This window comes from Rattus norvegicus, chromosome 4, assembly GCF_036323735.1.
Source record: "Rattus norvegicus strain BN/NHsdMcwi chromosome 4, GRCr8, whole genome shotgun sequence".
NCBI classification, from domain to species: Eukaryota; Metazoa; Chordata; class Mammalia; order Rodentia; family Muridae; genus Rattus; species Rattus norvegicus.
Window position 1 is genome coordinate 112944864 of NC_086022.1, and position 144179 is coordinate 113089042.

At 37.7% G+C, this 144179-nt stretch overlaps 1 long non-coding RNA gene and 2 other non-coding genes across 3 annotated transcripts; 2 read left to right on the forward strand and 1 right to left on the reverse strand.

Annotated features, from left to right (window-relative positions):
• The first annotated feature begins 7931 nt into the window (after positions 1 to 7931).
• Positions 7932 to 8093, forward strand: LOC120102668 (U1 spliceosomal RNA). The gene has a single exon (XR_005504289.1). It is a non-coding gene; the product is annotated as a U1 spliceosomal RNA (small nuclear RNA).
• Positions 8094 to 20510: 12417 nt separating this feature from the next.
• On the forward strand, positions 20511 to 68111 carry LOC120102314 (uncharacterized). Its single transcript, XR_005503653.1, has 3 exons — positions 20511 to 20644; positions 31446 to 31620; positions 67985 to 68111. It is a non-coding gene; the product is annotated as an uncharacterized LOC120102314 (long non-coding RNA).
• A 20420-nt stretch (positions 68112 to 88531) lies between these two features.
• LOC120102643 (small nucleolar RNA SNORA51) lies at positions 88532 to 88663 on the reverse strand. The gene has a single exon (XR_005504267.1). It is a non-coding gene; the product is annotated as a small nucleolar RNA SNORA51 (small nucleolar RNA).
• Positions 88664 to 144179: the final 55516 nt, after the last annotated feature.

Here is a 144179-nt window from a genome sequence, read left to right on the forward strand (position 1 = left end):
CGTCACATAATTGTCAAAACACCAAACGCACAAAATAAAGAAAGAAGATTAAAAGCAGTAAGGGAAAAAGGTCAAGTAACATATAAAGGGAGACCTATCAGAATCACACCAGACTTCTCGCCAGAAACTATGAAGGCCAGAAGATCCTGGACTGATGTCATACAGACACTAAGAGAACACAAATGCCAGCCCAGGTTACTGTATCCAGCAAAACTCTCAATTAACATTGATGGAGAAACCAAGATATTCCATGACAAAACCAAATTTACACAATATCTTTCTACAAATCCAGCACTACAAAGGATAATAAATGGTAAAGCCCAACATAAGGAGGCAAGCTATACCCTAGAAGAAGCAAGAAACTAATCGTCTTGGCAACAAAACAAAGAGAATGAAAGCACACAAACATAACCTCACATCCAAATATGAATATAACGGGAAGCAATAATCACTATTCCTTAATATCTCTCAATATCAATGGCCTCAACTCCCCAATAAAAAGACATAGATTAACAAACTGGATACGCAACGAGGACCCTGCATTCTGCTGCCTACAGGAAACACACCTCAGAGACAAAGACAGACACTACCTCAGAGTGAAAGGCTGGAAAACAACTTTCCAAGCAAATGGTCAGAAGAAGCAAGCTGGAGTAGCCATTCTAATATCAAATAAAATCAATTTCCAACTAAAAGTCATCAAAAAAGATAAGGAAGGACACTTCATATTCATCAAAGGAAAAATCAACCAAGATGAACTCTCAATCCTAAATATCTATGCCCCAAATACAAGGGCACCTACATACGTAAAAGAAACCTTACTAAAGCTCAAAACACACATTGCACCTCACACAATAATAGTGGGAGATTTCAACACCCCACTCTCATCAATGGACAGATCATGGAAACAGAAATTAAACAGTGATGTAGACAGACTAAGAGAAGTCATGAGCCAAATGGACTTAACGGATATTTATAGAACATTCTATCCTAAAGCAAAAGGATATACCTTCTTCTCAGCTCCTCATGGCACTTTCTCCAAAATTGACCATATAATTGGTCAAAAAACGGGCCTCAACAGGTACAGAAATATAGAAATAATCCCATGCGTGCTATCGGACCACCACGGCCTAAAACTGGTCTTCAATAACAATAAGGGAAGAATGCCCACATATACGTGGAAATTGAACAATGCTCTACTCAATGATAACCTGGTCAAGGAAGAAATAAAGAAAGAAATTAAAAACTTTTTAGAATTTAATGAAAATGAAGATACAACATACCCAAACTCATGGGACACAATGAAAGCTGTGCTAAGAGGAAAACTCATAGCGCTGAGTGCCTGCAGAAAGAAACAGGAAAGAGCATATGTCAGCAGCTTGACAGCACACCTAAAAGCTCTAGAACAAAAAGAAGCAAATACACCCAGGAGGAGTAGAAGGCAGGAAATAATCAAACTCAGAGCTGAAATCAACCAAGTAGAAACAAAAAGGACCATAGAAAGAATCAACAGAACCAAAAGTTGGTTCTTTGAGAAAATCAACAAGATAGATAAACCCTTAGCCAGACTAACGAGAGGACACAGAGAGTGTGTCCAAATTAACAAAATCAGAAATGAAAAGGGAGACATAACTACAGATTCGGAGGAAATTCAAAAAATCATCAGATCTTACTATAAAAACCTATATTCAACAAAATTTGAAAATCTTCAGGAAATGGACAATTTCCTAGACAGATACCAGGTATCGAAGTTAAATCAGGAACAGATAAACCAGTTAAACAACCCCATAACTCCTAAGGAAATAGAAGCAGTCATTAAAGGTCTCCCAACCAAAAAGAGCCCAGGTCCAGACGGGTTTAGTGCAGAATTCTATCAAACCTTCATAGAAGACCTCATACCAATATTATCCAAACTATTCCACAAAATTGAAACAGATGGAGCCCTACCGAATTCCTTCTACGAAGCCACAATTACTCTTATACCTAAACCACACAAAGACACAACAAAGAAAGAGAACTTCAGACCAATTTCCCTTATGAATATCGACGCAAAAATACTCAATAAAAATCTGGCAAACCGAATTCAAGAGCACATCAAAACAATCATCCATCATGATCAAGTAGGCTTCATCCCAGGCATGCAGGGATGGTTTAATATACGGAAAACCATCAACGTGATCCATTATATAAACAAACTGAAAGAACAGAACCACATGATCATTTCATTAGATGCTGAGAAAGCATTTGACAAAATTCAACACCCCTTCATGATAAAAGTCCTAGAAAGAATAGGAATTCAAGGCCCATACCTAAACATAGTAAAAGCCATATACAGCAAACCAGTTGCTAACATTAAACTAAATGGAGAGAAACTTGAAGCAATCCCACTAAAATCAGGGACTAGACAAGGCTGCCCACTCTCTCCCTACTTATTCAATATAGTTCTTGAAGTTCTAGCCAGAGCAATCAGACAACAAAAGGAGATCAAAGGGATACAGATCGGAAAAGAAGAGGTCAAAATATCACTATTTGCAGATGACATGATAGTATATTTAAGTGATCCCAAAAGTTCCACCAGAGAACTACTAAAGCTGATAAACAACTTCAGCAAAGTGGCTGGGTATAAAATTAACTCAAATAAATCAGTTGCCTTCCTCTATACAAAAGAGAAACAAGCCGAGAAAGTAATTAGGGAAACGACACCCTTCATAATAGACCCAAATAATATAAAGTACCTTGGTGTGACTTTAACCAAGCAAGTAAAAGATCTGTACAATAAGAACTTCAAGACACTGAGGAAAGAAATTGAAGAAGACCTCAGAAGATGGAAAGATCTCCCATGCTCATGGATTGGCAGGATTAATATAGTAAAAATGGCCATTTTACCAAAAGCAATCTACAGATTCAATGCAATCCCCATCAAAATACCAATCCAATTCTTCAAAGAGTTAGACAGAACAATTTGCAAATTCATCTGGAATAACAAAAAACCCAGGATAGCTAAAGCTATCCTCAACAATAAAAGGACTTCAGGGGGAATCACTATCCCTGAACTCAAGCAGTATTACAGAGCAATAGTGATAAAAACTGCATGGTATTGGTACAGAGACAGACAGATAGACCAATGGAATAGAATTGAAGACCCAGAAAGGAACCCACACACCTATGGTCACTTGATTTTTGACAAAGGAGCCAAAACCATGCAATGGAAAAAAGATAGCATTTTCAGCAAATGGTGCTGGTTCAACTGGAGGGCAACATGTAGAAGAATGCAGATCGATCCATGCTTATCACCCTGTACAAAGCTTAAGTCCAAGTGGATCAAGGACCTCCACATCAAACCAGACACACTCAAACTAATAGAAGAAAAACTAGGGAAGCATCTGGAACTCATGGGCACTGGAAAAAATTTCCTGAACAAAACACCAATGGCTTATGCTCTAAGATCAAGAATCGACAAATGGGATCTCATAAAACTGCAAAGCTTCTGTAAGGCAAAGGACACTGTGGTTAGGACAAAACGGCAACCAACAGATTGGGAAAAGATCTTTACCAATCCTACAACAGATAGAGGCCTTATATCCAAAATATACAAAGAACTCAAGAAGTTAGACCGCAGGGAAACAAATAACCCTATTAAAAAATGGGGTTCAGAGCTAAACAAAGAATTCACAGCTGAGGAATGCCGAATGGTGGAGAAACACTTAAAGAAATGTTCAACATCTTTAGTCATAAGGGAAATGCAAATCAAAACAACCCTGAGATTTCACCTCACACCAGTGCGATTGGCTAAGATCAAAAACTCAGGTGACAGCAGATGCTGGCGAGGATGTGGAGAAAGAGGAACACTCCTCCATTGTTGGTGGGATTGCAGACTGGTAAAACCATTCTGGAAATCAGTCTGGAGGTTCCTCAGAAAATTGGACATTGAACTGCCTGAGGATCCAGCTATACCTCTCTTGGGCATATACCCAAAAGATGCCTCAACATATAAAAGAGACACGTGCTCCACTATGTTCATCGCAGCCTTATTTATAATAGCCAGAAAATGGAAAGAACCCAGATGCCCTTCAACAGAGGAATGGATACAGAAAATGTGGTACATCTACACAATGGAATATTACTCAGCTATCAAAAACAACGAGTTTATGAAATTCGTAGGCAAATGGTTGGAACTGGAAAATATCATCCTGAGTGAGCTAACCCAATCACAGAAAGACATACATGGTATGCACTCATTGATAAGTGGCTATTAGCCCAAATGCTTGAATTACCCTAGATCCCTAGAACAAACGAAACTCAAGACGGATGATCAAAATGTGAATGCTTCACTCCTTCTTTAAATGAGGAAAAAGAATACCCTTGGCAGGGAAGGGAGAGGCAAAGATTAAAACAGAGACTGAAGGAACACCCATTCAGAGCCTGCCCCACATGTGGCCCATACATATACAGCCACCCAATTAGACAAGATGGATGAAGCAAAGAAGTGCAGACCGACAGGAGCCGGATGTAGATCGCTCCTGAGAGACACAGCCAGAATACAGCAAATATAGAGGCGAATGCCAGCAGCAAACCACTGAACTGAGAATAGGTCCCCTATTGAAGGAATCAGAGAAAGAACTGGAAGAGCTTGAAGGGACTCGAGACCCCAAAAGTACAACAATGCCAAGCAACCAGAGCTTCCAGGGACTAAGCCACTACCTAAAGACTATACATGGACTGACCCTGGACTCTGACCCCATAGGTAGCAATGAATATCCTAGTAAGAGCACCAGTGGAAGGGGAAGCTCTGGGTCCTGCTAAGACTGAACCCCCAGTGAACTAGTCTATGGGGGGAGGGCGGCAATGGGGGGAGGGTTGGGAGGGGAACACCCATAACGAAGGGGAGGGGGGAGGGGGATGTTTGCCCGGAAACCGGGAAAGGGAATAACACTCGAAATGTATATAAGAAATACTCAAGTTAATAAAAAAAAATAAATAAATAAAAAAAAGAAATGCTCTTTAAAGAACTGGAAGAGCTTGAAGGGGCTCGAGACCCCATATGTACAACAATGCCAAGCAACCAGAGCTTCCAGGGACTAAGCCACTACCTAAAGACTATACACGGACTGACCCTGGACTCTGACCTCATAGGTAGCAATGAATATCCTAGTAAGAGCACCAGTGGAAGGGGAAGCCCTGGGTCCTGCTAAGACTGAACCCCCAGTGAACTAGACTGTTGTGGGGAGGGCGGCAATGGGGGGAGGGTTGGGAGGGGAATACCCATAAGGAAGGGGAGGGGGGAGGGGGGAGGGGGATTTTTGCCCGGAAACCGGGAAAGGGAATAACACTCGAAATGTATATAAGAAATACTCAAGTTAATAAAAAAAAAGAAAAGAAATGCTCTTTAAAATGACAAAGCAGCCTACTGAGTTAATCCATGCTTTTCTGATGCCTCATTTTTATTCATAAGTTATCATATACACAATCAAGCTTCTTCTCAACACTTTTTGCATGTTTTGTGGGGAGATCATGTGCATCTGTGATCATCTGAATTTTGCTTAAAAACATATATGGCTGTAGTTTAGTCTGACTAGTTCATTTTATCTTTAATAACACAGCCAATTTCCCAGCATCTCAATCATTTTCACTGCTTCCTCCTGGATTGTCTCCAGACTATCTGCATCTTTGAATCTGTACAGGTTGTAAGGAAGTCTAATCTATGGAGGTAATTAAAACGGAAATTAAGTATTACTAAGTTGTCTTCTGACAGTGATTATAAAAGTCCGTATTTCATAAAAATGATATAAAATGCAGTAATTTTTCACTGCCCTATACTTGCCCTCCACCTTTGGAGTTACAATATATTAGAAATAATTTGAAAATTTGGACTAGCTTGTGGTTACCATATAGTATCTGAGATGGGACTGGCAAGGAAACAGAAAAGATTGATGGATGGCGGATGAGCTTTTTGTCTCCAGTAGTCACAGAAACTTACAGAGAGAAAAAGAAACCATTTCCAAAGGTAAATGCTTTTAGTTTTACAATTCTGTTTTTTAAACTATTATTTTACTATTTGAAATGTATATACACATTTTCAATGCACATTGATCATATCCATTTCCCTGTAGCTTTATTAATCTTTTCCTATCATATGCCATACCAATTTCCTTTTTTAATACTTCAAGGAGTTAAAAATTAGAGCTGCCCAAGGGCACTTGGGTATAAACTTATTCAATGAGGTCTGAATGGTCTATGCTCTAATGTGAAGCTTCCCAAGCTCCATAAATTGACTACCAATTAAAATGTAAAGTCATGTCTGGATCCACCATTGTCAGGTGAAAAAAAGGAAGCTGCTGCTACAAATAGCACAACCCTGAGAAAAGTGACCCTCTCTACCTTGGCAACTATGACCTACCAATAGCTCCACAGCTACGATGGGCCTTTTCAGCCGCTCTCCCGTCTACTCTGCAATGTTGACAGATTTGATTTTGTTCATATCTCATACAGACAACCACAGATGTGGTGTTTTCCTGACTCCAGCAGTCTTTTTATGACCAGTAGACACTATTTCACAGAAGGCCTGCCTTCGGATTTTTAAAGCTTTTCTAAAGATCCATCTGAGCGTACTGTCCTTTGTGAGGTCCCTCAGACATGCACTCTGCTCTTTCCAGGAGGAACCATTTTTGCCGTTCAAGGAATCTACTTCTTTTTAAATAAATAATAATAGAAAGAGTCAGTGTTCCTAAACTTTCACAGAAATTGTTTTCCTAGCAAGGAGCACTCTGTAGATAAGAAAGAAACAATGTTGGAATTGAAACTGCATTTTTACACAGGAAATATAGTATCTTTTATCCTGATTTGGGAATGAAAATGAAAACAGCTCAGATCCTTAGATTTCTTGTCTTAATCCCAAGAGACAACACAAGAAATAAAATAACTGTCAAATAGTTGCGGGCAGAACTTTTTCAAATTTGACCATTTAGGAATCCTAAGGGATTTTAGAATTTTGTCACAAGTTTAAAACCACTATAGTATACAGCTCCCCTGTCAGCAAACCGTACATGAGGTGATAGGGATTGATTGGCACGTTGAAAAATAGCTAGATGTAGTTATTAGCTAACATTAGTTAATAGGTGTAGCTCTTTATTAAACCATTCTAGTGTTGGATAAGTAATTTGAGTTCTTGATGGAAACAAATTAAATTAGAATTAGCATTGATCTGTAAGTGAATACATTATTTATTAATTTTGAGGCTCCCTTCTAAAATCGCTGAGTAAATCAACAAGCTTAAGGTAATTGCATATCTTAAACATGGGGTGCACTTAGCTAAGCTTGATGCTGCATGCATAAAGGTATAATGAAATACCATGTTTCACGTATAAATATTTTGCAGAGCACAAGTATTTTTCTTGTTTAATGAAAATGTTTCAGCTTGTGTACAATAAAACTTCCTAATTTGCAGTATAATTGTTTAATTAAACTGCAACTTAATGTAAAGTAATAATTTCAATACTAAATTAAGTATTCCGTATATAAAATTTTGATACAAAAGATAATTATATTGCTTTGCAAAACATTAATTTTGATTCAATTATTTCCTTTTCTAAATTAAATGTTTATTTTAGTTTTATTTGCATGTTAATAATTATCTGAGTGTATGTGTGTGTATGCCAATGTTCGTGCAAGTGCCAATGAAGGCCAGAAGAGTACACCAATACTTCAGTCAGGATGGTATACGTCTTAAAAATATTTAGATTACATATATTCCTGAAACTGATATGGTCTATTTTTTGCTGGGAATATGCCTTTAAACCACCTGACTAATTTTGCCAATATGAAATATGTTTCCTATTAACATAAAGCAAGTGGGCATACAAACATAGCCATAAAAATGAAATTCTCTTCATTAACCTAAAATTTATATAAACTATTGGCATCAAATTGGGATCTGTATACTTACCTTGCTGGGGAGATGCCATGATCATGAAGGTGGTTTTCTCAGAGAAAGTATGTCTATTGCACCCTGGATGTGCTGACCCTTGTGATTTCCACAATGTAGGAAGCAGGAGTGCGTAATTTATAGTAGTAGGGTTCTATATTTGTGCTGGCCACTGATAAAAGAAAAAAGAAAGAAGAAACAATTTATAACTTTATATAACTATAATGTTGACAGAGGGAAATAGCTAAGTGGTTTTAAAACTCAGGAGACAAGCTTTAGGATCTCAGTATGAATTTCTAGAATCATGCAAAAGTCAGTAGATAGCAAGTGGGTCCCAAGGCCAGCCATCCTTTGAGTAGGAGGTAGAGACAGAAGAATACTGAGAGCTTCCAGAAGAATGGCTGGTGTCCATCAGCAACAAATAGACAGAGACACTGGCTCACACAAGGCAGAGAGAGGGCATACACTCAAGACTGTTCTTCCACCTCATCAGGCAATACTGTATACACATACCTCAATTCAAGCATATGAAAATTCACAGACATACATACACTCATACCCTAAATAAATTAAAAAGTCAAAGCACGGAGAGAGTGTGGCTTGCTTGTTTTCTTCCTTCCTTCCTTCCTTCCTTCCTTCCTTCCTTTCTTTCTTTCTTTCTTTCTTTCTTTCTTTCTTTCTTTCTTTCTTTCTTTCATTTATTCAACATTAGTGTGACAACTAATCACATTTAGGAAGGCCCCAAAATGTTCTAAGCCTTTACAATACAGAATAGTGGTAAGCACCTTCCAGGGGCCTAGAAACTCAGAGAACAGAGAACTGAACCTTGAAGAGCAGCTGAAGAAGTTGAAAACTGAAGTTGAGGGAAGAGAAAATGCTTGGAAGGGGGCCCTTGTAAATTTTTTTCTTTCTTTCTTTTTTTTTTTTTTTGTAGTACAAGAGGAAGGAGAAAGATTAAGTAATAAAAACGTAAAATGAGAACAACTGGACAGGAAGGTTTATTTAGGTTCATTTAGAACAGAGAATTTATCCTTTCCTGATGGACCATGGTGAGCTTACAATAACACAAATAAATTACTCAGCACGATGCAGAATTGACGGGACCATGATAGAAGCAATTATGCCTGTTACTTCCATATATCTGGGGTAGCCACGCATTCACTGCAACCTAACATCACAAGAAAAAATAAGCCACCACAAATACCTTTCAACTTTATTGTGGCAATTGATCACATTTATGAAGGCCCCATAAAGTTCTGAGCTTTTATAATACAAAATGGTGGTTATCACCATGCAAAGTGTCTATTGTCAGCTCTTGGTGACAACTTTATTGCTGATGCAGACCAATATTGTTCAGGGGACTCTAGTAGCCATATGTTATTTGGAAGCAAGGTGTCAGAGTGAGCTAGAGTATTACTGTATGAAATTTATTTTTCTATGAGCACCAATAATTATATCAAACAGTTACAGAAATATGTGGGGACTACAAGACTTGTTAAGATGCCGCAAAAGATACAGCTCCTTTTGTTGTTAGGGAACTACAGTATGATTATCCAGGTGCATGAGCAAGATTAGAATTTATTTCTAGCATGCATACCAGTGACAGTCACAGATGACTGGCAGAGATGAAGCTCCCAGGCTCACAGAAGTCAGCAGAGCATGCCAGAGGGCTTTCTTCTTGTAGAAAATGCATTGTCCACTATCTAATTATGTTGCTAAAGTTTCACTGCAGGAATCAAAAGATAAACATTTATGTCTCCATCTTCAGACTACAGCCTTTTCATTCTTTAACATTTATAATCTAGTGAAGAGGACAAGCAAAATGCATTTAACTTTTAAAAGAACTTGTCAACACATGTGACATTGGTCTTTATATGATTATGAGCAAAATATTACAATGGAATTGTCTGAATGTAGATCTTTAGTACAGGTGTAAACCTATACACAGCAGAAAATGTTGTATGTGTGTTTATTGAATCTTTTGAATGGTTTTTAAAAAGACATAAGGAAAAAACTATTCTTAATCAAAAAATAATCCAACTGTGTAGTCCTCGGCTTCTTTATGCTCTATTGATCTGTAAACTTACTCTCACCGTTGGATCAACTGCTCAAGAACTGACTGCTTCATTAGGAACAGCTCTGATGCTTTCTGGTTGCCCTGATAACAATTTTCCAGATCCATACACTGACTGTGTCCTACTTGTTTCATTGTGACCTTATGTGACAGTCTGTCATCTAGGTTCTCACTATAGCTAGATTTTGACTTCTTAAAACATGTCTGGTATTTCAACTTTTCACTGTCTTTCTCATCATGTCAAAAGTGAGGACTCAATTTTGAAGAGAGTAATGCTATCTAATAACTTATAGAATAGCATGCATTACTGAATTTTGATGAATTATTGGTTTTAGCTTTAAGTGCAACAGTAAGCTGTAATTATATCCTCGTGCTAAATTGTTCAGGTAAAGCAGAAATACATTAATTAGTAGGTCAAATTCTCTGTTCATGTGTGAAACTTATACACCTTCTACAGTTCCTTTTCACATACTATTTAGAAGACTTGATTATTTGATATTTTGACAGTTTTATATATAGTGTGTCGAGCTTCTATTCACTATCTATTAACCTCTGCTATCTTCCTTCTTATCATCTCCTCTCTTTTTTCCTAACTATTCCTTTAAAGAGGATATTTTGTGATAATTTGTGTATGCTCAGCCCAGGGAGTAGCATATTAGAATATGTGGCCCTTTTAGAGTAGGTGTGGCCTTGTTGGAGTAGGTGTGTCACTGTGGGTGTGTACTTTAAATCCCTTGTCTTCAATGTGCAGAAGCCAGTACCTGCTATCTGTCTTCAGGTGAAGATGTAGAACTCTCAGTTCCTCCTACACCATGCCTGCCTGGATGCTGCCATGTTCCTGCCTTGGTGATAATAGACTGAACCTCTGAAGCTTTAAGCCAGCCCCAATTAAATGTTGCTTTTATAAGAGTTGCCTTGGTCATGGTGTCTGTTCACAATGACAAAACCCAATCTAAGACAGAAGATAAGGGCATTCCCCTTCAGAAGCAACCATTAACAACTAATATGTCTTCAGAAAGTGGTGAGACCTCTGGCTATATCCTCTTTTCATAATGGAATGTGAAAGGCCAAAACTTAGGTAAATATCCAGAGCTGCAGTGTGCTCATGGTTGAAATAACCTCCCATGTTAATAGTCATCTATTCATAATATTTTCACCATATATGAATCTCTCCATTAACTATTAGTCTCTATGTAGCTCAGCGACCACACCTTTCTGGCTTATAGCCATACTAGGCCAACTAACTTATAGTTAGAATTAAACCAAATTTTTCCATGGAGACTAAAAGCCAGAGTGCCTGTACAGTTGTGCTGCAAACTCAAAGAGAGCCAAGATACCAACACAGAGTGCTATACCCGGTAAGACTTTCTATCACTATAGATGGGAAAAAAGATATTTCATGGTAAAATTAAATTTATACAATATTTATCAACATACTTGACATTACAGAAGATATTAAAAGGAACACTCCTTCCCATGGAGTTAAACTACATCCACAAAACACAGGCAATAAATAATATCACACCAGCCAAACCCAAAGAAAATACACACACACACACACACACACACACACACACACAGAGAGAGAGAGAGAGAGAGAGAGAGAGACAGAGACAGAGACAGAGACAGAGACAGAGACAGAGACAGAGACAGAGACAGAGAAAGACAGACAGAGAGGGGAGAATAAATCTTTAAAAATGCCCTTTTAGTGGATGAAGCAAAGAAGTGCAGACCGACAGGAGCCGGATGTAGATCGCTCCTGAGAGACACAGCCAGAATACAGCAAACACAGAGGCTAATGCCAGCAGCAAACCACTGAACTGAGAATAGGACCCCCGTTGAAGGAATCAGAGAAAGAACTGGAAGAGCTTGAAGGGGCTCGAGACCCCTTATGTACAACAATGTCAAGCAACCAGAGCTTCCAGGGACTAAGCCACTACCTAAATACTATACATGGACTGACCCTGGACTCTGACCTCATAGGTAGCAATGAATATCCTAGTAAGAGCACCAGTGGAAGGGGAAGCCCTGGGTCCTGCTAAGACTGAACCCCCAGTGAACTAGACTGGTGGGGGGAGGGCGGCAATGGGGGGAGGGTTGGGAGGGGAACACCCATAAGGAAGGGGAGGGGGGAGGAGGATGTTTGCCCGGATACCGGGAAAGGGAATAACACTCAAAATGTATATAAGAAATACTCAAGTTAATAAAAAAAAAAGAGGGGGTGGGATAGGGGGTTTGCAGAGGGGAACCCAGAAAATGGGATAACATTTGAAGTGTAAATAAATAAAATATCCAATTTAAATAAACTGGTTTTTAAATATAAAAAAAATGCCCTTTTAGAAACATTTTAACCTCTGCCTTTATATTTTATGCTCTGTTTATGATCACAGTTTGCCGCTGGCCCTAGGGCTTCTGTCCTCCTGTCAGTCACGTCGGGTGTTTGACTCTCCACTCTAAAAGGATTATTTCCTCTTCCTTTTTGGAGCTTCATACAATAAACAGTTTGGTGAGTTCAGTGAGCGAGGTATGCTCTCTGGACGGTCATCTAGGTGCCTCTTCCGGAGGGATGTGCATTCACTTCTGAAAAAGCATCCCTATGTGACTTTGTCAAATCATACTTACTTCTTTTTATATTAAGAGTTTTCTAACTACATGGCTACCATGGGCTTATTCTTATACTCAATATCTATACGAATGTCTGAAATTCTATGAGTTAGGGTGCAACATCCAGATCTTTATCAGGACAAGAAAGGAACAAGGAAGCATATTTGTAATTACCTTCATACTAGAGGCTGAGGATTACTTTTTTCCCCTAGGAATAGCCCTGCATTTCTGAGGTGTATGGGTTACAACCACCCAGTATTTGCTGGTGAACTCAGGCCTTAGTTATTAAGTCATACAATTGCCTTTATTTTCCCCCAAAGTTAATTCTTTCTACTGTGTGCTGTTTTCATTCATATATTCTCTGCATTTGCCTGCACTGTATTTACTTTACTTATGACCTCAGATGCACATGTAAATATTACGTATTGTTTTTATGTATTATCAATTATCCAATGTATCTCTTATGACCTTAGCCATTGTACCCATTTCCCTTCTGAAAATGTGCAGTGCGAACTGTTAATGCTGATGCTGTGGAAGATCACTAAACTCAGTCTTTCTAATTGAATCCAATGATTTTAACAAAACTATTAAATAAATTGGCTAGTGTTTTTAATTTGGAAAAAATAAAGTAGTTAAAGGGTTTTGACTTTTCCAGAGCACCAGTTCTACTTGCAGTTACCAACTCATGTGTGAGCCTCTGTCTTCTTAAAGGCAGAGATGAAACCTGACGTGGCATGAATTATGGTAAAAGGCCACATCTTCCCTTGCAGGAGAGAGTCTGGCTCCAGCTTGGCTAGCAGCAGATGGCATTATTTTAACACAGAGAATTGCTGAGTGAGACACTGGCTCTCTCTGAAGAGAGCAACAGCCTGTTCATCTTGGCTCATATGAGACCTTGGTGACTGGAATTCATAAACCCAGAGAGGAAAGAGTGTGGGCTACAGCCAGGGGCTTGAAACATCCGTAATGCTGGGCGCACTGATAAAGGTTACAGAAGGCCCATGGGGAGAAAAAATGATGAGGAAAAAAGATATTTTATTTTAAAAATCTATTACAGTTGCAATCTTTTTATCTCAGTAGTGTGAAAATGCTGGAATAAAATGATAAATAGTACATCGGAGTTGAGAAAATAATTTTCACATGTTTAATTCCTTCTGTTGGGAATACTGAGTCTACCTTTACAATGTGCTGAGAATCTATCTCTCTCTTAATGAATACCATCCTCACTGACATTTTCTAAGAAATACTCATTTTCTATGAGAATTATTATGGTCTCCACGTAAACACTAGTATCTATATTCTATTTCATTATTAACTTTACTGGATTTTTATTTTGGTTTAGTTTTGATTCTATATTAATAAAAATATAGAATATTATGAAGATGTGCCATGTATTTTTCACTAATCTATAAGAATTATTAACACTTAATGTGTTACATTTATTCTAATGTTTCCCCTTTTTCCAAGTGTGCAACTAATTCTTAAAAATTTGAAGAGAGACTGGGAACTTAGCTCATTTGATAGAGTGCGAGCCAAGAATGCACAAAGCTCTAAGTCTCAACCCTAGTATTCCATAATCCCAGTGCATGCCTATAATCAGCAGTTGAAAGTAGAAGCAGAAGGATGTGAAGAGTTTACATCATCCTTATTAATATAGCAAAACCCTATCATCAAAACTGAAACATATGGCTGTCGCCTGAGAGGTATTTTTACTGCCTGACTAATACAGATGTGGATGCTTAGAGCCAACCCTCTGACTGAGCACCGGGACCCCAATGGGGGAGTTAGGAGAAGGAGTGAAGGAGCTGAAGGGGTGTGTGCAACCTCATCGGAGGAACAATAGTATCAACCAACCAGACCTCCAGATCTCATAGGGACTAAACCACCAACCAAAGAGTACACATGGAGGGACCCATGGCTCCAGCTGCAGGTGTAGCAGAGGATGACCTCATCTGGCATTAAAGGAAGGAGAGCCCCTTGGTCCTCTGTAGGCTCAATTACCCAGTGTAGGGGAATGTTAGGGAGGTGAGGCAGGGGTGAGTGGGTAGCTAGGGGAGCATCCTCATAGAAGCAGAGGGGAGGTAAAATGGGATAGAAGATTTGTGGATGGGAAACAGAGGTGGGGGATACCATTAGAAATGTAAATAAATACATTTATAAAAAACTCAAATTAGCAGAATATAAAGCAAAAACTCAAACAGATCAAGTTACATTAGGCTGGGCCTCCACATTCTACAGAATACTTTCTTCTCCACCCACACCTACTTTGTTTTTAAACATGTATTAATGTTTAAATATTCATTTATTGTAATTTAAAGGTAGCATCTTTAAATACCACACATACCAAATGTCTGCTATTGAATAGGTTCCTCCTTCAATATCTGTTGAAGATTAGCGTTGTTTCAGTGTTTTGAGTTGTGGTGCTAGACATAGTGTCCTTACTGACACTGTATACTATTTATTATAAATGTATTTTTAAATACTTGTAAGTAAATAACTGGGTTGTAACTTCATGGGGGATTAGTATGTCTACTCACCAGCTTATTCTTCACTAAGGCCAAACACTGGCCTTCTTCTCTTTGCAAATCCTTTTTTAAAGATAATTCTTCTAAGTCAGATAGGTCTCTAACCTTGCTGTCTCCCAAAATCCATACACCGAAAACCCTTCTGCAGCACCCTGACAGCTAGCAGAACCAGAAACCACTTATCACAATACACCCTTTTATTATAGTTTCATGTTCTTACCTCCAACTGTGCCCCTTGATTTTAATTTTTTATTTTTTTTTGTAGATAGAAAATTCTATTTGCTTGGTTGAAGATGGAATTATATCCAACTTTCCATGCAAAGATGTGTCAGTGCTTTCTAAACCACTTATTGTGCCCAGTCAAATTTTAAATAAAATCTCTTAACAATTGTTCTTCAGCAACATTTATCACCTAACTTGTCATGGAGAAGTAACTGTCCTGGCATCATTACTAAGTTGATGATGTACATGTTCATTTTAAATCTACTGCCATTTGCCCTCCAAATATGTATTTGAGAAAAGATGTAATTTACCCTTCATGTACCTTAATCTCTCTCTCTCTCTCTCTCTCTCTCTCTCTCTCTCTCTCTCTCTCTCTCTCACACACACACACACACACACACACACACACACACACACACACAAATTTTTCTTAACCTGATCGTTTGGTGATAAATTTGAAACTGTCCTTGTCTGGGCAGTGACAGTTAATTTGATTTTGGAATACACTAAGAGCATAAGCAATGATTTAGAGCACATGAGGAGGGGTCACTTTTTTCTGATCTGACTGATGAGCAGGAAAAACGTGAAAATGTAGGACTAGAAAGAAATGTTCAATCAGGAAGAACATCTTATACACAAAGTCCTGAAATGGGAACCAGTGACTTAAATCCAAATGACAGAAAGGAAACCATAGACTCTTCTGCCTGATAAATGATAAGTAGATAACGAAAAATAAGTCTGCATTGCATGTTGGGACTTCATAGGTAGTAAGTTAAAATATTTTTTTCTTGCCATGATCAGACTATTAAAAGATATACAGCTAAGGACAAATCTAATCTGATACACATTTTAGAAGTGCTATAAGAAAGAAGCAGAACAGGCTAAAGATGGACTCCCAAAGACCCCCAAAGAATGAGTCATCAGTTTGATGACTTCAACTAAAGCTCTAAACATGGAATAGAAATGATCACATCCCTGGGTCACCAGTTGCTGCTTTGAATCAAGTAAAAGATGCCTATGGATATGGGCAGCTTCTCTCAGTGGTCATCTATGAAGTCTAAAAAGGTCCAATAGAAAAGTCTGATTTTTGCTTGCTTCCCTTCACTTATTTGTGAGTTCTTATACCTTGTTGCTGTGCATTAGCTACTGCAGCCATTGATTCTGATGTCTCCTGCTGACATCAGAACCCCACTTCCTTGACTTTCTAATACTATAGGCAACTGACTGTCAGGGAAACTTAAAGGCCTTGGGTTCCAGATCTGGACCGTTGAAGTACCCAACATTGTAGAGTACACACTTGTCAGCTTCTCCACCCCTCCTCCACTATGACAGCAGAGGGAATGTTGGATTACTCAGACATTCCCTTTTACTTGCTGAAGATAACTCTTCAAATGAGCAAAAGCACCCTCTCTAACTCCTGTTAATCCTAAAGACTTTGAACTTTCTCAGGAATAAATGGTATCTATTGAAGACCCTGGATTGCTATTTATTTCATATGATTTAATTTTAGAAATATTCCAGGTAATATGAAATATTGGTCTCTTATATTTTGTTCTCAGCAGAAGTGTAAGTAAGAATTGACTTACAACTGTCTTGTACTTCATATCTTTACTGGTGTGTCTTTGGCCCCATTCTCAATGATATGGTTATAGTATTTTTATTTTTATCCCCAAATACGTATTTCTTTTCTTTTGTCTTTATATTGTTTGGGTTGTTTGTAGTTTTTGCTTGCATTTTTGTGAAGTTTAAATATTATAGAAAATGGTAAGATAAAAGTAAGTAATTAAAAATCTCAATCCCACAATGTGTGTATAATATTCAAAATTTAGATTTTACACCTTGTATAAGTAAGACTGTGATCAACCTCTATTTCAATGTATATTGGGAACTTTTAAAATTTTATGCTTATTGTGTATTCTCAAACATAAACTTATTGAGTGAAAAGCTTGAAAACTTTCATTATTTTAATCTTTAGTGTCAAATTTTTTCCAAGAAGCTTGTGCAAAATGCTAAAACCACCTCTGGGTGCTGAGATCTCAGAATGTGTTAGTAACATGTTCATATTGTTGTAAATCTTATGGATAAACTATGTTAGTTAATGTAATTGACTAACTATATTGAACATTGAATTATTTCTTGGAATAATATAAATGTATTTACATAATTACCTTGAGCACTTTTGTTAAATATTTTTGTTCTATCATATTTTGTTTATGAAATTTGTGATAGTATTCTTGTCCACTTGGACCATACTCTATTCTTAATAAATTCTATTAATTAAACATTTAATTTCAACTATTTTATCAGTTGAGGTAATATAATTTGAATGGATATATCAATTTTAATTTAGTACTTTGCTTTTAAAGTCATAAGTTACTTATTTAAATCTTTTTTTCTCTTATAAATTTTAATATTTTGTAAGTTAAAAGAGACCATTAGCAGAGAAACAGTATTAAACAGTGAGATACAATATTCCAGATATGTACAGTACAAAAGCTTAAAACCCAAAATTTGTAATACCACATCATGAAAGTCATCATTCTCTGCTTTGCAAGTTTCAGTTACTACATTATAATATTAACATTAGTGCATTTGTATAAGGAAGGAAAATTAATGAGGATTGTATAATTTGTTCAGTAGCTTTCAAAACCTTACAGGTATTGAATAAAATCAAAGTTAAGGTTGATTCTTTCTCACTTGTGTTGTCATGAAATTCACTATGCAGTTTGAGGAGTGAGGGCAAAGAGACCTTGTTTGGGGGAATTGTGCATTAGTCAGTTGTAATCAACTGCTATTGGCATTGGTGTTCAGAGACTGAAGCAATCAATAAGTGTCTGTTTATTGTTGTTGTAATTACTGGAACTAAATGTCTTTGGTTACAAATGACTTGTCCTGAAAATCATATGCATAAGATTAAATACCAACAAAAAATCTAAACTTACTAATTCCTCAGTGGATCCTATCTTTTTACAGTAATTACTTTAATATGCAAATTATTTTTGATGCTTTATGACCTAAAAGTCCATTGTGATAGATGAAATATTTAGAGAAGGCATGGATTATGGGACTTTGAAATAATGCAACCAAATTCTGCTGGTAATTTATCTAACTTTTATAAGATAACTAATAATCTTTCAGTGTTTGTCTTACCAGTTATTTAATAAACCCATTATTACTTCCTTCAGAAAGATATTTTCTTTTCTTTAATATTAGATGAACTACCAAGTGGAAATGAGAAATATAAAATCATAGATATACACTGAATTCTACATGAGTGCTTTATAGACTATTTGTTGTGTGGCAATTTTCTCCTACTTTTTTAATTTGCTAAGTCTTAGGAAATTCTGAAGGGGTTCCATGAAGTAGTTAGGAGTCTCAGAATGTCTCTGAAACTGAGTAGAAGCACATGACCTATCTTTCATCAAGACAGTATAAGCAATAAATACTGGGGATGAGGCAGATGGGCAGATCAGCTAAACTGCCTAGAAACACACTCTGGCCTGTCCAGCTGCGTGAAAGTCATTCAGTAGGCTCCAGAATCCCAGTGTTCATGAGCTGCCACCTATGGTTAGAAGACCATTTGGTGATATGGCTGTCATTGAATCATTTCTGCATCTGTAATAAAACTTTTCCATCCTCCTGTAATAATCTTGATGAAGCTCACTGATTTATCAAGTTAGACTTTGTTTCCTAAGTTATTTTGATCTATCATGAGTTTCCAATATGTAGAGAATAGACACTTCTTCATATATTCCTCAAAATCAAATCTTACACAAACCATTAGATCGTTATTAAGGAAAAATATAATGCTGTCGATTTTTTTTCTTAAAGAATGGGATTATTGTGTTCCAAAAGGTCTGATGAGGTCACCAGTGCTGCTCAGGGAATCCATTTGGTAGTTGCTTTTTCCTGAAGACTAGGGAGTGTCTTCGTCCTAGGATTTCCACACAGCAGGCCCTGGACTTTGTGGGTTTGTTGATGAATGACCAGAACTGAACTGCTTTGTTTCCTAGCATCTTGAGGAAACTGGAGGCAACTCAGTCCTTCCACGAGCATCTTGGTTTGTTTGTTTGTTTGTTTTCTTAGTAAATTTTTTATTAGGTACATTTCTTTAATTACATTTCAAATGTTATTCCCCTTCCCGGTTTCCTGTCTTTAAGTCCTCATTCCCTCGCCTCCCTTTGCCCTGTATGGGTATTCCCTCTATACATTCCCCTTATTGCCTCCCCCATATTTCCCTGCACTGGGGGTCCAAACTTGGCAGGACCAAGGACTTCCCATTTCCCTGGTGCCACAACAAGGCTATTTTCTGCTACATATGCAGTTGGAGCCCTGGGTCAGTCCATGTATAGTCTTTCATTAGTGGTTTAGTCCCCGAAAACTCTGGTTGGTTGGCATTGTTGTTTTTATGGGGTGGCAAGCTCCTTCAACTCTTTCAATCCTTCCTATAATTCCTCCCAAGGGGGGTCCTATTCTCAGTTCGGAGGTTTGCTGCTAGCATTGACCACTGTATTGGACATGCTCTGGATATTTCTCTCAAGAGAGATCTATAATATCTGGTCCCTTTCGGCATGCATTTTTTAGCTTCATCAATCTTATCTAGTTTTGATGGACACACACACACACACACACACACACACACACACACACACACATATATATATATATATATATATATATATATATATATATATATATATATATATATATGCCACATGTGGGGGGGGGCAGGCTCTGAATGGCTCTTCCGTGAGTCAACTTGCCACTTGCCAACTTGCCAACGAGAACCTGGTGTGGCTACTCCTTTGGAGGTTCAGCCAGAAACTGACCAATGCAGATGTAGGTGCTTGGAGCCAACCATCACAGTGAGCTCAGGGACTCTGAAGGACTGGAGGAGCTGAGGAGAATGGCAACCCCATAGGAAGAGGAATTACAGCTGGGTGAACCACCCAGTGCTCCCAGGGACTAGACCACTAACCAAGGAGTGTACAGGGAAGAATCCACTGCTCTACATATATTGGTAGCAGAGGATGGCCTTGTGTGACATCAATGGGAGGGGAGGCACTTGCCCCTGTGAGGTTTGATGACTCAGCATAGGGGGGTGCTGGAAGGGTGGGGCAGGCCAGGGTGGGTGGGGGAGCACCCTCATAGAGGCAAAGGGGAGGGAGGAGTGGGAGGCTTTGGGATGGGGGGCTTGCAGAATGGTAACCTGGAAGTGGGATATCATTTGAGATGTAAACGAATGGAGTGGATAGTGACTTGGCAGTTCAGAGCTCCTGCTGTTCCCGCAAAGGATCTGAGGTTGGTGCCCAGCACCCTTCTTAAAATGTTCTCCCTGTCTGTAGCTCCAGGCCTCTATAGACACAGGGCTTATGTTCACATCCTTATGCATGCCCACATCTCCATGTATATAATAGAAAGTAAGATAATTTTTTAAAATTATCTTTTAGACCTATTTGGTAAACTTTACGGCAAAGAATTCAAGAGATCTCCAAGAAATATAGAATTAATCACCTTTTTCTTTCCCCCTTTACTGTGATGAAATAACAAAATTAACAACTGGTTATTTTCTATCTATCTCATAACCTCATTTATAATATATACAAGGAACCTCATGATTAATATTTTGCTGAATTTTTCTTCATAATATTATTTGGCTACCTTTGTCTCAAGGACCATAAACTCAAGACCAAGAACTCTGGCCATGAGATCTTTGAATGTATATCAGGTTAAAAGGTTTAGCATTTGAAAGCACCTAATTAGTGTTTGCTGAATGAGTCAAAACATGAATGAGTGAATGAATGAATTAATAAACAAATGAGAAAATAACTTCTCTTAATGACTCTCTGGAAATTAAATGGCTTTTGAAGTAATACAAGTTACATGAGTAACACACACAATTTGGGTTTTTGGTGTTACTTCACCACAAAATTTGATTTAATGTCAAGAGAAGACATAAGCTACAGAGTCTATTTCATTGACTAAGCAGTTTGAGAGCCAAAAGAAATCAGATATGGCCATTTAGGAGGGTATTTGTCTTGCAAAGGGCATGAGGTGGTGGAGAGAGGCTATGAAATCAGTCTTTTCAAAGAATGCAGAAGGGGTTTAGTAAGTGGCAATTCCATAGCTGGCTGTGTTTCTCCAGTTTGTCATTGTCCTGAGAGAAGATGCCAAACCACAGCTCTATCCCAGGAAGAAATTAAATATAATTTGGTTAAAAACACTCAATATCCACATTACTTAGAGACATATCTGTATCTCGAATTAAAATTCCAAGTCAATGACACTTAAACCATAAATTAGCACGTATTTGTTATTTCAGTGAAATAAAATAAAAATTATGCTGTATATATTCAACCGTAAAGATAAATGCTTGTAGCACCAGTTTTATGCACCCACTATCATTAACAAAATACAAAAAAGATTACTGTAAGTAAACTTTAAAAATAATAGGGGTATAAAAGTTTGAAAATACATTATATGAAGGATTCATATTAGTACAGAAAGAGATTGACTTTGATGAAAAAGTAGAGGGCTTTTCAATATGATCTTTCTCCTTGGTAGCCTTTTAAATTTCTATTGTTTTCTTGTTTTATTTATTTTTTTAATTTGGCATTAATGTTTTTGCATTCATTCACTATCCCCTTTCTACTTTCTGTCCAAGCTTCAGGTACTGAATTCTTTTCAATGCCAGAATCTATTTAGTCCTTTCTGTATGTGCAGGAGTACAGGACCAGTTAAAGGACATGGATAATCTCTTAGAGGCCTCATAACTATGGAAGCCTGAATCTCCTTCCCACACCAGCCATCAACTGTCAATAACTCTCAAGGGTGTAATTTCATTATACTGGAATTTTTCCATTCCTGTTCATACTTGGCTGGATGTTATGTAGTTTTCTGTATACTGTCACAGACATATTAGTTCACTTTTGGAATAACCCTCTCATGTCCTAAAGACAATATTTTACTTCAGCCATCGACTACTTCTGACTCTTACACTTTTTCTGCTTTCTCATTTGGGACAATTTCTAAGCATTTGGAAGAAAAGATGTAGTAAAGACATCCCATTGAACACTTCTCAGACTCTTGATTAGTTTGGGGGCTCTTGATGAACAGCCATCTACTATAAAAAGAAGTCTGCCTACCAAGAGTTGAGAAACACATTAATCAATGGATATGAAGAGCACAAATGGAGGAGGGGTAGATACTGTTTATTTAGGAAACAACAGCAGTTTCTCTCCTGAGGTCTATTTTTGATCAGCCCCATACAGATGTAGCCCAGTAAAATGGTACTAGACTAGAGTTTTAACTTATGGATCTGCAATAGCCACTTTTAAAAGCTATTATTATTTATTGTTGTTGTTTTCTTCCATATTTCTTTGAGAAAGGGTCTCTCTCCATACCTCTGGGTGTCTTGGAACTTGCTGTGTTGATCAGGCTCAACTTGAACTCACAGAGATCCACCCCATTGCACCTTCCAAGTTCTGGGGTTTAAAGGCATGCATCATTATCACTGGTTTAAACTAGTCTACATAACTAGCATAAATAAGAACTACAATCTGATGAATACTGTATTTTTTACATTAGAATGTGTTTTTTCTCTTAAGTAAAAGCTTTATAGCTTTTGATAGAGAGGAAGTCCCAGGAAGCAATGTATTCTCCCTTTTTCTGGTTTTTTTTTAAAGGATGGTATATTCTGGATCTCTGCATCTGCTTTCTTCAACTGCTGGATGAAGCCTCTGAGGAGACATTTATGTTAGGTTCCTGTCTGCAAGCATAGCAGGGTATCATTGACAGTATTAGAGGTTGGCTCTCTCACAAATGCTGGGTCTCAATTCGTACAGTCAATGGATGGCTGTTCCTTCAGTTTCTGCTCCATCTTTATCCCTACACATCTTGTAGGCAAGATAATTTTGGATTGAAGATTTTGTGGGTGGATTGATATTCCCTTCCTGCCTCTGGAAATCCTGCCTGGCTGCAAGACATTGCTACTTCAATCTCTCTATCTCCCTCTGTTACTCATCTAAGCTACTTCCAGTGGTCTCCCATCCCAGAACTCCAGCTAGTCACCAGAGATTCCCTCTCCCCCCAATTTCCAGACTCACTCACAGCCCTCTCTCCTTTCCTTTCCCCACACCTGATCCTACTCCACTCCCTTCCTCACCTTTTCTACTCAGTTCCCTCTTTCCATCCACCTGCAATACTATTTAGTTTCCACTTCTGAGTGAGACTTATGCATTCTCCTTTGGGACCTCATTATCATCAAGTTGTTCAGAGTCTGTGGATTTTAGTGTTGTAGTCCTGTACTTTGTGGTTGCTGTCCAATTATAAATGAGTACATGTCACATGTACCCTTCTTGCTCTGAGGTACTTCACTCAGGATGATATTCCCATGTTCCATCCATTTGACTGCAAAATTCCTGATGTCTCTGTTTTTAATAACTGAATAGTATTCCATTGTATAGATGTACCACATTTTCTTTATCCATTCTTCTGTTGGGCGTCATTTTGGTTGTTTCCAGTTCCTGGTTATTATGAATAAAGCTGCTATGAAAATAGTTAATCAAGTTTTCATGTGTATAAAGGGGCATCATTTGGGTATATGCCAGGAGCTGTATAGCGGGGTCTTGATGTAGAACTATTCCTAGGTTTTGTGAAACTACCAAATTGATTTCCAAAATGTTTGTACAAGTTTGGATTCCCACCAGCAAAGGAGGAGTGTTCTCCTTGCTCCACATGCTCACCAGTGTGTGCTTTCACTTGAGATTTTTATTTTAGCCATTTTTGACCTGTGTGAGATCTCAGAATTCCTTTGATTCACATTTCCCTGATGACTAAGGACTTTGAAAGTTTCTTTAGTGCCTCTCAACCATTTGAGATTCTTCTGCTGAGAATTCTGTTCGGCTCTGTACTCCATGTTTTAATCAGATTGTTTGGATTGTTGGTGTCTAATTTCTTGAGGTCTTTATAAATTTTGGATATTAGTCATCGGTAGGATGTAGGATTAGTGAAGCTATTTTCCCAATCTGTAGCTGTCATTTTGTAATATTGATAGTATCCTTTGCCTTACAGTAGCTTTTCAGTTCCATGAGGTCTCATGTATCAATTGCTGATCTTAGAGCCTGAGTCATTGGTGTTCGGTTCAGGAAGATGTCTCCTGTACTAATGAGTTCAAGGCTAGTCCCCACTTTCTGTTCTATTAGATTTAATGTATCCAGTTTAACGATGAGGGCTTGGATTCTAAACTACCTACATATTTGTAGCAAATGTACAGCTTGGTCTTCGTGCAGTTCTCTTAACAAGTAGTGCAGGGGTTATTTGAGTCTCTGTTCCTGGCCATTGGATCCCCCTACCTACTTGGACTGCCTGGTTTGGTCTTAGTCGGAGAGGATGTGCCAGACCTTCTGGGACTAAATGTCCAAAATTAGTGTGTTATCCTAGGTAGGCTCCCCTTCTCTAATGAGAAGGCAAGAGGGCAATCTGGGGTTAAAAAACAGGAATTGATGAAATTGTTAGTTCAGCTGGAGTACATAGTGAGTTATAGTTATGCCTGAGATACATAATTAGGTGAGAGAGAGAGAGAGAGAGAGAGAGAGAGAGAGAGAGAGAGAGAGAGAGAGAACAGAGAGAGAACCACAAAATAAGACACTGAGTTTTAGAGTAAATGAATAGCATGTACGTAGATTTGGATGAAGTCAAACACCAAGACCACTTTGACATCACAGGGCAAACCAACACAGCTGCAAGGGGGTATTGAAGTAGGAAGTTTTTGATTTGTTGGAGACTCAGTTGTCATGTGATAATTTTCTAGAAACAGTCTTATGAAAGGATGCTTTGTTGAAGCACACATATGAGAGGATGTTTTGCTGATAGCAGACATGTTTTTCTGGAAGTTGTCTAGTGAAAGAGCATGTCATGTTTTGCTGGAGTGGATGCTTGAGAATCTCGTGATATTTGAAAAGAATATAAGTATAGCCCAACAGACAGTGGATGATGCACTTGCATTGGTTCACCTTGCAACTCTTTGCTGGTTATCATTGGGCTTCGCTGATACTGGTGCTGGTGTTCACAGATGACACTCTTACACTGGTTCACCTTGCTTGTTTTGCTGATCTTCACTGTCATGACTGAACAGAGAAATCCAGCAAAGCACTTCAGGTTGTATGTCTGCTGCTTCTTGCCTATTCTGCCGAAATGTGCAGAATGGGGCCTTGAGGTTTCTTTTGGATTCACGATTGGTGTTTGCTGAGTAGTCTGGACTGCTGCTGCTGCTTCATGTTTGGTGTTTTGCTAGTGGACTAACTCCTGTCAGGGAAGACTGGAAGTACCCCCAAAAGACTATTTCTAAGTATATCCATAACCCCTGTTTCCTTTTATCTTTTTTTCCCTTACTTCTGGTGAATGGTGGGCTAAAAGGGAGGTTACAGTATCAAAGAGCCAGAATTAAAGTCAGGTTTTGAAAAACCTAAACTTACAGGGGGATGGTATTGGCAGTTGGGGTCAAAACATAGTCAGTTTTGGAAATTAACACTCTTGCTCTTCTCAGCCAAAAGCTTCTGGCTCCTGGAAATTTAACTCTTACTGATAGCAACAATGGATTAATAAGAAAAAAAAAAAGCTTAGTTACAATGGTTCTTTTCTCATTGGTTCAAAGTCTCTTGCTGGCCAGGCCAGAGGCTGAAAGTTCATTAAATCTTCATGAGAAAGAGATTAAAGAAAATAAAGAAAGGAAGAAAGTCAGCATATGCACACACATGTGCGCACGCACACACACACACACACACACACAGAAACACATACAAACACACACAAACACATACACACACACTCTCTTTTTTTTTAAATTTAGACAATACTTTATTAGTTTTTGTAATCAAACCCACGTAGATAAGACCTTACATATTTAATACAGTGTGTTACCCCTGTACAAATGGAAAAAAACTTAAGTTCAACATTTCTAGACCAATATGGCTGTTAATTTCTGTACAGTGCCAACTCAACACAGTAAACGGGGATACTTTTTTCCAAAGTTGACAGCACAGCTAAAGTTTCAAAAAATTCAAATTATATATCTGTATATATATATATTTATATTTATATAAAAAGACCAATAATAGCAGTGTGTTATGTATCAACAGCAGCAACAGCTTTTCCAGGTTCTGCAGTCATCTGAACAAAACTGTAGAGACATCCAGCACACTGCATTAAAAAAAAAAGTAAAAAAACAAAACCCGAGAAAACAGCACAGTTCTGTTACTCTTGTGGTACCTGGCACCATTTTTTTTTTAAATTAGCTTCTCAATCATCATCTGGAAAGAAAACATTCTGAGCAATATCATTAAAAACAGCTCTGATAAAGCACGGTCACTACTACGTATCATAAAGCAGGTACAAGCTATTTTACATCCACAGAGGTATGATACAGTACTGTCTTACATCTATAATACTAGAGGATACAATTTAAAAGGCATTATTTGAGACTTGATTCTACTTTTCCAGCAGAGGGCCCAAAGGATGGTGTGACACAGCTTTGTAAAGAAACATACTCTAGACAGGATTTCCTTTCACTAGTGGCACAGTTCTAAGTATTCATTCTCTCCATGAATGTCAGCTAAAACCGTTATTAAAAAAATGAAATATCCCTAGAACAAAACCGTATAACCACCGGATTCACATGAAGATGACCTAGTGGAGACAAGCTGGACCTCACCTTACCAACAAGCTATCAAATCTGTTATGTTTAAACAGTGAGACCTCCAAGGAAGGAGATGCCAAGTAGTGCTTCAAAGCTTCGGACCACAATCAAACACAGCATCCTTTTCAACAGAAGCAGAAGCTCATCTGAATATGCTCAAGGATGCTGACATCGACATTTAATCATCTCCTCACTCATCCAGGAAGAAGGGGAGATCAGTTACTAGTGTACTTTATTGTGTTCAACCAAATCACCATGTTACAAAAATAGCAAGCTGCCATAATAAAAAATAAGGCTCCTCTATCCAGCACCAGATAGCATCATTTTACTTTCAAGCCTAGAAATTGCACACTTGTATATAAACCAACTGAAGATGAGGATTGAGAGTTCATCTTGGTGGATATTTCCTTTGATGAATATGAAGTGTCCTTCCTTATCTTTTTTGATGACTTTTAATTGAAAATTGATTTTATTTGATAATAGAATGGCTACTCCAGCTTGCTTCTTCTGACCATTTGCTTGGAAAGTTGTTTTCCAGCCTTTCACTCTGAGGTAGTGTCTGTCTTTGTCTCTGAGGTGTGTTTCCTGTAGGCAGCAGAATGCAGGGTCCTCATTGCGTATCCAGTTTGTTAATCTATGTCTTTTTATTGGGGAGTTGAGGCCATTGATGTTGAGAGATATTAAGGAATAGTGATTATTGCTTCCTGTTATATTCATATTTGGATGTGAGGTTATGTTTGTGTGCTTTTCTTCTCTTTGTTTTGTTGCCAAGATGATTAGTTTCTTGCTTCTTCTAGGGTATAGCTTGCCTCCTTATGTTGGGCTTTACCCTTTATTATCCTTTGTAGTGCTGGATTTGTAGAAAGATATTGTGTAAATTTGGTTTTGTCATGGAATATCTTGGTTTCTCCATCTATGTTAATTGAGAGTTTTGCAGGATACAGTAACCTGGGCTGGCATTTGTGTTCTCTTAGGGTCTGTATGACATCAGTCCAGGATCTTCTGGCCTTCATAGTTTCTGGCGAAAAATCTGGTGTGATTCTGATAGGTCTGCCTTTATATGTTACTTGACCTTTTTCCCTTACTGCTTTTAATATTCTTTCTTTATTTTGTGCGTTTGGTGTTTTGACAATTATGTGACAGGAGGTGTTTCTTTTCTGGTCCAATCTATTTGGAGTTCTGTAGGCTTCTTGTATGCCTATGGGTATCTCTTTTTTTAGGTTAGGGAAGTTTTCTTCTATGATTTTTTTGAAGATATTTACTGGTCCTTTGAGCTGGGAGTCTTCACTCTCTTCTATACCTATTATTCTTAGGTTTGATCTTCTCATTGAGTCCTGGATTTCCTGTATGTTTTGGACCAGTAGCTTTTTCTGCTTTACATTATCTTTGACAGTTGAGTCAATGATTTCTATGGAATCTTCTGCTCCTGAGATTCTCTCTTCCATCTCTTGTATTCTGTTGGTGAAGCTTGTATCTACAGCTCCTTGTCTTTTCTTTTGATTTTCTATGTCCAGGGTTGTTTCCATGTGTTCTTTCTTGATTGCTTCTATTTCCATTTTTAATTCCTTCAACTGTTTGATTGTGTTTTCCTGGAATTCCTTCAGGGATTTTTGCGATTCCTCTCTGTAGGCTTCTACTTGTTCTCTAAGGGAGTTCTTTATGTCTTTCTTGAAGTCCTCCAGCATCATGATCAAATATGATTTTGAAACTAGATCTTGCTTTTCTGGTGTGTTTGGATATTCCATGTTTGCTTTGGTGGGAGAATTGGGCTCCAATGATGCCATGTAGTCTTGGTTTCTGTTGCTTGGGTTCCTGCGCTTGCCTCTCGCCATCAGATTATCTCTAGTGTTACTTTGTTCTGCTATTTCTGACCGTGGCTAGACTGTCCTATAAGCCTGTGTGTCAGGAGTGCTGTAGACTAGTTTTCCTGTTTTCTTTCAGCCAGTTATGCAGACAGAGTGTTCTGCTTTCGGGCGTGTAGTTTTTCCACTCCACAGGTCTTCAGCTGTTCCTGTGGGCCTGTGTCTTGAGTTCACCAGGCAGGTTTCTTGCAGGGGAAAAGTTGGTCCTACCTGTGGTTCCAAGGCTCAAGTTTGCTCGCGGGGTACTGCCTAAGTCCTCTCCGCGGCGGCAGCAACCGGGAAGATCTGCGCTGCTCTTTCTGGGAGCCTCTGTGCATCAGGGTTCCAGATGACGTTTGGTGTTCTCCTCTGGCGTCCGAGATGACACACACACACTCTTTTAGAGCCTGACCACTGTTTCATCAATTTCACATAAGCACATACATACTTATACATATACAGATATACTTACATACATATGTATGTACGTACACATAGACAGACAAATAGACATATATAACATTTGATGGATGGAACAGAGCCATAACTGGCACACTTATTTTTCTCGCTTATTTTTTATTAATTATTTTGTTTATTTATATTTGAAATGTTGTCTCCCTTCCTGGTTCCCCCTTCATGAGTCCCCCGCACCACCCCTCTCCTCTTCTCCTCTAAGAGGGTCCTCCTCCACACCCAACCCATTCTCACCTCAAATTTCTAGCATCCTCCTTATCTGGGGCATCATGTCTCCACAGAACCAAGAATATTCCCTTCCACTGAGGCCTGATAAGGCACTCCTCAGCAACATAAGTGTTGGGGGTCACAGAGAAGCCAATGTTTACACTTCGATTAGTAGCTGAATCCCTGGGATCCCTGAGAGGTCTGATTAGTTTATTCTGTTGTTCTTCCTATGGGATTGCAATCCCCTATAGCTCCTTTCATTCTTCTCCTAACTCTTCCTCTGTGCTCAGTCCAATGGTTGGCTGTAAGTGTCTGCATCAGTTTCAGTTATGTTCTTGCAGAGTATCTAAGAGGACAGTCATGCCAGACTCCTGTCAGCAAGCACATTTAGGCATCAACAATACAGTTGGGATTTGAGGTTTGTACATGGGATGGAGCCTACGGTGAGGCAGTCTCTGGACAGTCTTTCGTTCAGTCTCTACTCTGTTTTTCATCCCTGAATTTTCTTTGTACAGGAACGATCTGGGTTAAAAAAGTTGATATGGGTGGGAGTCATTTCTATCTACTGGAGATGGTCTCTTCAGGCTCTCTTTCCCTTCTCTTGGACATTTTGGCTGTCAACATCATTAGGTCCTGGGAGCCTCCCACATCTCTGGTGTCTGAAAGTTTCTAGACATTATCCCATTCCCTGCCCGACACTGCTGCATATTGGTATTCATTCTCCTGACCCTCTGGGCTTCTCTCCTATCTCCCTTCATTCCCTATCTTGCCCCATTTTCCCCTTCCCCTCCCTGATCCCACTCATGTCTCCTCCTCTCTCTGCTTCCATTGGTTATTTTGTTTCTCCTTCTAAGTGGAACTGAAGCATCCACATTTAAGCTGTCCTTATCACTATTCATATGGCCTGTGAGTTGCATCATGGGTATTCTGAACTTTTTTGCTAATATCCACTTTGTGAGTACATACCATGTATGCCTTTCCAGGTCTGGGTTACCTCACTCAGGATGATATTTTCTAGAGATGATAAACAACTTTAGCAAAGTGGTTGGACCTAAGATTAACTTAAAAGAAAATCAGTAGCTTCCCTTTGTACAGAGTATAAATGAGAACTGATCACAGTCATACAAAATAGTGGGCCATTTCCAGGAAACTCAATTTCTTGCCATATCTTTTTTTAGATGTCTTTTGGCAGTCAAAGTATTATCTAATCCTTTTTATTTATTTGTGAGTCTTTTGAATATTAGAACTAAATTAGAAAGCAAGGTCTGGAATTTGTTGGGATGTCAATATTTTTTAAATATCTATTAATGATGTAAGAAAATTATAGAAATATATAGTAATGATAATTGTGTACATGTTAGATGACGATAAATATTATTTGCCCTACTTATATCTCTGCAGAGTTCCACATGCTTTCTTTAAGGCTGGGTATTCCACAGTTAAAGTTATAGATTCATAGCAGGGAGTTGAACATTAACAAGAACTATAAATGTAACTATAATCACAAATTTAATCACAATCATAAATATACAGCAATTATGGCTGAGTATAATTATGGCTATAAATAAAATTAAAACATTTACTGTTCAAAATTATTTACAACTCCTAATAAAAGTATATAGAAGATTTTGGTTCCTGTTATCTGTCAATATGGATCAGTCATTGCTACTAGTAAGTTAATAGAGGAAAGTCTGGGTAAGAAAGAAACAATTTGGAAAAGGACTCTTTCTCTCTGCAGCAAGAGACATTGAGACCTGCAGATATTGGGAAATATGCTTCAGCACTTGAAAAATTCCCATTTACTTTGTCTATGAGATATTCCTACTAGCAAGTAGGTCAATACAATGAGAAATTAATATTTGTTCTTAATTTCTTCAACTTACAGATCGGTCATACACCTACCCTGTCAACATGACACAGCATTTCCATCTTACAAAACCAAAGCAGCAGAATATTACTTCACAAAAGAAGAAAAGTGAAGGAAGCAGTCAGCCTCAATATGGGCTCCTATATCAGATATAGGTGACAAAGATGAATATCACAGACAAATCCAGGCTGAGGTATGGCTGATACACCAGAAATAGATATGAAAGGAGATGATGAGTGAGTGGGAGACTTCCAGTCATGGGGTTAGAGGACACCAATGTGAATTTTACAGATTGGAGATTTAATTTTAAATATTTTAATAACTTTGATGTGTATATGACAAATTCAAGTAAAACTATATTTCAAAAATGATGCTGGAGAGATGGCTCAGTGGTTAATAATAGGTACTTCTCTTTCAGAAAATTAGAGTTTGGTTCCTAGAGCTATTTTCAGAAAATTCATAATGGTCTGTAACTCTAGCTCCAGGCCATTGGACATTTGGCTCCTGCAGGCAACCACACACGGGAACATATACACACTCATAGTCACGCAAGTAAAAATAAAATAAGCCTAAACAATGAAAATTTAGTGTGAGATTTATGAAGATAAGGTACAGCTTAAGACAATTCTCAGATATCTTTATTTCAGAAATGACATTGAATGACCTTAAATAGGGTCCTGTAATAAAAGTTCTAGGCCTCACATTTTCAATATATTTGTATTACCTAATTCATAACTGCACAGTACTTTCCTCACTAAACCATTCCAATCACATATTTGAGCATAGAAAGAATGAGTTTTAATTTAGTGCTTGGAAGGAACAAGGTGCATTGGCCATTGAAGTCTATCTAAAAGAAGCCATAAGGACTGAGAAATTGCATGCTTTGTAGATACTAGAGAAAATTGATTTCTTACCTGCTACATGAAGTACACAGTTCTTGTTGAAAACACCCATTACTTTAGCAGTGAAGTGGTAGCAAATGTTTTACTTGAGCTGTGCACAGTGTAGCATCCATCAGCGCTAGACAGCAAAGATTTTAGGAATTTCCTAAGTCCTTGCTGCTTTATCTCTTCACTTTGATCACCTACTTCTGCTCTTCTCCACTTTTTAATCCAGGACTCTTTACTTTTCAATTCTTCGTCTTAGAAAGAGAGATGTAGTTAAAGTGTGAAATGTCCCATATAAGCTTATGATTTGAAACCTGGTTCCCAGATGTTTGTGCTGTCTGGAAGGATTACGGAGACTTCAGAAGGTAAGCCTTGCTGGAGGAAGTACATCCTTGGAGACAAGCTTTGGGGCATCTATTAGCATATTTCCATTTCCTGTGCTCTACTCTGTGCTTCTTCTGTGGATGAAGATGTAATAAGTCAGCTCCCTGTCCCTGCTGTCATGCAGCTATTTTGTCATGATTTTTCTGCCATGACAGTCCTTTTCCCTCTGGAATGATAAAGTAAAGAGAACTATTATTTCCTCTATGTTACTTTAAGTCATAGCATGCCATCTTAGCATCAGAAACCCAGTACCCCTACTGCTGTATAGTCTCTGCTTTAGCTCACCTACAAACTCAGACCTCCTTACATTCATGTTGGATGTCTTGTGGGTTTTAGTTGACATTCATTGTTCATATCAGGCTCAATAATACTTGAGCACAGTACAATTGTTAATTTTTTCTTTGAAATATCTAAGAATTTAGTGGTTTCTATGGCAGAAAAAATCCTCATAATATTGACTTTTTAATATTGCATCACCATAATATGATATTAAAAGATTTAAATAAAATCAGAGATCCTATTGTACTTCTTTCAATGTCTCAGTCAAGTAGGCACCCTCTGAAAATGGTCTTGGCACTCTCTGCAACCTACACCAGAGTAATATCCATAAAATGTCTGTGATAATGTATGTGTGTTTTATTAACTTTCTATCATAGACAGACCATTTTATAAAAGAGACTGGAAAATATATTCATCTTATCTGAATAACCCACAAAATATTAACAGTACTCTATAACATGGGTAAACATCTGGTCAAAGAAGTCTCAATAAATTTGAAAGTGATTTAGCTGAGGGGAAAAAATAAACTGAACTTAGGATATTTAAATAAATAATTGATTATTATTATTAATTATTATTAGTAGTAATTATTGTAACTCATTCATCAGTCAAGGGTTGAATGATATGACACTAACTGTAAGCCCTAATGATAAAGAAGTTGAAGCAGGTGGAAGCCAGCCTGGATTACATAGGGTTTTTTTTATTTACTTTATTTAAATGTTGTCCCCCTTCCTGGTCTACCCTCCACAATGTCCCACATCCCATTCACCCTTCCCTTTGCCTCTAAAAGGGTACTTCAACACCCACTGCTAACTCACCACTCTAGCATCCCCTACACTGGAGTATCAAGCCTGTACAGGACCAAGGGCTTCCCCTCAAATTGATGCCAGAGAAGGCAATCCTACCCTACATATGTAGCTAGAGCCATGGACCTATCTATATATTCTCTTTGGTTGTTGGCTTAGTACCTGGAAGCTCAGAGGTGGTCCAGTTAGTTGGTATTGTTGTTTGTTCTATGTGGTTGCAATCCCCATCAGATCCTTCAGTCTTTCCACTAATTCTTCCAATATGGTCCCTAGGCTAAGTTCAATGGTTGGCTGTGAATATCTACATCTGTATTAGTCAGGTGCTGGCAGAGCCTCTCAGAGGACAGCTATAACAGGATCCCATCAGAAAGCACTTCTTGACCTCAGCAATACTGTCAAGGTTTGGTGTCAACAGGTGGTATGGATCCCAAGGTAGGGTGGTCTCTGGAAGGCCTTTTCTTCAGTCTCTGCTCCATTATTTTATCCCTGAATTTCTTTTAGACAGGAAAAATTCTGAGTTAAATTTTTTTGATATGCGTGGGTGGCCCCAACCCTCAAATGAGAGCCATGTCTATTTACTGGAGGTAGCCTCTACAGGTTTTATCTCCTCTTTGTTGCATATTTCAGCTAATGTCATCCCCACTGGGTCCTGGAAACCTCTTGCTTCCCTGACATCTGAGACGTTCTACTGTTTCTCTATCCCTACTGCTTACTGCTTTATGTTTCTATTTATTTCCTTGACCCACTGGACTTCTCTCCTGTCTCTTCTCATACATGATCCTGCTACTTCCCTCCACTTTTGCTCCCCCTCCTTTCTCTCCTCCAGGTCTTTCACTCCCTCTACATAATTTTGTTCCAGCTTCTAAGTAGTATTGAAGCCTCCACACTTTGGTGATCCTTTTTGTTAAGCTTCATATGGTCTGTGAGTTATATCATGATTATTCTGAGCATTTGGACTAATATCTACTTATAATTGAGTACATACCATTTGTCTAGGTTACTTCATTCATGAGGATATTTTCTAGTTCCATCCATTTGTTTGCAAATTTCATTAAGTCATTGTTTTTATAGCTGAGTAGTACTCCATTGTATAAATGTACCACATATTCTGTATTCCCTCCTCTATTGTGGGGCATCTAGGTTGTTTACAGCTTCTGGCTATTATAAATAACGCTGCTGTGAACATGGTAGAACATGTATCATTGCTATATGTTGAAGTATCTTTTCAGTATATGACCAGTAATGGTGTAGCTGGGTCTTTAAGTAGATATTTCCAATTATCTGAGGAACCACCAGAGTGATTTCAAGAGTGGTCGAACAAGTTTGCAATCCCACCAGCAATGGAGGAGTGTTCCCCTTTCTCTGCATTCTTACCAACAGGTATTGTCTCCTTAGTTTTGGATCTTAGCCATTCTGATATTTTAAGATGAAATCTGAGGGTGATTTTGCCTTGCATTTTCCTGTTAACGAAGGATATTGATCATTTCTTTGGGTAGTTCTTGGCCATTGGAGATTCCTCAGCTGAGAATTCTTTGTTTAGCTCTATATACATTTTTTAAAAACTTCTTGAGTTCTTTGTATATTTTGAATATTGGCCCTCTATTAGATATAGGGTTTGTAAAAATATTTTTCTAATCTGTACATTAAGGTTTTGTTCTGCTGATAATGTCCCCTGGCTTATAGATGCTTTTCAATTTTGATATCCCAGTTGTTAATTGTTTATCTTAAAACCTGAGCCATTGGAGTTCTGTTCAGGAAAATTTTCCCGGTGCCCATGTGTTTGAGTCTCTTCCTTACTTTCTCTTTTATTATACTGCGCATATCTGGTTTTATATGGAGTTCCTTCATCCACTTGAACTTGAACTTGTGCACAGAGATAAAAATGAATCAATTTGTATTCTTCTACATGCAGATTGCCAGTTGAACCAGCACCATTTGATGAAAATGTTCTCTTTATTTCTACTGGATGGGTTTGATTTCTTTGTCAAAGATAAAGTAACCATAGGTGTTTGGTTTTATTTTGGGGTCTTAAATACTATTCCATTGATCTACTTTTTGTCTTGGCACCCATACCATGCAGTTTTTATCAGTATTGCTCTGTAGAAAGCTTGAGGTCAGGGTTAATAATTCCCCCAGATGTTCTTTTATAGGTGACTATAGTTTTTGCTATCCCGTTTTGTTATTTTTGTGTGTGTGTTTTGTTTTGTTTTTGTTTTTATTGTTGTTTTGTTTTGCCTTTTTTTGGTTATTCTACATGTGTTTTAGAATTGCTCTCTCTCTCTTTCTCTCTCTCTCTCTCTCTGTGAAGAATTGAGTAGGAATTTTAGTGGGGATTTTATTGAATTTATAGATTGCATTTTACTCATGATGGCCATTTTTACTATGTTAATCCTATAGATCTATGAAAATTGGAGGAGATCTTTCCTTCTTCTGAAGTCGTAGATATCTTTTTCTCAGAGACTTGAAGTTAGTGTCATGTGCATCTTTCATTTGCTTGGTAATAATTATACCAAGCAATTTTATATTATTTGTGACTATTTTGAAAGGTGGGGTTTCCCTAATTTCTCTTTCAGCCCATTTATCTTCTGTGTAGGGGAAGGCTACTGTTTTGTTAGAGTTAGTTTTAGGACCAGACACTGATGAGTTTGTTTAGCTGCTATAGGATTTCTCTGGTATAATTTTTGGGAGTCACATATGTATAGTATCATACCATTTATAAAACAGTGATATATTGACTTTTCTTCCTTTTTCATTTGTATTGCTTTGACCTCTTTTTGTTGTCTAATTGTTTTGGCTAGAACTTTGTTGACTATGTTAAATAAATAGGGAGAGAGTGAACATCCTTGTCTTGTCCCTGTTATCAGTAGTTTTGGTTGAAGTATTTTTTCCATTTAATTCGACGTTGGCAATTGGTTTGCTTTCTATTTATTTTATTATGTTTACTAGGTATGTTCCTGAATTCCAATTCTTTTAACATGAAGGGGTATTATATTTTGTCAAAGTCTTTTTCTCATCTACTGAGATGATCATGTAATTTTTTTTCCTTTGAGTTTGTTTATATAGTGGATTACATTGAGGGATTTCCATATATTGAACCATTGCTGCATCACTGTGATGAAGTCGATTTGCTCAGGATGAATGATCATTTTGATGTCTTCTTGGATTTGGTTTTTGAGCATTTTGTGGAGCATTTTGGCATTGATATTCATAAGAGAAATTGGTCTGAAGTTAAGTCTTTGTGTCCTTAAGGTATCAGCATATAACTGTGGTTTCACAGAATGAATTAGGTTGTATTCCTCATGTTTCTATTTTAAATAGTTTGAGATATATTGGTATTAGGTTTCTTGGAAGGTCCAATAGAATTTTGTACTAAAACTATCTGGTACTAGGCTTTTTTTGTTTGGGAGATTTTAATGACTGCTTTTATTTCCATAGGCATTTTGGGACTGTATAAATGATTTATCTAATCCTGATTTAACTTTGGTACCTGCTATCTCTCTAGATAATCATCCATTATATCTAGATTTTCCAGTTTTGTTGAGTATAGCCTTTAGTAGTAGGATCTGATGATTTTTTTTTTAATTTCCTCAGTTTCTGTTGTTATGTTTCTGTTTTCATTCCTGATTTTGTTAATTTTGATACTGTCTCTTTGACCTTTACTTTGTTTGGTTAAGAGTTTATCTGTCAATGGAGGAATTAGAGAAAAGACTGAAGAAGCTGAAGGCGTTTGCAACCCCATAAGAAGAACAAAACTATCAACCAAACAGAACCCACCAGAGCTCCCAGAGACTAAACCATCAACAAATGAATAGAAATGGTGTGACCAATCACTCCAGCCGCATATGTAGCAGAGCATGGCATTGTCTAGCATCAATAAGAGGAAAAGCCCTTGGTCCTGTGAAGGCTCATTTCCCCAATGTAGAGGAATGCCATGGAGTTGAAGTGGGAGTAGGAGCATCCTCATAGAAGCAGGGGTGTGGGAGCAGGGGAAAAGGGGATAACATTTGAAATGTAAATACATAAAATATCCAAGAAAATATTGTTTTTTTTAAGTTTTATTTTTCTCAAAGAACCAGCTCCTAGTTTTGTTGATATTTTATATAGTTCTCTTTGTTTCTACTTGGTCGATTTCAAACCTGAGTTTGATTATTTTCTGCAGTTTAGTCCTCTTGGGTGTGGCAGTTTACTCCTCTTGGGTGTACTTGCTTCTTTTTGTTCTAGAGCTTTCAGATGTGCTATTAAGCCACTAGTGTATGCTCTCTTCAATTTCTTTATGAAGGCATTCAGACCTATGACTTTTCCTCTTAACATTGCTTACACCGTGAGCCATATTTGGGTATGCTCTACCTTCATTTTAGTTAAATTCTAAAAAGTCTTTGATTTCTTCCTGTATTTCTTCCCTGGATTTATTATTGTGCCGAGTTGTTTGGCCTACATGTGTATGTGAGCTGTTTTGTTTTGTTTTCCTTTTTCTTGTTATTGAAGACCAGGGTTAGTCCACGGAGGTCTGATAGAATGCATGTCATTAATTCAATCTTCTTGTATCTGTTGAGGCTTCATTTGTGTTAGATTATATTTTCAGTGGTACAGTGAGGTCCAATAATGTTGTGATAAGAAGGCATATTCTTTTGTTTTAGGATGAAATGTTCTGTTGAATCCATTTGGTCCATACTTTCTGTTAGTTACATTCTGTCTCTGTTTAATTTCTGTTTCCATGATCTCTCCACTGTTGAGAATTGGGTGTTGATGTCTCCCATTATTATTGTATGAGGTTCAATGTGTGTGTGTGTGTGTTTGTGTGTGTGTGTGTGTGTCTTTATGTTTATGTGTGTTTATTTTTATAAATGTGTGTATGCATTTGGGGCATAGAATTGAGAGTCCATTTTGGTGGATTTTTCATTTGATAATAATGAAGTGTCCTTCCCCAAAAGTTTTGATAACCTTGACTATTTTATTGGATATTAGAGTGGCAACTTCAGCTTGATTTTTGGGACCATTTGCTTAAAAAGATTTCCAGCCTTTTACTCTGAGGTAGTGTCTGTCTTTGTCACTGAGTTGTGTTTCCTGGATGCAGCAAATCTTTAGACTATGTATTTATATTGGGGAATTGATTCCACTGATGTTGAGATACTAAAGACCAATGATTGTTGCTGCCTGTTATTTTTATGGTTAGAAGTGGAATTATGTCTATGTGGTTCTCTTCCTTTGTGTTTGTTGGGAGAAGATTAATTTCTTACTTTTTCTTGGGTGTAGTTTCCCTATTTGTATTGGAGTTTTCCTTTTGTTATCCTATATAACCTGTGTTAGTGAAAAGATATTGTTTAAATTTGGTTTTATCATGGAATATATCAGTTTCTCCATCTATGATAAATTAGAGTTTTACAGGTTATAATATCCTGGGCTGTCTATTTTCTTGTCTTAAGGTCTGTATGACATATGCCCAAGATCTTCTGGCTTTTAGAGTTTCTGTGAAAAGTCTGGTGTAATTCTGATAGGTCTGTCTTTATATGTTACTTTACCTTTTTCCTTTATAATTTTAATATTCTTTCTTTGTTCTGTATATTTGGTGTTTTGATTATTATGTGATGGGAGAAATTTCTTTTCTGGTCCAATCTATTTGGTATTCTGTAGGTTTCTTGTATGTTTATGGACATCTCTTTCTTTATGTTAGTGAATTTTTACTTTATGATTTTGTTGAAGATGTTTATTGGCCCCTTGAATTAGGAATCTTCACTCTCTTCTATACCTATTATTCTTAGGTTTGGTCTTTTCATTGTGTGCTAGGTTTCTTGAATGTTTTGAGTTAGGAGCTTTTTGTATTTTCTTTGACCATTGTGTCATTATATTCTAAGATATCATCTACACCTGAGATTCCTTTTTCTATCTCCTACATTCTTTTGGTGATGGTTGCATCTGTGACTCCTGCTCTCTTTCCGAGGTTTAATATTTCCAGGGTTGTCTCCCTTTGTGGTTTTTTAAATATTTTTATTTTCATTTTAAATCCTGGATGGCTTTGTTCAATTCTTTCACTTGTTTGATTGTGTCATCCTGTATTTCTCTAAGGGATTTGCATATTTTCTCCTTAATGGCTTCTACTTGTTTACCTGTGTTCTCTTGTATTTCTTTAAAGGAGTTATTTATGTCCCCCTTAAGGTCCTTTATTGTCTTCATGAGATGGGATTTTAGAACAGAATCTTGTTTTTTTTCAGATGTTTTAGTCTATCCAGGGCTTTCTGTGTTGGGAAAACTGGGTTTTGATGTTGTCAAGTTTCATTTGTTTCTGTTGCTTATATTTTTGTGCTAGCCACTTTCCATCTGGTTATCTCTGGTTTTAGCGGGCCTTGCTGCCTCTGACTGGAGCCGGCCCCTCCTGTGAGCCTGGTTATGTCAGGCCTCCTTGTGTCAGTCTGTCTCTGAGTATATAAAGTCTGATCTATGAGCCTGTCTATGTTAGAACTCCTAGGGAACAAGCCGTGTCTGGATGAGAATGGGGTGGGTAGGAGGACTGTGGTACAGGATCTACTACTGGACTCAGGTGTGAATAGGAAGTAAGATGTGCCTCTGGTGGAGTGGGGGGGTCTTCTGTACTCTGGGCCCTTGCAGAGTCCCAGTTAGGCCATATATTGGGGCAGGCAGGAATGGGGAACTCACCTGTGAATTGGGGGTGTCAGAATTCTCTGGGTGTGTGGGGGTTAAGCTGTCTCTAGGTGTGGGTGAGCTGGGGCAGGTAGATCTTTTATAGAGAGATTCCATCTCTGTATATATAAAACAGAATTTAATCACATGCTCTTGCTTAAACTTGTCTGACTGCCCCTTAATGCTCTAGATTAGTGTACAATATGCTATGGTTAGTTTTCACTTCTCAACAGGTAAACTAATTTTGCTTAGCAAAATGTACTGTATTCCTTTTCTTCTTTCCTTTGCTAACATAGAGTGCAACAGTTAATTAGGTGAGCAACCCATATGTGGAAATATTTAATTCAATATGAACGAGATTTTATTTTCTTACTTTATATTTCTAATTAGGGAGGGAAATGCATCAGTGGTCTGGACTGGTATCACCACCAACAAAGATTCATACAATAAAATGAAAGTATGGAAGATATTTTATGCTCCTGTTTGCTGGGGAAACACTGGGGTATATTTACAATTTACAGATTTGCAAATGTGCCACTGTGGATAATAAACCAACTGCCCTATCACAGATTCACTGAATCACAAACATTTGTAACTTGGTAGCACCATTGTTTGTGTCCTGGAGACATTTCACAACAACAAATTCTTTCAAAGCAGCAAGGTATGCAGGTAATTCTAAATGACTTCCGTATTTCTGTAGGGCATTGCAAGGCAATTGCAAGGTTAAGACTTCAGTCAGCTAAGTATTTGCATTTTATGCTTTATAGGTATTCATGGTATTTGTTGACAGGCTTTCAGCTCATAAAAATACAAGTGTCAGGAGCCAGTCCTGGAAAACATGGACCATTGTTCTATGAAACATGTGTGTGAAGTGAGAACATCATTTGTGAAGAAGCAAATCATTTTGACATTTCAAAAAAGAAGCTCCTTGCTACTTTATTCTCTAACAAGGGATAAATTAGAAACTGATTATGCTTATGGTGTAGTTATTAAATTCATCACAATCTGGACACAGGACCTGGGCATGAGTAGCTATGATGATGTATGTAATTGTATGCATACTTGCTTTTATTCTCAATAATATAAAAATATCTCCTTTGTCTGTCTTTTATGGTCTAGTTTTCCTTCCCTTCTTCAGTAATATTAATATTAGTGTGTCTGATATGAAAGAGTACATTAACTTCACTTAGATTTTCTACTCCAATTTTAAAATAAAAATGAGCTTTAAAATTCTTCCATCTAACATGTATACATAAATGCACACAGAATCCAATACTCAGACTAGGATGGTTAAAACTTATTAGGCTAATTTCAAAATTTGTCTGTAGATTCTGTGATAATCTTTCAATTTTTGATCAGATTTCATATAATTTCAATGTAGTATCTAATTATTAACATTTTTTCATGGTTTTGTTGTTTTGTTTTGTTTTGATGTGAGATCTTATGTAGTCCTTACTGCTTTTTACTCTATATAGCTGAGTTTCTGAACCTCCTACCGTCACCTTTCAAGTTCTGGGATTAAAGTCATGTTCTGTCACACCTGATTATATCCACTCATTCTTAGCAATAAAATATTGCAGAAAAAAATGAAAAGTGTACAAGATTAGGGTTACATGTCTACCTCCTGTTTCTTTCTTTACTCATGTAACAGGTATACTGATGACACTCTGGGGATTGTAGATTAGGCTTACTAAACTTTGTAGCAAAAGAGCAAAGAGGGAAGCCTCTTGTCAACATCTGTGTTGAGTTAGCAGCCTTGGAAGCACATACTGTGTAACTAGTAAATCATTTTGAAAGCACAGTCCTTCATATACTCCAAAAAGAAGCTTTCCATTTTTCATTCTTTCATAAAATCCCTAACAAGAGTCTCATATTGTGTCATTTTAGATTATGTCAAGTTGACAGTAAAACTAACCAGCAGAAGGAGGAATGACCTGAGACCAAGATCTGTCTTTCAAGGGCAAAACTTCATTTGCCTATTTGCATTAATGATTTTCACTTTCTAATGTATCTGTCACTTCCTAGTATTTATTTAATTAGAATTCCATACATATATGGATACATTAATGGGACTAGAACCCTTATCATCAGATTATTTCCCCCAAACAGGTGAGTACAACTGTCTCAAAGATTAGGCCTTCAACATAGGCTGCCTTTGGAGACACTTTAGGTCTATATGACAACACTTCTAACAATGCAGGGAATGATAGATAAGCTTGTCGACAGACTGGCCATGAGTCTAGGTTAACGGAAGTGACACATGCTTCTGACAAAGCCTAATAGCATAATGCTCTCTTTAATTCTAAAAAAAATGTAATCTTAAAATCACTCATATTAAAGGTATTATGATCACAAGGATTAAAGATATTAGTCATAAGTCCCACTAATGTGCTGACTCAAGGTGTTTTATTTGCTTAAAGGTTCAGATTTGGTTGTTCATAGCTCTCTATGTTTTTGTGCAAGTCTTCTACTTGCTTTCTGTGTACATATTGACTAGCTTTTTAAGTCTTTCCTATGATTTATTTTATATTTTATTCATGTATATATGTGTATGTCTGTGTGTGGGTATTTGTACATGCATAAGAGTGTTCTCAGAGATCAAAATGGGACAGATCCCCTAAATTTGGAGGTAGAGAGAGGTGGTATGAGCTGCTTGAAATGGGTACAAGGAACTGAACTTTGATTCTTTGCAAGTAACAAATGATCTTAACCACTGTGGCATTTCTCCTGTTCCTGTCTCTCTGATTTTATTGACTTGTGTCATAGTTGCTTTTTTTTTACCCTTTCTCCACTACTAGTCTGAATCATGTGAGGTGGAAAAGTTAACTGGTTTGTGAAGACAGGTACTCTTAAATGACTTCATCTAATACCACAAAAAAAATGTGTCACATTAACTATGTATAAGACATCTGGCCTTAAGAGTTCTGTCTCTAATATAGGGCTCTGTCCTCACCAGTAAAACAATATCAACAAAAATGAAATGTGTATTGTGAGTTCCATTTTTTGTGGCCTTGTAATTGGTTTGATAATGCAAAAAAATGAAAAATCCTACATGTAGGATTCCCATGAGTAAAATGTGATGTTGCTAGCGACCATCATTTTAATATAACTGCTCACCAAAACTTTTTCTAAATGTGCATCTTAATTTTTAATATGTGGATGCATGTATATACATGTGTCCATTTCTATTGCTATGATGAACCCTTTCACTAAAAGTAACTTGAGGAGAAAAGAGTTTAGTTTATTTATACTTTAAGGTCACAATCTACTATTGAGCAAAGCCAGGACAGGAAGTCATGCAGACATAGGGGAGAAATGCTGTTTGCTGGTTTGTTCTCTGGATCATGTTCAGCTATTTTCTTTATATAACCCATGACTAACACAGTAGGCTGGCTCCGTCTATGTCAAACAACTATCAAGATAATGTCTCACAAGCATGCCCACAGGCCAATGTTTTTACGTTAATTTTCAACCAAGTTTCTTTACTCTCAAGAGACTTGTGTCGACTTGACAACAAAACTAATATATATGCATATATATGTTTATATGCATAGCTCCCATCCTAACAAAGACTAAAATAGTATGTATCCTTTAGCCCTATCACCTGATATCATATTTTTTCTCCATATCCAGTTACTTTTAATCATGTTTTACTGACTTGTCACTTGCAAGTCTACATCTAGTGACCTTCTTGTCAAGAACAAGCAATCAAGTATTAAACTGAATGAGTCATAACAGCTTGCCAATAAAGAATCAGAACTTTTGTAAGGAGAAAAACAAAAGGCAAACCAAGTATATGGAAAGAAAATAGTAGTGTTCCTTTTCTATACAAAAAACAGTCTCGGGGGCTGGAGAGATGGCTCAGAGATTAAGAGCACTGTCTGCTCTTCCAAAGGTCCTGAGTTCAATTCCCAGCAACCACATGGTGGCTCACAACCATCTATAATCTGGTCTGGTGCCCTCTTCTGGCCTGCAGGTGCATACATGCAGTCAGAAAGCTGTATGATGTATACATAATAAATAAATAAATAAATAAATAAATAAATAAATAAATAAATAAATAAATAAATGTTAAATTAAAAAAAAACAGTCTCTAAAGAAGCATGTGTCATGACTGCTTAGATGTATGGTGGTTAATACTGAGAGTGAGTGACCTCCGTTCATTGTATTGCATCATTCTCTGAGACATGTAGGCACTACAGGAGTCCTCATGCACATGGATAGCAACCAAAGGGTCTGTAAATTGTATGCACCATACAGGACCAATATGTCGTACCAATGTGTGATTTTAAGGATAATAAAACCATTCTTCTGATGGATTTTGCCTTTCCTTAGGGTGAAGTAGAACTTCTGTTTTGTTATCTTTATTATATTTATATTTATAGTAAAATTTAATTCTACCACTTCCAGCATCTGTATACCATATTCAATTCCCATTAATCACACAAGACCAAAGAGTTACTTTAACACTCTGTATTTTTCCAACTGCTAAGAAGCAAGACACCAAAAGATTGAACACAAAGGCAAGATGACAAGTGGCCCATAGCTTAAAATCTTTTGTGTTAAACGTTATAATAAATTACTCTATAATTAAGTTGGAGACCTACAGTGGGCAAGTGAGCTCCCTGGAGATGGCCCACAGTCATTCATGGCTACAAAGTGTGCACATTGGAAAGGCATTGCCCCAGAGACTTCATCCTAGAATTGCTTCTCGCTCCTAATGTGCTTTCTCATGTTTATCACTTCCTTATTCTTCATTTATTTGACTTGATGTGAGTGGATCTGTGAGAACCTAAAGGCTGCTGTGATTATTTTCTGGGTGATAATCCACTCTGTTGGGAAAGTTACCTGCCAATCAACATGAAAATGAAAGGTCTTTAGATAAGGCTATTTAGATGAATTAAGTACTTTATGAAATATTTTATGTATTTGATTTATTTATGCACTTTTAGAAAGTTAGCCTGATTTAGTAATTTTGTGAAGGTAGATAGAAATGTTAAAGGTAGAATCAAGAATAGATTATGCCCCTTCCTTATACAATGGCAAGAGATGAATGAGTTAGTGAAAGGCATACAGTAAGTGTTTATGCACTGTAGGCATGTTATTGCAGTAACCAAACAAATAAGCTTGGGAGAAGGTAATGATCAAAGAATTCATTCACTCTATGTTGGGTGTGAGTTCCTTGGTCTTGTAATCTAGGGATGTGGTAAGAGGTTTTCAATGTGTACCAGGAAGTAGAAAGGTTATGAATAAAAATAACCAATTCTGATATGAGTATGAGAACAGAGAACAGATGATTAGCCTGTCTAGCTGGTCAAGCTGTCAAAAATACGATGTAAGTAAATTCTTAGTAAATGCAGATAGATTGTCCTAACCCAGGTACAGGGAGAAATTTGCTACAAGAGATTTTGCCTGCTTAAACTTTGTTAATGAATGACAAAAGAATCACTGCTTTGCTTAAGTCCAAGTGGATCAAGGACCTCCACATCAAACCAGATACACTCAAACTAATAGAAGAAAAAGTGGGGAAGCATCTCGAACGCATGGGCACTGGAGAAAATTTCCTGAATAAAACACCAGTGGCTTATGCTCTAAGATCAAGAATCGACAAATGGGATCTCATAAAACTGCAAAGCTTCTGTAAGGCAAAGGAAACTGTGGTTAGGACAAAAGGGCAACCAACAGATTGTGAAAAGATCTTTACCAATCCTACAACAGATAGAGGACTTATATACAAAATATACAAAGAACTCAAGAAGTTAGACGGCAGGGAGACAAACAACCCTATTAAAAGATGGGGTTCAGAGCTAAAAAAAGAATTCACAGCTGAGGAATGCCAAATGGCTGAGAAACACCTAAAGAAATGTTCAATATCTTTAGTCATAAGGGAAATGCAAATCAAAACAACCCTGAGATTTCACTTCACACCAGTGAGAATGGCTAAGATCAAAAACTCAGGGGACAGCAAAAGCTGGCAAGGATGTGGAGAAAGAGGAACACTCCTTCATTGTTGGTGGGATGGCAGACTGGTACAACCATTCTCGAAATCAGTCTGGAGGTTCCTCAGAAAATTGGACAATGAACTACCTGAGTACTCAGCTATACCTTTCTTGGGCATATACCCAAAAGATGCCCCAACATATAACAAAGACACATGCTCCACTATGTTCATAGCAGCCTTATTTATAGTAGCCAGAAGCTGGAAAGAACCCAGATGCCCTTCATCAGAGGAATGGATACAGAAAATGTGGTACATCTACACAATGGAATATTACTCAGCTATCAAAAACAAGGACTTTATGAAATTCATAGGCAAATGGATGGAACTGGAAAATATCATCCTGAGTGAGGTAACCCAAATCACAGAAAAACACACATGGTATGCACACATTGATAAGTGTCTATTAGCCCAAATGTGTGAATTACCCTAGATGCACAGAACACATGAAACTCAAGAAGGATGACCAAAATGTGAATGCTTCACTCCTTCTATAAAAGGGGAACAAGAATACCCTTGGCAGGGAATAGGGAGACAAAGTTTAGAACAGAGGCAGAAGGAACACCCATTCAGAACCTTCCCCATATGTGGCCCATACATATACAGCCACCCAATTAGATAAGGTGGATGAAGCAAAGAAGTGCAGGCTGACAGGAACCGGATGTAGCTCTCTCCTGAGAGACACAGCCAGAATACAGCAAATACATAGGCGAATGCCAGCAGCAAACCACTGAACTGAGAATGGGACCCTCGTTGAAGGAATCAGAGAAAGGACAGGAAGAGCTTGAAGGGGCTCGAGACCCCATATGAACAACAATGCCAACCAGCCAGAGCTTCCAGGGACTAAGCCACTACCCAAAGACTATATATACATTGAATGACCCAGGGCTCCAATGTCACAGGTAGCAATGAATAGCCTAGTAAGAGCACCAGTGGAAGGGGAAGCCTTTGGTCCTGCCAAGACTGAACACCTAGTAAACGTGATTGTTGGGGGGAGAGTGGTAATGGGGGGAGAATGGGGAGGGGAACACCCGTGTAGAAGGGGAAAGGAAGGGGTAAGGGGGATGTTGGCCTGGAAACCGCTAAGGGGAATAACAATCGAAATGTAAATAAGATATACTCAAGTTAATAAAGATAAAAAATTACATATAAATAAAAAAATAAATAAAAGTATATGTATTGAATTTGTGTTCCATTTCACTATTATTGTGAAAATACAAAGCTGAAATCTGGCAATGTTATCACTGGCACAATTGTTAGCAGATAAAAAATACCAACAATATTATACTCATTCAAGTCTGTCAACAACTGGAATTTGGGCTTACCCTGACTCAGTTCCCTTTCTGTGGATCCTGTTCCTTAAGTGGGCTACATCTCTGAAATTAAAGAGAGAGTATGTGCCTTGTGCTGTAATGACTTGAGGGTTCACAGTGGGTTGGTACGCATGAGGGGACCTCCCCTTTCTCATAGATGAAAGGGCAGAAGGGTGGCCATGTGAAGGAAACATTGGGAGGAGATGAGGGAGGGGTAGAGATTGGGATATAAAATGAATAAATAAATTAATGGAAAAATAACAATAATTTATTATATCCAGAAAAATGTCCTAGTAGACATTAAATTTGTCATGTTCATATTTGAATATTTTCAGTTAACCTGCTGATTCCTTCTTGATGATACTGAATTTGAGATACGTTGGCCAGTAAGAATGCTCAGTTCTTAGTGGGCCAGTTTTCACCAATTTCTTTCTGTTACACACTTACCATAGTGCTTTTAGAACATGTCCACTCTGTGCTGAATAGATGCTTAGTTGGCAAAATGCTTTGACAAAGAAGCATGCAGACCTAAGTTCAATTTTTAATGTACACACAAGAAACTAGGTATGAAATCACTCTTTCCAGCACTGGAGGTACAGAGGGATAGGAATGGCCACCTGTGCAGCTGAATTGGTGAGCTTCTAGTTTGTTGAGAGTCCATGATTTAGAAAATAAAATGGACAGACAGAAGAAGGCAGTAGACACTGACCCCCTCCCCGCAACCTCCATACAGTTGTAGACACATGCGCACACGCACAAAAACACTGATACAAACACTATAAAACACACAGGAAATGATGCCCACATCCATCAATTATTTTACACTTTTCCTAACAAAGGCAGTTTTCTCTAGCCTATCCTCCTTAACGGTGTTCAAAGTTTTGTGATAGTTTGAGGTGACATAGAATGACAGGGTTGACATGGTTCTAGGACCCTTCTGGGTACAGGTGATACAAAAGTACCACATGAGGTTGTTACACAGCTACTGGAATATTCACATATGAAAGTGTCAGCAGCCATGTAAGTATTTGGCTGCATTTTGGAGTTGATACCCTGTGAGGAATCTCATCCTGTCATTAACAACGGGACACATAGGAAGGTCATATGTACAGACTAAGATACCACAAAGAGATTTACTATAGCATGTCATAGCTCTTTGTATAGTCATCACTTTACTGAACATGGGTGAGACCTGGAAGATATAACTGTCTATCTGAGCCTTTTAAATCTATTTTATTTTATTTTTTTATTTTTTATTTTGAGGTAGGGTGCCACTATGTATCTTTGACTGACCAGGAACTTGGTATGTAGACCAGACTAACATAAACCTCACAGAGATGTGTTTTTCTCAGACTCCCTAGGATTAATTCACCACCATACCTGAACTTCAATTTACCATTTTTCAAAATACTTAAAATTTATTTATTTTAGCTGTCTTTGTTTTTCTTTATTTATTCTTATCTCATTCATTCTGATCACAGTTTCTTCCCCCTCCAATCCTCTCAGCCCTCTCTCAACTCCCCTCTCCCCAAGATCTACCTCTCCTCCATTATATGTTCACACAAAAAGGTATCCAGGGATATAAACCAAACACATAGTAACAAGTCACAAAAGACTAGGCACAAACCCTCATGTGAAGGCTGGACAAGGAAGCCAAGTAGGGGACAAAAGTGTTCCAAGATCAGTCAAAAGAGTCAGAGTAACCCCCAATCACACTGTTAGGTGTTCCACAAGAAAACCGAGCTCTGTAATGGTCAATTCAGTTTCTGTGAGTCCCTGTGAGTCCTGCAAAGTGGGTTTTGTTGGCTGTGTTCTCATAGTGTCCTCAACTCCTCTGACTCCACTCTCCCACTTCTGTGGCTTTCATACATCAATGCAGAAAGAAAAATGAGGGAGTAGAGGGATATTTTGAGGTTAAATTCTTCTCGTACATAAGCATATATCATATTAAATTAAATATATATTTTATCTATATATTTCTGTGTTAAAAGACTCTTGTCTTGACCTGATCTCCCCAGGAAAGATCATCCAAATTAGTTTGTTTTGCAATACTATGTGGTCAACATGGTCAGTCTCAAGTTATGTACATGTAAACAGCAATTCATGGACTCATAAGGTTGTATTTTTGGTTTTGTGTTGGTTTTATATTTGTTGGTTGATTGGTTAGTGTGTGTGTGTGTGTGTGTGTGTGTGTGTGTGTGTGTGTGTGTGTGTATGCATGTATGTATGTAACAGTTAAAGAAGAGGAGGTCCAGAATTTAAGAGGAAGAAAGTAGGTGTGTAGTGGGGTAAGGACGGTTTTAGAGGAAGAGAAGCTAATAGAAGAGAAGGAAATGACATTTAAATTTTAAACTATAGGACTTAATCTAAGGCATTGTGTTTGTGATGTAAGCACTATACCACTGAGCTGCATCACAGGTCCTTTTTATAGATTTTCAAAATTTCAAGAGATAGACTCTTACTGATTTGCCCAGGCTAGCATGGATTCAGTCTGTAGCCTAAAGATTGATTTCACTTTTTCCCTCTCTGAGTAGCTTGAATCTAAGCCTAGTTCATCAGATCTGACTGTCACTATTGTTTTATAAGGTAATTATTTGGCGCATTTGCTATGCAGCAATAGTAAGAACACTATATATAAATAAGAAAGATAGATTTGGTTCCTATATTTAATATCATATGAGGATTTTAGATATGGTATATGATATAATATGACACAAGTAAATTTTTTTTCTAACATGCTTTAGTTACACAGAAAGCACCATGTATGAATATCACAATTTTCTTGTGCAATTCATTTAAAATCCCTGTAGCACTTTAATTTGATGAGTCAAATTTGATTCATTCAAATCAATAAACTTTTCCCAGTCACTTAGTCTAGGAGTAGCAGAGTGTATTGGCAGAGTTCTGCATTCTCCTTGCTCTGCATACAGTCTCAAAACTGTAGAGTGAGCACAATTCTCTGACAGGAGTCTATGTTGCTATTGACAGAAGGTCTTAGCCAACAATTCCTAGTGGACATGCCCTACTGAGTGAATGTAGTTTTGTGCAGTGATTCTATAAGTGATAAGGCTCTAGGACCGGGCAACTCCCAGAGTTTGTCACGAGATGCTTTAGAGGCACAGATGTTGGACCAGGATCTGCTTTTCATTCTATTCCTCTCTCTAGAGACTGAACCCAATGCCTTGTTCATGCAAGGAAAATAGTTCAGTCACTGAGTTACATTTGTTTTTGTTTTGTTTTGTTTTGTTTTGTTTCGCTGTTGTTTTGTTTGTTTTTTAACCTTCCTAACTAAAGTTACCAATACTTAATTCTTTGCTACTACAATTACCTCTTAAATGATACTTAGGAGACCTATGGTCAATTTTACAGATGCTCTTTAGAAATCAGTTGAAAGAAAAAGTTACTTCACACTAGAAACAATAATACCAAACTCTTTGTGCAATTTCACTTTGTAACATATTTATATTTTCATATTTGTTTCATAATTATAATATATTTTTCATCATATTAAAATATTTAAATAATTTTAAAAATTACTTTATATTTTAATGTACAATTATGTAACACACTATTGCATATACATTGTGCCATATTTTTTGAAAATTAAAGGAAATTAATATATATACACATCTGTCTAATGTTTTGGTTTAAATAAAAGTTACTCATTTAATAATAATTGCACTTGCTACTAAATATACAAATATATGTTAGGACACATATATATTAAATGTGCATTCCAATGATATTTATTTACTTCTTTAAGTACAAATTTGGTTTCTGGTATGTTAGACATTGGCTAAATTATGAATTACTTCAAAATAAAACACATGAATATAAGATGATACAAAAGAATGATATATTATATTCCTCATTTGTCATTTATAGAGATCAAATTATTTGTATTTCATGTTAGACCTTGCAATAATTTTACTGTTGAACATCTATTAACAATGAATTAAACAACCATCTGTCTGAAGATTTGATAAATTGTCTCATTAAGAAATAATCCAGCTTATCATTTTCCAAAAAATTATAAAAATTTAACAGCCAGTTATGATTTGTTGATCATAAGATGATTTCTTCTGGAGACCTCACCGCCTGGTCAGGTGGGCACTACTGAGGCTGCAGAGGGGCCAACACTGCCCACCCCTGCCCACATCCCTGGCCCAAGAGGAAACTGTATAAGGCTTCTGGGTTCCCGTAGAGGAGGAACCAAGAGCAGCAGGACTGCTGCATCTGAGACACTACCAGAACCTGAAGAGATCTACCGGATAAACAGTTTTCTGCACCCAAATCACTTGGGAGGGAGAACTAAACCTTCAGAGAGGCAGACACGCTTGGGAAACCAGAAGAGACTGCACTCTGCACACATCTCTGATGCCAGAGGAAAACACCAAACGCCATCTAGAACCCTGGTGCATGGAAGCTCCTGGAAAGGGAGGCGCAGATCTTCCTGGTGGCTGCCACCTCGGAGAGCTCGTAAGCAACACCCCATGAGCAAACTTGAGCCTCAGGACCACAGGTAAGACCAACTTTTCTGCTGCAAGTAACATGCCTGGTGAACACAAGACAAAGGCCCACAGAAACAGCTGAAGACCTGTAGATAGGAAAACTACACGCCCGAAAGCAGAACATTCTGTTCCCATAACTGGCTGAAAGAAAACAGGAAAACAGGTCTACAGCACCCCTGACACACAGGCTTATAGGACAGTCTAGCCACTGTCAGAAATAGAAGAACAAAGTAACAATAGAGATAATCTGATGGCGAGAGGCAAACACAGGAATCCAAGCAACAGAAACCAAGACTACATGGCATCATTGGAGCCCAATTCTCCCACCAAAGCAAACACTGAATATCCAAACACACCAGAAAAGCAAGATCTAGATTTAAAATCACATTCGATCAAGATGCTGGAGGACTTCAAGAAAGACGTGAAGAACTCCCTTAGAGAAACACAGGAAAACATAAATAAACAAGAAGAAGACTACAGAGAGGAATCAAAAAAATCCCTGAAATAATTCCAGTAAAACACAATCAAACAGTTGAAGGAATTAAAAATGGAAATAGAAGCAATCAAGAAAGAACACATGGAAACAACCCTGGATATAGAAAACCAAAAGAAGAGACAAGGAGCTGTAGATACAAGCTTCACCAACAGAATACAAGAGATGGAAGAGAGAATCTCAGGAGCAGAAGATTCCATAGAAATCATCGACGCAACTGTCAAAGATAATGTAAACTGGAAAAAGCTACTGGTCTAAAACATACAGGAAATCCAGGACTCAATGAGGAGATCAAACCTAAGGATAATAGGTATAGAAGAGAGTGATGACTCCCAGCTCAAAGGACCAGTAAATATCTTCAACAAAATCATAGAAGAAAACTTCCCTAACCTAAAGAAAGAGATACCCATAAGCATACAAGAAACCTATAGAACTCCAAATAGATTGGACCAGGAAAGAAACTCCTCCCATCACATAATAGTCAAAACACCAAACGCACAAAATAAAGAAAGAATATTAAAAGCAGTAAGGGAAAAAGGTCAAGTAACATATAAAGGCAGACCTATCAGAATCACACCAGACTCTTTGCCAGACACTATGAAAGCCAGAAGATCCTGGACAGATGTCATACAGACCCTAAGAGAACACAAATGCCAGCCCAGGTAACTGTATCCTACAAAACTCTCAATTAACATAGATGGAGAAACCAAGATATTCCATGACAAAACCAAATTTACACAATACCTTTCTACAAAGCCAGCACTACAAAGGATAATAAATGGTAAAGCCCAACATAAGGAGGCAAGCTACACCCTAGAAGAAGCAAGAAACTAATCATCTTGGCAACAAAACAAAGAGAAGAAAAGCACACAAACATAAACTCACATCCAAATATGAATATAACAGGAAGCAATAATCACTATTCCTTAATATCTCTCAACATCAATGGCCTCAACTCCCCAATAAAAAGACATAGATTAACAAACTGGATACACAAAGAGTACTCTGCATTCTGCTGCCTACAGGAAACACACCTCAGAGACAAAGACAGACACTACCTCAGAGTGAAAGGCTGGAAAACAACTTTCCAAGCAAATGGTCAGAAGAAGCAAGCTGGAGTAGCCATTCTAATATCAAATAAAATCAATTTCCAACTAAAAGTCATCAAAAAAGATAAGGAAGGACACTTCATATTCATCAAAGGAAAAATCCACCAAGATGAACTCTCAATCCTAAATATCTATGCCCCAAATACAAGGGCACCTACATACGTAAAAGAAACCTTACTAAAGCTCAAAACACACATTGCACCTCACACAATAATAGTAGGAGATTTCAACACCCCACTCTCATCAATGGACAGATCATGGAAACAGAAATTAAACAGAGACGTAGACAGACTAAGAGAAGTCATGAGCCAAATGGACTTAACAGATATTTATAGAACATTCTATCCTAAAGCAAAAGGATATACCTTCTTCTCAGCTCCTCATGGTACTTTCTCCAAAATTGACCATATAATTTGTCAAAAAACGGGCCTCAACAGGTACAGAAAGATAGAAATAATCCCATGCGTGCTATCAGACTACCATGGCCTAAAGCTGGTCTTCAATAACAATAAGGGAAGAATGCCCACATATACGTGGAAGTTAAACAATGCTCTACTCAATGATAACCTGGTCAAGGAAGAAATAAAGAAATTAAATACTTTTTAGAATTTAATGAAAATGAAGGTACAACATACCCAAACTTATGGGACACAATAAAAGCTGTGCTAAGAGGAAAACTCAGAGCGCTGAGTGCCTGCAGAAAGAAACAGGAAAGAGCATATGTCAGCAGCTTGACAGCACACCTAAAAGCTCTAGAACAAAAAGAAGCAAATACACCCAGGAGGAGTAGAAGGCAGGAAATAATCAAACTCAGAGCTGAAATCAGCCAAGTAGAAACAAAAAGGACCATAGAAAGAATCAACAGAACCAAAAATTGGTTCTTTGAGAAAATCAACAAGATAGATAAACCCTTAGCCTGACTAACGAGAGGACCCAGAGAGTGTGTCCAAATTAACAAAATCAGAAATGAAAAGGGAGACATAACAACCGATTCAGAGGAAATTCAAAATATCATCAGATCTTATTATAAAAGCCTATATTCAACAAAACTTGAAAATCTACAGGAAATGGACTATTTCCTAGACAGATACCAGGTACCGAAGTTAAATCAGGAACAGATAAACCAGTTAAACAACCCCATAACTCTTAAGGAAATAGAAGCAGGCATTAAAGGTCTCCCAACCAAAAAGAGCCCAGGTCTAGACAGGTTTAGTGCAGAATTCTATCAGACCTTCATAGAAGACCTCATACCAATATTATCCAAACTATTCCACAAAATTGAAACAGATGGATCACTCCTGAATTCCTTCTATGAAGCCACAATTACTCTTATACCTAAACCACACAAAGAACCAACAAAGAAAGAAAATTTCAGACCAATTTCCCTTATGAATATTGATGTAAAAATACTCAATAAAATTCTGGCAAACCGAATCCAAGAGCACATCAAAACAATCATCCACCCTGATCAAATAGGCTTCATCCCAGGCATGCAGGGTTGGTTTAATATATGGAAAACCATCAACATGATCCATTATATAAACAAACTGAAAGAACAAAACCACATGATTATTTCATTAGATGCTGAGAAAGCATTTGACAAAATTCAACACCCCTTCATGATAAAGGTCCTGGATATAGTTCAATATATTCAATATAGTTCTTGAAGTTCTAGCGACAGCAATCAGACAACAAAAGGAGGTCAAGAGGATGCAGATCGGAAAAGAATAAGTCAAAATATCACTTTTTGCAGATGATATGATAGTATATTTAAGTGATCCCAAAAGTTCCACCAGAGAACGACTAAAGCTGATAGACAACTTCAGCAAAGTGGCTGGGTATAAAATTAGCTCAAATAAATCAGTAGCCTTCCTCTACACAAAAGAGAAACAAGCCGAGAAAGAAATTAGGGAAACGACATCCTTCATTATAGACCCAAATAATATAAAGTACCTCGCTGTGACTTTAACCAAGCAAGTAAAAGATCTGTACAGTAAGAACTTCAAGACAGTGAAGAAAGAAATTGAAGAAGACCTCAGAAGATGGAAAGATCTCCCATGTTCATGGATTGGCAGAATTAATATAGTAAAAGTGGCCATTTTACCAAAAGCGATCTACAGATTCAATGCAATCCCCATCAAAATACCAATCCATTTCTTCAAAGAGTAAGACAGAACAATTTGCAAATTCATCTGGAATAACAAAAAACCCAGGATAGCTAAAACTATCCTCAACAATAAAGAACTTCAGGAGGAATCACTATCCCTGAACTCAAGCAGTATTACAGAGCAATAGTGATAAAAACTGCATGGTATTGGTACAGAGACAGACAGATAGACCAATGGAACAGAACTGAAGACCCAGAAATGAACCCACACACCTATGGGCACTTGATTTTTGACAAAGGAGCCAAAACCATCAAATGGAAAAAAGATAGCATTTTCAGCAAATGGTGCTGGTTTAACTGGAGGTCAACATGTAGAAGAATGCAGATCGATCCATGCTTATCACCCTGTACAAAGCTTAAGTCCAAGTGGATCAAGGACCTCCACATCAAACCAGATACACTCAAACTAATAGAAGAAAAACTAGGGAAGCATCTGGAACACATGGGCACTGGAAAAAATTTCCTTAACAAAACACCAGTGGCTTATGCTCTAAGATCAAGAATCAACAAATGGGATCTCATAAAACTGCAAAGCTTCTGTAAGGCAAAGGACACTGTGGTTAGGACAAAACGGCAACCAACAGATTGGGAAAAGATCTTTACCAATCCTACAACAGATAGAGGCCTTATATCCAAAATATACAAAGAACTCCAGAAGTTAGACCGCAGGGAGACAAATACCCCTATAAAAAAATGTGGTTCAGAGCTAAACAAAGAATTCACAGCTGAATAATGCCGAATGGCTGAGAAACATCTAAAGAAATGTTCAACATCTTTAGTCATAAGGGAAATGCAAATCAAAACAACCCTGAGATTTCACCTCACATCAGTGAGAATGGCTAAGATCAAAAACTCAGGTGACAGCAAATGCTGGCGAGGATGTGGAGAAAGAGGAACACTCCTCCATTGTTGGTGGGATTGCAGACTGGTACAACCATTCTGGAAATCAGTCTGGAGGTTCCTCAGAAAATTGGACAATGAACTACCTGAGTACTCAGCTATACCTCTCTTGGGCATATACCCAAAAGATGCCCCAACATATAACAAAGACACATGCTCCACTATGTTCATCGCAGCCTTATTTATAGTAGCCAGAAGCTGGAAAGAACCCAGATGCCCTTCAACAAAGGAATGGATACAGAAAATGTGGTACATCTACACAATGGAATATTACTCAGCTGATTCTACCCCTGTTGAAGGAATCAGAGAAAGAACTGGAAGAGTTTGAAGGGGCTCGAGACCCCATATGAACAACAATGCCAAGCAACCAGAGCTTCCAGGGACTAAGCCACTACCTAAAGACTATACATGGACTGACCCTGTACTCTGACCTCATAGGTAGCATTGACTATCCTAGTAAGATCATCAGTGTAAGGGGAAACCCTGGGTCCTGCTAAGACTGAACGTGATTATTGGGGGGAGGGCGGCAATGGGGGGAGGGGAACACCCATAAAGAATGGGAGGGGGAGGGGCTAGGGGGATGTAGGCCCGGAAACAGGGAAAGGGAACAACACTCGAAATGTAAATAAGAAACACTCAAGTTAAAAAAAATAATAAAATAAAATAAAATAAAAAGAATATTTAAAATAGTTTGATACCATAAGGGAATGAAGGAATTTTTTCTGTGTTATTAGTGCACTTATTTTATTTAAAAAATAGTTAATGTTTCCTGTGGTACACATGACTGAAAACATCCATTTTAAGAATAATGCATTCACACTATAATAAATTTTGTTTCCCCATATAATATAAAGACAACATGATTCAACATTAAACGAAGTGAAGGGAATGCAAATGATATCGGAAATAGTAGTCTCTTGAGTATCTCATATATATGTTGAGTCTTTTGAAATGCCATGTAAGTAGTCACATATATAACCTTTCTTTTTTTCTCAGTGTTTTCGAATATTCTAAATAGGTCACAAAATATTAAGATGCTTTTGAGTTCTAGAAATCTACATGGATATTATATTTCTATGTTTTAATTGAAGTAATATAAATTCCATTATTTGTATTAGTATTTCAATTGTTATTTATGCATAGTTGGACAGGCGTGCCTAATTTTTAAAAAGAAGATAATTTTTTTCTTTAGTAAGCATGATGGAAAACATTCTTTTATAGAAGAATCTACACCCCTTAAGGAATCAGGTCAGAGGACAAGTTGCAAGAGTCAGTTTTCTTCTTCCACTTTCTGAGTCTTAGAGATGGAATACAGGCCCTTACTAGGCAGCAATTACATTTGCAGACTCGAAGATTTAATAGCATCTTTAATCAGATTGCTGGAGACATTTAAAAATTTAGAAATAATATTTCATATATTATTCATTACATATATAGTAATGCTAATTTATTATAATATTACATATATAGTACAGTTCATCAGTTTATGTTTTGGCCACAGAATACAAACAAAGTCCTGTGACGTCCTTTCATCTCCTCCCTGCAGTAAGGAGTTGCCACCATCCTTTACTTTCTTCTCTGCTCTGCTAACACATGTTCCTGTCTTTCCTACTTTTTATCTTGAATTGACATGGAAACAGCCGATCAAACTCCTGACGAGCATTTGCACCTCGTCCAAATAAGAAGAGAGCTACATTTCCACTAACTTCTTTAGAGACAGCGTTCTTGTGGACTCTTCTTGACTAGGATAGGATGGGTTATCATTACAAAATATCTGTATTTCTGACATAAAATAGAATTTCCACAGGCAAAATGCCACTAGGAAAATACAGCTTTTACTAATAGAGTCCAAGTTTTAAAAGTGTCCTAAATGGCAAATTTCTATAGTAGTCCATTGAAATCTTCAGTTTCTTTCTGTTTTTTTAACTTTTAAAATACTTTTTAATTTCCATTTATTTTTACACTCCAGGATTTATTTCCCTCCTGAACTGTCCCACATCCTATATCTCCTCCCCCATGCCAGTCTTCACTACGATGTCCCCACCCCACCCACCACACCAGACCTCTAAACTTCCTGAGGCCTTCAGTCTCTGAGGGTTAGGTGCATCGTCTCTGACTGAACCCAGACCCAGAAGTCCCCTGCTGTATATATGTTGGGGGCCTCATATCAGCTTGTGAATGCTGCCTGGTTAGTGATTCAGTGTCTGAGAGATCTCAGGGTTCCAGATTAATGGAGACTTATGGTCTTCCTACAAGGTTGCCCTCCTCTTCAGCTTCTTCCAACTTTTCCCTAATTCCACCAGAGGGGTCAGCAGGTTCGGTTCATTGGTTTGGTACAGATATTTGTATCTGACTCTTTCAGCTGCTTGTTGGGTCTTTTGGAGGGAACTCATGACAGGTCCCTTTTTGTGAGAGCCCCATGGCCTCAACAATGGTTTCAGTTCTTGGGGCTCCCCATTGAACTGGATCCCACTTTGGGCCTGTCTCTGGATCTCCTTATTCTAAGGCTCTTCTCCACTTCCATCCCTGAAGATTTTTCAGACAGTAAGAATTATGGGTCAGAATTTTGACTGTGGGATAGCAACCTCACCCCTCACATGATGCCCTATCTTTCTGCTGGAGATGGGCTCAACAAGTTCTATCTTCCCACTGTAGGGCATTTTATCTAGGTTCTCCCACTTTGAGTCCTGAGAGTCTCTCACTTCCTAGGTCTCTGGTATATGCTGGAGAGTCCTCCCAACCTCCTTCTACCTACTGAGGTTTCCTGTTTCCATTCTTTCTGCTAGCCCTTGGGGCTTCAGTACTTTTCTCCACCCAGTAGCAGAACACGTTCTCCTATCCCCCGACCCCTATCCTCTTTCCATCCCCTGTCCCTCTCTCCACCACCCCATTCAGGATATTTTCTAATTCTCTTCTAAACAATATGTCAATTTTCTAAAACAAAGATTAAAATGTATCAAAGTCTCAAAGACCCTAAATCAGGAATGTCCCTAGTCAAATGTAAGAGGACATATAGCAGAAGCAGAAACAAAAGTTTTAAATATCAGGCAATGTTTACATATCAGTTATCATGAGGAGTATTCCACATTACTTATAAACATTAGTAAAATAATATAAAGATTTGATGGAAAATCTTCAGATGACAGCTAATCACTGTCAGTTTGATCATATCTAGAATCAAGTAAAGCTAAACAGCTGGGCACACCCTTGGAAGTTCTCTTGATTGACTTATTTGAGGCTTGTGGAGGTAAATCAGTTGATAAAGTGCCTGTTATGCAAGTGTGAGGACTTGAGTTTGAATCTCTGTAGTACACATGGGACCTGGCATGAAGTTGTATACTTATCAACCTAGTGCTAAGGAGGTAGATGCAGGTGGCTCCTTGTGGTTTTTTAGTTGCTATTGTAACTAAATTAATGAGCAAAACATTTAGTGAGAGACCCTATTTCAAAAAGTAAGGTGGAGAGTAATTAAAAATTTTAACCAGTGTCTACCTGCAGTCTCCACAGACAAGCATATACATCTGTATATGCATTCTTGGACATACACACACATGAATATGTATACTTACATAAAAATTGATAAATAAACTAATATAAATATATCTTATAGCCTAGGCTCAAATAAAAGTATCTATTACAAAGGATCAACAAATTTGAAGACAGATGAATATCAATTGCCCTGTATGAACAACAGCGAGCTGGTTGGGAAAGTAAATAGACCTTGAAGGACTAAGGAGACATAACAAAGGAAATAACTTCTGTGTTACCCGAATTTTAGAAGGTGACAGCAGTTTACAGCCAGAATACAGCAAATACATAGGCAAATGCTAGCAGCAAACCACGGAACTGAGAACGGGACCCCCGTTGAAGGAATCAGAGCAAGGACTGAAAGAGCTTGAAGGGGCTCGAGACCCCATATGAACAACAATGTCAAGCAACCAGAGCTTCCAGGGACTAAGCCACTACCTAAAGACTATACATGGACTGACCCTGGACTCTGACCTCATAGGTAGCAATGAATATCCTAGAAAGGGCACCAGTGGAAGGGAAAGCCCTTGGTCCTGCCAAGACTGAACCCCCAGTGAATGAGATTGTTGGGGGGGAGGGAGGTAAAGGGGTAGGATGGGGAGGGGAACACCCATATAGAAGGGGAGGGATTAGGAGGATGTAGGCCTGGAAACCGTGAAAGGGAATAACAATTGAAATGTAAATAAGAAATATACAAGTTAATAAAGATGGAGGGGAAAAATTTAAAAAAAGTACTTTTTGCTCTTCTAGATGACCTGAATTTACTTCAGACCACACCTATCAGGTGGCATAGAATTCCCTCTAAATCTAGCTTCACAAGGGCTCCACAGGACACTCTCTTCTGGCTTCCAGAACTACTGCCTTCAATTAACAAACAAACACAAATGCACCATATATATGTGTACACACACATATTCATGTGTTCACACCCACCCAACCACCCACACACACACACACACACACACACACACACACACACTCTCCAAAAATGATTTTAGAAAGAACCGAAAAACAAAGAAAGATTGCAAAAACACTTCAAAAAATGGATTAAATTCCCAAACGTTACCAAAAAAATCACCATCTTGTATAGTCAACCCAAATAGACACACTCAGACAAATATTTTGCCCACAGATAACGTCTAAAAATGAGGGAAAATGCCCTACAAGCAGCCAGCAAGACATGATCCCATGCCTCACTACAGCTGAACACTTCAAATGATAGCTGCCTTCTCATAAGGCACCTTGTGGTCCATAGGGAAGTGACATAGAAGTTTTTCAAGTGCTACAAGAATTGTCAACAGTGCAAATTCCCTCAGCAAAATATTCTTTAGGAGCCAAGGTAAAAATCCAGCCGTGCTCACATACAGAAAACAAAAGAATCCTTCACGTGCAAAATGTCTTCTGAAAACCAAGTGAGTGAAATGTCTAAGCTAAAATGGAAGTGATGAAGGAAAAAAGCCAGATGGTGCAGCCTGAATCAGGAGCAATAGACACCATTAATGCAGACTTTCTCTATTCGGTTTTCAAATCATCATGGATGTCTCAAACAATAGCTGATGTAGATAATTCCTGTTGTTGAGATAATATACCCTGAACAATGCAGATTGAAAGGTAAGGGTTTTACAGTTTCAGAAGGACACAGCCCATCATAATGAAGTAAACAGAAATGGACAAATACAAGGCATAGTGGCAGGAGCAGGAACCTAATTGGTAATATTGTATCCAAACAGGGAGCAGACAATGAATTGGAAGTAGTCTCACCACCTGTCCCAGTGACCTACTTCTTTTGATCCTCTGCTTCTTAAAAGTGCTACAATCTTCCTAAATGGCACCACAAATTGGAGAACAAACATTCAAACATGAGCTTATGGGAGGCATTTCAAGCTCAAATTACAGCAATAGCCGAAAATATCTCACTCAATTCTTGATGTTCATAGAGTCTATATTTAGGGAAAGTATAAATAAAAGTCTAAATATCCTGAAGGAGTTAAAGTTCCACCTCAAAGTGGTAAAAAAATTTGAGTTGCTTTGAATATAAAATTGATTATCTTTGTTTTTTTTCTTAGACACTGCTTTTTCATCCAGTTTCTTTAACTTTGTGCTGGTTCGTTTTTGTCCTCTTGACACAAGCATAGGTCAAACTGAGACTAGAGAATCTTAAAATTAAGGCAATGCTTCCTTAAAATAGCCAGTATGCAAGTTGTTAGGATATTTTCTTAATTACTGATTAATGTAGGAGAGCCTCACCAAGTGAGGTGATACTACTGGTGCCTGTGTCTTCTTCAAATCTGTAAGACAGCAGGTTAAGTAAGCCCTGAGGAGAAATTCAAAAAGCATTGTTTCTCCATGGCTCTGCATTAGTTCTTACATTCAGGTTCCTGCCTTGAGTTCCTGACCTTCCCTTCCTTAGTAAAGAGCTTCAATTATAAGCTAAAATAAACCTTTTCCTCCCCAAGGTGCTTTTGGTCATAGTGTATCATCACAGCAACAGAAAGCCTAAGCAAGACAAAGTTGTTATTTGCAAACATGACCCAAATGTCATTTATTAATCTCAAAGTGCACTCATTCGTTTATTCATTTGTTTGTTCATTCATGCATCCATTTATTCATTCATGTGATCCTGGGGAATAGAACACACTGAGCTGCATCTCCACTTCTTCTGAACGTATGCAGCTCTTCTGGAAAACTACCATCAATCTGAATGCCACTCCTTCCCCCACACCATTAATCTTTGTGCTATTTATTTAGGAATGTAAATGTAAACATTATCCGGTTGATTTGCAACTGTAAAAGAATTAAGCATTCTGATAAGGTTTAAAAATAATCCCATTTACATTGTTGATCTGAATCCTCTGTTACCCTCTGATGATTGTGATAACCTGAGGTCTTGAAAACACCAAAAGAAATAAAAAAGAACCTGTGTCCTCTAGATATATTTGAATAATTTTCTTCACTCTCTGAACTGATGCAACTCTGACTCTCCTATACATTTTAAATAATAAATGATCTTACTATTTTAAGAAAAAGTCCATTCTAATGACTTTTACTCTTAAACAAAAATCCTTTAAGAATAAAATTATTTGTACTTCTCTGAAATCATATGATGGATTAAATCCAATTCTTCTTAACTTGATGTAAACACTTATTTTAGAGTTTCAACTGGAATGGGTGTCCTCATTGCTTTTTCAAGAAATTGAAAAATATATGTGGCTTATTAATATGCACCATGGCCTAGAAAGATGGATAAATAGTATAGAACACCTACTGTTTTTGCAGCTGATCTGCACATGACTGCTCACAATGTTCTGTTCCTCCAGGGAAAGGGAATCTGATGCACTCCCTTAACATTCATGGGCACTGCACACACATGCTATACATGCATGCACTTAGACATGCATAAAAATAGTTATTCATTAATACTTCCCCTAAAAGGTTTGGTTAGTAGATATTTATTTTTTCTGAAATAAGTAATACTAGTGAACAAATTTTGGCCCTGGTTTTTCATAAGAAAACTGAGATTATTATTATGTGATTCTGTTCTGTCCTATTAAAACACATTCTGAAGACATATTTGTGAGTGAGAGAATAAATAATACGTTGACACACAACAGATCATGTCACTCAAAGACTTGGTGTTGAAATTATAATGTCCAGATGGCAATGCAGAACAATAATAAATCACAGCTATCTATGGGGAAAATTAAATCTAATATCATCTACTGATAAAGTAACCGAAGTTCAAACCCTTCACCCAGAAAATTGATTTGATTGGACCAGATTTTAAACTTGAGGAGATGGAATGCGTGATGCCAGCAGTTGTATGGAGCAATCAAAAGACATTGGATGGGTTTATGACAAAACTGTGTGACTGTAATTATATCTTTGGTGGCATGCCCAAACAAGTCTTAAATTTGGCTTAATATGATAGGTGTTAAGTCACACAGCGGTGTCACTTACCAGCCACCAGATGTCTGATTGATTTTTACAGAATGGAATTCTCTGAAAGTTACATCACCCAATTATAGAGATGTTTCCTATTCAGCTCTCAATAAAAGAAGAGAAATGGTTTATTCAAAATACTTTTAAAATTGCTAAAGACTTCAATGTGCTCAAATACTCAGGTAGCAGAGCCTCCCTAGGCTTGCTGTTATTACTGGCATACTTAAAATACATAGATCATTAAAAGAAAAGGAATGCAGTAGTTCTTACTAAAAATGAAAACAACCATGATCAAAATCAGACTCAAATAAAAGATACAATTACATAACATAGTTCAAATACAGGCAATTAAAACACCACTCTCATCTTTCACTTAAAGTGACAGCTTATTCAATTAAATTGCTCAAATAATGAATGTACGTACGCACATCCGTAATTGGTTTAAATTTTTCCCTATTCTTGACGCAATGGATATTAGTTATAATGAATGGATTTGAACTTTGTACCTGTTTTGTTAGTCATTTTCTTGCTACTTGAAATATAGAGTTGAGGAATGGATACAGAAAATGTGCTACATTTGTACAATGGAATACTACTCAGCTCTTAAAAACAAATCACTTCATGAAATTCCTAGGCAAGTGAATAGAACTAGAAAACTATCCTGAATGAAGTATCCCAATCACAAAAGAACACACATGGTATGCATCCACTGATAAGTGGATATTAGCCCAAAAGCTCAGAATACCCAAGATACAATACACAGACCACATGAAACTCAAGAAGTAAGACCAAAGTATTGATGCTTCAGTTCTTCTTAGAAGGGGAAACAAAAATACTCACAGGAGGAAATATGGAGTTAAAGTTTGGCACAGAGACTGAAGGAAAGGCCATCCAGGGACTGTTCAAAGTGTGGCATCCATCCCATATACAAACACCAAATCCAGACAGTATTGTGGATGCCAAGAAATGCATGCTGACAGGAGCCTGTGAGATAGCTGTCTCCTGAGAGGTTCTGCCAGAGAGGAAGATGTTTGAAGCCAACCATTGAACTGAGAAGGGAGTCCCCAATGGAGGAGTTAGTGAAAGGAATGAAGGAGATGAAGGGGTATGCAAACCCATAAGAACATCAATATCAACCACCCATATACCCCAGAGCTACCAGATTAAACCACCATCCCAAGAGTACACTGGGATGGGTCTATGGCTCCAGCTACATAAGTAGCAGAGAGTGGCCTTGTCAGGATTGGATGGGAGGAGAGGCCCTTGGTCTTGTCAAGGCTTGATGCCCCAGTGTACAGGAATGTCAGGGCAGGGAAGTGGGAGGGAGTGGGTGGATTGGTTTGGAGCACCCTTATAGAAGCAGGGGGAGGAGAGATGTGGTAGCAGATTTCTGGAGGGGAAACTGGGAAAGGGGATAACATTTGAAATGTAAATAAAAGAAATACCCAATAAAAAAACCTTTACATTTCTTCACACTGGTGCAGACTTGAATCCATTCATCATTCATAGGGAACAAAATGATATCAAAATGATTCTAGCAGATATACTTTTCATTATAATGAGAGAATGAAATACTTTTGATTTACTTGATTCTGATTTTTGCCTGTATTTCTGTAGTCAAATGTTTAAAGGACTGTGTTACATTTATAAATCTATCTTTGTGTCTACTTTTATCAGTGGTGGCTTCTATGTTATGTGATTTTTAATAATTATTTTCTAGTTATTTTCTTGCTTCTCTGGAAAATGATAGATCTTCAACAATTTTTGTCTTCTGAAAAATAAAGGTATCATGTTTTGAAAAAAGAAATATATAGTTTAATTATGCGATATTTTAATTTGTGATATTGTGATATTTTTCTAAAATTTTATATTTTATTTTAATTGTGATGTATTTTGTGTTGATTTACAACAACATAAAATATGTGATAAAAATACAAAGGGCTTTGTTGGTTACTAAAATTAAAAGTATTAATGAGTCTGCAAATTTTGTTCTATAAGCATGTCTGAATTTCATAAAACACTCATAGAACATTCACAGATAATGAATTAGAAATACTACCCATAGCACTAAACCAAGAGAAGTCTCCCTCACAAGTCATAGCTTTCTTCCTAAATTGACTTCTATTCAAAATTTTGCTGCTGAATAAGATTTTTTTATATTTTTGTTTGTCTAAATGAAAATAAATTATGGTTTCTTTAAAGTTACTTTTGTTCATACCCTTCTTTTATAATTTTACATATCCAGTATACATGTGTGTGTGCCTTTGCTTTTATTTTAATACGTTTTTAAATGTATGTGTTATGGATGTGCAAATGTAAAGGCCAGAGAAGAAGGTCAAATCCTCTGGAGCTGGAGTTATAGGTGGTTGTGAATTAATCTTTTTGAGTTTTAAGAACCAAACTCAGATCCTATGGAAGAACATCGAATGATCATAATTGCTAAGCATCTTCTCCAGTCCTTCTCTCATTTGTTGGTGACCAACTGAATTACTTAGAAGGATAGTTGGTTTGATTTAGATCAGGACGACACTTTTCATTATCACCAACAACACATACTTTGATTATTTTCTTCTTGGATGTCATTTGATATGAATAATCCTGCCTAATTCTATTATTGAGGCTTTAGCAATACTATTGGGTATGCAGTGTCATAGAATGATAGCTCTGATATATGTTCATTATCTTTTTACCAGGCACAGAATAATGTTCATACCATGTTTGTTGGTCATGTGCAGTTTTAGTATTTGTAATGGCCTGTCTAAATTTTAGCACTTTTTCATTAGTTTGTCTTTCTTTAGTCTTTTTGGCTGAGTTGATAAATGACTATAAGTTGCCTTAATTTCTTTTGTTTAGTTACATGGGTGAACGTTCATGAAAAGACCTCCAACTTCCAAGGAGCCTTCTTCAAGACTGATTAGCTTATTATAGTGTTAATAATATGGAGAATAGATGTTACAAGCCCACAGCTATACTATCAGAGTAGGAGTTGATCTAAGTGAGAGAGTCATGGCATGGCAGCATGAGGGGCTGAAAGGAGTGGAGGGAAGAGAAATTGCAATAAAATATAATATATGAGGGGAAAAAATCCTCCCTGACCAAATTCCCTACACAAATAAATCTTCAAATCACATGATTTAGTTCAGCATAGTGTACTTGACAAAGAGCATTGAAGAGCAGGTGCCATGCTCTGTGAGACATCAGTGACAATGCACACTGGTACTTAACTCTCTGTCTCAGAGAAAGCTACAGGGCAATGGCTTGATTACTCCAGGATGTGAGATCTGATTTTGGAGAAGAGACTGCTCTCTTATGAATGAGCAAGCATGGATTACAACAAAAGTGTTAAACACAGGTTAACTTTATGTGTCCAACAAGTCAACATTTGGCTATTATGATTGGAGATATACATTGGTCCTCTTGATTGGATTCCAAAACTACCTCTGAAGTTCAATTTGATATTTCTGTGAGGTCGAGTTTTAGAGAAGAAACTCCTAACTGAACAATCCTTTAGAATGTGGGTCACATCATCCATTGGGGCTGGATAGAATTAAAAGTGGGTAATGGGAAAGGAACATTACTGTAGACACTTAATCCCTCTCCTTTCTAGGCATCACAATGGAAGCGTCTCTGTGCTGCCTTACCTCCCTCACCACAGTAGTCCAGAACCTCTGAAAAGATGAGTCCAGGTTAGTCTTTCTCTTGTCATAGTGGCCAAAGTTTAAGTACACTAATATACACTTAATAATTTTACTTTGCTTTTTGCTAATAGTTTGAAAAACTGCTAATTAAATAGTCTATAATCTATTCTTTTAATCATGTTTATTTGTCATATCTTTACATTTTGCCTATACAGCTTTTAAAATAACTTGAATTTTTTTGCTTTTTTCAAATAACTTATGATTTCTCATTTATTTATTTTTAAATTTTTACTTATGTATATGCATATGTGTGTATAGGAGTAAGTACATGTGTATATGCATGCATAGCTGCCCACAGAGGCCGGAAGAAGTCATCGGCCTCTTTGGAATTGGAGTAAGAGGTGGTTTTGTGCTGTGTGAATTGAGCACTGAGATTAAAAATCTCATCCTCCTGAAAAAACTTTCAGGTCATAACTTCTGAGCCAGGCTCTCAGGAGTCAACTTGTTCTACTTTTAGTTTATCGTGTGAGCTATCTCTCACCAACCTCCTTAAATACCTTATTATTTTACTCTAAAATATGATTTTGGCTTACTTTCTCACATAACTCAAATGAGTATAATAGTACTGATATTGCTTTGTTTGTATGTACACTTTACCCATGTTTCTGTTTGGATATCCTAAAGCACGTTCACATTTTAAATGAAATTTTAATCAATTTATTTATTTATTCATTTACATTCCAAATGCTGCCCTCTTCACAAAATCATATGTCTTCTGCTTCACCTCGGAAAGGATAGGACCCCACTGGGTATCTAACTACCATGGCTCATCAAGTCTCTGCAGGACTAGGTGCATCCTCTCCCACTGAGCCCCCACAGGGAGCCCTTTGAGGAAGGGGATTTCAGAGTTAGGCTACAGCTCTAGGGATAGCACCATCTCCATTTGATGGGGGACATGCATGGAGACTGAGCTGCTCACCTGCCACATATATGCCTGGGGCCTCAGTTCAGCTAGTGTATATGGTCATTGGTTTGTGACTCAGTCTCTGAGATCCCCAAGGGGGTTGGGTAAATTGACTCTGATGGTATTCCTCTGGAGGCCCTATCTTCTCCATGGCCTTCAATCCTTCCCCCAAATCCTCCATAAGAGCCTTTGCCCTCCATCTAATGTTTAGCTGTAGGTATCTGCATCTGTTTCATTCAACTTCTGGGTAGAGCTCTCAGAGGACAATATTGCTAAGTTCCTGTCTGGAAGCATAACAGAGTATCATTAATAGTGTCAGAGCTTGGTGCTTGCCCATGGGATGGATCTCAAGTTGGGCCTCTTAAATGGATTTTTAACAGATGTATTTCAGCTTTTAAAGTGTGTGTGTGTGTGTGTGTGTGTGTGTGTGTGTGTGTGCATGCATGTGCATGTGCATGTGTCTGTTCTTGTATGGGTTTTTGCACACGAGTGCCTGTGGAGGTCAGGGGCATGGGATACCCTGGGGCTGGAGTTACAGGTTGCTGTTTATCCCCATGTTTGGAGCTGGCCATTGATGTCATGTCATCTGCATGAGCAGTCCAAACCTTTGTTCACTGTCCTGTTTCATTAGTGTTTCCTTTCACCTGTCAAAAACATTATCAGCAAAGTCCCAGCTGAGTAAAAATATTAAGTTTCAAAATTTAATGTTATCCAACTTTTTCTGGAAATTAGATTATTTTATTAAAAATTAGTTTTAATTATCTGGGAAAACATTCCATCTGTTCTCTTGGATATATTAACTCCTGTGTGGTGAAGCAGCCAAGTGTATTACATACAATTTTATGTTATTACTGGATCTACAATTGACTCATTAATAAATTATAAATCCACCATTGCTCTAAGGATGTGTTCAACTACTGTATATTGTAGGGCATTTCCTGGCAGCAGAGGTAGTTTATAGTGGAGATTTGAGGTAATAATTTATAAACTTTGAAAGTGAGGTGAAGTATGGAATGTAAACATAATTTATTGGATTTCTAAATGCGTGAAGGTGGATCCTCACTTATCTTCTTTTATTTTTTCTAATTTACAAAATCATGATTTCCTGAAGTTCACATAGGGCTGGTGAGAACTTTTCTAGTAGTAATTGGAATAAATTGCCTTTATGGGCCTTATATCTTACTCTGGTGATTAAAGCATGCTAATTTCTGATGTTGGAGTTCTGAAAGTGATTTGGAACTGAGCGTATTATTGAGAATAAATATGACTTAGGCATTAAAACCAGGAAAACAGCACTGGCCTTGAGTCTAGATAGCAATCAAGACATGTGCAATGTCAAGGGTAAATGTGTGTAGCTTGTACAATAAGAGCCTTAAGGACAACACATTCAGTTTCAGAACTTGTTTATTAGTGAGGTTTGATTAATTTGCTATTCTTCATTTAAGACTAGAAAATCATATTTTGCATTGAGCATTTACTTATTTATTGTGTGTAAGTATATGTACACATGTGTCCAACAGTCAGAAAAAAATGTGTGAGTCTTTTACTATGTGAAACCCCGGGTCTCAGGTAATAAGTTTTGAAGACAAGCGCCTTTACAAATGAGCATATCTTGCATCCAAGAAAAATGTTTAACTGTGTAGTTATACTCCCATGTAATGTCATGCGGGGGTTGCAGGACAGATGATTCTAAGAGGTGTAAAATCGAGTTTACTTAGTCTAAAGAAACTACACTAAATCCCACACTCCAAAATTTATTGGAATGCCAAAACTTTGTGAGAAAGGAGATCATGGGAAGATTCTCATTAAATTTTCCCTATGTATTATTCCTTCTTCCTATGGCAAAACACCTGACAAAAGCATAGTAAGAAATAAAAGTTTCTTTGTCTCATCATCATGAAGCAGTAGCCCTGGAAACTATTGTTAGTGGTATCTTCAGCTGTGACGCAGGAAGAGATAACCACTAGTGATTCACTCATTTTATCCCTTCCCAATTGCATTCAGTTTAGTTCCTGAGATGACGACATGATACCATCTACAACTGTTGGGAAACACAGTCAAAGTCATTCCCAAAATATGCTCCTGGAAATTCTATGTCCAGGCTAGTTGGGAAAAAAGATTCACCCACTTCAGGTAGTGCTTCTATTCATTTTTATTGGATATTTTCTTTATCTATATTTCAAATGTTATTCTCCTTAACAGTGTCCCCTCCAGAACCCACCTATCCCACTCCCCACCCATGCCTCAATGAGGATGCTTACCTTCCCACCCAAATACTCCTTCTGGTCTCCCCATCCTGGCATTCCCTTACACTGGGGCATCAAACCATCACAGGACCAAGGACCTCTCTTCCCATGGATGCCTGGCATGACCATCCTCTGCTACATATGCAGCTTGAGTCAAGGGTCCCTCCATGTCTACTCTTTGGTGGATGGTTTAGTCTCTGGGAGCACTGGGGTCTCTGGTTGGTTGAAATTTTTGTTCTTCCTAAAGAATTGCAAACTCCCTAAGATAGCCCAGTCCTTTCTCTAACTCGTCCATTGGGGACCCCCGTTCTCAGTCCAATGGTTGCCTGTAAGCATAGGCCGCTGTATTTGTAAGGCTTCGGCAGAGCCTCTCAGGAGACAGCTATATCAGACTCCTGTCAGCATGCATTTGTGGGGGATCCACAATAGTGTCTGGGTTTGGATTCCCATGGGTGGCAGTCTATGAATGGCCTTTCCTTTAGTCTCTGCTCCAAATTTTGATTCCTTATTTCGTTCTTTGAGTATTTTATATTGAAGTATTCTACACTTTGGTCTTTCATCTTCTTGAGCTTCATGTGGTCTGTATCTTGGGCAATCTGAGCCTTCGGACTATTATCCAATTATCAGTGAGTATATAGCACATGTGTTCTGTTGTGATTGGGTTACCTCACTCAGGATGGTATTTTCTAGTTCCATGCATTTACCTAGGAATTTCATGAAGTCATTTGTTTTTAATAGCTGAGTAGTATTCCACTGTGTAGATGTACCACATTTTCTCTATCCATTCCTCTGTTGAAGGACATCTGAGTTCTTTACAGCTCCTTGTTATTATAAATAAAGCTGCTATGAACATAGTGGAGCAATTGTCCTTGTTATATGTTGGAGCATCTTTGGGCATATGCCCAGGAATGGTGTATCTAGGTCAACAGGTATGTCCAGTTTTCAAAGGAGCTGCCAGATTGATTTCCACAGTCGTTGTAGCAGCTTGCAATCTCACCAACAATAGCAGAGTATCCCTCTTTCTCAACATCCTCACCACTATCAGTTGTCACCTGAGTTTCTGATCTTAGCCATTCTGACTGGTATTAGATGGAATCACAAGATTGTTTTGATTTGCATTTCCCTGATGACTAAGGATGTTGAAAACAAATTTTAAGTGCTTTTCGACCATTTGATATTTCTCGGTTTAGAATCCTTTGTTAAGCTGTGTATCCTGTTTTTTAATAGTTATTTAATTTTCTGGAGTCGGGGGCTGGAGAGGTGGCTCAGTGGTTAAGAGCACTGACTGCTCTTCCAGAGGTCCTGAGTTCAATTCCCAGCAACACATGGTGACTCACAACCATCTGTAATGGGATCCGACGCCCTCTTCTGGCACACAGGTGTACATACAGATAGAGCACTCATACATTAAATCTTTAATTTTCTGGAGTCTAACTTCTTGAGTTCTTTGTATATATTGGATATTAACCCTGTACTGGATGTTTTCCGAATTTGTTTGTTGTCATTTTATCCTATTGACAGTGTCCTTGGCCTTAAAGAAGCTTTGTAATTCTATAAGGTCCAATTTGTTGGTTCATAATTTTAGAGCATAAGCCATTAATGCTCTGTTCAGGAAAGTTGCCCCTGTACCCATGTGTTCAGGGATCTTCCCCACTTTCTTCTGTGTATCTGCAAGTTTTAGTGTATCTGTAGTTTTCTGTGGAGGTTCTTGATCCACTTGGACTTGAGCTTTGTACAAAGATATAAGAGTGAACTGATGTGAATTCTTCTACCTGCTGACCTCCAGTTGAACCAGCACCATTTGTTGAAAATGCTGTGTTTTTTCCATTGGATGGTTTAGCTTCTTTGTCAAAGATCAAGTGACCATAGGTGTCTGGGTTCATTTCTGAGTTTCAATTCTGTTCAACCAATCAATACCATGAAGATTTTACTACTATGGCTCTGTAATGCAATTTGAGGTCAAGGATGGTGATTCCCTCAGAAGTTCTTTTATTGTTGAGAATAGTTTTCTCTAGCCTTAGTTGTTTTTTTTATTATTATTCCAAATGAATTTGCAAACTGCTCTTTCTAATTCTATAAAGAGTTGACTTGGGATTTTGATGGGGATTGCATTGAATCTGTAGATTGCTTTCCAAAAGATGGCAACGTTTACTACATTCTGATAATCTATGAGCACAAGAGATCCTTCCATCTTCTGAGATCTTCATCAGTTTCTTTTTTCAGAGACTTGAAGTTCTCATACAGATCTTTCACTTGGTTAAAATCAAACTGAGTATGTTTGGTTAAAATCAAACATTTTTGTTAAGTCTAGGCTTTTGTAGTAGGATGTGGTAATTTTTTTTAATTTCATCAGTTTCTGTTATTATATCTATCTACTTTCTCATTTTTGATTTTGTTAATTTAGATACCTTCTCTGAGTCCTCTGGTTAGTCTGGGTAAGGGTTATCTTTCTTGCTGCTTTTCCCTAAGAACCAGCTCCTGGTTTTGCTGAATCTTTGTATAGTTTTTTTTGTTTCTACTTGGCTGATTTCAGCCCTGAGTTTGATTACTTCCTGCCATGTGCTCCTTCGGGTGTATTTGCTTCTTTTTGTTCTAGTGCTTTTAGGTGTGCTGTCAAGCTGCTGGTGTATGTTCTCTCCAGTTTTTTTTTTTTTTTTTGGAGGTACTCAGAGCTATGACTTTTCCTCTTAGCACTGCTTTCATTGTATCTTATAAGTTTTGGTATGTTGTGCCTTCATTTTATTAAATTCTAAAAAGTCTTTAATTTCTTTATTTTTTCTTCAACCAGAATATCATTGTGTAGAACATTGTTCACTTTCCATATATATGTGGGTTTTATGTCCTTTTTGTTATAATTGAAGACCAGCCTTACTCCGTGATGATCTGATAGGATGCATGGGAATATTTTAATCTTTTTATATCTGTTGAGGCCTGTTTTGTGACCGATTATATGTTCAATTTTGTAGAAGGTACCATGAGGTACTGAGAAAAAGTTATAATCTTTCATTTTATAATGAAATGTTTTATAGATATCTGTTAAATTCATTTGGTTCATAACTTCTGTTCATTTCTCTGTGTCTCTGTATAGTTTCTTGTGTCCATGATCTGTCCATTGATGAGAGTGTTTCATTAATATAGGGGTTCTTGCATTTGGAGCATAGATATTCAAGATTGAGGATTCATCCTGGTGGCTTTTTCCTTTGATGAAAATGAAATGTCTTTCCTTATTTTGATTATAAATCAGAATCTTTCATTTCAGGTGTGATAGTATATCCAGAACTTGCTTTAATGGGAGAACTGGGTTCTGATGATGCCCAGTAGCCTTGGTTTCTGTTCTTCTGCTCTTTTGCTTGCCTCTCATCATCTAGTTATCTCTAGTGCTACCTCCCCTTGCTGTCTCTGACTGGACCCTGTCCCACATGTGATCCTGGTTTTGTAAGAACTCCTCAGTGTCCAGCTGTCTCTTTGATCCTTTGATCCTTTGATCCTGTGATTCTGTGATCCTGTGATCCTGTAATCCTGTGATCCTGAGATCCTTGGTTTGTCCGAGCTCCTGGAAATCAAGCTGCCTCTGGTATCCTGAAATTCTCATGTAAACAAGCTTCTAGTCTTATGCTTAGAAATATCTCTCTGTTCTTGTATGACAGATACCAAATTTTTATGATGCGATAGGCTACCATTATTGTTTTTATTGTTGTTTTATTATTATTATTGTTAGTCTAATCATTGGCTAGTTGATGTTGTTATTGCTATTATTATTATTATTATTATTATTACTTATTATTATTATATCAACACCAGTTTGTCACATCATATTTGTTGTAATTACATTAATTACACAAACTATTTACACAGCTCTTCTTAATATGCTTAACAGCTATGTTCAGCTTTCTTCTAGTATGCCTTGTTTTTCTGTCATTCTTGATATTGACTTAATTACCACACAAATCCATTTTTGGAAGGGGAAATAAATTGAGTTGGAATGTCATTCTACTTCAAGATTCTTATGATTATCAACAGAAACTTGTTGACTTTTTATGAGAGTCTACTTTAATTCATAGTAGGAAATATGGGAACATACGAGTCGTTTGGGGAACATACTACAATATATACCTCATTTCAAATGATATTTTCACTTTATTTAGTAAAAATAATTTACTTAAATTATTTGTTACTTTCTATTAAAAGACTTGAGAAAAGTATGTGTTTCCGATATTCTTTACCCCATCTCCATACTCCCTTTCCTCCATCGGTCATCTCCCACTGTCACCTGATCTTTCCTACCTCATTTCCTTTGTAAACTTTTATTTTTTCATTACCTAATATTAATCTGTCATGTTTGCTCTTCTAGGTTTTTAGATTTCACTCTACTTATATCTATTTACAAATACATATGCACATATACATTAAGTGGTTGCCTCCTCATATGATAATTAACATTGTTATTATGTCCTGAGTTTATGTCAGGTGATTTAATACTTTACTTTCAATTCCTATGTATGGTTTCCATTTCAAACACTTAAATATTATAAAAAGCAGAAGAGGTTAATACTGTGTTTATTCATTCATGATAATGAATTTATATTTGGTTGATGTAAAATTTAAATACTATTTAATCGATGTTTCTTAAATATTTTTATATATTTTATTTACATTTGATCCTTTATTTGGGGTACTTGATATGATAACTTAAGAAAAAAATAAAATTTCAACACAATTAAATATATCCTTTAAAATTTTTCAGCACAATACCAGAAAGCTTTATGGTTTTATTTTGTTGTTTTGCTTTCCTATGGAGGTAATGGGAAAGGTATTGAGAAGGAAAGCTAGTGTTTCTACTAAATTCCTTTATCAATTTAAGGCAAAAATGTTTCCAGATTTTAAACTACCAGTTAAAAAGCCAATTCCATACCGTACACAAAATTTTGTATATCCATTTCAGTATAGTTTTCATGATATTCATCATATTATAACTTCATAATCATCATCCTTGGCTGTCCAAACTGAGTATTTATCCTTCCGCAGTCTTGTGAAATAGGGCAAAATTGTAATGGGCCAATTTTCTTTAGATTATTATTCAATGCCTATTTTTGAATGCAAACACAGGAGAATTTGATGCACACATGGACTTATCATTACACAGTTTACAGTTGGCACATGCATATGCATTTTGCTTTTTACCAGAACTGAATAAATATATCACAACCTAACTAATGAATTTTTAGGCCATTTATTGATAAACAGACTTCCCAGCAGTCCCAACATTTTCCTCATGACTAATGCAAAAGAGAAGAGGAAAAGAAGTATATTTAAATGGCTGTTGCTTTTTCTCCTCTCTTTTTTTCAACATAATGTTTTTGATATGTTAAGGTAGCAACCTATAAACATAGGTATATGTGATTACGTTTTGATCCTTCATATTCTTTAGAGTATTGCTGCTTCCAGTTTCAGTTAAAAGCAGGTTAAGGGTCAAATACAAAGCCTGTATGCCCTTTGCTTTCATTGATCCTGCTTACTAATTCATAGATAGAATGGGCTTACTTTATTTCTATTTCATGATTTGCTAAATCACTACAGTTCTGTGTCACTGAATTTCTGCACACATGAGGCATTATAAATATTGTTTTGCAGTGAGGTGTGGAGTAAGAAAAAGCAGACATCTTTATAGTACACATATCTTCTCACATAAACATTTGTTCAGCCATTCTACCAGACATGATTTAAAATTTCTAAGTTCAGAATAAAACAGTAAAGAATTTCCTCATGGTCAGGCTAGACAGATATCTCAGTGACTAGGAGTATGTACTACTTTTCCAGAAAACTGATTTTGATTTCTGACGTGGAGGGCCTCAGAGTCTCTGTAAGTGCAGATCCTGGGGCCTGATGGCTTCGTCTGGCCTTGGTGAGTATCCAGAAACATGTGCGCGGTAAACAGAGTTATCAGTAAACATACACATAAAAATATATTTCTAAAATAATATCTTGCCAGTTTTATCTTTAAAACTCTGGAATTTCTCTCCACAAACTCTCAGGACATGCTTCTACTTCTTCACTTGGCTCTCGAATGCATTCTGCTTTTATAGAAACTTTTCCAAGACAGATTTACTTACCATTTCTTATTCACATTCTACCCTGTGATTATCCATATTAATGTATATTTCTAGAAAGTGCTATTTGCTGGCTTTTCTCCTTCACCCCATTCCTTTGTTCTATCATTCTTATTCCTCAAATATGCACTAAATATTAGATAACTTTCACTCTTTTAGCAGTTCACTATTGACACCTCTCTTCTGTCTATGAATGCTATAAGAATGTCAATATCTGTATTTTTGGCTTTAGACAGAGACTCACTATGTAACGTAGGCAATCCTGGTAACTCATATTTACCCTAAGGTGGCCTTGAATTCATGATCTCTCTTCCTTTGTCTTTAATATGCAAGGATGATTGACTATGCAGTCTTTAAAATACTCCATTTAATGTCTGGGTGCAGTTGTCAGAATATGCATCATGCCTGACTTCACCTTTAGCATGGATACTTATAATAATCTGAGGAACAACTTTGGTCTACTGTATGTGCTACTAATTTTTAATCACCAAATATAATGTCTGATACATTAAAATTGTTCAACATTTTATTATGAGACAATTTTTTCTAATGTGTCAAGATTAGCCTCAAATTCAACAACCTGCTGCTACATCCTTAAATAACTAATCCTAAAGGAAAGTGCCACTGCTCACAGTTCAATAAGTACCAACCAATGAGTACATTGGAGGGACCCATGGCTCCAGCCGCATATGTAGCAGAGGATGGCATTTTTCAGAATCAATAGGAGGAGAAGCCCTTGGTCCTGTGAGGGCTCATTTCCATAATGTAGGGGAATGCTAAGGCATTGAGGTGGTTGTGGGTGGCTGGGAGTGGGTGGTAGTGGGAGCATCCTCATAGAAACAGGGAGAGGAGGAGAGGGCATTGGAGAAGGGGAAAAGGGGATAACATTTGAAACATAAATACATTAAATATCTAAGAAAAAGAAAATTAAAAATATTAGTGAATAACTAAAATATTTAAATATTAAATAAAAATCTAAAGGGATACTTTAGTTATAATTACAAAGATAAATCTAAAAAGTGCAACTTTACTCATGTATGCAGCACCCTTTAAGTTATCTGTAATCATATAGATATATTACATTACAAATATAATACTAAGGCATTTTTACAAAAACATTATTCTTACAGTTTTTACTTACGAGGGGGCTTGGCATTTTATTTTATAAACTGAGGTATAACTTTGATTAAACAATAATTATCTCTCAAAATAAAATTATATAATAAAACCATGTCTTCAAGACAAATCAGAATATTCACACATGGACACACAGCAATTGTGATAGCATGCATTAACCTTTCACAAACTGAAGGAAAAGGAAACATAGAAACTAAACCCCACCCCTAGTTGAGGACACAGTCATAATCAATAGCTTTTGGGAAAGCAAAAGGAAGGGTGGTTTTCCTTGAGGATGTGGTTCCTGGTAAGTCAACCACACACCAAAGGAAAGCCACATGTCCAAGACTCTATACCCAGCACTAATTAGACTGAGTTTAAAAGATACCATTAAATTGAATATTAAATGGGAGGTAGATTTGGGATAAGTTGATGGAAATGAATATAATCAAAATATATGGTCTGAAACTCTCAAAAATAATAAATTAAACTAAAAGTCACTATTTCGAAGAAGTTTTCCAAACTGCATTGGTAATTTTGCTTCTATGTGATGAACACATTATCAAAGGTAAAGGCCATAAAGTTTTTATTATAACACTTATAACATTAAGTTATACAATAGGAAAACTGGCAGTCAGTCCTGACAATAATATAATAAAAGATTTTTAGCTAATATCTTTAATTTTTTGTAAAATACAAGTTCTGTAAGATTAACAAGATGGATTTGAATTCAAGTCTGACTTTTTCCCTAAAACCCAGATACCAACTTAATGGTCTTTAAAAAAATACTGTCAATAGGTAGAAAATACACTTTTGTAAAGTTACAAAGATCAAAATACTTATGCATTTTAACTCAGTATAAATCTTTAAATTTATATATTTTGCATTTTATTCATTATTTTATTTATTTACATTTAAAATGTTATTTCCTCCTTCCCAGTTTTTCCTCTGCAAAATCCCCATCCTATCCCCTTCCCCCTGCCTCTATGAGGGACCTCCCCCACCCATCCACCTACCCACACCCACATGAGTCATCGAGTCTTCTTCAATGGACCAAGGGCTTCTCCTCCCATTGCCAGATAAGGCCATTCTCTGCTGCATAAGCAGCTGGAACCATGAGTTTCTCCATATGTACTCTTTGGTTGGTGGTTTAGTCCCTGGAAGCCTGGGGAGTATGGTTGGTTGATATTGTTGTTCTTCCTATGGGGTTGGAAACCCCTTCAGCTCCTCCATTCCTTCCCCTAACACCTCCATGGGTCCCCATGCTCAGTCCGATGGTTGGCTGTTAGCATCCACATCTGTATTGGCCAGGCTCTGGCTGAGCCTCTTAGGAAACATCCATACCAGGCTCCTGTCAGCAAGTGCTTCTTGGAATCAACAATAGTGTCTGGGTTTGGTGACAGCAGATGGAATGGATCCCACGTGGGGCAGTCTCTGGATGGCCTTTCCTTTAGTTTCTGCTCCACTCTTTGTCCCTGCATTTCCTTTAATCTGGAACAATTCTGTACAAATAATTTTGAGATGGGTTGCTGGCCCCACCTGTCAACTGGGGGCCATGCCACTGGATTTAGTCTCTACAGGTTCTCTCTCCCCTTTGTTGGATATTTCATATAATGTCATCCCAGTTAGTTCCTGGGAGCCTCTTGCTTTCTTGGTATCTGGGACTTTTGGTAGCTACAACCAGTTCCCCATTCCACACTGTTACACACCTCTGTTCAATTTCCTGATCATGCTCCTTTTTAAAAAAAATGGCCTTTAAATTCTATCTCACACCAGTCAGAATGGCTAAGGACAAAAATCCAGGTGACAGAAGATGCTAGTGAGGATGGGGAGAAAGAGGAACACTCCTCCACTGCTGGTGGGATTGTAAGCTGGTACAATCACTCTGGAGATCAGTCTGGTGGTTCCTCAAAGGATACATGCTCTTTTATGCTCATAGCAGACTTATTTATAATAGCTACAAGCTGGAAACAACCCAGATGTCCCTCAATAGAGGAATGAATACAGAAAATGTGGTAGATTTACACAGTGGAATACTATTCAGCTATTAAAATCAATGACTTCATGAAATTTTTAGGCAAATGAATGGAACTCGAAAACCTGAGTGAGCTAATCCAGTCACAAAAGAACACACATAGTATGTACACACTGATAGGTGTATATTAGACAAAAAGCTTGGAATACCTATAATACAACTCTCAGACCATATGAAGTTCATGAAGAAAGAAGACCATAGAGTAGATGCTTCAGTCCTACTTAAAAGGGGGGAAAAAAGCAATCACTGGAGATAGGGGGAGGGGAAAAGGGGACAGAAAAATTTATTTTCATATGCAAAGAAAATCACTCATTTAAACATAAAAATATGGCTGACAATATTCTATTCCACTATTGCTTTAGAAAAACTGTGTGTGGGTGTGTGTGTGTGTGTGTGTGTGTGTGTGTGTGTGTGTGTGAGTGTGTGTAACATTAGTTACCACACATGTGTGCTGTAAACCAAATTCTGGTCCCTGCAATAGCAGCAAGTACACTGAACCACTAAGGCCCTTTCCAGCTCCCATTTAACTTGTTCCTTGAAACAAGACACAGGTTGACAATTTATTTAGTTTCAATTAGTGGCATGTAAAATTTCATCCTTCTTGAGGTTTGAAACTTGCAATGTATTTTTTTTAATTAAAGAAATATCCTTCTACTGGCTACCCCAGACAATGCTAGATGCCAGGGAACTGACAGCCTCCCAGAACCCAATGGGAATGACATTAACAGAAATACCAAACAAAGGGTCGATAGAATCTGTAGAGATCAACTCCATTAGATAAACACAGCTCCCAGATGAGGGACGGGGCCATTTAACCATCTCAAAAATTTTAACCCCAAAATTTTCTTGTCTAAAGGAAAAAAAGGCAGGGACAAAATGGAGCAGAGACTGAAGGAAAGGCCACTCAGAGACTGTCCCACTTAGGGATCCATCCCATCTGCAGATACGAAACTCCAATGCTATTGTTGATGCCAAGAAGCACTTGCTGACAGGAGCCTGGTATGGCTGTCTCCTGAGAGGATCTGTCAGCACCAGACTAATAAAGGTATAGGTACTCACCTCCACCCACTAGACTGGGATACCAATGGAAAAGCTAGGAAAAAAACTGGAGAAGCTAAAGGGGTTTACAATCCTATAGGAAGAATAAGATCAACTAACCAGATTCCCCAGAGCTCCCAGGGACGAAACCACCAAAGAGTATACATGGAGAGTTGCATGGCTCCAGCTATATATGTAACAGAGGACAGCCTTATCTGGCATCAGTGAGATGGGAGGCCCTTGGTCTTATGGAGGTTTGATGCCCCAGTTTAGGGGGATGCTAGAGCAATGAGGCTGGAGTGGGTGAGTGGGTGAGTGTGTGGAGAAAAAAAAACCTACAAAGGGGAGAAAGGATAGCATGGGATTTTGTGGAAGGGAACCAGGAAGGGGTGTATTATTTGAAACGTAAACAAATAAAATGATTTTTTTAAAAAAGAAAGAGAAAAAAGAAGTATCTTCATGTGTGGATCTGTCTTTATTTAATCAGCTTAAAGAGTTTTTATATGTCTCCATATGAAATAGTATTTAAAAATCTACATGTTTTTCAAAATGCATGTTGCATAATGATGCTTAATTTTCATTTGTACATTTACTTCAAGAGGTAATACCTCCATTCCATTTGATTTCATTAAGGCAAATTGTTGCTAAATGACGATTCAGTATGTGAACTTTTTGGTCAATTTTTAAGAAGACTAAGTTAAGAATGAAGGAAGACTATGGCTATGTAAAATCTCCATCAAACACTGATATACTGTGCTGTGCTGTGCTCAGGATCTGCTTTTTCTTCTTTATATCCTCCACAAGCTCTGTTTTTATTCATTCCAGGAAAGAGGGGTTTTCTATACTGACTTTGTGTGTGTGTGTGTGTGTGTGTGTGTGTGTGTGTGTGTGTGTGTGTGTGTGTGCGCGCGCGCGCGTAAAGGTAATTGCATGCTACAGCATTCCTGTGGAAGCAGAGGACACCTTATAGAATTTTGTTCTCTTCTATTCTGATGGGTCCAGTGATTTAACTCAGGTCATTAAAGTCTCTATTCCTGAGCTACCTCATCGGATCCAAGGTACTAATTTTACAGCTCAATTTTATAAGTTGTATGTTACTAAAACAAATTTATAAATTTTATTTGTTTAGCCTTAAAGGAAAAGTACTAAAGTTACCCATTTTTCTTTAGTACTTTTCCCAGCTAAATTCATTTGTATAAATAATTTGTATATATAATATGTATGTATTTGTATGTGTATCACATTATTTATATAACACCTTAATGTATAACCCATAAAAAGACAGTTGTCTTTCACCTACTCAAACAAAGAGCAAAAATTCATCCATGATTGATCTGTCCACCTTGCACAATCCATACAAATATCTTAATAGTAGTAAAGTTTTGCTTGTAAAATTCATATATCACAGAATGTGAAGCTATAACAAGATTCATCCACAGAGACACTGAAATGACATGCTGTTCTAGCTCCCTGCTTCCAGAAGCTGTTTCTAGAGACTCAGAATAGCTTCAGGAATAGCTTGTGATTCCAGATGACCTTGGTTCATCCCGCCGTCCACATGATCTAATCAGACCTCAGTCAAACCCTGAACCTTCTAGGCATATAAAGACTGGATAACAGGTGCTAAAGCTGCTTTCTTAGTTCTAACTGATTTTTCTAATTTTCTTATCTCTCTCTACCCCATGAATTTATATGTCTATGTGTATGGATGCATGTACATGTACATGTATATGTATGGGTATGTCCATGTGTATGTATATGTATGTATTCATTGCCCCATTCAGCAGGAAGAAATCATGGAGATTTGTCATCCCTATTCCTTGAGTTTGAGTGTCTGGTTATGGTTATTGTATAAATTATAGATAGATTGTCATTTTTCAGGGATAATTTGGAAATGGCCATAATTTTGAACAAGAAGGAAACTAAATAGAGACCTTAGACTAGGAGATTTTTTTCCTCTTCTCTATCCTTTCTTTTTTAGGGAAATAAGGGGATTGAAAAGAAAAAGGGTCATAGAGTAATATTACAAGAAATTATATATATGGGATGGCTTCCAAATTTATTTTTAGAGCAATTATAGTCAGAATCTTAGATTGGTAGAAATTTTTATAATTGGTGCAAAATTGAAGTTATAATTTCTTACATTGATACAGAATTTATATATTGATACAGATTTATGGTTTTCATTGGTATAAATTTTTATATTGATAAAAATTTGAAATTAATATTATTGCCTTTAGATAGGCATTATGCCTATGCAAGTCATTAAAGATTACAAGGCTCAGACCCAGTCCTTCTAATAATTGCTATGCCAAACTGTTTAGGATGATTAAATATTGCAAGTTAAGGGCCATATATTAAAGTCATTGTTATATTAGATTCTGATTTAACTATAATATTGTGTTTTCAATATTATTCAAATAGAAATTGCTAAGAGTAATTAAGGTTTAACACTTCAGAAGTACTATGTATAGATAATCTTCAAAAGCAACAGAAATTCACAGAATATGACATTTAAAAATCATTGCATTAATAACAGATTTTTTTGACTAGGAGACATGATGGTTCCTGACAGCACCCCATATACAATTTAAAGAAGATATTGAACATCAAAACCTCCATATGGATTTGCTCTAATTGTGGCAAGGTAGTTACTGGGCAAAAATCCCTAATCCACCTACAGACAAAACAAAGAAACAAATGACCAAACAAAGAAACTGTTCAGGAAAGATCTCAAGATGTGAGATAGTTGACAGTTTACCTCTGGCAAGACAGGGTAAGCTGCTCCTTCATAATTCCTGCTTCACTTAAGGTCTATCAGATGGTTCTGGGCCCAAAAGCTGAAGACAGATGCTCTAATGTTTTGAGGAATAGGAGACTGTCCAGTCAGCTAGCTATCTATAAATTGTTTAAGTTTTTGAAGTTATGTTTTTGTACTTCCCATATATTCAAGTCATATTTAATTCATTCTTGGATCTCTGATGGGTTTAAGGACTAGTTATAGTCTCATAATCAATTTGTTTAGCATTAGGAAATTGATCTAGATTTGGTTTTCAGGTAATAAGGTGAGCTAAACCCAAAACAAAATTCATATGTAGAATTGTAAATTCTTTAAGTTATGATAAATGTTAGAGTAATGCACCTAAGTTGACAAAATTGATGGACTGGATGTTATTAGTGTCCTTACAGTTTATGTAGCTCTTATAGCTATGTTCAATATTTGTCTGAGAAAAAATGCCTTTTGAATAGACTAAAAAGGGGAAGGAGGGTTGTCTAATGCTATTTATATTATGTTAATTTAGTCCACAAATTATATGGACATCTATGAGTCTGTACAAAAGATACTGAGGGAACCTGCCTTATTGGCTTTGATTGGTCAATAAAGTTACCTGCGGCCAATGTCTGGGAAGGGAGTTAGAGGCAGGACTTTAGAATTCCTTGACAAGGGACTGAGGGAGGTAAAAGAGAGAGCTTCCATGTCAGAAAATGAGTAAAGACCAGGCCTGAGAGGTACAAGAGAGAGAATGTAACAGCCATGTAAAAGTCAGGGGATCGTGGCCCAGGAGGGCTGCAGTTCTGGGTCCAAAGCAGTAAAGATGGAGTATAGTTTTAGTAAGTGATGAGTTGGTATTATCAGAAAATACATCAGCCACCTGGAATTTTGGTAGTGGCCCAACTATTTAACTGTTTAAGGTATATTGAGATATATAATTTTGTGTAATATATATCAGTTCTGGACCAATCTTTTTTAAAGCAGAGTAATTTTGACTGCAATGATGATTTAAATATATAGTCAAGGAGTCACCAGCTGTATTTATAAATTTAATTTTATACAAATATTATATTGGGAGCATAGAAATACTTATTTGGATATGGCCTACATCTGTGTTAACTGCTCACAAGCAGCAATGAAGAGTCCAGACAAAACCCACTTAGCTCATGACTCCCAGTGTTCTCGATCAAGCCTTTTACAAAGGATGCTTGCTGTCCCTCACTCTAATCTGTATGTAGTGTTATTTTGAAAGTAGTATCACTCTTAGAAGATTGATTTTCAAATCACATTATCTTCAAACACAAAATAAGATACTTATATGAGCATTTCTATGCATAACCTCTGAAGGCAACTGGATTTATATGACAAGTAGACAATTAGATCTTTGAATTGTAAAAGGAGCAGAAGCCTCACTGACAAGGCTGTGGCTGCTTCTGAGAGTCTAGAAACTGTTGATGTAGACAACGAAGCCAATTGGGAACTGCCACATGGGAGGACACACTTGGAGACCAATAGAATGTGGGTTGAGGGTATAAAGGGCACTTCTCAAGAATGAATAAATGAGCTTGCTTCTGTAGTCTCACCTGCTCTCTGAGTCTGAGCCATTGATTCTGCACCTTGTCACCCTCTGCCCACAAGGTCAATGCCAGGCGGGATTGAGGTTTCAGGCAACATCAAATCACTGTAGATATTCCATTCCCTTTCAAATTTGGTAAAGAAAAATTTATTTCACCACTTCTGGAAGCATCTTCAGTATAAGCCTTTCATTCATGGGACTTGGGAGACTAACTGAAGAGAGTGATCACAGATAAGATGGTTGTTTCTCAATATGCCAGCATCAAATGAAGAAGGAGATTCAGGCTGGGCTCCACTCTCAGAAGGGACTCCCTCTGAAGAGCTTGCCATGGACCTTTGGCAGAGGGACTTTCTTCATAGTTTATTATTTTAGGCCCTTCCTTCTTTCTTCACACTTTTTTCAGTAGGTTTCTATACCAGGAATACTTCCCAATGAGCCTCCTGGTGGCCCATTGTGCATAAGATGCCATAAGGAAATATGGATTAAGAACATTTCTGAACCTTAGTCTGAGCATCAGCTCTCAGATCTGAAATTTCTACAGTGTCCCTTTAGAAAGGAGAAGCAGCACATTTCACAAATAGAGGCTTTGTCTGCATCAGCGCTGCTTGGCTCAGTTAGTTGAGTTAGATCGAGCTCCCTTTCTAATGTGAGCTAGTGGTGTAATTATTGGAGCTATTCTTTTGAAAGGTGAATTCTAGGATGGTGCAAATTGATGACAATCTCATGGTAAACAACGACATCTTGGACCCCGTTTACCCAGCATGCTGCTGACAACACTGATTAATCGAAACTGAGAACAGATCGCTGTAATGATGGGGGAAAGAGCTCAGAGCATCCCACTGCCCATCAGCTTGCAGTTTCCCCTTTGTTGCTTTCTTTGCCTTTTCTATTTTAAACTTCAACCATATGGAAAAAAAAGAAATAGATGATTAGTTTAAATTTGGTTTAAATTATGGTTTTACAAACATATTGGTGACTGCTGCATTCAACTTAACTGGGAATTAAAGGGCTTGAACTACAGAAGTGTGCGATAAAAATAGGAAAGCTGTTTTGGAGAGAAAGAAGGTTATAATTTTTATTTCTGCTACCTTCTGACATTTTTACTGGCTTATGCCAACGGAATATCGTTACAGTGTAAAACAAAACAAATAAAAGCGAATGGGGATAATGAGAAAACAGCTTAAGTGGACCTGTCAGAGATAGAATAACAAAGTATTATACATATTTGACATGGTCTATAAATATGAGGCAGTCAATCAAAAGCCATTTAAATCTTACAGAGACCAAGAGCATGATAAAGTTGATCTGGAATCTTTCAATGCTACTTGTTATCTTAGCAAATTTTATTGTGGGTAGTTTTTAATAAGATATGGATTTTTAACTTCTAATCTTATTTCTAAATATTACCATTTAAATATAACTTCAAAATGCATACAGCTAATGGAGCCAGTAAAGTATTTAAGAGGTAATATTTAGATTTCAGCTTTGGCGCTGACAATTTACACTGACAACATTCTGGTAAGATACTGCCTGTTCCTGCACATTGTCACAAGTGAACACTGAATAAAATTGCATAAGAAATGATTACAGACAACTAATACGACTATGTAAAGAATAAGTAGAGTTGGATATAGGCAATTGCATTTATTAAATTTTTTCAAAAATCCTTACTAAAATATATTCTCTCAAAAATAGAAAGTCAACTGAGAAGGAAACATCTGAGAAAAAAGGTTAATGAAGATTGTATTTCTAATTTCATTGCTCTGTATAGATGTGTGTTCAAGTATGTGAACATGTATTTGAGTGTATGCATGTGTGTGTGAATGTGTGCATTAATGTTCATCCATGTTTGTGTGGACGTATGTGTAAAACAGTGCACATGTGTGCATTTCATCGTCAGTATATGTGTGTGGTGTGGGTACAGATATGAGGATGCCACAGAGTTGTTATCAGGATGTGTAGGTCAGAAAACACTTTTGGCAGTTGGTTTTCATTTTGCACTTTGTCTCTTAGGAAGGTCTCTCCTGATTCTTCTGCTTCTGTGTTTATTCCAGATTAGAAAGCCTGCAAACTTTCTGGACTAGTCTCTTGTCTTTGCTTTACTCTTTACAGTAAGATCTCTGTTCACATATATTCTTTGCACTGTATCAACTTTTTCTTGGGATCCAGGAATTCCAGTTCACTTTTCGGGGGTTGAGGAGGAATCACATTTACCCATTGCTCTTCCCAGCTTTGTAGTATTTCCAGTTGCTTGAAACCATGATCCATGTAGACCAGGCTCCCATCAATTTAGCTCCAAGTGACCTTAAGCTGTGATCTTCCAGACCCTTTCTGTCTTGATGATGGGCATAAAAGTATATGCCAACATGCCAGGTTTTTAGATGGTGCTAAGAGTCAAACACAAGTTTTGATGCATTCCAAACAAATAATCCACCAGTTGATTTGATATTCTTATTTATATACTTGAGTGTGTGTGATAGTGGCCACAACATAATTAAACCATGGTTATTGATATAATGAAGCCACAAACAATGGGTAGAATGATTCAGGCATTAGTGATTTACAAAAGGATGTATAATCTATGAAGAATATTTATATATTTTATGAAAAACATAAATATATTTATTTGTTGACTCAGTCTCAAGTTATACTCTTTTTTCCCAATGTCTATGCATTCACGATACAGACCAGGCATGGTGGCCTAGGCTGAGGTGTACACAGGGTAGTTTATTCTTCCTCTTCTTTCTATACAGTCAGTGTAGGAACACAGCCTGTGGTAAGCACAAGGAGGCCAAATTATACTCTTGTAGCCAATTTATTATCAACTGCAGCTCTTTAGTTTCTCCTAAGCAGAAATAAAAGAATGGGAAATGCCATAATAACATACTCAATTTCAAATGACTTGAAAATCTATATAGTATCAAAATAAGCATGCTTTAATCATTTTTAAAACAGGAAATTAAGTTATAAGATGTACTATTTTACCTAGCAGCTCAACCTGCACTTCAGAAAGAGCTAACTTAATACATTAAAAAGTAACTAGGCAACCTGGACATTCACCTACTTAGTACACCTAACCCACATGGAGGAATATTTGTATGCATCTCAAAGTATTAATAAAAATGAAAATAAGTTTAGTTGCAGCCCTAATTGTCCCATGGATAATGATGTCTTCCTACCGCTTTTTAAATTCTGATTGGTGAAGAGAATCACCTAAGAGACATAACTGGGAGTGTGTCTTTGAAGGAATTTTCAGTTTTTGCTAGTTGAGGAGAGAAGTCATGTCTGAATATGTGCAGCGCTACTGTCCTGGTAAATGTCCCAGACTGCACCCCTACCCATCTCTCTCTGCTTCCTGGCTGCAGGTAAAATGGATCAAACTGTCTCAAACTTCTTCCAGGGTGATTTCTTTGCCAGAATGGACTGAGTCCATGAATTGTGAGCCAAAATAAACCTTCCTTTCTTAAATTATTGGATGGATAAGATATAAGAGAATGGGAAGGGTGGTGAATCCCATCCAAGGATATTAAACCCAGGACTACATGGCACCCACCCATAGAAGATTGGGCCCTCCCATTGCAATCATTACCCAAGGCAATAGGCAACACTTTTCAGATTGTGTAGAATTATATGGATCTAAAACATCCCAAAACAGTACTAAATTGTTTATATTTAAATAGTGTTTTCACTTCAGGACAAATGCAGTCAAATATTCAATCAACATCAACCTTAGCCAAGAGTGCCTAGATTGTATAAGAAAGAAGGATCAGTAAGTCATACGGAGTCTTCTAGTAAGCAATATTTCTCCATGGCCTCTGCATCAGTTCCTGTCTCCATATTCTTACTTTGAGTTTCTTGAACTTGAGTTGAGTTCATTGCCTTGACTTTCCCCAGTGATAGACTGCTACATGGCAATGGGAATCAAATAAATGCTTTCTTACTCATGGGCAAATCTGAGGGAGGCAATTCCTCATTTGAAGTTCCCCTTCCTAAAGGGTTCTAGTTATCGTGTATCAAATTGACAATAAGTAACCAGCACTGACCTGCAAACTTTAAATAAGATGGAAATCTCAGCTGCAACTCAATTTTCCCCTGGAGATTTTTACCTTGAGCAGAAGATGTAATGATTAGCATCCAAAGTCTTGACCTGTGAGAGCTGACAAATACTTAGTGGATATTGTTTCCACACTTAGGTGTGTATCAAATTTGTATGAAGCATTTGAGAAAAATAAACACCTCAGCTGAGGAATAGAGAATGGCTGAGAAGCACCCAACGAAATGTTCAACATCCTTAGTCATCAGGGAAATGGAAATCAAAACAAGTCTGTGAGTCCATCTCACACCAGTCAAAATGGCTAAGATCGAAATCTTAGGTGACAGCAGATGCTGGCAAGGATGTGGAGAAAGAGGAACACTCCTCCATTTTTGGTAGGATTACAAGCTGGTACAAGCACTCTGGACATCAGTCTAGAGGTTCCTCAGAAAGTTGGATATTGTACTACCTGAGGACCCAGCTACACCACTCCTGGACATAAACCCAAAAGATATTCCAACATATAGTTCCACTATGTTCATAGCAGCCTTATTTATCATAGCCATAAGCTGGAAAGAACCCAGATGTCCTTAAACAGAGGAATAGGTAGAGAAAATGTGGTACATCTATACAATGGAGTACACCACTCAGCTATTAAAAAAAAGACTTCAAGAAAATTCTTAGGCAAATGGGTGAAACTAGAAAATATCATCCTGGGTAAGGTAACCCAGTCACAAAAAAACAATCACACACAAACACACACACACACACACACACACACACACACACACACACACACACACACACACATGGTATGCACTCACTGATAAATGGATATTAACCCAAAAGCTCAGATTACCCAATATACAATCCACAGACCACAAGAAACTCAAGAAAAAGGACGACCAAAGTGCAGATGCTGTACTCCTTCTTATAAATGGAAACAAAAATATTCATAGGAGAAGATATGAAGATAAATTTTGGAGCAGAGACTGAAGGAAAGACCATCCAGAGACTACCCCACCTAGGGATCCAGCCCATATACCTATAGCCACCAAACTCAGACTTGCTGATGCCATGAAATGCATGCTGACAGGAGCCTGTTATAGCTGTCTCCTTAGAGGCTCTGCCAGAGCATCACAAATACAAAGGTGAATGCTTGCCGCCAACTATTGAACTGAGAACTGGTTCCCCATTGGAGGATGTAGAGAGAGTATTGAAGGAGCTGAAGGGCTTGCAACCCCATAAGAACAACAATACCAACCAACCAGGGACAAAACCACCATGCAAAGCATACACATGGAGTGACCAATGACTCCAACTGCATATGTAGCAGAAGATGGTCTTGCTGGGCACCAAAGGGAGGAAAAGCCCTTGGTCCTGCCAAGGCTGGACCCACCAGTGTAGGACAATATCAGTGCAGGGAGGTGGTAATGAATAGGTGGTTGGGTGGTGGAAAGAGGATAACATTTGAAATGTAAATTTGAAAATATCCAATAAAAAAGAAAAATAAGTGAAACTTTTGTAATAAGCATGGATATTATACAATTTCTGAAATATATATAATATCCAAACTCACTGATTTTTATTGAAGAGTAAATAAGAAGAATAAAGTCACCCAATAAAGGGCCTATGTTATTGTCCCTAAGCCAATTATCAAAATATAGTTACCAAAGTGTATAGTTTTATATTGTTTCAGCAAGAAAAGATGCATTGTTATGTGGAACCAGTATCAATAGAGAGATCTTAGCCTTTTGAAAGTTATTTGCAGTTATTATAAAGGATATTTACAAGCATTTGGCTACTTTGATTTGTAGTTTATGTCATTTGGAGAGGGAAAAGATGTAAGGGTTGTATATGCTTTGAGTTTTGATTTTACATGGAAGAAGGAAGTATCAGTGTGTCTGTTTTCATAGTTTAATAGTATGAAAATCGAAGAGCAATAAAATACATGGTAGTTGTGCTCGAGAAATGTTGAACTGAGCTCCACTTGTCCGACTGTGTAGACATGTGTGGTTGTAACATATCCCAGAGCAGCACTAAATTGTCTTACATCATTTAAATAGCACTTCCCCTCAAGGGAAACTGTAGCTAAATAATCAATCAGCATCATGATTTCTACCAATTTACTTAATTTCTTATTCATGTAGTCTTTTTATTTAAATATCAAAGACTTGAAAATTATAAAGAAATAATGTGCAATATCTTCACTTAAACATAATGAAAACTAGGAGAGATAGTTTTCATGCCATAATATCTTAGAAAATGTGGAGGGATTGTAAAGATGAGGTGAGATTTTGAGGAGAAGCAACTCACAATTATATTGGCATAATTAACATAATGCTTGATTTATTCTATTATCACTGATTGAAAAAATAAATATTATGGAGGTATGTAAATAGGATTTCTAAGATATCCTTATGATCAAACAATCTAGAACATTCATGTCTTTAGGACAAGACAGGATTGGTTAAATCTTAATATTGTAACTTTTTAAAACAAAACAGAAATACAAAAATATTTGTGGGTATTCTTTACAATTTTATTTGAAATAGTTTTCTAAAAAAAGTTTCCTATCTACAACATTGTTCCTCATTTGATTTCTACCCCCTTAATGGCAGCCCACAACTGTCTATAACTTTGGTTCCAGAGGTACATTTGACATAGTCTATAAATATGAGGCATATTTATCATATAAATAAGAGTCTATGCCCTCTTCTGACCTCTCAGGCAATTTTATCCATGTGGTGTACAGATGCACATGTAGGTACACATTGAGGAGGTATTGTTCTTAGGTTCCTGAGGAGCCAATGCACACTCTTCTGGCATCTTATGGTATTGTAGGCATATGATGGTATACAGATAAACATTGAAGAGTTTGTATCAATTGCTAGAAAGCCTCCAATTCCTTGTATAGAATCACTTGCTGCACCTTTAAGAGGCAAGTGACCATTTCAAGATTTGAGTAGTTTCTACTTCGAGTATTATTGTCATAAGTTGCCCAAAGTTAGACATTGTTAATTCATCTCAGAAGTTACAAGACAAGAAGGAGCTAAGAGCACCAACTCCATATAGTATTCAGCAATGTCATCTCTGCTGGATAGAAGTAAAAAATTTGCAAGGGAAGCCATATGTATCCTCTCCTCTGTCTCCCTCTCCCTCTCCCTCTCCCCCACCTGTCTCTCTGTGCCTGCCTTGCTGTGAACGCATGTGTATATTAGCATAAGTGTATACATGTTTGTGTATGTATCTATCTTCACACATATACACATATGCACATCTATACATGTGTGTATGTTGATGCCAGAGTCAACCTCAAATGCCTTCTAGAGTTATTTGTTTTATTTTTAAATATAGAATCTTTAACACAATGTTTGCTGGATTGGGTGGCCTATGGTTTCTAGAAAGTCATCCTGTCTCTACCTCTTCTTTCTTCTTTAGGTTAGAATTGCAGGTATGGTTAGCCATGCCCAACTTTTATAGAGAGTGCTAGAGACTTAAATTAAGATTACCTGCACAGCAGACAAGGTACTGATTGAGTCATGCCTCAGTAATGCATATATGCCTTCATTAGGAGCTACCTTGATACCTTTAAGACCCTCCCTGTCTCATAGCTCTTAGACTAGCTTCTGACTTACAAATGCTGCTACTCTCTACCCCAGAGAGGTAGTCTCATGTTTTAGTGAAGCCTGAAAGCTTACCAATAGCAAGTTCCCACTACTTCTGCTTTCATGAGTCCACCATCTTGACATCCTCTGAAGCATCATCTAGCTGTGTCTGACCATTTATGTTTTCAGAGTTAAGTCTGACACTGGACACATTCCCAGTGGTGCTGTACATTTTATTTATTCCCAGCTGTGTCTGACCCTGTACCTATTTCTAGCTTTGAACCTGTATACTTCCTTGTATGTAATCTCAAGTCTCCCATCCATTCTCCCAGTTTATTTAACAAAAAGACTGTGCCATTCCCCATGCCTTTTGCCTCAGCTCAGGGCCCTTTCTCTCTCCTACCAGTAATATTCTCTATCGGTGACAGCCAGGACTACCTTGTTTTGTGATAAAGGTCAGAGTAATGGATTTCTGAAAGTCCCTTTTCTCTGGACTGCTCTGTACTAAAGAGGTCATGAAAGTCAGCTTGAAGACTTGGGGCTGATCAATGGCTCTTTGCTTCTAGAAAATCTCTGAGAACTGCAGAATACATAGATTTTTCTGAGAAGATTAAATGTTATAAAGTGAGCCAAAGCCTCCATGCTGTGCTCACTGCAGGATGGTCATTCACTTTGTGGGGCTGTATAATCCTTGTGGTAATTCCTGCACCTTCAGGGGAGAGATTCCCATTCATTTCTTAAAAGTCAATTTCTCTGTGCAAAGAATGCATTTGAGTGTTAAGCCAGCTAGAGGATTTCCCTGAATAGTCTGCTTCAATCTTCTTGTCAAATCATCTTTTTGTCTCCTCTGCCTAATCCTCTTAGAATTCCATTGTATGCATTCACTTACCCCTTCTACCATTTGCATTTTCTACTTTCTCACCTCTGCACCTTCTCTGTCAATAGTGCACCCACCCCAATATCCTTCCTCTTTACATCCACCCTACCAATGCAAACTTTAATAAGTTAAATCCCTTTGCCTACTTTGCAATGATTTCTTGGTTCTTTATAAATGATAACACTTACCCTAATAACAACATCTAGTTCGTCACATTCTTTTGTGATTATAAATGTACTTTTAAGTTCAAATAATTTTCTTTTTCCATAAAGTATCCTATAGGCCCTCAAGCCATTTTTCATTTGGTTTCCATTTACTGTACTCCACTGTTTTTGAAGGATAAATATTTTAGGGAGTGTGTGTGTGTGTGTGTGTGTGTGTGTGTGTGTGTGTATTTGATGCTTCTTCACTTCAAATTATTCCTTAATATGACAAGAGAAAGAGGAAGGAATCCTTTGCATGTTGCAGTTCATGGCTTCAGTCTCTTCATAATGAGCAGTTTTGGCAGTTGACTTTGGAACTGATATTTGAGATGTAAGCCTATTTTCAATGGAGCCGTCACACATGTTTAAGCCAACCATGACCCCAGTTTCTGTATATGTTCTATGAAAAGCAGGCTTATACCCAGGAATATCAGTTAAAAAGTAAAATCACAACTAGATTCTCAATGCTATTACCAAGATTGTCTTCCCCTCTCCCAAGTCTTCTCTGGGCTTGGAACAGATCCAAAGCACCTTGAGAGAGATCACAGGTGGTTTTCTTGCCAAGAACAAAGAGTTCCTACCATTAATATTAGTGTATAGAAAACGGAAGAATTATATCCTTCTTAAAACAGAAATAAAAGGTACTTGTCTTAAGAGAGAACAGAATGAAGCGAGGAGCATCCCCGTAGGATGCACCTGTAGTCTGTGCATATTAGGGGAGGATCCTTCTCAGAATGCTCTAATAAGAAATGGTAATGATAAAGTCAATTTAGACCCAAATACCATACATTTCTTTTCTCTGGTAATGTCCTATAGCAAGTAAGGATGTCGTTCTTTGGAACTACACTGTTCAACAATGCTTCTGAAAAATCTGTGTATAGCGATATGGATTCAGTGGTATATTTCTCTTTGTGCATTTTATTTTTGTGCTACGATTGCTTTCAAATTTCTTATATATGGATAATTGCATTATACCTTCATGCTTTAATTTGACAAGATGAAACACCAAAGTATCTCACCACTTCCTGTGCTTTAAATGCCTAATGTCTGAGACGAGGTACCTTAAAAGGATGTAAATAGAATATCAATTGGCTAAATTAGAATTTAATAATTAAAGTAGATGATCATAATTTTTCACTTAGAATTTTGCAATGACATGACATACATATTCCTTTTTTATGGTTTAATGTTTTATTTAGATACTAAAGGATTTTCAATTAAATCTTCAACTCAGATTTTAAGGTTGAAACTTAACGAGGAAAATCTGTAAATCATCAATCTCAGAAAAGCTACCAACTTAAATTGTTAAAGATAATTAAGACATACAAGTTGATGTGTTTTCAAAGTTAAGTCTAAAGCAAGTAAATCAGGTATACTTAATAGATGGTCCTCAAATTCTTCAGAGATCTGTTGAACATGGGATTTAAAATGTTTAATAATAATGCTTTCCATAAATATAGAGAAATGCCCCTTCTAGAGGGAGCCCTTTGGTCTCCAAAGAAGACAGATGGGGCAAAATGATACCACCTGAATTATGGCAATACTTAGTACCAGAAAAACTTCTTTTTTTTAATTTCTTTTTTTTTAATTTATTTAATACTTAATAATAATTCTTTGGTTTCCGGGAAACATCCCCCTCCCCCTCCCCTTCCTTATGGGTGTTCCCCTCCCAACCCTCCCCCCATTGCCGCACTCCCCCCAACAGTCTAGTTCACTGGGGGTTCAGTCTTAGCAGGACCCAGGGCTTCCCCTTCCACTAGTGCTCTTACTAGGATATTCATTGCTACCTATGAGGTCAGAGTCCAGGGTCAGTCCATGTATAGTCTTTAGGTAGTGGCTTAGTCCCTGGAAGCTCTGGTTGCTTGGCATTGTTGTACATATGGGGTCTCGAGCCCCTTCAAGCTCTTCCAGTTCTTTCTCTGATTCCTTCAACGGGGGTCCTATTCTCAGTTCAGTGGTTTGCTGCTGGCATTCGCCTCTGTATTTGCTGTATTCTGGCTGTGTCTCTCAGGAGCGATCTACATCCGGCTCCTGTCAGTCTGCACTTCTTTGCTTCATCCATCTTGTCTAATTGGGTGGCTGTATATGTATGGGCCACATGTGGGGCAGGCTCTGAATGGGTGTTCCTTCAGTCTCTGTTTTAATCTTTGCCTCTCTCTTCCCTGCCAAGGGTATTCTTGTTCCCCTTTTAGAGAAGGAGTGAAGCATTCACATTTTGATCATCCGTCTTGAGTTTCATTTGTTCTAGGCATCTAGGGTAATTCAAGCATTTGGGCTAATAGCCACTTATCAGTGAGTGCATACCATGTATGACTTTCTGTGATTGGGTTAGCTCACTCAGGATGATATTTTTCAATTCCAACCATTTGCCTACTAATTTCATAAAGCCGTTGTTTTTGATGGCTGAGTAATATTCCATTGTGTAAATGTACCACATTTTCTGTATCCATTCCTCTGTTGAAGGGCATCTGGGTTATTTCCAGCTTCTGACTATTATAAATAAGGCTGCGATGAACATAGTGGAGCACGTGTTTTTTTTATATGTTGGGGCATCTTTTGGGTATATGCCCAAGAGAGGTATAGCTGGATCCTCAGGCAGTTCAATGTCCAATTTTCTGAGGAACCTCCAGACTGATTTCCAGAATGGTTGTACCAGTTTGCAATACCACCAACAATGGAGGAGTGTTCCTCTTTCTCCACATCCTCGCCAGCATCTGCTGTCACCTGAGTTTTTGATCTTAGCCATTCTCACTGGTCTGAGGTGAAATCTCAGGGTTGTTTTAATTTGCATTTCCCTTATGACTAAAGATGTTGAACATTTCTTTAGGTGTTTCTCAGCCATTCGGCATTCCTCAGCTGTGAATTCTTTGTTTAGCTCTAAACCCCATTTTTAATAGGGTTATTTGTCTCCCTGCGATCCTACTTCTTGAGTTCTTTGTATATTTTGGATATAAGGCCTCTATCTGTTGAAGGATTGGTAAAGATCTTTTCCCAATCTGTTGGTTGCCGATTTGTCCTAACCACAGTGTCCTTTGCCTTACAGAAGCTTTTCAGTTTTATGAGATCTCATTTGTCGATTCTTGATCTTAGAGCAGAAGCCATTGGTGTTTTCTTCAGGAAATTTTTTCCAGTGCCCATGTGTTCCAGATGCTTCCCTAGTTTTTCTTCTATTAGTTTGAGTGTATCAGGTTTGATGTGGAGGTCTTTGATCCACTTGGACTTAAGCTTTGTACAGGGTGATAAGCATGGATCAATCTGCAGTCTTCTACATGTTGCCCTCCAGTTGAACCAGCACCATTTGCTGAAAATGCTATCTTTTTTCCATTGGATGGTTTTGGCTCCTTTGTCAAAAATCAAGTGACCATAGGTGTGTGGGTTCATTTCTGGGTCTTCAATTCTATTCCATTGGTCTATCTGTCTGTCTCTGTACCAATACCATGCAGTTTTTATCACTATTGCTCTGTAATACTGCTTGAATTCAGGGATAGTGATTCCCCCTGAAGTCCTTTTATTGTTGAGGATAGTTTTAGCTATCCTGGGTTTTTTGTTTTCCAGATGAATTTGCAAATTGTTCTGTCTAACTATTTGAAGAATTGGATTGGTATTTTGATGGGGATTGCATTGAATCTGTAGATCGCTTTTGGTAAAATGGCCATTTTTACTATATTAATCCTGCCAATCCATGAGCATGGGAGATCTTTCCATCTTCTGAGGTCTTCTTCAATTTCTTTCTTCAGTGTCTTGAAGTTCTTATTGTACAGATCTTTTACTTGCTTGGTTAAAGTTACACCGAGGTACTTGATATTATTTGGGTCTATTATGAAGGGTGTCGTTTCCCTAATTTCTTTCTCGGCTTGTTTCTCTTTTGTGTAGAGGAAGGCTACTGATTTATTTTAGTTAATTTTATACCCAGCCACTTTGCTGAAGTTGTTTATCAGCTTTAGTAGTTCTCTGGTGGAACTTTTGGATCACTTAAATAAACTATCATATCATCTGCAAATAGTGATATTTTGACTTCTTTTCCGATCTGTATCACCTTGACCTCCTTTTGTTGTCTGATTGCTCTGGCTAGAACTTCAAGAACTATATTGAATAAGGAGGGAGAGAGTGGGCAGCCTTGTCTAGTCCCTAAATTTAGTGGGATTGCTTCAAGTTTCTCTTCATTTAGTTTAATGTTAGCAACTTGTTTGCTTTATATGGCTTTTACTATGTTTAGGTATGGGCCTTGAATTCCTATTCTTTCCAGGACTTTTATCATGAAGGGGTGTTGAATTTTGTCAAATGCTTTCTCAGTATCTAATGAAATGATCATGTGGTTTTGTTCTTTCAGTTTGTTTATATAATGGATCACGTTGATGGTTTTCCGTATATTAAACCATCCCTGCATGCCTGGGATGAAGCCTACTTGATCATGGTGGATGATTGTTTTGATGTGCTCTTGGATTCGGTTTGCCAGAATTTTATTGAGTATTTTTGCGTCGATATTCATAAGGAAAATTGGTCTGAAGTTCTCTTTCTTTGTTGGGTCTTTGTGTGGTTTAGGTATAAGAGTAATTGTGGCTTCATAGATGGAATTCGGGAGTGATCCATCTGTTTCAATTTTGTGGAATAGTTTGGATAATATTGGTATGAGGTCTTCTATGAAAGTCCGATAGAATTCTGCACTAAACCCGTCTGGACCTGGGCTCTTTTTGGTTGGGAGACCTTTAATGACTGCTTCTATTTCCTTAGGAGTTATGGGGTTGTTTAACTGGTTTATCTTTTCCTGATTTAACTTCGGTACCTGGTATTTGTCTAGGAAATTGTCCATTTCCTGTAGATTTTCAAGTTTTGTTGAATATAGCCTTTTATAGTAAGATCTAATGATTTTTTGAATTTCCTCTGAATCTGTTTTATGTCTCCCTTTGCATTGCTGATTTTGTTAATTTGGACACACTCTCTGGGTCCTCTTGTTAGTCTGGCTAAGGGTTTATCTATCTTGTTGATTTTCTCAAAGAACCAACTTTTGTTTCTGTTGATTCATTCTATGGTCCTTTTGGTTTCTACTTGGTTGATTTCAGCTCTGAGTTTGATTGTTTCCTGCCTTCTACTCCTCCTGGGTGTATTTGCTTCTTTTTGCTCTAGAGATTTTAGGTGTGCTGTCAAGATGCTGACATATGCTACTTCCTGTTTCTTTCTGCAGGCACTCAGCGCTATGAGTTTTCCTCTTAGCACAGCTTTCATTGTGTCCGATAAGTTTGGGTATGTTGTACCTTCATTTTCATTAAATTCTAAAAAAATTTTAATTTCTTTCTTTATTTCTTCCTTGACTAGGTTATCATTGAGTAGAACATTGTTCAATTTCCACGTATATGTGGGCATTCTTCCCTTATTGTTATTGAAGACCAGTTTTAGGCCATGGTGGTCCGATAGCACGCATGGGATTATTTCTATCTTTCTGTACCTGTTGAGGCCCATTTTTTGACCAATTATATGGTCAATTTTGGAGAAAGTACCATGAGGAGCTGAGAAGAAGGTATATCCTTTTGCTTTAGGATAGAATGTTCTATAAATATCCGTTAAGTCCATTTGGCTCATGACTTCTCTTAGTCTGTCGACATCACTGTTTAATTTCTGTTTCCATGATCTGTCCATTGATGAGAGTGGGGTGTTGAAATCTCCCACTATTATTTTGTGAGGTGCAATGTGTGTTTTGAGCTTTAGTAAGGTTTCTTTTACGTATGCAGGTGCCCTTGTATTTGGGGCATAGATATTTAGGATTGAGAGTTTATCTTGGTGGATTTTTCCTTTGATGAATATGAAGTGTCCTTCTTTATCTTTTTTGATGACTTTTAGTTGGAAATTGATTTCATTTGATATTAGAATGGCTACTCCATCTTGCTTCTTCTGACCATTTGCTTGGAAAGTTGTTTTCCAGCCTTTCACTCTGAGGTAGTGTCTGTCTTTGTCTCTGAGGTGTGTTTCCTGTAGGCAGCAGAATGCAGGGTCCTCGTTGCGTATCCAGTTTGTTAATCTATGTCTTTTTATTGGGGAGTTGAGGCCATTGATATTGAGAGATATTAAGGAATAGTGATTATTGCTTCCCGTTATATTCATATTTGGATGTGAGGTTATGTTTGTGTGCTTTCATTCTCTTTGTTTTGTTGCCAAGACGATTAGTTTCTTGCTTCTTCTAGGGTATAGCTTGCCTCCTTATGTTGGGCTTTACCATTTATTATCCTTTGTAGTGCTGGATTTGTAGAAAGATATTGTGTATATTTGGTTTTGTCATGAAATATCTTGGTTTCTCCATTAATGTTAATTGAGAGTTTTGCTGGATACAGTAACCTGGGCTGGCATTTGTGTTCTCTTAGGGTCTGTATGACATCAGTCCAGGATCTTCTGGCCTTCATAGTTTCTGGCGAGAAGTCTGGTGTGATTCTGATAGGTCTGCCTTTATATGTTACTTGACCTTTTTCCCTTACTGCTTTTAATATTCTTTCTTATTTTGTGCATTTTGTGTTTTAACAATTATGTGACGGGAAGTGTTTCTTTTCTGGTCCAATCTATTTGGAGTTCTGTAGGCTTCTTGTATGTCTATGGGTATCTCTTTTTTTAGGTTATGGAAGTTTTCTTCTATGATTTTGTTGAAGATATTTACTGGTCCTTTGAGCTGGGAGTCTTCACTCTCTTCTATACCTATTATCCTTAGGTTTGATCTTCTCATTGAGTCCTGGATTTCCTGTATGTTTTGGACCAGTAGCTTTTTCCGCTTTACATCATCTTTGACAGTTGAGTCAATGATCTCTATGGAATCTTCTGCTCCTGAGATTCTCTCTTCCATCTCTTGTATTCTGTTGGTGAAGCTTGTATCTTTAGCTCCTTGTCTCTTCTTTTGATTTTCTATATCCAGGGTTGTTTCCATGTGTTCTTTCTTGATTGCTTCTATTTCCATCCTCAATTCCTTCAACTGTTTGATTGTGTTTTCCTAGAATTCTTTCAGGGATTTTTGTGTCTCCTCTCTATGGGTTTCTACTTGTTTATTTATGTTTTCCTGGAATTCTTTCAGGCAATTTTGCGATTCCTCTCTGTAGGCTTCTACTTGTTCTCTAAGGGAGTTCTTCACGTCTTTCTTGAAGTCCTCCAGCATCATGATGAAATATGATTTTGAATCTAGATCTTGCTTTTCTGGTTTGTTTGGATATTCCATGTTTATTTTGGTGGGAGAATTGGGCTCTGATGATGCCATGTAGTCTTGGTTTCTGTTGCTTGGGTTCCTGCGCTTGCCTCTCGCCATCAGATTATCTCTAGTGTTACTTTGTTCTGCTATTTCTGACAGTGGCTAGACTGTCCTATAAGCCTGTGTGTCAGGAGTGCAGTAGACCTGTTTTCCTGTTTTCTTTCAGCCAGTTATGGGGACAGAGTCTTCTGCTTTCAGGCGTGTAGTTTTTCCTCTCTACAGGTCTTCAGCTGTTCCTGTGGGCCTGTGTCTTGAGTTCACCAGGCAGGTCACTTGCAGCAGAAAAGTTGGTCTTATCTGTGGTCCCGAGGCTCAAGTTTGCTTGTGGGGTGCTGCCCATGAGCTCTCTGAGGCAGCAGCAACCAGGAAGATATGCGCAGCCCTTTCCGGGAGCTTCCGTGCACTAGGGTTCCAGATGGCGTTTGGTGTTTTCCTCTGGCGTCCGAGATGTGAGTGCAGAGTGCAGTCTCTTCTGCTTTCCCAGGCGTGTCTGCCTCTCTGAAGGTTTAGCTATCCCTCCCACGGGATTTGGGTGCAGAGAACTGTTTATCCGGTCTGTTTCCTTCAGGTTCCGGCGGTGTCTCAGGCGCAGGGGTCCTGCCGCTCCTGGGCCCTCCCCTACGGGAACCCAGAGGCCTTATACAGTTTCCTCTTGGGCCAGGGATGTGGGCAGGGGTGGTCTCCTCCGCTCTGCAGCCTCAGGAGTGCCCACCTGACCAGGCGGTGAGGTCTCTCTCCCATGGGGTTTGGGAGCAGAGAGCTGCTGCGGGCCGGGATCCGCCTTCTTTTATTTTTATTAGGCCATTGCCATAGCTTACCACTGAATCTTTTACATTTTGAAAAATGTCAGACTGCTTCTTTTTAAACACAGTGTTTTCTAAAGGCATAGACTATAAAAATGACAATGATCATTTCCTAAAGTTTTCTAGACAACACTAATGAATTATTCATAGCAAATTAGTCTGCGCACCAGTGTTTTGGTATGTCTGCAACTGAGTTATCATCATGAGAGAGCTGCCTGTTAGAGAGGAGTTTTTTCTTCATTCAAGGAGTAAACATTAGCTGTGATAAATGATTTTACTAGATAGCACAGACATTATTTTGCTTCTATCGCAGAAGCAGCAATTATCCTGAGTGTCCGAATCAGAATTTACCTAGATTGTATGAAGCCACAAGAGGAAGAAAAAATTTTTTTAAAATGACAGTGTCCTAGGGCAACAAGTAATTTTTTTGGTAAGATAGATAAATTTCTTTTCTCAAAATGAATAGGAAAACAAACTGTGTTATTGATTTAAGCAAAAGCAGTCCTCATGATTTTTAGGATAAAATTTTAGATAATAAATTGCATTTTATATATTATTTTCATACATATTTAATATTTTCTTTCCCTTTGAATGCCTTGAACCTTTATATTCTATGGATGCGACAGTTGTATTCTCTACTTTCAAATTTATTTGTTAAGTATGATTAGTAGAGAAAGAATTTGAGAAATTTGATATCTCAAGAATTCTGAAATTTGCTGGTAGATTATTTTCTATGACTAATTAAAAAAGAAAGCTGAATATTCTGTAAATGTAGGTTTGTGCTATTAGCTAGTAAAAATGAAAAGCACTTATCTACTTGTCTCAAATGCTCATATAATATTTATTTAAGTATAATATTTTTTCACGGCTATCTATCTATATCTATCTATCTATTTGTATATAGACTTTATACTTTCTACCACATTCAAAAAGTAACTGGATGATATTGTAGTTCTATTTATAGTGAATGTATTATGAATTGTTAGCTATAATTATAGCTTAGAGCAAATTAGTCTGCTTATCATTGTTTTTATATGTGTGTAACTGAGTTATCATCATGAAAGAGCTTCCTGCAAGACAGGAGCTTTTATAGTCCTTATATAGCTTTTATACAAGATTATAGCTTGTAGCATGGGGACCAGAAATATGCCTTAATGGTTAAATTCATGAATTGCTCTTAACAAGGACCAGAGCTGATTCCTGGAACCTAAATTCAGTTGCTAACACCCAGATAGAGGGTGTAACTCCAAATCCTGTAACCCCAACTCCAGAACAAAGCCCTCTCTGACCCCCATAAGCACTGCACTCATGTATACAAAACCACACCTATGCCTATAATTTAAAATGGTGATAATAATATAATATTGCTTAAATTCATATGCAGCTTATGTTGAAAGGTTCCTGAAATGCAATATCAAGGTCAATTTCCTTCGGCCTTTTGATTAGTTGCTATGAAAAGCTAGTAGGATTCCAAATAATGAGAAACCTACCACATTTACCATGAATTCTTAAACACAGAAAATCAGTCAACACTCATTGACTTCCATGCTATGGCTAATGTATGATGATCTAGGGGATACACTTTGAGATTCAGTTATCCTTATTGTTTTATGACACACATCGGCCTATTCATAATGATTGCATGGGTTTTGGTTTAGAAATGGTTGAAGTTTCTGTTTATAATTTCATCTGATGTGGCAAAATCTGAACATTCTTTGACTGGAAAATATAAACATTGAAATCTATGACATTGGAGGTTCTGTGACTTGAAAATATGTGACATCAGGTTGTAGGGAAGCTGAAAGTTTTTATTATAAAGTAATTGGTATCAGCTATCATATTTGTGAGGGTTTCTATGTGACAAACAATATTGACTGAAAGCAACTGGGAAAAAAACCCCATTATCCAAAGATACTCGGGGCAGGGCAAGAACTGAAAGCAGTAACTGAAGCAGACACCATAGAGGAATACTGCATACTCTTTTGCTCCTCGTGACTATTATTTATGACTCAGGACTTCATTCCCAGGTTAGCACAAACCACAGTGGAGTATGTCTTCTACTCTCATATCCACCATTAGTCATGAAAATGCCACCACAGATTTTCTGACAGGCTATTCTGATGGGGCACTTTCTCAATTGAAATTTCTCTTCCAAGATAACTACCTGTGTCAAGTTGACAAAGAAACTAACCAGGATAGTCAGAGATGTTTTCACTTTCAGGAGATAAGGATTGGAATCATAGGAAGCCAATGACTTTCCAGTTTGCTTTCTTTTAAGTCTCTTCTTTGCTATTCATGAGACTATGAGGTGATTGATGACCTTGGTGAGAAAGGTAAAGAATGGGAGGATGAATGTAGGAAGGTGTAGGAAGACCAAGCGCATACGGAATTGTTTTGATTTTATTTGATTTGATGAACCTTCTCTGTTGTGCTATTGTGATTAGAGACATGACCTGCATTATTTCAGGATAGACCAAAAAACACAGCAACTAGAAAGTCTAAGAGTGGGATTTAAGGGTTAATACCTTGTAGGTATTACACAGGTTAGGAATAGAGAAGGAAGGAAGCTAAATTCAACTGTATGGCCAAAGATTGAACCTGTTATGGCAACATAATGGCTCTATAAAAACTGGCAGGCAATCACAGCTCTTCCTCCTTGATGAGCTCTTTACCTGTTGGGAAAGGCTGCTGCTGACTGAGGAGTGTGATATCACCATTGCCAAGGAAGATAACTCATATCGTATGAATTTGTGATCCTCTATGATCTTACCCTTCATTACAAAATGGAACCTTAAACATCATATTTCTAATGAAGTCTGTGAGTTCAAATTTTCCAATATGAAAAAGACTATTTCTGCTAAATACACAGAAAATATTTACAGGGTAATTAGTATCGAGCCTATACTTAATAACTACATTTAGTGTTACAGTATTTGATATGGAATCAGAACACAAAAGAAGAAATGTCAGAACTCTGATAACAGGTTTTAATGAAATATAGATAGAGTTAGGGTCCTGAAACATAAGCATCTTTCTAACATGTCTTCTGCTGGATTGAGTTTCCATTATGATCAATAGAGAATTCTTGGACAACTTTAGTATTGGGATAAGATTTTAATATGATAATTGTAGATAAAAGTAAAGTCTGGGAATTAAAAATCACATTGTGTTGTCAGTTTTCACCATTGAGAGACTTGGTGAAGGGTGCCAGTTCACTAGTTTCTCTATCAAGGATGGGCAGAGCCAAAGCACAGCCACAGTGAACAGAGGTAACCCACGAAGATATTCTTGCCATAAACTGGCTAAGAGATGATTAGACTTGAAAGGTCACAGACCGTAAAGATTCCAAAGGAAACATAGAATATCAAGGGTCTATGTAACTATTAAACAATTTTATATAAAATTGCATAACTAAAGTCAATGAAAATTTTTCTGAATTACTATAGGGAAACAGTACATGTGGGTGGGTGGACACATTCACAGAGAAATGTCTCTCATGTTTGTGAGAAAATATAATCCTATCACTTGGCTCAAATTACAAAGAAAATTATCTGTGTGTATATAGTATCTAGGCTGTTGTGTAGAACACTGTAGTGAGTATGTGGTACAAGTATCACTTCAGCTACTGAGAGAACAGGGCTAGGTGTTTGGTTCCTGTGTCCCCTGGGAATTACTTCTTAGTTATCTTTGAACAAACTCAACAGGGTTGTTAAGTCATTGTTGAATTTACTATATTCATGTGCATGATTTCTACCTTACCTACATCTTTACCAATTACTACTTCTCTTCTCTGTGCCCTCCTTTTTGCCTCAACAAACAATTAAAGGGTGCAGAGTAACAACACAGTCTAGTTTAGACTTGCATTTTCCTAAGATCACTAGCACAGAATTTTTTCCCTTCAGTATTATATGTCCAGGTATCTTGGAAGGATTTCTCAGTAAAGTTCTTCAGCTACTATTAATTATTTATCTTATTGTAAGTACAACCTGATCATAGTTTGAATATATTAACCCTTCCTACACATGTGGTTTGAAACTATTTTCTCCAATCCATTGGTTTCTATTCTTATGTTTCTTTTGCAAAACAGATTTTACAGTTTTATCTTGTCCCACATATGTATCTTTGTTTTCGTTTTTGAAGTCCTTGGTGTCTTATCTAAAATATTGCTGCTCTTATCTATATTATGAACCTCTTATTCTTTCTAATAGAAGGTATCAGTTTCAAGTTTATATTTAAATGATACAATTTAATTTTATGTAATACAAACATAACTTTAGTGTTTTGCATGCAGATATTTGTTTTTTTCATACAATTTGCTTAAGAGAGAATTATTTCCCCATTATGTAGTCTTCACACACACACACACACACACACACACACACACACACACACTCACTCACACATACACTCACACACACACACACATGCACACACACAAGTGTGTATGTGTTGAGGTTTACTTTATCGCTTTGGGTACTTTAACACTGTAACTGTGTTTAGTTTTGATCAGGAATTGTGAAACCTTCAGCATTAATTTTTCTGAATCAGAAAGGTTCAGCTCATTATCTTCTCTATTAATTTTATGATTACATACAAATTTCACGATTGTTCGTATTTCTTCAAAAGAATGACATTAAGGTGACTTGTGTGACAACACAGTGACATGTAGTACATTATATTGAGAGGGATAAATTAGTCTCTGTGACAAATAATGACATAAAGCACGAGAAATAATTGAACTCTGACTTGAAAACTAAGTAGATTGATGGAGCTGTGGAGAGCTAAGAATGCAGAATTTGTCTAGTTCTCTAAAATTTCCACTGTGTGAGATTTAAAAAAATGTAGCTCTATTATAAAATGAATTTCCTCCTATACTCCATAGCTTAGAAAACTGATTCCCTTTTATTCAACTAGTTGGAGATTGTGGCCTAAAGTTAATCAAAAAAAAAAAAAACTTTCTAGATGGCCATCAATGTAAGAATGGATAAAGAAAATGTGTTCCATTACACAATGGCCCATTACTCTGCTATCTCAAAAAAAAAAAAGGAATTCATGAATTTCACAAGAAAATGGATAGTTCTAGGGAAAAAGCCATCCCAAATGAGGGAAATTAGACACTCCAAAGAAAAATATGTGTCCCTTTTCATTTCTGATTTTGTTATTTGGATACACTCTCTGTGACCTCTGGTTAGTCTGGCTAAGAGTTTATCTATCTTGTTGATTTTCTTAAAGAACCAGCTCCTGGTTTTGTTGACTCTTTGTATAATCCTTTTTGTTTCTACTTGGTTGATTTCAGTTCTGAGTTTGGTTATTTCCTGCCTTCTACTCCTCTTGGGTTTATTTATTTCTTTTTGTTCTAGAGCTTTTAGGTGTGCTGTCAAGCTGCTGACATATGCTCTCTTTTTGCAGGCACTCAGAGCTATGAGTTTTCCTCTTACTGCTATTTTCATTGTGTCCCATATGTTTGGGAATGTTGTATCTTCATTTTTATTAAATGCTAAGAAGTCTTTAATTTCTTTCTTTATTTCTTCCTTGACCAAGTTTTCACTGAGTAGAGCATTGTTCAACCTCCATGTATATGTGGGCTTTCTGTCATTATTGTTATTGAAGACCAGTCTTAGTGCATAGTGATCTGATAAGATTCATGTGATTATTTCTATCTTACTGTATCTGTTGAGGCCTCTTTTGTGACCAATTATATTGTCAATTTTGGAGAATGTTCCATGAGGTGCTTGAAGAAGGTATATCCTTTTGTTTTAGGATGGAATGTTCTATAAATATCTGTTAAATCCATTTGGTTCATAACTTCTGATAGTTTCTCTGTGTCTCTGTTTAATTTCTGTTTCCGTGATCTGTCCATTGAGGGGAGTAGGGTATTGAAATCTCCTACTATTACCATGTGAGGTGCAATGTGTGCTTTGAACTTTAGTAAGGTTTCTTTTATGAATGTCGGTGCCCTTGCATTTGGAGCATAGATATTTAGGATTGACAGATCATCTTGGTGGATTTTTTCGTTGATGACTATGAAGTGCCCTTCCTTATCTTTTTTAACGACTTTTGGTTGAAAGTCAATTTTATTTGATATTAGAATGGCAACTCCAGTTTGTTTCTTTGGATTATTTGCTTGAGAAGTTGTTTTCCAGCCATGTACTCTGAGGTAGTGTTTGTCTTTGTCTCTGAGGTGTGTTTCCTGCATGTAGCAAAATGCTGGATTCTCTTTACAAATCCATTCTGTTAGTCTATGTTTTTTTTTTTTTTCATTGGGGAATTGAGTCTGTTGATGTTGAGAGATATTAAGGAATAATGATTGCTGCTTCCTGTTATCTTCGTTGTTAGAGGTGGAATTATGTTTGTCGTTCTTTTGGTTTCAGTGCAAGGAAATTATATTCTTGCTTTCTGTACAGTATAGTTTCTTTCCCTCTGTTGTAGTTTTCCATCTATAATCCTTTGTAGGGCTGGATTCTTGGACACCTAATCCAAGAACACATCAAAACTATCATTCATCATGAATAAGTAGGCTTCATCCCAGGGATGCAGGGATGGTTTAATATATGAAAATCCATCAATATAATCCACTATATAAACAAATTCAAAGATAAGAACCACACGATCATTTCATTAGATGCTGAGAAAACATTTGACAAAACTCAACACCCCTTCATGATAAAAGTCCTAAAAAGATCAGGAATTCAAGGCCCATATGTAAACATAGTAAAAGCAATATACAGCAAACCAGTAACTAACATAAACCTAAATGGAGAGAAACTTGAAGCAGTCCCATTAAAATTAGAGACTAGACAAGGCTGCCCACTCTCTCCCTACTTATTCAGTATAGTACTAAAATCCTATCCAGAGCAATCAGATAGCCAAAGGAGGTCAAAAGGATACAAATTGGAAGGGAAGAAATCAAAATATCACTATTTGCCGATGATATGATAGTGTACTTAAGTGACCCCAAATGTTCCACCAGAGAACTACTTAACCTGATAAACAACTTCATCAAAGTGTTAGTATATAAAATTAACTCAAACAATTCAGTAGCCTTTCTCTACTCAAAGGATAAACAGGCTGAGAAAGAAATTAGGGAAATGATACCCTTCACAATAGTCCCAAATAATATACAATATCTTTGTGTGACTTTAACCAAGCAAGTGAAAGATCTGTATGACCAGAACTTCAAGTCTCTGAAGAAATAAATTGAGGAAGATCTCAGAAGATGGAAAGATCTCCCATGCTCATGGATTGGCAGGATTAATATAGAAAAGATGGCCACTCTGCCAAAAATCATCTACAGATTCGATGCAATTCCCATCAAAATTCCTACTCAATTCTTTACAGAGATAGAAAGAGCAATTTGCAAATTCATTTGGAATAACAATAAACCCAGGGTAGCTAAAACTATCCTCAAGAATAAAAGGACTTCGGGGGAATCACTATCCCTGAACTCAAGCAGTATTGCAGAGCAATAGTGATAAAAACTGCATGGTATTGGTTCAGAGACAGACAGATAGATCAGGGAACAGAATTGAAGACCAAGAAATGATTCCACACACCTATGTTCACTTGATCTTTGACAAAGAAGATAAAACCACCCAATGGAAGAAAGATAGCATGTTCAGCAAATGGTGCTGTTTCAACTGGAGGTCAGCATGTAGAAGAATGCAAATTGATTCTTTCTTACCACCGTGTACAAAGCTTAAGTCCAAATGGATCAAGGACCTCTACATCAAGCCAGATACACTCAAACTAAAAGAAGAAAAAGTGGGGAAGAGTCTTTGACACTTGGGCACTGGGGAAAATTTCATGCACAAAACACCAATGGCTCATGCTCTAAGATCATGAATGAACAAATGGGACCTCATACAACTGCAAAACTTCTTTAAGGCAAAAAACACTGTCATTAGGACAAAATGGCAACCATCAAATTGAGAAAGGATCTTTACCAATCCTACATCTGATAGAGGACTAATACAAAAATATACAAAGAACTCAAGAAGTTAGATTCCAGAGAGCCGAATAACCCTATTAAAAATGGGGTACAGAACTAAATAAAATATTCACAGCTAAGGATTATCAAATGGCCATAAAGCACCTAAAGAAATGTTCAATATCCTTAGTCATCAGGAAATGCAAATTAAAACCACCCTGAGATTCCACTTCACACCAGTCAGAATGGCTAAGATAAAAACTCATGTGACAGCATATTCTGGCAAGGATGTGGAGAAAGGCACACTCCTCCATTGTTGGTGAGATTGCAAAGTGGTACAACCACACTGGAAATCAGTCTGGAGGTTCCTCAGAAAAGTGGACATTCCAATTCCTGAGGACTCAGCTATACCTCTCTTGGGCATATACCCAAAAGATGCTCCAACATACAACGAAGACACAACCTTATTTATAATAACTAGAAGCTGGAAAGAACCCAGATGTCTTTCAACAGGAATGGATTCAAAAAATATGGTACATCTACTTAATGGAATACTACTCAGCCATTAAAAACAATGACTTCGGCTGCAAGAAAGCTGCCTGGTGAGCTTGGGACACACGGAAGCAGAATTCCTCTAGGACCAGGCACGTTCTGTGTTTACCGGAGTCCCACACCCGCGGATCCTGGCCCGCAGCAGCTCTCTGCTCCCAGACCCGGTGAGAGAGAGACCCAACCGCCTGGTCAGGTGGGCACTCCTGAGGCTGCAGAGCGGAAGAGACCACCAACACTGCTCACCCCTGCCCACTTCCCTGGCCCAAGAGAAAACTGTATAAGGCCTCTGGGCTCCCGTGGGGGAGGGCCCAGGAGCGGCAGGACCCCTGCCTGAGACACCACCGGAACCTGAAAGAAACAGACCGGATAAACAATTCTCTGCACCCAAATCCTGTGGGAGGGAGAGCTAAACCTTCAGAGAGGCAGACAAGCCTGGGAAACCAGAAGAGACTGCTCCCTGCACACACATCTCGGACGCCAGAAGAAAAAGCCAAAGACCATCTGGAACCCTGGTGCACTGAAGCTCCCAGAAGGGGCGGCACAGGTCTTCCTGGTTGCTGCCGCTGCAGAGAGCCCGTGGGCAGCACCCCACGAGCAAACTTGAGCCTCAGGACCACAGGTAAGACCAAATTTTTTGCTGCAAGAAAGCTGCCTGGTGAACTCAAGACACAGGCCCACAGGAACAGCTGAAGACCTGTAGAGAGGAAAAACTACACGCCCGAAAGCAGAACACTCTGTCCCCATAACTGACTGAAAGAGAGGAAAACAGGTCTACAGCACTCCTGACACACAGGCTTATAGGACAGTCTAGCCACTGTCAGAAATAGCAGAACAAAGTAACACTAGAGATAATCTAATGGCGAGAGGCAAGCACAGGAACCCAAGAAACAGAAACCAAGACTACATGGCACCATCGGAGCCCAATTCTCCCATCAAAACAAACATGGAATATCCAAACACACCAGAAAAGCAAGATCTAGTTTCAAAATCATTTTTGATCATGATGCTGGAGGACTTCAAGAAAGACGTGAAGAACTCCCTTAGAGAACAAGTAGAAGCCTACAGAGAGGAATCGCAAAAATGCCTGAAAGAATTCCAGGAAAACATAAATAAACAAGCAGAAGCCCATAGAGAGGAGACACAAAAATCCCTGAAAGAATTCCAGGAAAACACAATCAAACAGTTGAAGGAATTGAGGATGGAAATAGAAGCACTCAAGAAAGAACACAGGGAAACAGCCCTGGATATAGAAAACCAAAAGAAGAGACAAGGAGCTGTAGATACAAGCTTCACCAACAGAATACAAGAGATGGAAGAGAGAATCTCAGGAGCAGAAGATTCCATAGAGATCATTGACTCAACTGTCAAGGATAATGTAAAGCGGAAAAAGCTACTGGTCCAAAACATACAGGAAATCCAGGACTCAATGAGAAGATCAAACCTAAGGATAATAGGTATAGAAGAGAGTGAAGACTCCCAGCTCAAAGGACCAGTAAATATCTTCAACAAAATCATAGAAGAAAACTTCCCTAACCTAAAAAAAGAGATACCCATAGACATACAAGAAGCCTACAGAACTCCAAATAGATTGGACCAGAAAAGAAACACCTCCCGTCACATAATTGTCAAAACACCAAACGCACAAAATAAAGAAAGAATATTAAAAGCAGTAAGGGAAAAAGGTCAAGTAACATATAAAGGCAGACCTATCAGAATCACACCAGACTTCTCGCCAGAAACTAAGGCCAGAAGATCCTGGACTGATGTCATACAGACCCTAAGAGAACACAAATGCCAGCCCAGGTTACTGTATCCAGCAAAACTCTCAATTAACATTGATGGAGAAACCAAGATATTCCATGACAAAACCAAATTTACACAATATCTTTCTACAAATCCAGCACTACAAAGGATAATAAATGGTAAAGCCCAACATAAGGAGGCAAGCTATACCCTAGAAGAAGCAAGAAACTAATTGTCTTGGCAACAAAACAAAGAGAATGAAAGCACACAAACATAACCTTACATCCAAATATGAATATAACGGGAAACAATAATCACTATTCCTTAATATCTCTCAATATCAATGGCCTCAACTCCCCAATAAAAAGACATAGATTAACAAACTGGATACGCAACGAGGACCCTGCATTCTGCTGCCTACAGGAAACACACCTCAGAGACAAAGACAGACACTACCTCAGAGTGAAAGGATGGAAAACAACTTTCCAAGCAAATGGTCAGAAGAAGCAAGCTGGAGTAGCCACTCTAATATCAAATAAAATCAATTTCCAACTAAAAGTCATCAAAAAAGATAAAGAAGGACACTTCATATTCATCAAAGGAAAAATCCACCAAGATGAACTCTCAATCCTAAATATCTATGCCCCAAATACAAGGGCACCTACATACGTAAAAGAAACCTTACTAAAGCTCAAAACACACATTGCACCTCACACAATAATAGTAGGAGATTTCAACACCCCACTCTCATCAATGGAGAGATCATGGAAAGAGAAATTAAACAGTGATGTCGACAGACTAAGAGAAGTCATGAGCCAAATGGACTTAACAGATATTTATAGAACATTCTATCCTAAAGCAAAAGGATATACCTTCTTCTCAGCTACTCATGGCACTTTCTCCAAAATTGACCATATAATTGGTCAAAAAACGGGCCTCAACAGGTACAGAAAGATAGAAATAATCCCATGCGTGCTATCGGACCACCACGGCCTAAAACTGGTCTTCAATAACAATCAAGGAAGAATGCCCACAAATACGTGGAAATTGAACAATGCTCTACTCAATGATAACCTGGTCAAGGAAGAAATAAAGAAATTAAAAACTTTTTAGAATTTAATGAAAATGCAGGTACAACATACCCAAACTTATGGGACACAATGAAAGCTGTGCTAAGAGGAAAACTCATAGCGCTGAGTGCCTGCAGAAAGAAACAGGAAAGAACATATGTCAGCAGCTTGACAGCACACCTAAAAGCTCTAGAACAAAAAGAAGCAAATACACCCAGGAGGAGTAGAAGGCAGGAAATAATCAAACTCAGAGCTGAAATCAACCAAGTAGAAACAAAAAGGACCATAGAAAGAATCAACAGAACCAAAAGCTGGTTCTTTGAGAAAATCAACAGGATAGATAAACCCTTAGCCAGACTAAGGAGAGAACACAGAGAGTGCGTCCAAATTAACAAAATCAGAAATGAAAAGGGAGACATAACTACAGATTCAGAGGAAATTCAAAAAATCATCAGATTTTACTATAAAAACCTATATTCAACAAAACTTGAAAATCTTCAGGAAATGGACAATTTCCTAGACAGATACCAGGTATCGAAGTTAAATCAGGAACAGATAAACCAGTTAAACAACCCCATAACTCCTAAGGAAATAGAAGCAGTCATTAAAGGTCTCCCAACCAAAAAGAGCCCAGGTCCAGACGGGTTTAGTGCAGAATTCTATCAAACCTTCATAGAAGACCTCATAACAATATTATCCAAACTATTCCACAAAATTGAAACAGATGGAGCCATACCGAATTCCTTCTACGATGCCACAATTACTCTTATACCGAAACCACACAAAGACACAACAAAGAAAGAGAACTTCAGAACAATTTCCCTTATGAATATCGACGCAAAAATACTCAATAAAATTCTGGCAAACCGAATTCAAGAGCACATCAAAACAATCATCCACCATGATCAAGTAGGCTTCATCCCAGGCATGCAGGGATGGTTTAATATACGGAAAACCATCAACGTGATCCATTATATAAACAAACTGAAAGAACAGAACCACATGATCATTTCATTAGATGCTGAGAAAGCATTTAACAAAATTCAACACCCCTTCATGATAAAAGTCCTGGAAAGAATAGGAATTCAAGGCCCATACCTAAACATAGTAAAAGCCATATACAGCAAACCAGTTGCTAACATTAAACTAAATGGAGAGAAACTTGAAGCAATCCCACTAAAATCCGGGACTAGACAAGGCTGCCCACTCTCTCCCTCCTTATTCAATATAGTTCTTGAAGTTCTAGCCAGAGCAATCAGACAACAAAAGGAGATCAAAGGGATACAGATCGGAAAAGAAGAGGTCAAAATATCACTATTTGCAGATGACATGATAGTATATTTAAGTGATCCCAAAAGTTCCACCAGAGAAATACTAAACCTGATAAACAACTTCAGCAAAGTGGCTGGGTATAAAATTAACTCAAATAAATCAGTTGCCTTCCTCTATACAAAAGAGAAACAAGCCGAGAAAGAAATTAGGGAAACGACACCCTTCATAATAGACCCAAATAATATAAAGTACCTCGGTGTGAGTTTAACCAAGCAAGTAAAAGATCTGTACAATAAGAACTTCAAGACACTGAGGAAAGAAATTGAAGAAGACCTCAGAAGATGGAAAGGTCTCCCATGCTCATGGATTGGCAGGATTAATATAGTAAAAATGGCCATTTTACCAAAAGCGATCTACAGATTCAATGCAATCCCCATCAAAATACCAATTCAATTCTTCAAAGAGTTAGACAGAACAATTTGCAAATTCATCTGGAATAACAAAAAACCCAGGATAGCTAAAGCTATCCACAACAATAAAAGGACTTCAGGGGGAATCACTATCCCTGAACTCAAGCAGTATTACAGAGCAATAGTGATAAAAACTGCATGGTATTGGTACAGAGACAGACAGATAGACCAATGGAATAGAATTGAAGACCCAGAAATGAACCCACACACCTATGGTCACTTGATTTTTGACAAAGGAGCCAAAACCATCCAATGGAAAAAAGATAGCATTTTCAGCAAATGGTGCTGGTTCAACTGGAGGGCAACATGTAGAAGAATGCAGATTGATCCATCCTTATCACCCTGTACAAAGCTTAAGTCCAAGTGGATCAAGGACCTCCACATCAAACCAGACACACTCAAACTAATAGAAGAAAAACTAGGGAAGCATCTGGAACACATGGGCACTGGAAAAAATTTCATGAACAAAACACCAATGGCTTACGCTCTAAGATCAAGAATCGACAAATGGGATCTCATAAAACTGCAAAGCTTCTGTAAGGCAAAGGACACTGTGGTTAGGACAAAACGGCAACCAACAGATTGGGAAAAGATCTTTACCAATCCTACAACAGATAGAGGCCTTATATCCAAAATATACAAAGAACTCAAGAAGTTAGACCGCAGGGAAACAAATAACCCTATTAAAAAATGGGGTTCAGAGCTAAACAAAGAATTCACAGCTGAGGAATGCCGAATGGCTGAGAAACACCTAAAGAAATGTTCAACATCTTTAGTCATAAGGGAAATGCAAATCAAAACAACCCTGAGATTTCACCTCACACCAGTGAGAATGGCTAAGATCAAAATCTCAGGTGACAGCAGATGCTGGCGAGGATGTTGAGGAAGAGGAACACTCCTCCATTGTTGGTGGGATTGCAGACTGGTACAACCATTCTGGAAATCAGTCTGGAGGTTCCTCAGAAAATTGGACATTGAACTGCCTGAGGATCCAGCTATACCTCTCTTGGGCATATACCCAAAAGATTCCTCAACGTACAAAAGAGACACGTGCTCCACTATGTTCATCGCAGCCTTATTTATAATAGCCAGAAACTGCAAAGAACCCCGATGCCCTTCAACAGAGGAATGGATTCAGAAAATGTGCTACATCTACACAATGGAATATTACTCAGCTATCAAAAACAACGAGTTTATGAAATTCGTAGGCAAATGGTTGGAACTGGAAAATATCATCCTGAGTGAGCTAACCCATTCACAGAAAGACATACATGGTATGCACTCATTGATAAGTGGCTATTAGCCCAAATGCTTGAATTACCCTAGATCCCTAGAACAAACGAAACTCAAGACAGATGATCAAAATGTGAATGCTTCACTCCTTCTTTAAATGAGGAAAAAGAATACCCTTGGCAGGGAAGGGAGAGGCAAAGATTAAAACAGAGACTGAAGGAACACCCATTCAGAGCCTGCCCCACATATGACCCATACATATACAGCCACCCAATTAGAGAAGATGGACGAAGCAAAGAAGTGAAGGCCTACAGGAACCGGATGTAGATCGCTCCTGAGAGACACAGCCAGAATACAGCAAATACAGAGGCGAATGCCAGCAGCAAACCACTGAACTGAGAATAGGACCCCCGTTGAAGGAATCAGAGAAAGAACTGGAAGAGCTTGAAGGGGCTCGAGACCCCAAAAGTACAACAATGTCAAGCAACCAGAGCCTCCAGGGACTAAGCCACTAACTAAAGACTATACATGGACTGACCCTGGACTCTGACCCCATAGGTAGCAATGAATATCCTAGTAAGAGCACCAGTGGAAGGGGAAGCCCTGGGTCCTGCTAAGACTGAACCCCCAGTGAACTAGACTATGGGGGGAGGGCGGCAATGGGGGGAGGGTTGGTAGGGGAACACCCATAAGGAAAGGGAGGGGGGAGGGGGATGTCTGCCCGGAAACCGGGAAAGGGAATAACACTTGAAATGTATATAAGAAATACTCAAGTTAATAAAAAAAATAAAAATAAAAAAAAACAAAACAATGACTTCATGAAATTCATAGGCAAATAGAATGAAATAGAAAATATCATCCTAAGTGAGTTTACTCAATCACAGAACAACACACTTGGTATGCAACCATTGATAAGTGGATATTAGCCAAAAAGCTGGAATTACCCAAGATTCAATCCACTGACAGCAGGAAGCTCAGGAAGAAGGATGAGCAAAATGTGGATGCTCCTACTCCATAGGGGGGGATATGGAAGCAACATTTAGAGCAGCGACTCAAAGAATGGCATTCAGATCCTGCCCCACATGTGGCACATGTATATACAGCCACCAAAACTAGATAAGATTGATGAAGATAAAAAGTGCATGATGAAAGGGACCGGATATAGATGTCTCCTAAAAGATCCATCCAGAGCATGTCCAATACATAGGTTAATGCTAGCAGCAAATCATTTGACTGAGAACAGGACCCTGTTTAGGGGAATTAGATGAATGATTGCAAGATTGCTGGGTTCTTTCCAGCTTCTAGCTATTATAAATAAGGTTGTGTCTTCGTTGTATGTTGGAGCATCTTTTGGGTTAAAGGGGTTTGCAACCCCCTAAGAACAACAATGCCAACCAACCGGAGCTTCCAGGGACTAAACCATTACTGAAAGAGTATACATGGACTGATCCAGGGCTCCAACTGCATATGTAGCAGAGAATAAACTTGTTGGGGCACCAGTGGAAGGGGAAATTCTTAGTCCTGCCATGGTTCGACCCCCAGTGCAGGGGAATATGGGCAAACAATACGGGGGATATATTGGGGGAGTACTCATATAGGGTAGGGGGAAAGGAGGGAATGGAGGCTTATGTACAGGTGACCGGGAAAGGGAATAACGTTTGAAATGTAAGTAAAGAAATATATCTAATAAAAAATTAAAAAAAGAGAAAGAAATAGCATAAAACCATCATGCAAAATAAAAGAAAAAAGAAAAAAGAAAATATGATATAATAAGATATGTATTAGCTAATGTATAGGTAGTAGCTCATAAGTCTATGATAAGCAGGCTGAAACATATAAGCACAGAGGTTAGGTACAGAGTAAGGGACTAGGAAAGAGGGAAAGATCTTCTTAGGAAAATAAAAGAAAACAATAGACTTATGACTGGGGAAGACTAGGAAGGCAGATCAATTGGGAAGAGGGGTGAGAGTATAAAGATGGGAAGATGAGGAGGTACAGCTAAATTTTAGGCTAATAGGAAGGGTTATATGGAAGCCTAATATACTAGAAATGTCTTAATATATATATACTTGTATGAAATAAATTTACACTGGAATCATCAAATAATGGAGGAGTTCCAGCTACACATTTTTTGCCACTTAATGAAACATCCGGTGCCAGCAATGTGTTGAATCCAATGGAGGTTATGGTCAAAGGGAACCCATAGAAACCTCCAAACAATGTAGGTTGTTTCCAAGGCAGTTGGGTGCTTTGGATGCTTTCCATAACTGATAATAAGGTTCTACTGCTGAAGCCATTACATAACTAATTGAACATGGAGGTGTTGAGCTAGTGCCTCTCTCTCTCTCTCTCTCTCTCTCTCTCTCTCTCTCTCTCTCCCTCTCTCTCTCTCTCTCTCTCTCTCTCTCTCTCTCTCTCTGTGTGTGTGTGTGTGTGTGTGTGTGTGTGTTTGTGCATGCATCGTACATGTGTGCTTTGTTTTCCTCTTTGTTTTGATTGGTTTGTTTTTATTACAATCTAATTCATTTTGGGTTTTTTATTTGAAATGGTTGTTTGTACTATAGTGAAAGATATGAAGAATCCGGTGTTGAGGCAGTGGGATGTATCCAAGCAATTAGGGGGAGAATAAGCCATAACTAAAGCACATGACAAAACTGTTTTCAATTAAAATAAATGAAGAAAATGACCTTAAGTTCATTCTTTATCGACATCCACACCTGACCATCTGCCACGTGCTCTCTTTTCATCTTGATGTTTTATATATCAGAAAAATTGTTCTATTACCGTACCAATCATTGCTCCCTTGCTAGAAGATGCCCACAATTCCTAGTTTAACAACAGAAATATCTTAATACAGAGTTTCTGATCATTTCTTGCCTCCCAATTGGTGTTTTTAAAACAGTGAATTAATTATAGTCTCATAGGACCACATATCACATTCACCATGGCAGACAATATGTATAGCATCTATATACATTAGCATATGCATACACATCATATAATATAAATGATAAAACACATGAGTGGATAGTTTACACTTTATTCTCGCTATGGGTCTATATTATATTGCTCTTTGCAAATTTCTCATTTCCACAATGTACAGAAGGTATAAGTACTATGGACTACTTCTCTGAGTAATGATAGAGATGTTCTCAATCTACTCCTTAGTGAATAGGAAAATACTGCTGGCACTTGCAAGATACTGAGAACATGTTGCTTGAGAAATATTCATATAAAAACTAATGGTCTATGAGGAAAATCATGTCAACAAAAACGAAGGCTTCTAATTCACAGAAACAAAGACATGGTAAAACTTAAAATGTCTTATTTCAGACTTTAGAGTCAAGTTCAGAAACCAAAGATAAAGAGTCTGTGACAGATGTTTCTCACAAGGCATCTGAATTTAGACTTTCCAGTTAGTCCCTTTATTATTCTGTGATTAATTGTTTGAGGCTTGTTTTTGAGACATTCTGCTTAATGGTTTCCTCATTTGCTGCCAGCAGTGGGGATTGAATTATGTTTTCTCTACTTGTTCATCTTTTCTGCACAACTATTATGAAAGTAGGTTGTGTAAGACTGTGAAAACATTTAGAGCGAGATCTTTGATATAGACTTTTTAAAAGCTCATCATGGGCCAATGTGATGGCTAGAATGTAGTTAATTGATATGGGTGTGCATATGTGTATGTGCACTCACATTTACATCTGTACACAGTTCTGTGAGTGTGTGTGTGTGTGTGCTGTTCACACAGAAGAAACCATAGGAAAGGGAAGGTTTTATTATCAAAATGATACCTGATTTGATAATTTAATTTTTGTTATGATATAGAAACAATGTAAGATATTATAAAATCAATTTTAAGAAACTCGTTAAACTTACTAGAAATAATTTAGTTCTGCAGGACATTGTGAATCAATTCAGTGTCCCTGACAGCCACACTACTTACTAAAGCACATCGCACCTTTTTCTTTTCTTTTTTTTTTCCTCTAGAATATTACCATGCTGGTAGCTTTGTGAAAATATTGCTATATATATATTGAGCGTACGGATGTTGTAAAGTAGAGAATGCACATCTTTCCTCTTTGACATGTAAAATATAAACAATGGACTATTTCTTGCTGGCTAAATTTCAGCATATGTATTTTAAGATTAATATTTGATTATTGTTTGAAATTTTATTAGATCACTTTCTATAGTTATATAAATCGAATGAGAACAAATATGTAAATTTTTATTTATTTATTCCCAATTTTCTAATGTCCCTACTTAAACAGTGTGTTTCTTTAGTATACTTTGTTTGAACTAAGTGAAAATAAGACATTTATATTAAGTATATTAACTTATGATTGTATATATTGTGTTCCAAATTTCTTTTGTCCTTTCTTTAGAAAATAGAGTCTTTTCTCATACAATATATCCTGATTGTCCCCCTACCAACCCTTCTAACACCATACTCTCTGAACTGGATCCACACTCTTTCTCTTTCTATAAAATATCAGGTTTCTTGGGCATAGCAACAACAACAACTAAAAATATAAAATAAAACCTATCACATCAATGTTGGAAAATGCAAACTAATAGAAGGCAAACAACTCAAGAAAACACAAGAATCCGAGACTAACTCATTCATACACTCTGGGATTTATAAAATTACTAAGCTGTAAGCTATAATATATTCTCAGAGGACATGGTGCAGGCCATGTAGGCTCTGTGCTTGCTCTTTCAGTCCTATCTCCTTTAAAATATTTTAGAAATATTGTCTGTATTGCTGTAATGTTTAAGATCCAGAAGCTTGTTTATTTGAAGTATCAAACACAAAACTAATTTTATAAATTGTTGTTTGAAACTCTTGTATAAAGTGTAAAACGTTTGAGTTTTCTGAAATACTACAGAATAAGTGCAGTCATATATATTGTATGTACTGCCTATCACTAAGCTACAACCTCATTATTAATGCCCTCCAGAAGCATTTTTAATTGGAAGCATACTAAACCATATTGGTTTTAGCATTAATTTTAATTTGAGAAAAATTATCTACCCTTTTTAAACATACTTCTTTTTTGTTTTTGGTTTTGGTTTTTTTAAATTTTCTGAGGTACTTATTGGATATTTTTTATTTACATTTTATCCCCTTTTTATTTACATGTTATCCCCTTTCCTCGTTTCCCCTCCAAAAACATGCTTTCCCATCCCCCCACCTCTGCTTCTATGAAGGTGCTCCATTACATACATACCCACTCCAACCCACCTCACTGCCCTGATACTCCCCTCCACTGGACATCAAGACTTCACTGGACCGAGGCTCTCTCCTCCCATTGATGCCCAACATGGCTATACTATGCTACATATGCAGCTGGAGCCATAGTTCCATCCCTGTGTATTCTTGGTATGGTGGTTTAGTTCCTGGAATCTCTGGGGATTTTGGTTGGTTGATATTGTTGTTCTTCTTATGGTGTTGCAAACCCCTTCAGCTCCTTCAGTTCTTTCTCTAACTCCTCTATTGGGGACCCTGTTCTCAGTTCAATGGTTGGCTGTGAGCATCCGTCTCTGTATTTGTCAGGCTCTGGCAGAGCCTCTCAGGAAATAGGTATATCAGTCTTTTGTCAGCATGCACTTCTTGGCATCTGCAATATTGTCTTGGTTTGATGTCTGTATATGTGATAGATGCCCCAAGTTGAACAATCTCTGGATGATCTTTCCTTCAGTCTCTGAGCCACACTTTATCTCCAAATTTCCTCCTGTGAGCATTTTTGTTCTCCCTTTTAAGAAGGTCTGAAGCATCCACACTTTGGTTTTCCTTCTTTTTGAACTTCATGTGATCTGTGGATTGTATCTTGGGTATTCTGAGTTTTTGGGCTAATATCCACTTATCAGTGAGTGCATACTATGTGTGTTTCTTTGTGACTGGGTTACCTCACTCAGGATGATATTTTCTAGTTCCATCCATTTGCCTAAGAATTGCATGAAGTCATTATTTTTATAGCTGAGTAGTACTCCATTATATAAATATACCACATTTCCTGTATCCATTCTTTTGTTCTTCTATTCTTCTCTGGGTTCTTTCCAGATTCTGGCTGTTATAAATAAGGCTTCTCTGAACATAGTGGAGCATGTGTCCTTGCTATATGTTAGAGCATTTTTTGGGTATATGCCCAGGAGTGGTTTAGCTGAGTCCTCAGGTATACTATATCCAATTTACTGAGGAATCAAAAGACTGATTTCGAGAATGGTTGTAGCAGCTTGCAATCCCATCAAAAATGGAGGAGTGTTCCTCCTTCTCTACATCCTCACCAGCATCTACTGTGGCCTGAGTTTTTGATCTTAGCCATTCTGACTGGTGTCCTTCAAAATCACTCAAAATCCAGTGCCAATGTTAAGACTTTTCTGTCCCGGGTATGTAGTGATGGATCTCATATATTAGCAAGAGCTCACTTTTACTCATGAGAGCGGCAATGGAAGACTTCCTTCTGCTTTGCCCTGCTGTGAGGGATTCTCAGTTTACTTGTATTTCCAATTGATGTTGGTAAGACTCAGTCTGGGACTTGAGTTATGGATTTTGCCACAACATCCAGACAAAATTTATCCAAATGGAATTCTGGGGATCACAATGTCATTACCTGTTGGGAATCATTTCCCCCCACCCCTACCCCATTCACAAACCAGTGCAACTAGTCTATCTGGTGCATTTTATAGAACACTGTTTTGGTGAACATGCCCAACTATTTGGAAGCTGTTGTTTTCCAATATCATGGTTTCATGTACTTCTATCTTAATTCTTGATTTTTCTTCATTTGTTTTCCTTAATTTTCTATTGTTACTTAAATTATTTTTTAGGTAAGAATTAAATTTTTATGAGTTGTGCATTTTCTTTGAATATTCAAATCTTGGGCCCAGAGATCAATGTTTATCTATTATGTCAAATAATATGCAACTATGTGTACAAATAATTAGTTGTCATAGAGATTAGCACATTATCACAGCAATATCCATCCAATACTGATCATGTACATAAAAAATGCTGAGAAATGATGGTGTTTGTTTATGGATTCTTTAAACGTTTAACAGTTTAAAGAAAGTCATTTGTCTTACATTAAGGTACCATCTTAGCAACTAATTGAAGACTCGGTCATGGTGGGAATTATGATTTTTTTTGAGATACATACTGTTTGTATAAGGCCAAAATGATCTTTTTCTTGTTTATCTACCTGTAATAATTTCATATTCCTGAGTTAACAAATAACATTTTGTTTATTAACACACTAGATGAGCATAATTAGTTATAAAAGTGCTGCTAAGCACCCAGGACAGTAAAATAAATGGGGATATTGGTTGTCACATATCTTCTTCACATTATTCTATATTTCTCACTACATTCTTAATATAGAATCATTGAAATGTGTTTTTATCAATAAAATGAATCCGAGATTTTAGACAAAGCCATGAACATGAATCTTCTCAAACAAACATGAGCACAGCTCTCATGGCTCTTCTCTGGGGTTTATGATTGGAATAATTATTTACCTCCTACTTAAACCTTGTAAAGATGTGTCCTTTAGGTGACATATGATTTCAAGTTAAACCTCCTACAACACACAGATTCCAGCTGACTCCTGAGACTGGAATAACAGGAGTCCTCTTCAACCAGTATGTAAGACAGAGAGACTCTCATGGTCCTTCTTAGGTAGGGGCTTTACCCAGAATCAGCATAGGATTAGTCACACAATTTGATGGATCAGTGCTAACAGAAGCCATGTTAGAAAGGCCATAGTAAGGAAAGGCAAGCAAGTGAATTTCCTGGAGATGGCCCACTATTTTGCATGGCTTCAATGGGTATATTCTGGAGAGGCATGGTCACAGAGACATAATCCCAACATTGCTTTGTGCTGCTGACATGCTTTTCCTGTCACTATTGCATAAGTTAATGAATCTCAGACATCAACATCTCCTGTTGGGCAAATTTCCTGCAGATTACCATGAAGATTAACTTTCATGAATTAATGACTATAAAATTTCTGAATTGATTCAAGTAATTTTAGGAAGAAAGTTTAAAGAGATGGTTTTATTTGTTTTGCCAGAAACATGCAATTACATCAGAGTCAAGAATAGAATATGCTCCCTCCTTGTAGAATTGTATGTAAAAGTGGCATAATAAGGAATTCGGTGAGCTTTTAGACATTGCATGAGAAGAGAAATAGGGTTGGGACAGATTTGTGAGCAAGGAAAAAACATTAATTCTAAGTCAGGTTCAAGGATGAGGCCATAGTTATGCACTGATAAAGCAAGGTCATGTGGTGTTATTGCTTTGGACTTATAATGGGATTAGAGAATAAAACGTTTTGAACTTATTATTGACATGGCCTCTTTCTCTCCCTTTTTATGTAACATTTTCTCTATGATGAAATTTTATAAAGATTTTTTCAAAGAAAGTATAAAAAGGCTGAAAGAAGAAATAAAGTGTGGCTTTTGGGGCTCTGCTCCATCCACCACATGAACACATATTTGTGCATGTATGTACATACATATATCTATAGGCTGTATACATGTATATATATAATATAGATATATTCAAATTACATACATATATATGTATATATACACACATATATTTTCAAATTATATATACATGTTTATATATAATCTAACATTAAAGAAAGAGGTGGTTGGGCATGACCTCTGTGGCTATTTGTGTGTGTGTGTGTGTGTGTGTGTGTGTGTGTGTGTGTGTGTCTGTGTTGGTGTGTGTGTGTGTGTCTGTGTGTGAGAGAGAGACAGAAAGCCTTTTACATGTGTAGATGAGAGAGAGAGACAGTCTTCCTTTCTTTCTTTTCTTTTCTCTCTCACTCATGAATAGTTAATGAACTCTGAGCCTTTCATCTGGTCAATGAGGCACTATTGAGCCCAAAAGAGCCCTGCTGCAATCCTCAGCAGTTAAATTTCAAGAAGCCAGTGACTGCTAGCCACAGAATAGCAAAGAATTAAAGAAAGAGTTAAATTGCTAAAAGTAAGCAGCTTTGGCCTCTCTTGTTGACTTTATATCCCCTTTTGCTGCCTTGCTCTGAGAACTGGAAGCAGGGCTATACCTCAGCACATTACCCTTCGGTTTCCTCCAAATATTATAAATATCACTACAATCAAGTAAAGATTGAAGCAGAAGAGTAGGAGCCATGTTCCATAGATTACCATTTGAAACATCAATGGAAAGCTTTACATCTCTTAATCTCACTAAGCTTAACAAAGTGAGCATGCTGAGAAGCCAAGAGTATGTGAGGTTGGGAGAAGTGGCATCTATGTTGATAATACTCCTATGACCAATAAATCATCAGGAGCTCTCACCCTAGCACACTTTTAACTTGGTTCCAGGTCACAAACACACCTCCAAACTCTTGATTTCTAAAATTGATCATTTCACTTTAACAGAAATAGATAATTTAGCTCTTAATTATGTCATATTCAACACAGAAAATCAATGTGAAGATTCAAAATCATTTTGAATATGAATTTATGTAAAAATTTTAAGTTTTGTTCATTATTATCCTGACTGGCATCTGAAGTTCCTCAATTGTGATTTTTATTACAATTGTTGCGTATGTAGTTCCCTTATTTTATACCTTTGAAAGTATGTAGTCATAGTTATATTCCACAAAGCAAATCACCTTTTTTTTTTTTTATTAACTTGAGTATTTCTTATATACATTTCGAGTGTTATTCCCTTTCCCGTTTCTGGGCAAACATCCCCCTCCCCCCTCCCCTTCCTTATGGGTGTTCCCCTCCCAACCCTCCCCCCATTGCCGCCCTCCCCCCATAGACTAGTTCACTGGGGGTTCAGTCTTAGCAGGACCCAGGGCTTCCCCTTCCACTGGTGCTCTTACTAGGATATTCATTGCTACCTATGGGGTCAGAATCCAGGGTCAGTCCATGTATAGTCTTTAGGTAGTGGCTTAGTCCCTGGAAGCTCTGGTTGCTTGGCATTGTTGTACTTTTGGGGTCTCGAGCCCCTTCAAGCTCTTCCAGTTCTTTCTCTGATTCCTTCAATAGGGGACCTATTCTCAGTTCAGTGGTTTGCTGCTGGCATTCGCCTCTGTATTTGCTGTATTCTGGCTGTGTCTCTCAGGAGCTATCTACATCCGGCTCCTGTCGGTCTGCACTTCTTTGCTTCATCCATCTTGTCTAATTGGGTGGCTGTATATGTATGGGCCAAATGTGGGGCAGGCTCTGAATGGGTGTTCTTTCAGTCTCTGTTTTAATCTTTGCCTCTCCCTCCCCTGCCAAGGGTATTCTTTTTCCTCATTTAAAGAAGGAGTGAAGCATTCACATTTTGATCATCCGTCCTGAGTTTCGTTTGTTCTAGGGATCTAGGGTAATTCAAGCATTTGGGCTAATAGCCACTTATCAATGAGTGCATACCATGTATGTCTTTCTGTGATTGGGTTAGCTCACTTAGGATGATATTTTCCAGTTCCAACCATTTGCCTACGAATTTCATAAACTCGTTGTTTTTGATAGCTGAGTAATATTCCATTGTGTAGATGTACCACATTTTCTGTATCCATTCCTCTGTTGAAGGGCATCTGGGTTCTTTCCATTTTCTGGCTATTATAAATAAGGCTGCGATGAACATAGTGGAGCACGTGTCTCTTTTATATGTTGAGGCATCTTTTGGGTATATGCCCAAGAGAGGTATAGCTGGATCCTCAGGCAGTTCAATGTCCAATTTTCTGAGGAACCTCCAGACTGATTTCCAGAATGGTTTTACCAGTCTGCAATCCCACCAACAATGGAGGAGTGTTCCTCTTTCTCCACATCCTCGCCAGCATCTGCTGTCACCTGAGTTTTTGATCTTAGCCAATCGCACTGGTGTGAGGTGAAATCTCAGGGTTGTTTTGATTTGAATTTCCCTTATGACTAAAGATGTTGAACATTTCTTTAGGTGTTTCTCAGCCATTCGGCATTCCTCACCTGTGAATTCTTTGTTTAGCTCTGAACCCCATTTTTTAATAGGGTTATTTGTTTCCCTGCGGTCTAAATTCTGGAGTTCTTTGTATATTTTGGATATAAGGCCTCTATCTGTTGTAGGATTGGTAAAGATCTTTTCCCAATCTGTTTGTTGCCGTTTTGTCCTAACCACAGTGTCCTTTGCCTTACAGAAGCTTTGCAGTTTTATGAGATCCCATTTGTCGATTCTTGATCTTAGAGCATAAGCCATTGGTGTTTTGTTCAGGAAATTTTTTCCAGTGCCCATGTGTTCCAGATGCTTCCCTAGTTTTTCTTCTATTAGTTTGAGTGTGTCTGGTTTGATGTGGAGGTCCTTGATCCACTTGGACTTAAGCTTTGTACAGGGTGATAAGGATGGATCAATCTGCATTCTTCTACATGTTGCCCTCCAGTTGAACCAGCACCATTTGCTGAAAAAGCTATCTTTTTTCCATTGGATGGTTTTGGCTCCTTTGTCAAAAATCAAGTGACCATAGGTGTGTGGGTTCATTTCTGGGTCTTCAATTCTGTTCCATTGGTCTATCTGTCTGTCTCTGTACCAATACCATGCAGTTTTTATCACTATTGCTCTGTAATACTGCTTGAGTTCAGGGATAGTGATTCCCCCTGAAGTCCTTTTATTGTTGAGGATAGCTTTAGCTATCCTGGGTTTTTTGATATTCCAGATGAATTTGCAAATTGTTCTGTCTAACTCTTTGAAGAATTGGATTGGTATTTTGATGGGGATTGCATTGAATCTGTAGATCGCTTTTGGTAAAATGGCCATTTTTACTATATTAATCCTGCCAATCCATGAGCATGGGAGATCTTTCCATCTTCTGAGGTCTTCTTCAATTTCATTCCTCAGTGTCTTGAAGTTCTTATTGTACAGATCTTTTACTTGCTTGGTTAAAGTCACACCGAGGTACTTTATATTATTTGGGTCTATTATGAAGGGTGTCGTTTCCCTAATTTCTCTCTCGGCTTGTTTCTCTTTTGTATAGAGGAAGGCAACTGATTTATTTGAGTTAATTTTATACCCAGCCACTTTGCTGAAGTTGTTTATCAGCTTTAGTAGTTCACTGGTGGAACTTTTGGGATCACTTAAATATACTATCATGTCATCTGCAAATAGTGATATTTTGACCTCTTCTTTTCCGATCTGTATCCCTTTGATCTCCTTTTGTTGTCTGATTGCTCTGGCTAGAACTTCAAGAACTATATTGAATAAGTAGGGAGAGAGTGGGCAGCCTTGTCTAGTCCCTGATTTTAGTGGGATTGCTTCAAGTTTCTCTCCATTTAGTTTAATGTTAGCAACTGTTTTGCTGTATATGGCTTTTACTATGTTTAGGTATGGGCCTTGAATTCCTATTCTTTCCAGGACTTTTATCATGAAGAGGTGTTGAATTTTGCCAAATGCTTTCTCAGCATCTAATGAAATGATCATGTGGTTCTGTTCTTTCAGTTTGTTTATATAATGGATCACGTTGATGGTTTTCCGTATATTAAACCATCCCTGCATGCCTGGGATGAAGCCTACTTGATCATGGTGGATGATTGTTTTGATGTGCTCTTGAATTCGGTTTGCCAGAATTTTATTGAGTATTTTTGCGTCGATATTCATAAGGGAAATTGTTCTGAAGTTCTCTTTCTTTGTTGTGTCTTTGTGTGGTTTCGGTATAAGAGTAATTGTGGCTTCGTAGAAGGAATTCGGTAGGGCTCCATCTGTTTCAATTATGTGGAATAGTTTGGATAATATTGGTATGAGGTCTTCTATGAAGGTTTGATAGAATTCTGCACTAAACCCGTCTGGACCTGGGCTCTTTTTGGTTGGGAGACCTTTAATGACTGCTTCTATTTCCTTAGGAGTTATGGGGTTGTTTAACTGGTTTATCTGTTCCTGATTTAACTTCCATACCTTGTATCTGTCTAGGAAATTGTCCATTTCCTGAAGATTTTCAAATTTTGTTGAATATAGGTTTTTATAGTAAGATCTGATGATTTTTTGAATTTCCTCTGAATCTGTAGTTATGTCTCCCTTTTCATTTCTGATTTTGTTAATTTGGACGCACTCTCTGTGTCCTCTCGTTAGTCTGGCTAAGGGTTTATCTATCTTGTTGATTTTCTCAAAGAACCAACTTTTGGTTCTGTTGATTCTTTCTATGGTCCTTTTTGTTTCTACTTGGTTGATTTCAGCTCTGAGTTTGATTATTTCCTGCCTTCTACTCCTCCTGGGTGTATTTGCTTCTTTTTGTTCTAGAGCTTTTAGGTGTGCTGTCAAGCTGCTGACATATGCTCTTTCCTGTTCTTTCTGCAGGCACTCAGCGCTATGACTTTTTCTCTTAGCACAGCTTTCATTGTGTCCCATAAGTTTGAGTATGTTGTATCTTCATTTTCATTAAATTCTAAAAAGTTTTTAATTTCTTTCTTTATTTCTTCCTTGACCAGGTTATCATTGAGTAGAGCATTGTTCAATTTCCACGTATTTGTGGGCATTCTTCCCTTATTCTTATTGAAGACCAGTTTTAGGCCGTGGTGGTCCGATAGCACGCATGGGATTATTTCTATCTTTCTGTACCTGTTGAGGCCCGTTTTTTGACCAATTATATGGTCAATTTTGGAGAAAGTACCATGAGGAGCTGAGAAGAAGGTATATCCTTTTGCTTTAGGATAGAATGTTCTATAAATATCCGTTAAGTCCATTTGACTCATGACTTCTCTTAGTCTGTCGACATCACTGTTTAATTTCTGTTTCCATGATCTGTCCATTGATGAGAGTGGGGTGTTGAAATCTCCCACTATTATTGTGTGAGGTGCAATGTGTGTTTTGAGCTTTAGTAAGGTTTCTTTTACGTATGTAGGTGCCCTTTTATTTGGGGCATAGATATTTAGGATTGAGAGTTCATCTTGGTGGATTTTTCCTTTGATGAATATGAAGTGTCCTTCCTTATCTTTTTTGATGACTTTTAGTTGGAAATTGATTTTATTTGATATTAGAATGGCTACTCCAGCTTGCTTCTTCTGACCATTTGCTTGGAAATTTGTTTTCCAGCCTTTCACTCTGAGGTAGTATCTGTCTTTGTCTCTGAGGTGTGTTTCCTGTAGGCAGCAGAATGCAGGGTCCTCGTTGCGTATCCAGTTTGTTAATCTATGTCTTTTTATTGGGGAGTTGAGGCCATTGATATTGAGAGATATTAAGGAATAGTGATTATTGCTTCCCGTTATATTCATATTTGGGTGTGAGGTTACGTTTGTGTGCTTTCATTCTCTTTGTTTTGTTGCCAAGACGATTAGTTTCTTGCTTCTTCTAGGGTATAGCTTGCCTCCTTATGTTGGGCTTTACCATTTATTATCCTTTGTAGTGCTGGATTTGTAGAAAGATATTGTGTAAATTTGGTTTTGTCATGGAATATCTTGGTTTCTCCATCAATGTTAATTGAGAGTTTTGCTGGATACAGTAACCTGGGCTGGCATTTGTGTTCTCTTAGGGTCTGTATGACATCAGTCCAGGATCTTCTGGCCTTCATAGTTTCTGGCGAGAAGTCTGGTGTGATTCTGATAGGTCTCCCTTTATATATTACTTGACCTTTTTCCCTTACTGCTTTTAATATTCTTTCTTTATTTTGTGCGTTTGGTGTTTTGACAATTATGTGACGGGAGGTGTTTCTTTTCTGGTCCAATCTATTTGGAGTTCTGTAGGCTTCTTGTATGTCTATGGGTATCTCTTTTTTTAGGTTAGGGTAGTTTTCTTCTATGATTTTGTTGAAGATATTTACTGGTCCTTTGAGCTGGGAGTCTTCCCTCTCTTCTATACCTATTATCCTTAGGTTTGATCTTCTCATTGAGTCCTGGATTTCCTGTATGTTTTGGACCAGTAGCTTTTTCCGCTTTACATTATCTTTGACAGTTGAGTCAATGATTTCTATGGAATCTTCTGCTCCTGAGATTCTCTCTTCCATCTCTTGTATTCTGTTGGTGAAGCTTGTATCTACAGCTCCTTGTCTCTTCTTTTGGTTTTCTATATCCAGGGTTGTTTCCATGTGTTCTTTCTTGATTGCTTCTATTTCCATTTTTAATTCCTTCAACTGTTTGATTGTGTTTTCCTGGAATTCTTTCAGGGATTTTTGCGATTCCTCTCTGTAGGCTTCTACTTGTTTATTAATGTTTTCCTGTGTTTCCCTAAGTGTGTTCATGTCTTTCTTGAAGTCCTCCAGCATCATGATCAAATATGATTTTGAAACTAGATCTTGCTTTTCTAGTGTGTTTGGATATTCCATGTTTGTTTTGGTGGGAGAATTGGGCTCCGATGATGGCATGTAGTCTTGGTTTCTGTTGCTTGGGTTCCTGCGCTTGCCTCTCGCCATCAGATTATCTCTAGTGTTACTTTGTTCTGCTATTTCTGACAGTGGCTAGACTGTCCTATAAGCCTGTGTGTCAGGAGTGCTGTAGACCTGTTTTCCTCTCTTTCAGTCAGTTATGGGGACAGTGTGTTCGGCTTTAGGGCGTGTACTTTTTCCTCTCTACAGGTCTTCAGCTGTTCCTGTGGGCCTGTGTCTTGAGTTCACCAGGCAGCTTTCTTGCAGTAGAAAATTTGGTCTTATCTGTGGTCCCGAGGCTCAGGTTCCCTCGTGGGGTGCTGCCCAGGGGCTCTCTGCAGCAGCAGCAACCAGGAAGACCTGTGCCGCCCCTTCCGGGAGCTTCAGTGCACCAGGGTTCCAGATGGTCTTTGGCTTTTTCCTCTGGCGTCCGAGATGTGTGTGCAGGGAGCAGTCTCTTCTGGTTTCCCAGGCTTGTCTGCCTCTCTGAAGGTTTAGCTCTCCCTCCCACGGGATTTGGGTGCAGAGAACTGTTTATCCGGTCTGTTTCTTTCAGGTTCCGGTGGTGTCTCAGGCAGGTGTCCTGCCGCTCCTGGTCCCTCCCCCACGGGAGCCCAGAGGCCTTATACAGTTTCCTCTTGGGCCAGGGATGTGGGCAGGGGTGAGCAGTGTTGGTGGTCTCTTCCGCTCTGCAGCCTCAGGAGTGCCCACCTGACCAGGCGGTTTGGTCTCTCTCTCACCGGGTCTGGGAGCAGAGAGCTGCTGCGGGCCGGGATCCGGGGGTGTGGGACTTATGGTAAACACAGAACGTGCCTGGTCCTAGAGAAATTCTGCTTCCCTGTGTCCCAAGCTCACCAGGCAGCTTTCTTGCAGCAGAAAAGTTGGTCTTACCTGTGGTCCCGAGGCTCAGGTTCGCTCGTGGGGTGCTGCCCACGGGCTCTGTGCAGAGGCAGCAACCAGGAAGACCGCAAATCACCTTTTTATATCCTTCATAGGTTATAAACAAAATAAAAGTATTTTCTAACTCTAAATTAAGAAATAAAGTTCTAGAGATTGACTTAAATCAAAAACAAGGAATTGGGACTGGTGATACAGCCTAATGGTCAGGAGGACTTGCTGCTCTTTTAGAGAAACCTAAACTCAGTTCCCAGCACACATGTACTGAGGTTCCCAAACCACTGTAACTTTATATCCAGGGAATCTAACTCTCTTTGGCCTCCATGAGCACTGCATCACATGTGCAAACATGTATCAATAAGCACATATATATGTATATATATGTATATACATACAATAAAATAATTATTTCAAATAAAGTGCAACAGATTGCTTCAATATGTATTCAGGGGAAGAGTTTTGTTACAATTTGTCCATTCAAGGATTTCTGGGGAAAAGCACTCAATTCAGAATTTTCTGAGAAATCTGAACTCAGAAGTTTGAAATATTCTATATCTGGTGTGCTTCAGTGTGAGGGAAAATTGATTTTACTCTGTGTTTAAGGTGATTTAGCCCATCATAGTGGGGAGGTCTTTTGGTTGAAGTATGGAGTGGCCACTGTCTTTGCTTCTGCAATCAGAAAAGAAACAAAGAAACAAAAAACAAAAAAAAAATGCTTCTGTACTGTTTGTATGAATACAGTACACTAATTAAAAATATGATTATTTTTAATTTTAATTTTGTCATGTTTTTATCATGTAGAATCCCAAGGTACTCTGGAACATACTCAAACTTCTTGACCCAAAGATGCTTTTAAAATTATTTTATTAATTACTTGAGAATTTTATGTAATATGATTTAATCACAAAACTCCAGTTCCCAAGTTCTCCTCATAACTGTCTCTTTACTTTCCCCATTCCTACCCATAAATCTTTACAGCTCTTCATGTTTTTCCTCAGGTATTTTGTTTCCATGCGTGTCTATTCACCATTCTCTTGAAATACAATGGTGACCAAAAAGGATGTCCATCCTCTTGAGCTACAGTTACAGAACAGTGTGAGTAGCCAGGTCAGAGCTGGTAACTAAGCCCCCATCTGCTATAAGAGCAGCTGATTCTTTTAACCACTGAGCTGTTGGGTAACTTTGCTGGATGAAATCTCTGGTACTCTATTTTATGACCACTTTACCAATTTTAAATGACATTTTAAAATATCAATAAGATGCAGGCTCCAGGCAAGTTTTATTTTAATCTATAGGTCATTTAGAAAAAAAAACATTTTAAATAAACAACCAATAAAATGATTCACAAAATAATATGCCAGAAAGATTATCTGCAGTATTTATAAAGAGAAAAGGGTTAATTTAGTAAAAAGATAAAATATGTTATATGTTTGCATTTATTTTTTAATTACATCTCTAAATAATAATAGTCTATATGGCAAATAATAGTCTAACTATAATGGCAAAAGAAGAGTATCCTTTATGAAAACAAACACATTAAAAGTATAGCCTTTCTGAATGTACACATCAGAATACTTTACAATGCACGCACACACGCACACACACACACACACACACACACACACACACACAGCTTATATGTTTGTATACATTATAGGTCCAAGAATTATTTTTTTTTCATTTACAAAATATTGATCATTTTTACCTTTATTGATTTATGGTATGTGTATACACTGCACATGCAGATAGGTGTATGTATACACATGCATGTGTGTGAGCAAATATTTCATAGAATGTATGTGGTCATGCAAGACTTTCAGGAATTGGTTCCTTCCTTCCACCCTGTGGTTAAATGGTATCCAACTTGCCTGGGTAGGTTTGGTTACGAGTTTCTTTAACTACCTAAGCCATCTCTCCAACCCAATATGCAAGATTTGCTAGGGGAGACTAAAAAAATGGAGCTGGACTGAGAAGAGAACAAACTAGGCTGAGATTAAAGGGGCAAAAAATAACACACAATTTGATCTTCACATGGTACTGAAAAATACTCAAACCTCTTGATCCAGGAGACATTATTAAAATATTTTATTAATTTCTTGAAAAATTTATGTAATATATTTTGTTCACAAAGCCCCAATCCCCCAGGTCTCCCCATATTTGTCACTTTACCTTCCCCATTCCTACCCATAAAACCTTCCACATACCTTTAATTTTTCCTCAGTGCATGTAATGTCTGTTTCTTAACTACTCGTGGGAGTTGGGCCTGGTCTGAAGAGTAGTTGACATACCAAGGTTCATACACTTAAAAATAAATAACCCCTCACTCTCAGCAGCTTTCCGTGTGCAACAGCTGCTCAGCTAGGGGTGGGAATTTTTATGCCACCTGCCCAATGCTAGGGTTTTGTCAAATCTGAGCTTGTGCATGTCTTGTTCATGTTGTTCAAATCCATGTGAATTCATAGATGCAACTGACCTGTTGTACCAAAAACCACTGCTTCGTTGAAGTTGTCTCATGTGATCTTTTGGCTCTTTTAAAAATTTCTCTGAGCCTTGGTGATGGGTATGATATAATAATTGCAAATGGGGCTAAACACACAACAGCCTCTTATTTTCTATGTATTAAACAGTTGAGTTTCTCTGTATTTATTGTTATCTACTGCAATGATTTTCTTCTCTATTAAACATTGTGATGCTCTGATCTACATCTATAGCAAAAAGCCATTAGTGTTTAAGAGTATGAGAGATTCTTTTCTTTGAAGCAGGACCTACGGGTTAGTTTTTCGTACTCCAGCAAATGGCCCTACACCCACACCAATACGGAAAACAGTTAATGGATTTAATTGGATACTAGACAAGAAAAGAACATGCCAAGAACATGTGGTAGAGGACATGGCAAAAGTGGAGAGGGTAATGAGGCATAGATACGATTGTATTTCCTGAGTACATGTAGGAAATTCTGAAAGATAATAAGTTAAAACTGAAGAACTTCTACGTTACATTTTCATTCATTTCTCTTCTGAAGTCAAGGCACAGAATTTGTGATTCTCTCCACTTCTTTCTTCTTACTCAATTTAACTCTGTAATGATTTATTTCACTTTGAATTGTATACTGTCTGACTTGTGGTTTAAGTTTTTAAGCTTGTACAATGCATACAGTTTCACTGCAGTGACATCTTCAAATGAATGATGCATTTGAACTAGGACCATGACTCAATGAGATTTTTAAATGTTGCCTATCAATTGCTGGGTTATATTAATTATACCAAGACCCTGTCTTTTCACAATGTATAGGTAAATGTACCATCAACTTTTACTTATGATATAGTCACAGAAAGATAAGCCATTATAAAAACAATTTTGCATATTAATTTGATAACTTTTGGAAATCAATACTTTAATATTATCCTGATTATGAATATATAGTGTTCTCATGCAACTTGTGCAAATCTAATCTTACTGGCTGGTGGTATTACAAATCTGAAGCCCCCCCCCCTTCAATTCTCTTTGCAATTTGGTTTGTAAAATTTACATGTATTTAATAGGATATATAGGGATCCATTAACACATTGTCTTTTCTCAGGCATATCAAGGATGGAGGAGACTATGGTTTGACAAGATTCCATGCTGGTGACCACGCCTGCTATTGGTTAAGTATGAGGTGCTACAGCAATGAATCTGATCTTCTTTCCTTCTCTGTTTTCTTCTCTAATAGAAGAGTCTGTCCAAAAGCAACTTGGGGAAAGGATGGGATTTATTTAGTTTTGTTACCCTAGCACACTCTATCATTGAACCAAGTCAGGAAATGGACTTCATCGAGCATCCAGAGGGTTGAGAATGAAGAGGAGACCTTGGAGGAATGCTACTTCCTGGTTTCGTTCTATGACTTGCTCTACCTGCTTTACTAAGCTACCCCAGCCACCTGCTGAAATGTGGTAGTGCCCATCTCATTGGTTAAACAAGAAAATGGCCTCTGACCAGTATGATGAAGGGAGTTCCTTAGTAGATATTATTTTGCCTCAAGCGACTCCAGGCACACATGTAGTGCACAAACACATATGCAGAAAAACACCCTTGTCCATAAAAACAAACATAAGTGTTAAAGAGAGCCAGGTGGGTTTAAGGAAAGTTTTGAAAAAGAAAGGGAAGGGGACCTATGAAATTCTGTTATGATCTCAAAGATAAATTACTTTTAAAACTCTTAAAATATTAAATACATTTTGGCAAATGGACAAAGTATATTTGATCTAACTTACAACTTTACTTTTTACAATTTATACTTAAATAGACCTCATGAAACTCAGAAACACAGAAACTATGAGATAAAGTGTTTAACAATATTTTCATAGATGGAGCATCCGAAGTAAAGTGTGGAAGTGGTTGATATTCCCAATGGGTATGATGTCTAAGGTAATAAGAATTGAAGAATGAATGTTTAGTTTTTCAATAATACCTGTGATGTGGCCTTGAAGTGGAAAATACAGAGTGATAAGTACTAAGCAGTAGTCTGCTTATTGACTGTGGGGAATTGCATGATAAAATGCCTGGTAAATGCTATATTATCAAAGTAGCATTCATGCCATCAATTGATAGGTGTCACCAAGCAGAAAGAACCATAAGCCAGAAAAAACTTAGACCTATTTTCTACTGCTGTAGGGATCTGGGGAAGGCAGGTAGAGGCAAGTTAAGTCGCCATCCTCCATCAGCAATAGGGAAGGTGCCAGGGAGAATCTGTAAGTCTCCATGATAAAAAGAGTTCTGAATAGGATACATAATTGCATCTTATCTACTCTAAATTATCACTTATCTTGAGGTGAACTGTTTATACATTAACAATACTGAAAGCTGCTGCTAATGAAATGCTTACAGAATGTATTATTTTCATAGAGAGCTTTGTTTTGTACTTAATGAAAGGCCTTTAGGTGGACCTTAATTTACATGTTCCTTTGATTGTTCCCAAGTTGCAAATGTAAGCAAAGTAAATTGAAGATACCATTAAAATGATTTTATGCTCATGACCTGATCTACCAAGTCACTTTTCCACTACAAGTCATTTGTGAAAACAGTACCCTTTATCTTATTAGGAAAGCAGATGAGAACAGCATATGGTTCAAAAAATAAAGTGTGCTCCTTTTATGATTCTTTCAAGACAGTGAATGGTGTGTGGGGATGAGCTGTCTCTGACACACACCCATGCCTCATGGAGGGTAACACAGAGGATGACTGTGACTGACATCCTGGATATACTCAATTTCCCTGGATTCCTCAACCCTTTATCTTTTCTGTGTTTATCTTTCTTCCTTTTAACACTGTTAATACTCTCTCAGGCAAAGTGGCTAAGCAGATAGAGACACTTGGACCTGGAGACCTGATTTTAATCTTTAGAATTCATATAAAGGGATGAATCAACTTCACAAATTTGCCCACTGTCCTCCATATGCAAATACATGTGCACACACATGTGTATGCACATGTACACACACATGTAAACATGACCAAATTACATTCATACACACAATCACACACACACATGAACACGGGCACATACACATGCGCACACGAAAAGTTAAAAAAAAAACACTCAGTTTTCATTAACTTCACCTCCAAGTCCAGAGTCTGATGTTTAACAGGAACCAGCTTCTCTCATTATACTCTTGGATGACACTTCTAACAAACACTCATTTTCATAGAGTGATGCAAAGAATGGCTAGTGTATATACTGAAGGTATCAGAGAAAAAGAAAAATTGTACAAATAACACATGTAAACACAAAACAATTGTAGAACTAGAGTTTTAAAAAGGTTACTCATTGTCAGAGTCCAGATGTGCAGGGCCGGACATGCCTGAGGGAGAGCCAGAGATAGGACTTGCCAAACCAGCTATCAGCCCCAAGGACATTGACCATCTGTAGCCACCCCCTCCCCTTCCTTCACCCCCCTGAGTGAGATGAGCCACCCTACCTGCCTGACGAGCTGCTAGAGAGCACATACTCCTTGCTGATGTAATTTCGAGCCGAAAGTAACTGTGCACCATTTGAAATGACCAATCATGTGTAACCGTGCGAATGCCCCTAACCTCCCCTATATAAACCTCCGAGTTTGGAGGCTCGGGGTCGATTCCTCTGTCTCCTGTGTGAGATACGTGTCGACCCGGGATTCAGCTAAGACCCGGGATCTTGTTAATAAAGCTACCTCTTGCTGTTACATCAAGAATGGCTACTCGTGATTCCTGGGGGCACCCCACCCCGCGATCAGAGCGAGAGATGTGGCTCCCCGTTTAGGGGTTCACTCTTTCACAATTATGAAGTCTTTTGGGCTCAAACTCTACAAAAATACTGAAAATTTAATACTTGTTCACTCTATCATAATCACAATATCTAAGTTATTTCGTATTATCTATTAACTTGTTTAAGGTGCCCTTTTATATTTTAAGGAAAAAAAGTGATATACACTTCTCACAGAAAATGGTAATTGTTTGTTTTGAAGATTTATTTTTTGTCTGTATTGAAGTGTTTGACTGCATGCAAATGATTTCATCACATGTGTGGAATTCCTGTGGAGACTGGAAGAGATCATCACATGCCCTGACATTGCACTTACAGAAGATTTGGAGCCACTACATAAATGATGGGCACTGAACCTCAGTCTTTTGCAAAAATAGCCATATTTTCAACCTTCATATATTTAATGTTTAGATATAACAACATTTTGCAGATTACCTACTTTTCAAATCCAGATAAATGGCAAGTTAAATTAGTATATTAATGTATGTTTAAAGAACATAAAAAGTATAAAAGGCTAAATAATAAATGCATTTGAAGTTCTATATTTGGTAACTTAAAACATTACATTTGAGAATAAATAAAAACTATTTAAAGAGAATTTCTATGGTTATTTTTTAAGAGAAAGGGATGTTCTTCATCCCTAAATCTACTTGACGGAGCCATGTAGGAGAATTAAAAATTGGTCTGAAAGGAGATGATGCCATTAAGCGTATCAGGATTTCGACACAGGCTTTTTAAAATTCAAATAAATTTTAGTCAAAATACTCCACATCTGGGGGGATTTGTTGTACTTACTTCAAGGTGTGATTGTCTATGTATATGAATATGCACGCAGATGCTAACAGATCCCAGAAGAGGGTGTCTGAGGCCAGGCATTTGGAATTGCAGGTGTTGTGAGCAGCAGGAGGTCGGTATGGAACCTGAAGTGAGTCCCTCTGAAAGAGCAGCACCTCTCCAGCACCTGAATTCTATACACTTCTTTTAGAGTAGTAATTTGTTCATCATATGAGGGAACCTCACAGAATAAAGGAGACAGGTGTTAAATTTAAAGCAATCTATACACTTTGCTTGTGTTTTAAAATCACCCACAGAAAGAATAAGCCTCCTTTTAGAGTACTGATATTTCAAAAAATCTTAACAAAACACATCCATCAGAAATGTTCAGTTTGCAGTGGATGAGAGCTGGCTGTTTTAGTAATCACCTCTTCTACACTATTGGTGATACCTTGAGAATATTTTGTCTTGTTGGGTGACTAGTAATCGAAGCTTATGATTCCATGGAGACAATTAAATGTCCTCTTATGCTTTCCACTTTTAAATCTTATCGACATCACTCTGAAATATACTAATATTTGATATACTAATATACTAATATCAAAAATATTTGATATACCAATATCAAATATACTAATGTGTTACTACCTTCTCTTTTCAAACCACTTATGAGACTTTATTAGCTTCTTTCCCTTTGACAGTATCATTTTATCCCCCTGACAGTGACATAATCAATCAAATACTTGTACCTCTCTCTCTCTCTCTCTCTCTCTCTCTCTCTCTCTCTCTCGCTCTCTCGCTCTCTCGCTCTCTCGCTCTCTCGCTCTCTCTCTCTCTCGCTCTCATCTCTCTCTCTCTCTATCTGAATTTCCGATTTGCTATGCCCTCCCATTGACTGAAAGGACAATCTTCTTTAAATCTGAAAAGGTTCTCAAAATTGATTATTTTTGCCCTTCCCTGCTTTTATTATTGCTTCTATTCCCTCGAGTTCAAGAATTCATTATAAACATTTCCATTTTAAGTGCTTTAAGAAATCAGGCATAAGGTAGTACTTCTGGGACAAGATATAGTTCTTTTAGATATCTAAATTTCACTCTGAAATAACTCAATTTATATTTATAAAAAAGAATATTCTTCAGTGGAAACTAGAAAAGGTCCCAGTAACTGTGAAATTTAAAGGGATGTTTTGACAAGAAAAATTCAGGGGAAAATGGTAACACTAACTGTATTTCTTTGGGTACTGAAGGAAGTCTACTGAGATGGTAAATTAATAGGTCTCACCTTCTGTCAGAGCCCCATTAACCATTTGTGACCTCTGGTCCTGTGAATTGGAGCAGAGGAAAGCATTGTGGCAGGTTCATTCACTAAGTACAAAGACTATGCATAATAATGGCACGAATGTTATTAAATATTTATTCATTAAGATTTTTAAAAATTATGGACCAGTGTGTTGGTATGTGTATGCTTTTGTCATGGATCACGGTACGTTTGTGCTTTATAGCAATTTTGAGAATTACTTTCCGTGGTTCAGCTGAATTCATGGTGTAACCACAGACAAACCGTGATGCTTCTGCTCAGTGCTTAAGAACCTACTGTGTAACAGTTCCAACATACATGGCAAAGGAAACGCATGCCGGTAAGAATGGGTGTGTGGATATACATATTTTGGGGACAGTCTTAGTCAGGGTCCTCTCTAGAGTCACAGAACTTATGAGTAGTCTCTTTATAGTAAGGGAATTTGTTATGATGACTTACAGTCTCTAGTCTAACTCCCTAACAATGGTTAGCAGCAGCTGTGAGTGTAAGTCCAAGGATCTAGAATTCGTTCATTCCCCCAAGGCAGGCTGGCAAAGAAGAGCGACAGAGAGAGAGAGAGAGAGAGAGAGAGAGAGAGAGAGAGAGAGAGAGAGAACGCCTTCCTTCTTTCAGTGTCTTTATGTAGGTCTCCAGCAGAAGGTGTGTCTCAGATAAAAGGTGTGTACCAACACACCTGGATCTAGGACTTGCTTTGTCCCAGATGACCTTGAACTCATCTCCTGGGATACATAGCCACTGTGCCTCAAGATCTCCATGCCAAGATCCATGTCAGAAACTTGTATCTCCCAGCCTCAATATCAGGATCAATTGTGAGCCTTCCAATTCTAGATTGTAGCTCATTCCAGATACAGTCAAGTTGACAAGCAGGAATAGCCACCACAGGGGCTATAGAATGTAAATACATCTGGGAGAGCAATGTGAATGTGATCATTAGCAATTAGGTCACCCTTACATTTATTGACAATTCTTTCCACAGACATAATATTCATTAAGTACGTCCCTCTGAGACGCCAGATTATCCAGTCTTATGCTTCTCCATTTCTAAGACTGCTTTTGGCTCTTTTTCTACATCCATTTGTGTTTTTCTTTTGTTGTACTAATGTGAATTTCTGTTGCTGTGAGAAAACAATCACCAAATCCAGAATGAGGAGTGGGGGGATGTTGTTCCATATTCCATGGTGTACCCCATAACTGAGAGGAACAAATTCAAGAACCCAAGCCTTGTGCTTTCAGAGAGGAACTGAAGCAAAGACCAAAAAGAACCATTATTTTTGCATTTTGCTTCCCCCAGCTTCCTCAGCTATTTTTCTTGGACAACTTTGGCCCACCTGACCTAAGACAGCAACATGCATCGCAGTCTAAGTCTGCCTACAGCAATCAATAAAAGAAAGAAAATGTTCTACGGTTAACATGATGGAAACACTTCCTCAGTGAAAAGTCTCTTTCTAGGTTTCTAGGTTCATGTCAAGTTGACAAAAAAAGCTCTTCCAGTTGTTATTTTTGCTATTTGTTTGGTTGTTAGGACAGTGTCACATTATGGATCTCCAGGTGGTCTGGAGCACACTAAGAAATCCATCCAGGCTCCAGTTTATTGCAGATTTGGAATCATAGGCCTGAGCTAGCTGGCTGACTTCTATTCATCCTTTGAATGTATGAAGAACATAATTTATCGTTTCAGTTTTATTTGCATCTTATGGTAAGGCTGCTGGATGTATGGTGTTAATAATTTCTTAAACTCAAGGATATAGAAAAGTTACCTTTTTAAAAAGGTTTGTGATTGGAGAATATTTTATTATCATGGATATCTATTGACTCTAAAATTTACAAGGCATGGTCTTCTGTAATAATGAACAATTTATACATAACCAAAATGGCTTATAGTGTTAAAGGTGCTTGCTATCACACCTGAATAACTGGATTCAATCCCCAGATTTCACATAGTAGAAAGAAAAAAATAACACTTGCAAGTGTTCTCCTCTGACCTCACCATCTGTGCTACATGTGAGTGAATGCTCACACATACACACAAACACATACATGCAAGCACAAATAAACACACACATATATGAAATGTAAATAAGAAAATTTAAAAAATAGCTTCTTTTCAAAAATCAAGCTTTAGAACACAAACTTCTTAAGTTTATCCTTCTTTTTGTATTTTCAAAAAGCAGCCTGTGTTTATTTTACTTGACACAGTTCTCTAAATATAGCATCAAATCCTATCACTTTTGAAACATGAAGAACTTTACTTATCCTGAAAATTAACTCACACTATCAAATTAGCATGCTTAAAGCACAGCAGGACTTACATTATTTCTGTGTTCTCCCATCCAGTTTCAACTTACTATCTTGGGCACTGTATACATGATTAGTTTGAACAAGACTCTTGTGTCCATGGGTAGATATAATTAGTCACCTCCCAGGAATCAAACTAAAAAGAGAGAAAAGTACCTTTCTATGTTCATGTAGCCTCACCTCTGCCACACTGAAGGAGCAGTTTCATTTAAAACACTTTACTGTATTCAAAGTTGAACTTCATACATATCTCTGCTCAGCTCAGTTTCTAGTTAGTTCTGCATCTAAAATAAAGTGCTTTATGTAGCATTTTAAGGCTGTAATTCTACTAGACAGTTCAAGATCAGTTTACACTATATGGCAATTCTAAGCCAGCATGGACTACAAAGTAAGATAATGTATGAAAAAAATCCATGCAATATTAGAACAGTAAGATAAAGGTAAAATGG